The 142,800-nt window shown below is 50.3% G+C and overlaps 3 protein-coding genes across 6 annotated transcripts; 1 reads left to right on the top strand and 2 right to left on the bottom strand.

The window, feature by feature from the left end:
* The first annotated feature begins 57,373 nt into the window (after positions 1–57,373).
* Positions 57,374–71,457, top strand: SLC7A10 (solute carrier family 7 member 10). 3 transcript variants are annotated; one of them, XM_080908937.1, is made up of 11 exons: positions 57,374–57,650; positions 64,458–64,662; positions 66,602–66,753; positions 66,991–67,116; positions 67,188–67,341; positions 68,066–68,189; positions 68,277–68,380; positions 68,662–68,758; positions 68,992–69,141; positions 69,722–69,899; positions 70,188–71,457. In XM_080908937.1, the coding sequence occupies exons 1-11, from the start codon at positions 57,482–57,484 to the stop codon at positions 70,319–70,321; spliced, it is 1,593 nt and encodes a 530-aa protein (XP_080765063.1). In that variant the 5' UTR covers positions 57,374–57,481; the 3' UTR covers positions 70,322–71,457. The 3 variants fall into 3 exon arrangements, with proteins under 3 accessions (XP_080765063.1, XP_080765065.1, XP_080765064.1); XM_080908939.1 differs by lacking the exon at positions 68,992–69,141 and having other exon boundaries at positions 69,781–69,899; XM_080908938.1 differs by lacking the exon at positions 68,992–69,141.
* A 136-nt stretch (positions 71,458–71,593) lies between these two features.
* LRP3 (LDL receptor related protein 3) lies at positions 71,594–84,338 on the bottom strand. Of its 2 annotated transcripts, XM_080908934.1 has the most exons (7): positions 83,898–84,338; positions 82,234–82,281; positions 75,628–75,766; positions 74,300–74,514; positions 72,867–73,983; positions 72,510–72,642; positions 71,594–72,247 (listed from the first exon to the last, which is right to left on the bottom strand). In XM_080908934.1, exons 1-7 carry the CDS (start codon positions 83,968–83,970, stop codon positions 71,660–71,662), a joined length of 2,313 nt encoding a protein of 770 aa, XP_080765060.1. In that variant the 5' UTR covers positions 83,971–84,338; the 3' UTR covers positions 71,594–71,659. The 2 variants fall into 2 exon arrangements, with proteins under 2 accessions (XP_080765060.1, XP_080765061.1); XM_080908935.1 differs by lacking the exons at positions 82,234–82,281; positions 83,898–84,338 and adding an exon at positions 76,968–77,040.
* WDR88 (WD repeat domain 88) lies at positions 84,137–142,406 on the bottom strand (the record flags this gene model as incomplete). Its single annotated transcript, XM_080908211.1, has 14 exons — positions 84,137–84,550; positions 107,281–107,315; positions 108,003–108,126; positions 110,745–110,837; positions 115,002–115,070; positions 116,640–116,722; positions 120,506–120,693; positions 123,892–124,021; positions 125,035–125,173; positions 129,281–129,344; positions 132,206–132,294; positions 136,213–136,323; positions 141,261–141,518; positions 141,690–142,406. The coding sequence occupies 14 exons, from the start codon at positions 142,404–142,406 to the stop codon at positions 84,137–84,139; spliced, it is 2,514 nt and encodes an 837-aa protein (XP_080764337.1).
* Positions 142,407–142,800: the final 394 nt, after the last annotated feature.

The following is a 142,800-nucleotide window of genomic DNA, read 5'->3' as shown; positions in this document are numbered from 1 at the left end:
ATTCCCTGGGGGCAGGACAATGAGTGTTAAGGTTGCGAAGTCCTCCAGTAGAGAGGGCCCTGGCACCTATGGGGCCTTTGGTGGTGCACACAGAACTGCACAAAACCAGCCCAGACATCCTGACCCAGTGCACACTAATGTGTGTTCATTCAGAAGGGCACGTGGACGGAAGCAATTTGTTCCCCTGAGAAGTGGAAGTTTCCTGTTCCTCCCATTCCGTTGTGGGGATGACCTGTGAAGGTTGGACCACGCAGTCCTGGCTTCAGACTGCATTCTGGTTAGGCCTTGGCTGGCTGGGTGGCATTCACAGAGCCTCTTCACGCCTCTTCAGTCCAGTTTCCTTTTATGCAAATTGCATGCAAAACCAGCACCTCGTAGTCATCACCGAGTTGGGAAAGGTAAACAGGCCAGGCTTGTGAGACACTTGGCTCAAGTGAGCCATCCCTGTGTGGGAGGAGTAAGACACACCTCTGTCCCTGAAAAACTGTGAATAATTTAGCGCAAAAACCTTGTCCCCAGATACCCAAAGATATGTAGTCACGTTAATGATGCTTTAAAAAACAAACAAAACAAAACAAAACAAAACAAAACAAACAACAAAAAACACAACTCCCCTTCCCAAAAAAAAATTCTTCTTGTTTCCTTCAAAGGCACTTCCAAAGCTTCTGGGTCCATGGCCGCTGTATCTGGGAACACAAACAAGAGTCTAAGAACAAGCATCCTTGCTGGGGTGACACCCCCAATCTTCATAAGACATTTAGCCCCTTGGGGTTCCCTTTGGACCCTTCCTTCCTTTCCTCCTGCCTCTTTTTCTCTGCCCCCTTTCTCTTTCTTGGTGCTTTCTTCCCCCTTTGGAACAGTCTCATTCCGGGCCTCTAACTTGTACATACATCTCAGGCTTCACGGACGCCATTTTATTCAGAAAGCTGTACCCTGAACAAGTTGGGAGGCTTTGAATTCCCTTCACAGCTGGGAGGAGAGCAGGAGCCATACACTGTGGGGTGTGGGGACCATTCCTAATGCCTGCCTCCCGCTGTCCTCCCCTAAATCATCCTGAACCAGCTTGAGTCCAGGGACAGTGAGCTCTTGGGGTCCTGGGGAATGGGCACATAAGCAGACAAAAGGGGGTCTTAGCCAAACTTCCCTAGAACTGAGGGAGCTTAAGAACTTTGGAAATCTACCTTTCCCTTTCTTGGTCACTGCCAGGAATGTCACCATGAGAGCAGTTCCAGTTAATGAGCAAACTCCTCAGACAAGGCAGGAAGGCAGCTCTTGGGCTTCACTGTCAAGCACAGGAAGCAACTGGAATCCACTTGCCCAGCATCGGGAGCACAGCAGGTATTGAGTGGGACTTCAGGCCTGACGCTCTTAGCTTCTCCACGCCCAGGGCAGCCGGGCTGCCAGCTCAGGATAGCAGAAAGGACAGGGGACAGGTTCCAGGTGTGGGCGAGTCCCAGGGCAGCCCAGGGAGAATGGCACTGTGTGGGTGTTGATGTGGGGACAGGAGCACAGCACATGCAGATGCACGTGGGGCTGAATCTGAGGCTTTGGGGGAAGCATCCAAGACCGTGTGTGTGTGTGTGTGTGTGTGTGTGTGTGTGTGTGTGTGTGTGTGTGTGTGTGTGTGTGAGGGTCCCTGACATCAGCAATCTCCAGATGCAGCAATGGCCGATTCCTTCTGATCAAGGAGAAATCTCGTGTGAGGAAGGCGGAGGCAGGTGAGTCACAGGCCAGGCCCTTGTGCTGAGGGGAGGTGGGGACGATGGCTCTGAGCCAGAAATGTGTCAGAGGCCAGATGAGCATCGTGAGGGACGCGAAGTTTATGTAATTATGTGGGGCAGCATGTCACTTGGGTGTGTGAGAGTTACGCTAGGAAAGAGAGCAGCCTGCACCATGTCCTCTGGCTTCCTGGGATATACTGACCAAACAGCCCAGCATCCCCCCACCCCAGCTGCCCACAGTCACAGAGTCCGAGTGTACCAGGGTTGTGTGTCTTTGCAGGACCACTGGGCTAGGACCGGGGTTAGGAGCAGCAGTAACTCCTGGGCTTCTTCTACTCTGCCCACTTGATAGAGTGGTTTAATCACAGCATCCCCATATCTACCCCGGGGGAAGGAAGATATTCTTTTTTTTTTCTTAACACTTGAGAAATTGGTTCCATGTCACATTACCTCTACTGGCCAGCCTCCCTCTCCATTGCTCAACTTAATTTACTTCAGTTCTTTGCGTGTGTGTGTGTGTGCGTGTGTGTGTGTGTGCGCGCGCGCGCGTGCGTGGATCAGGCTCAGGTATGTAAGACTCAGCATCGGATGCTGCATCTTGCTGGCTCTAGTCTTTCAATTAAAGAATTAAATCAATGGAAGATGGTTCAGAGCACCATGGAGAAGTTTTTAGGTCGGAACAGCATATCTAAGACACCACGAAAACCAGGTTTGGGTGGTCTACGTGACATCTCTGTCTTCGGTCACCAGGAGTGGCCAACTGGCCATTCCTTTCTGCCCGCCTATGAACTGGTGGAGTGGCAACAGGGCATCCATGAGACTCCACGAGATGTTGCTCACAGTGTTCAGGTCATGGTGCTGGTTACACAAGACCTGAACCTGCCTTCCCACCCAATGGGAGCGTGAGACCGAGTATGCCCTGCTCCCACCCCCCCACCCCCTCCCACCACACACACACACCTGCTGTGTGACCATACGCAGGTTTGGCAGCCTCTCTGTTCGAGCATGTCTGAAAGGTGTGCCGGGATCCCCAGAGGCAAGACGATGAGTGGTGTGTTCTTCTAAAACACAACCACAAAGAGCCTGATCGCCAGGACAAGTCACAGTGAGAGCAGGGAACGGGCCACCTGGCCACTAAGGGTGTGTGTGTGTGTGTGTGTGTGTGTGTGTGTGGAGGGGGTGTGAGTCAGAAACAAACAAGTCACCTGCCAGCCAGATTGTTCACCTCTCCAAGAGAGTGAAGGGTTGGGAGTGAGAGGGCTGCGGGATCCAGGTTGAGTAACTCCCTGCCTGCCTCTGGAGCCTAGATCCTGATCCCTTGCCAGCCAGGTCCTAGGTGATCCTATTGTTCTGCATTCATGAAAGGCATTACTGGTTTCGGCCAGCACCAGGGCTGGGGTCCAGACCCCCGCCCCCCAAGACTCTTGGATTGTAGGAAATAGGTACATCAGCACTGCTCATCCAATATACCCTCCTCAAGCTGTAGCCAATCCATAGCAGTTGGCCAATCACTGACTTTTCTATCATGTGCCCCAACACCCCACCCCACAGCCCAGAACTGAGAAACTAAAGAACGGAAGAGCAACAGGACCCAAGATGAGGATCCTCTGGACAGGGTTGGAGCTGTACCTTCAGCACCCCAAACCCAGAACACTAGACTCCCAGTCTCTGCATAGTCCCCAGGGCCCACAGGGATGGGGGAGGCAAGGAGGAATGGGCCAGGACATTGAGGTCAGGCTGCCCACATAGCTGGGTGGAAGGCAAGCAAATTCATTCTCCAGTCTTTAATGTTGTTTTCCTGTGTCCTTTGCTACATTTATTTCTCTTGTACAACACAGTGGCTTTTGGCCAAGTGCAGACTTCTTCCAGAATCTCCCACTAGGTTTTTTATTTTTATTTTTTTTTAAAAGCTCTGGGCCCTGTGGAACACCATGGATACAGATAGATTTACTAAAATACCATTAACCAGTGCTTCCTTTCAGGTTCATCAGTTCCAGAAAGTTCCTATCAATCACTCCTTTAAAAACAGCCGGGGAGTTGGCTCAGCAGTTAAGAGCACTGGCTGCTCTCACAGAGGACCCAGGTTCAGTTCCCCATACCGGTGTGGCAGCTCACGGCCATCTGGAACTCAGATGTTCTCTTCTGATCCCACGGGCACCAGACATGCATAGGGTTCACTTACATACATGCAAGAAAAGCACTCATACACACGATATGATATGATAAATGTTAAACATGAAAGGGCCTTGTTGTGTTTTCTCTTGTCTCCTTAACAAATGCTGTTAAAAATATATTCTCTCTCAGCTCACATTGTATCTTCTGTATTTTCCTTTTGTTGGTATGTGGTGCCTTCTTGGTGGGTTCCTTCTGACAGCTTCTCTACTTTGCTGATTCTCTTCTTCTCAAGTATTTTTAAATTTTGTTTATTTATTTTTATTTTGTGGATGTGTTTGCCTGCATGTGTGTCTATGCACCATGTGCACGCAGTACCCACAGAGACCAGAAGGGGGCGTCAGAACTCCCTCGGACTAGCATTTCAGATGGTTCTGAGCTGCCATTTGGGTTCTGAAAATACAATCTGGGTCCCCTAGGGGAGCAGTCAGTGCCCTTGACCGTTGAGCCCTCTCTCTATCCCCTGGAAAGATTTTTAATCAACATGACCATTGGATATTTCTGACTTGGTTTGATGTTATTTCGTGTTTAAGAGATGAACTTTCGTCATTCCTTTACACATCTCTTTCAGTTGTTGCTGTTGTTTTCTGAAGCAGATCCCTCAAAGTGGACCACACTAGGGTAGAATTTGAAATCCTCCTGCTTCAGCCTCCAGTGTTCTGGAATCCCAGGTATATGTATGGTGTCATACCCGATGCTTCTGGTCTCTCAGACTTCCGCCGCTACGGTTGTTTTTAAGGATGTTTCCTTACTTTAAGCAAAAGGTGCATAGTTACGGTCAACGGGTTGAATCGCTTGAAGGTCTATTTCTGCTCTGTGTTCGTTCTTTAGTGTTAGGCCATAGTGCCTTGCTTTCTTATGTGTCTGGCTATGTCTGACAAGTCATTCGTCACTGTGCATAAGAAAACCTTGAGATTTAGGGGAGCATTTTTTGGATCATCTTTTATTTATTCTTTGCCAATTTCATATATGTATTTACTACACCCTGATCTTATCCACCTGACAGCTCCGTCCTCCTACCTCCCTCGAACACCACTCTCCCAGCATCTCCCGTCCCACCTGCCTGTGGGGGAGTATGTTCAAACCTCTAGGAATAGTGCCAGTTCAGGATTCCCTTGATCCAACTTGAAGGACCTGAGATCTACCCAGGAGATGGAAAGACAGATAGCAAACTCATGCAAGGCCTGGTTTACTTCTGGTTCACCCTTCCACTGAGGGTGTAGCCCTTGGGAGTCCCACGGCGATGTGGCACGGGTATTTATTCATGACTTACCCCACCTTGTGTCAGCCCTAAGGTTTGATCATTGTCTCTCATTCCACAAGGTTAACAAAATAAAATTCAGATTTGTCAAGATCAGAAAAGCTCCAGGGATGACAGCAGCCCCTCCTCAAATTTACCCACCAGGATTCCCTTTTCTCCCCAGTTTCTGCCCAGCAATCTTCTTCATTGCTTTTGGTATATTATAAAAATCTTATCCAACCCCTTCAGCCATTTTCAGCGAGCTGAACCCATGTAGGCTAGTGCGCTGTGCCAGGAACTCAAAGCCCTTTCTTTATTCACTCACTCATCAAGTATTTTCTGAGCATCTGCTGTGTCGTAGGTACTGTGCTGTGGCCCCAGCATCACACCCGACCCATAGAGCGAGGTCTCGCGGAGTGTGCACCGTCTTCTCTGTAGAGACAGAAAATAAACAGCGTTACACAATCGATTAGTTAATTGTGGCCGTGACACATAGTGAAGGAAGGAAACCCGAGGGTGGTGAGAGTCCCTGCCTGGGAGTCCTCCCTGCTTTGTGAAAGTCATCTCTAGCCATGGGATTTCAAGCTCAGAGCTGAAGAAGAGGCTGCACGGGCAAGCCGTCAGAGGTTGGGGTGTGAAAGTGAACAGCACATACAAAAGTCAGGCATGGCAAGGGACTGAAAAAGAACTGTGTCTGTGTGTGCATGTATGTGTGTGTGTGTGTGTGTATGCGTGTGTGTGTGTGTATACGTGTACGTGTGTGTGTATGCGTGTGTGTGTGTGTGTGTGTGTGTGCATGTGTGTGTGTATGCGTATGCGTGCGTGCAAGCTCAGTCTACTGATGTGTAGAGGATGGATCAGGGTAGGCATCGTTCAGACCAGGGCTGATGTGGCTCTGTGGCTTGGAGGTGAGTGGGTTCAAGAGATTCTTAAGGGATACGATGGGAAGACACAGAATTATCCCACAAAATCTTACTGACTCAAGTCCACTCTTCCTCAGTGACTCCTGGACCCCGGACACACCCTGTTCCTGGCACTGAACATGCCCATGCCCTGTGGATTCCTACTGGGCTCTGTCTGCGTCAAGCAGCTGCAAGGAATCTTCGAGATCAAGAGGAAAGGGGCTGGGGTGCCTGTTTACTGTTTCAGAGTCTCACATCTCCCTAAAATGATAATGCCTGTCCACCAGGTCTCTGCCCTGAGCGTTGGCTCCTTCCCTTATTGCTTCAGCCACATGGGGAGCCCCGACAATGAGAGTACTTTCCCAACACCTCTCCTGCCTCTCTAATGAGTCCCATTGTTAACAGCTCTTTTCTGGATGAGATGAGGTGACTTTGATTTTTATCCAGGATCCTGAGTGATCTGTAGTCAACGCTCAGAGGTTTTGTTGTTGGTGTTGTTATGATTACTGTTGTTTCAATGGTTGACTGGGCTTCTGTTTTGTTTGTATAGCTGTCTGTTTGTCTTAAAGACTCCCATGGCTTGAAATGTAACTCAGTGGTAGTCTAGTACCCAATGAGTGGCTGTTGGCATGGCTCAGTGGTAGAGCTCCAGCCTAGAATCCCCCAGTGAGGAAGGAGCAGGGGGCGTGGCTCAGTGGTAGAGCTCCAGCCTAGAATCCCCCAGTGAGGAAGGAGCAGGGGGCGTGGCTCAGTGGTAGAGCTCCAGCCTAGAATCCCCCAGTGAGGAAGGAGCAGGGGGTGTGGCTCAGTGGTAGAGCCCCTGCCTAGAATCCCTCAGTGAGGGGCTGGGGGCGTGGCTCAGTGGTAGAGTGCTGGTCTAACTTGTTCAAGATCTTGGGCTCCATCCCCATTGCTTGGGGTGGGGGGCGTGGTGAGGAAGGGAGAATTGAGAGCAATAATCTGTCTGGGAGTCCTGGCGGGGGGCCAGTCCTCTGGGGCAGCCAAACGGGTGTTGTCAGCCCACATGAAGGCTCTGCTGCTGGCCACATTGTGTAAACAAACATCTACATGTGTGTGCATGGCAAGCTGGTGCCAAACGACAAACACGACTGTGACAAGTTTATGGAGCTGTAGTATCGAGGAGGACAGAGATAATTAGGCAAATCATAAGTGTATGCAGCGATGTCTTCTGTCTGTTCGAACCCTGCCTGAGTCTGCTGGGAGTTCCAGCTGGAGATGGGTGGGGAAGGTGGTTTGTAATGAAATAACCAGGGGACGGAGGAGAAAGAAACTCTGATTTCTAGGGTGGCCTCAAAGGCACAGTCCGTCGTCTTTCCTTCCTTGCTCCCTGTACCTCTGCAAATAAGAGTTCGTGTCAGTTTACCCTCAGAAACACCACCCGAAAAGTTGACAGGTTCCTGGGGGAACTCAATGCATCCTTCTTGCTCACCTCTACACGATTCCTTGTATTTATTGCAGCGCTGAGGGCTGGGGGTGGGGGGCACAAGTCGAAAGTTCCGTAATGGAGGTGGTTTGAGTGGGGATGTGTGGTCAGGGAAGGGCTCTTGGGCAGATAGTGTTCAGTGCTGGCCAGGATAACAAGATAACAAGAAGTCCCTACTCAAGGGACTTCTCTGGGTTGAAGGGTGATGGCACATGGCTCAGAGAGAGTGGGCTGGAGAAGGAAGCCAGAGAGAGATGGACACAGCTCCCTGTGTACCAACAAGGGTGGCAGCCATGCCTCTGTTTCCCAGGATAGTCTGTTGCGCCGTTGTGCTAAGATACCTGTTTGCCGCATCCCCTTTGACCTGCAAAATGTGTCCCTGCTTGTTCCCTGAGTGCTCTGCCTTCCAGGGCAGAGCAAGAAGCCTAGATTTAATACCTTAAGTACATCAGGGAAACGCCGACAGTCACTGAGCGAAAGAGTAGTGGCGTCCGGATATTTGCCTCTTCTGCTAGTATTCACAGGGTGACAGCGGCAGTCCCGAGCCCTGCGGGACACAGCTGTAAGCCACATTTGATGGAATCTCTGCCCTCACGCACCTAAGTCTCTGTGGTCAGACTGGCTGGTGTCTGAGGTTTTAACCAGCTCTGCTCCCTCCCTTGGCCGGTCAACAGCCTCTTCAGACAGATGGGAAGATAAAGAGGCAAGAATGTTGCACTGGACCTTTTGTTTAAATGTAACAATCCTGACGTCCTAAAGCCTACGCCCAAATTCACCTCAAAGGGAGGTTTTTCTAGGGACCACCTGCAATAGTTGTCCCTGAGCTTCACACTCAGCCCCGCCGACTCTATAACTGTCTTACAAATGCTCACTGAAGCCCAGAATGCTGACGTATACCTGTAATCCCAGATGCTTAGGCGGTGGAGGCAGAGGGAGCCATGAGTTAGAAACCACCTACCTAATGAGTCTATCTCAAAACAACAACCAAGGCAATAATAAGGTTCCGGAAATCCCAGCCTGAGTAGCCGAAGCAGAAACAAACACATGGAAGCAGGGGCCAGGGAGAGACACGTCTGGAATCCCAGCACTCTGGAGGCAGAGGCAGGGGCGTCTCTGAATTCCAAATCAGCCTGGTCTACAGATTGAGTTCCACGACAGCCAGGACTACACAGAGAAACTCTGTCTCAAAAAAAAAAAGAAAAAAAAGAAAGAAAGAAAAGAAAAGGAAAGAAAGAAAGAAAAGAAGCTGTACTAGGGACTCCTCAGACATAGGACCTGGTACAATAGGAAAATTACACACAGTAGGGAGTGTTTTTGGGTACCATGTTGTCCAGAGTCCCTCCTCATTTCCTCCGTATTCCAGCCTTCCTGTTGGCTCCAGTCTCCATCTGGTTTGGAGTTGCAGTAACTCAGGGTCTCAAAACAGAAGTAACTGAACAGTTCCACCTGAAGTCCTGGGATTGTGTGTAGTGACTCACGTATGTAATGCCAGCACCCAGAAAGCTGGGACAGGAGGATTGCTTTGAATTAGAGCTATATCGTGAGTTCCAGTGGAGACCTGGTCTCAAGGAGAGATAGACTTCTCGGAACTGAGCTCCACCGGCCCTTAGATCCATCACTGAACAAGCAAGCCCCTGTATCCTGGAGAAAGGGCGATGTTGATTGGCCAACCCTGTTATATCCTCATTCCCTCCCTTTGTTTGGATAGGTCAGCTCCACTCAGATTACCCAGAATGGATCACAGTTGAGGACGTGTAGATAGATCTTCAAGGAAAACGAACATGAAGCTCAAAGGACTGAAACAGATTGCCAAGAGGAGAAAAAATGATACCCACTGCGCCTGCCCACATGCCTGGAGGAAAGCACTTGAGCCGGTGGAGTGCGAGCTGACTCGGTGTGACCCCTTTACCATCAACGCAAAAGAGAAAGCAAGTGCTTGACCCCGGTGCATTTCTGGAATCAGCCATTGTGGTCTGGGTTCTAGATAAGTTCCTATCTTCTGCCCTGCCTCAGTCTCTTTCCACGGGAAATACAGCCCACCATGAGGCTCCAGTTATGAGTGGGATGCAGGGAAGACACGTGACAGTGATCAGTAGGTGAAAAAGAGCACTGGACAAAGGGACAATTCACGGTAAGGGCATGGGCTGTGATGAGCATTAGAAAAACCTTGTCTTCTGGCCATGAGAACTGCTTCCCAAGAAACAGGCTGTGTTTTGGTCCCCTTGACAGCACTTAAGAATACTCCTTGATAGTAAGGAAGGTGTCCTGGTTAGTTTTTATTGTCAACTGGATTTAACCTAAAGCCATCTGGTGAGAGGCAACCTCAATTGAAAATTTGTTTCCTTTGCGTTGACCTGTGGGAATATCTATAAGTCTTGAATGCTAATTGACGGAGGAGGGCTTATCCCACTGTAGGCGGTGTCATCCCCTGGCAAGTGGTTCTGGTTAGTATAAGAAGCTAGCTGGGAGTAAACCAGCAATACCACAGTAAGTGCAGTCCCTTTATGGTTTCTGTATCAGTTCCTGCTCTGACTTCCTTCAGCGACAGACTGTGACCTGGAAGTAGAAGACAAATAAACCTCTTTCCTCTCCTAAGTTGCTTTTGGTTAGTGTCTTATCACAGCAATGGAAAACCAAACTAGAAGGATAATAAATTCTTTTTTTTTCTTTTTTTCTTTTTTAGCACCAATGCCACACACACACACACACACACACACATTATCAAATCTCTTACCTTCTTTTTAAATCATTCTCAGGAATCAACTACAAAACAGTAGGCTTTATTACAATGACCAAATCTCTTCCTTCAAGCTGAAAGCCATGTCCGAAATTGATCTGACCATTAGCTGATGCGGGTACTGTATCCAGAGAATGGAAGGTCTCGATTGGCCAGTGTAGAATCCCATCCTTGTCCTGCCTACATTAAGGGTGGGGCCCAGCCCCACCCAAACTGCATAAGGTGAGTATTGGGAGGTAAAGATCCCCATAGTGTTCCCAAAGTGTACTCCAGACTATACCTATTAAAGACACAAGCCCTTTACTGCCTCACATTGGCTTAGAAGAGTGAGTTTGGGGAGGCAGAGAGGAGAGACACAGGGAGGTGACAGCAAGCCATGGAACTCATCTGTTCTGGGACAAGAGTCTCTGGCTCAGGAAGGGAAGCAACAGTGAGTTCCAGCCCAGCAGAGTGTGCAGCCCCACCAGGGATCTAGAGACCAGCTTCCTCTTGGTGTCTTCATGCCACAAGATGTAAAATAATCCCCTAGGCTCAGAAAAACACATTTTATGGCTGTCTGACTCATTTCCCACAAAGCTAGGTTCACCCCCCTTCACCCCAACGTTTACAGCTTTTGTTTTGAAAAATTAAAAAAAAAAAAAAAGGATGGTGAAGATTTTAGGATGACTTTTAGACATAAATTGTTCCCTTCACCCTAGTCCCAGGCCCCCCTCACCTAATTTCTCAAAAGCTGGCTGCCAGCAGCCATGGAGGACATAGTCCAAGTGGGTGTGGGATGACTTGGGGAGCACTGGGCCTCATCGCCCCAGGGCAGGGCAAGATGATGCCTGCTGGGCATTGAGACTGGTCAGAGCTCCAGAGTGGGGGAAGGGGGTGTTCCTGAGCCTGCTGGTTTGGGGTCTTAGGCAGTGATGTCACTAGCTTCTAGCTTGGCACTCTCTTTGGGGGACATGAGAGACAAAGGACATGTCAAACTGGTTGCTTTTTGGGGGACAACCCCTAAGCTAAAGAGAGTGCCACAGGGCAGTCTCATTCATTAAACAGAAACATGTCTCCAGTCCTCAGTCGTGCTCGCTGGTTCTAGCTGGTGCTAGCTGGTGCTAGCTGGTGCTAGCTGGTGCTAGCTGGTCCTAGCTGGTGCTAGCTGGTCCTAGCTGGTGCTAGCTGGTCCTAGCTGGTCCTAGCTGGTCCTAGCTGGTGCTAGCTGGTCCTAGCTGGTCCTAGCTGGTCCTAGCTGGTGCTAGCTGTTCCTAGCTGGTGCTAGCTGGTGCTAACTGGTGCTAGCTGGTGCTAGCTGGCAGCCAAGGCTCACCATCCTTAAGCTCACCGAAGTAAACTTGGGTGTTCTTAGATCTCAGTGCCCCCTGCACCATGTTCATGTGCCCCTTGGTTCCCAGAAACTCATCTGTTGTCCTCATTTTCTCAGCTGTCATGGTCCATGGGTGCCACCAAACCCAGTTCTCATCAGGAAGCAATACTCCAGGGCACATGTTCCAGAGACTACTGAAAGGGAGCTCAGAGAAGGGGGCCACCTCCCAGCTCCTGCTGATCCCAGATGGCGGAGGGGCAGAGCCCAGCAAGCAAGCGCATTCCTGAGCATCAGTTTGCTTTTAGGTTTTAAGTACCTGTAAGGTGCCCACTCCCCACAGAGCCTCCCTAAGCTTCAGCTTATCACATTCAAGTCCCTCCACACCGTGTCTCGTCGACTATATCTCTATTTGTTCCTAAGGGTTTCCCAGGATAAAGAGGTGCAGGAGCCCTCCCTCTCCCCCCACCCCCAGAAATGCCATTCTCTATCCAACCGAGGGTCGGCTAAGCGGGTACCTGTCACATCTGGGCCAAGCGCATAGACTTGGTCTCCTGAGGCCCAGATGAGCCTGAAGACCACTTTCTGGCTTCTAGAAATCAACTCAAGACCTACTCTTTGGGAGCTCACCTAAGAAACTAGCTCTTTTCCGAGGCCTCTAGGGCCCTGAACACTGCAGGATTGAGGTCCTGGTCCCTGCCATGTTCCAGATGGAAACAAGCTAGAGACACAGAGAATGGGGCACTGTGCCAATGCAGAGGCATACCCGCCTCTGACAAGAGGCTCAGGAGGTGATCGTGGACACATGGAAACTGCCAGGGATACCCACATCTCTCCCCTTCCCCCCCTACTCTGCCTGTGTTCATCTCTAGAGGTGCCTCTGGTCTGGCTGTGCCCAACATTGGATGCCGCCTGGAAACAGAAAGCAGTTTTCAGAGGCTATCTGAGCAGTGCGGAGTCTCAGAGTCAAGGGCTGGATCTGGTACAGACAGGGCTCCTGCAGAAGGGACATGTGGACTGGGGGTCTCCCACCTGGGCTAACCCACAGGCATCAGGGGACAGGCAAGAGGTGACCAGGACTTCCCTAAGCACCAGAAAGTGACTCAGCTACATTGAGGAAGACTTCCGTTTCAGCAGAATGCATTTTCCACTATGCTAAGAGTTTTCTAACCCACGGGCTTTAGAAGATCAGAGTCCTCCAAAGAGGGTTTGGAGAGTTTCGGTTTGAATAGTCAATGCTGATTCTTAATCATTATTTTGAAGAGGCAGCTCTTGGTTTTCCAGCAGGTGGCTGGGTCTTGGGGTAGTCGAGGCAGGTGTGTCTGCAAACACACTAGTCCGTACCGTGTGAGCATCTGTGATCTTGGAGGCCAGGAAGAAAGGCAGCCGTAATCATTCCTTTGGCCGGTGGTAAGCCCTGTCCGTGTCTGTAGGATAACCCATACTCTCTACCTTCACAGCCCTGCCGTGAGAACCAACAGCTACACTGGGGTTCAGTGTGTGCCAGGCAGCAGGCTGGGCACATACCCACAGCCTTGGAGACCTACCTATCAGCTAAGGCTCTGAGAGAGGAAAATACCAGACAACCTTCAGGCAGACACACACCCAGGTAGCCTAGCAGCATCGCAGCCCTCCCGACAGCCACCCTACTTTCTGTTTCTCCTGTTCCTGGCATCTCTGACACCACCCAGGGCTGACAACATTGAAGTCAGATGTGGTGACCCACACCTGTATAAGTCCAACAGCTAGGGATGGGGAGGCCTGAATGAGATCCTGTCTCAAAATAAAATAGTAACAAAGAGAGCTGAGGATATGGTTCGGTGATAAGAGTGGCTTGCCTCGAATGCTTGAGATCCCGAGTTCAATCCCCAGTACTTTAAAAAAAAAATGCTGAGCTTTTCCTGGTTTAGGGGATGTACAGAGATATAAAGTTAGGGCACCTTTAATGTAATGCTGACTGGGTAGCAGGTAGGGTCTTCCAAGAGCATTGAGGCAGGGACTTACGCTTCTAGCCTAACAAGTATGGTAAGGACAAACCCTGATGCAGATACCTGATGGAGCAGGAGGGTGCTACAGCCCCTCCCTTTCCTGGACCAGCCCAGGTGGGACCCTGGAGGCTCAGCGGCAGGTTCTGGCCTGGGCAGTGAGGTGTGGGAAGGCCTGGCCTCAGGCAGAGGCTCCCTGAGCGGGAAGGTGCTCCTCCCCCACCCTCATCTACAGCCACCAGGCAAGATCCCCAGCTATCAATAGGTCCCCTGGTTTTTAGGCAGGCCTTTCTCCAAAGGCATCACCCTCCCAGGGATGGAGAAGGAGGTGACAAGGGGCAGGACCCTCTTCCTGTTCCATTACTGGCTAGCCTTAGATTCTGCTGGGACCTGCACCTCCATCCCACCAGCCTCCAAAGAACATTTCGGCCTCTGGGCATTTCAGAGGACAGCTCAGGCCTGGCCAGTGAGGTTCTGCTGGCAGAGGCTGAAGTGAGGATTCTACTTAGAACTTGAGACACATGTCTTGGTTGGATGCTCTCCCCAAGGCCCAACTTGGTGGCCAGACTCCAGGGAAGAGCAGAAGGGGTTTTTGAAAGCCCAGGAAGGAGGCCAAGCCAGCAAGCAGCACCCCACCCCCTGGGGGTGCTTGCTGGCAGTTCCAGAGCAAAGGGGAGGTTGGCTCCGGCCAGAGGAAGCGGGGCAGGGGCCAGTCCGAAGATGGAGGTTAGGTTCGATGGCTATCAAGTGGGAGGCCTGGGTTCATTAGAGAGGCGGAAAATGAGATCAATAAGGGTGAGAGAAATGTGTCAGAGAGGGGTAGGGCTCCAGGGAGTCTTGGCAAATGGCCAGGTGGGGGGGGGGGAAGAAGAGGATTCACAGAGAGGATGGGGCAGACACAGTAGGGGTTCAGAGAAGTCTCCAAATAGCCCAGACTGGGCCAGAGCCTCAGGAGTCTGGTAGCAGCCAGGCTGGGCCTGTGGAGTGACACATTCCTAGGAGGGCCAAGGGCTGCCTTTGACCTTCCCTCTTTATTACCCTTGACCTCTGCCTACAGGGAAACCCCACCTCTCCCATCCTCGGGTCTCACAAGAAAGTTGTTGCTGCATTCTAAGTGTCTGTGTTGCTGTGTCTGAGGCCTTGTGTGTCTGGGACCCCATCTGAACAAAGATTCTCTCTCCGCCTGTGAGGCCAGCCCTGTATGGAAGCTGGAATGGCTATGAGTCTGATTCTCTGCACTTGCACGGGCCCAAGAGACCCTCCTAGCCCATGCTGGAAGAGGCCATTCCCTCTGGGGATCACACTGTGCTGGGTGGAGAGAGAAGCTACTGGGCCTGATCCTGCCTGAGTCCAAAGTGCTCCTGGAGCCACAGAATGTTTCCTGCCTCTAACCCTGCCCCTTCTCTTCCTGTCTCTCTGTGTGTCTCTGTCTCTCTTAGTTTCTCTGTCTCTGTCTGTCTGTCTGTCTTGTTTGTCTTTGTCTGTCTGTCTGTCTTTCTCTCTTTCTCGTGTGTGTGTGTGTGTGTGTGTGTGTGTGTGTGTGTGTGTGTTACTGTGTTACATACAAGTTTAATATTCAACATTCACACTGATGCCCTGGCCCATGAGCTTTATCCGGGTGCTCAGCACCCCCCACCCCATGCAGAAATCTCAAAGGCTCCCAGTGGCACAGGAGACCAGTCTGAGTCTCAAACTCTACCCCGTGGCCTCTTCACACTGGGTCACCCCCAGAGCACCACTTTTCAAGCACACTTTCTTTGCCAAGGCTCAGCCATCCACACCTGGGGCTACTCTGTATTTGTGTAGCAGCCTCAGTGGGGGTGTGAGTAGGGGGAGGTCTGAATTGGGTGAGAAGGAACCAGGAAGAAACCTGACTTGCCTTAGTTTGAGCAGAAAATGAACAAAAAGATTTCTTGCCATGGAGAAATCCACATGGTGCTGGGTCAAAGTTTTAAGAATTCCCCCCACTCATCTCTCTGGACTGTCTTCACCTTCCTTAACCCCCTGACTCGCTTCCATCAAGAAAGTCTCTAGGGTCTCCTTCTCCCGACTTGCTACCCAAGGAAAATAAAGTCTCAGCATGTTTAACAAATGTCTCATGGTGACACCCATTGGTCAGAGCCAGGACATATGATCTGTTGCCCAGGGTTTGGGCCAACCGCATGGGCTGAAATAGGGGAGTGGGGAGGAAGCCAGTTTTCCAAAGCCAAGCTAGAGGCTGCCCCTGAAGAAGAAAGTAAACACTAGGTAGCCAGAACCTTTGGAGTCCATACTGGTAAGGCCATGCAGGACGCCAGTCTTTGGTCTTATTCCCAATCAGAATTGGAGTCTAGAATTCTGGCATCGTATTTCTTATGGTACAGATGGTAAACTGAGGCCCAGAGAGCCAGGTTTCTGGCTAGCGTTTACACAGACAGTTTAACCAGCCTGGAACCCGGTTGTCCACCCACGGTGGGGATAATGCCATCACGGCTGCATGTCACGGCTCTGCCTGGCCAACCCCATAGTCTGACTTGCAAATCCCACATGTTACGGTGACCACAGGACCTGCCATCAGGGATCACAGGGGTCAGTCGGGGCTGCAGGTTTCCCTAACTGGAAAACCCAAGTTCAAAGGTAGGGCAGACTGTGTCTGGGTTTCGGGTTGGAACGTGGGGTAGGCCAACCTGGGGTGCAAGGAAAGAGGATACGCAGCATTCAGACAGTAGGACCACCTGCTTCTGCTAAACAGTTGAGGAGGGGGAGTGAAGCCTGAGCCAAGAGAGAGCACAAGGGAGGTCAAGGGACAGGAAGGCCAGAGGGGACCAGAGGGCTCTAGCAGGCTGTGGACACTTGGCCAGAAAGGCCTGTTTACTGAGAGGCCTGGGAGGTCAAGGCCCAGGCCTGGAGTTAATCATTAATGGCTTACCCTGCTCCTGGTTGCCTGGTATGGTCTGGACCAGGCCCCAGTACGCAGGGACTGCCCCGCAGCTCCACTATGTGTATGGGGGGGGGGGGCAGAGGGAGGCACCGGCATGCTTTTGGAGACACTGGCTTTCTGAAGCTCCCTGACCTTAGAAGAGGTTCTGGGGGGCACCTCTCCTAAGTCCTTTGCCCTCCACAGAGCTTCACCCCTTATACCTTGGTCAGGAGAGGGCTATACCAAGACCAGGGGCCAGAGGGAAAGCCGTCTTACTAAAGCAGGCTCTGGAGCTAGGAGTGGGTATCGGTACCCTAGGCCTACCTCACCAGGGTCTGGGCTGGTCATGGGGCTGTTGCTTGTGCAGACCCTGTCAGGGAGAAGGGCCTGCTCTCTCCAGGGAGCAGGTGCTGACAGAGGAGCAACAGGCATTAGCAGCTGTGTCAAGACAAAACCTTGCTCTTGTGCCTGGCTGGGGAAAGCAACAGTCGGGAGGGAATGACAAAGATTTGGAGTTGGTCTCTGTCCGGGGGTCCCGGCTCAAACACAGCCTCCTCCTAATCTGACCTGGAACCACACCAGAGGGAACACACAGTGAGGGGCTGCTCCCTGGAAGCCTGTGTTCACCCCAGAGTCCTCACGGGACTACAGTAGTACCCGGAGGAAACCTGGCTATGACTCTAATGCAGGTGGCCATGGCCTGGAACTCTGCATTTCCCATAAGTCCCTCCCCCCGCCCCCACCCCAGAGTGAGGCAGAACTTCCAAATGATTCGAATTTTCCAGTATGATAGAGTCCTCTGAGAACCTTTCACTCCCTTTGGGATGCATGGGCGATCACTCTTCGCAGACGTTTGTGTTTGTGTGTTATAGCTTCCGGGAACGGGACCGATGGCGGGTATAGCTGCCTAGTGGGCAGAAAGTCTGGGCATGTGCATAACTAACTCCTCCTTGCTTCTAGGAAGCTGCTCCTGCCTTCATGGTATTAAGGGGGAGGTGCTGAGCTTGCAACCCTGTACATCCAGAGTACCCTAAGAAAAGGTTTTAGGGTGTGTCCCGTGGTCCTTGTTTAGGGAACAAGGGCTACTTATGGCTGCCAGTGATGACCCAGTACAGGCTCAGCATTTGTACGAGGTTGTTTTGGCTTGGGTCCCAAAGAGCACTGCTCAGTCCAGACCCTCAGGGTCCACTTAGGACTTAATTGTTCCGTTTTCACGCACCACTTCTGCCTGACCAGGAAATCCTGAAGCAAGGCTGCCCAGCCCTGAGTCAACACTTGTCAGGAAGGATGATGGGGGACAGACATGCAGCCTATAGGACCTGGTACGGCCACACCAGACCCAAAGGTGCTACGAGGCCAGTAAGGGCTGTGGATCCAGACATCTTGTACGCATGTGCACAGACTCTCACCGTGCATGCTGTGTACGTGCAGGTTCCCTTATATGAAAGCACACCCACAATCACACAAGTACACTGGTGTGTGGACATGTTTGTATACACACGAAGGAACTTCCAAGTGCTCATACTAGTACTACTACTTCTCTCTCTCTCTCTCTCTCTCTCTCTCTCTCTCTCACACACACACACACACACACACACACACACACACACACACACAGACACACACACACATACATCAAAAAGAGGCACATGCATACAGAAACAGGTACGTGCATACATAAATGTATCCATGCATACTTGATGGCTCCTTCCAGCAGCTATCATAAAACCCAGCCTGGCACGGGCCATGCTCACCCACACAGAAGGTCTCACGCAGTTCAGCTTGCTCTCCCCAGGGACCGTCCAAATAGTCACTGGTCTTTTATGCAGATAACAACCACCCAGTACTCAAGAACCTAGTCCCCTGGTCACTAAGGGAGTCTGTCTCTTAAACCTCACCACACTGGCTCTCTGTCTTTGTGGTCAAGAGCTATCCAGAATGCCCAGGTGCCACAAAAGAAGCGGGGACCACAGAGAGAGGTGCAGCATCTGACATGCCTCGGAGAAGGGCCTACAGGTGATGCTGGCTTAGCTGTGGGAAGGGGTTTTTACTTCAAGGTTTGTTCTAGGACCAGACACGGTTGCCTGTACTATGTTAGTCTGCCAGCCAGTGTGGTGGTATGTGGGGATTCTACTTGGCACACAGTAGGCCTCTGATTACAGAGTGGTATGGTAAACGAACAAAGTCCTCGAAAGGAGAGAGAGGGCTCCCTCTCTTGGGCTTGCTTCAGGGCCCCAGGAGGTCTTTGCTCCCCTGCAGCCTTCTTTGTCTTCTGGCATACTTCCACCTTGTGAGAACAGGACCCAGGTGAGCCAGTCTGCCCAGAGCTCCTGTGTCTGGGGGTGGCAGGCAGGCAGCCCCAGGACGTGCCCACACACAGCTCCCCCACGGCCTCACGCCAAGCCCACGCCAGAAGCAGGCCAAGAGTCACAGTCTCAGGGCCTACCCACCACCCACGTCCTGCCCAACCTAACAGGCCTGCGCCTCTGTCTGAGGGGAAAACCTGGCAGGATCCAGACTCTTGGCCACATACCAGCCACCGGGAAGGACAGGCCTCTCACCCTGGCAGTCCTCCTGAGCGCCCCACCCCTCCCTGCTCACAGGTAGTCGGGGGACCTTTGCAAAGGTCAGTCAGATCACGTTCCAGGCCCAGCCCACAGAGGCTCTCCAGAACCTTAGCTGGGTGTTAAGCTTTTCACATCCTGTAGACCTGGCTGCCCAGCCCCTTGCTGCTGGATTCTGGGCAAGAATTCTGCCACTGGTATCTCCAGACTTCTTCCTGCTCGTTAGGCTGCCCAGGCTGGTAGAGCTTCAAATCTGTTGCTAGAAATAGCAGATTTTTCACCAGCAGGCTCAGCTCCTCCCCAGGCCTTGGTTTTATGTCACCACACTGGGAAAGCCCTCCCCAAATGTCTCCTAGGCACCACCAGGTCCCACTTAATTACCCGTTCCTCTTGATTTCTGAAACGGCTGGGTTCTCAGCCTCACGTGCATGGCTGTCACCTCTCTTCCCTACAGAACTGTGCGTCCCATGAGGGCAAGGATCACGTCCGTCCCAAGTCTTGATGTGAAAGAGGAATCTCTGACAGACTGTTGACATCCTCTCTAGGCTTTGGTTGTTAGTTTTCTGTTGCGTTGGGTTTCCGTGCTAGAGACCAGACTCCAACCCAGGGCCTTGACCATGAGAGGCAAACACTGTGTGTAAGGCACAGCCAAATCCTAGGCTCTCTGCGACATTTGCCGAATGAATGAATGAATGAATGAATGAATGAATGAATGAATGTGTGAATGACCAACTGACCAAGAGGAGACAAAGCTAAGCCTAAATGTAAAATAGAAGGCCACGTCAGGGTACACAGACCTCCATTGAGATCAGAGGAGACCCAACTCTTGACATTATTCAGGCAGGCTCTGTTCAGATCATAGGACCCCTACCCTTCTCTCCCACCAGGATTATGTGTCTCTCTGGCTGCTCCTCGCCCTACCTAGTGAAAACCTTCCTGTAGCCACTCTCCTGAATTCATGGAGGCTTGGCCTTCTGCCAGCTCCTGCTTCCACACCCATGTCTTGGACCTAGGTTTCCCACCTGAAATGTCTCCTCCGTATACCTAGCCAAGTCCTTCCCCACCTTGGTGCATAGTCAGAGCCCTTTCTTTGCTCCGAAGCCCCTCCCTACCCTACCCAGCCCGGAAGTTGCTCTGTCAGCTTGCCAGGCCAAAGGCTGTGCTGTACTGAGGAGCCCATCGGGAATTGGGGTGGGGGAGGTTAAGGAGGTGAGTTATAGCTTTCACTTACTTCCTTGGGTTCTCTTATGGGTCCCTACAGCCTTCAGCAGGTGGCAGGAGGAGGTGGGGAGGCCCCTGCCTACAGGTCTGTGAGGTAGATTTGTAAGAAAAAAGGTCAGGCCTAAGGAAGCTCAAAGATGGGGGCTGCTAACTTCAAACCCAGGAGCTAAGGGTCTCATCGCTGGTTGGTCATTCAGTAGTGGACTAACTGGTTCATTAGCATGTCAGGTCCTTTCCCTTGTGACCCGTGTGCTGTGTCTGGGTCTCTCTCTGGGTCCTTACAGGATAATGGGCAAGCCTGGTCTCCTACAAGGCTGGGGGGAAATGTACCTGGTTCTCATCCTGGACCAGGGATCATCTGGCCAAAGTTTCAGTCAAATTTTGTCACTTTGCTTGGAAAAAATAAATAAATGAAGGGGCTGAATAGATGGCTTAGCCGTCAAGATCACTGGTTAGGACGACCTGGGTTTGACCTCCAGCATCCACATGGCAGCTCACAACCATCCGTTACTCCAGGTCCAAGGGATCTGGCGTCCTCTTCATGCTTCTAAGGGTGTCACATATGTGTGTGGCATGCATGAAGAAGAACCGTCACATGCACAAAATAAAATAAAATAAAATAAAATTTTTTTAAAGGCTGGAGAGATGGCTCAGTGGTTAAGAGCACTGGCTGCTCTTCCAGAGGTCCCGAGTTCAAATCTCAGCTACTACATGGTGGCTCACAACCATCTGTAACGAGATCTGATGCCCTCTTCTGGTGTGTCTGAAGACAGCTACAGTGTACTCACATATAATAAATAAATAAATCTCTTAAAAATGTTTTTTAAAAAAAATCAAAAACAAAACAAAAAAAATCAAAAGGATATTTTCACCAATATGTGAAAATGATAGAAACTCACCTCTCACTGCCTACCAATAAAGTTTTATTAACACAACAATGGCCCATTCATTTGTGGATTGTTAATGGCTGCCTTTGCCTTGAAAACAGAATGGAATAGCTGCCCCTCTGCTCTAGGTCCCGCACCTACCATCCAACTGTCCATAAACAAGTTATCTCTGTTCCCCAGACTCAGTTTCCCCTTAGCATGATAATCCTGATTGATGGGTGCTAGGAAGGAAGTCTAACATCTCTTAACGGCATCCCCAGTCCTTCTTGTACTCCTTATTTTGAGACAGAGTCTCTCCCTAAGTTGCCCAGGCTGGCTTTGAACTTACCACGTAGTTCAGACAGGGGTTGGACTAGTTGTGGATGATCTTTGGCATCAGTCTCCTGAGCAGCCAGGCCCAACTTCGTTTTCTTCTTGGAGACTGTTAAGGAGCAGTGTGACCTTTGAGGGCATGACAAGGAGTGTGTCTGTGGGGGTGTTGCTGAGTGGCAGGCTGTGCTTTACCCTTCATCCTAGTACATAAGAAACACTTGCTTCTGCCAGGCAGAAGTTGGCCTCATACCCAAGGCCTGATTTTCAGAGTCACACATCCAAGGACATGGTGAACATTTAACTAGAAGAACACAGACTAGGGCCAGGGGATCTGACCTGGGCCTTTCATTAGCTCCCCAGACCTGGGCCTTTCACTAGCTCCCCAAAGTAATGATACACAGCTTAGTTTGGAAATAGGAATAGTGGGGCTGGAGAGATGGCTTTGGGGTTAAGGGCAATGGTAATCTTGAGAGGACCTGCATTTGGTTCCCATCGCTCACAGGGCAGCTCAGAACCACCTGTAATTCTGGGTCTTAGGGGATTTGGGGATTTGATCCCTTTTCTGACCTCTCCTCTGGCACTGCATGCACACAGCACACATACATATAAGCAGGTATGCATGCGTGCACTCATGCGTGTGCGCGCGCGCGTGCGCACACACACACACACACACACACACACACACACAAATCTTTTATAAAAATAAAAATGAAATATGCTTAGTAGTTTGCTAGGTGGAAAGATCGGGCATTATCATACTTGGAGGTGGGAAACAGCCATTTTAGTGAGCAAGAGAACAGAGGCTGAGAGAGCAAGCAGGCCTGGGTCTGATGGGGGTAGTAGAGCCAGGTCGTGAGGGATTCTGGGTAATCAGAGGTCAGGACCCACTGCCCTCTCTCCTAGAACTCAGGTAGGCAGTCATGTCTGCTAAGCACAGATATCAGAATCTGGTGGGGGAAGAAGTAAGAGGTCCCCTCAAGTCCCTCTCCCTGGGCCTCTGCACCCGGCTGGCGGTGCTATTGGAGTTGGAGGAACTGGTTGTTGGTGGGAGGAACTTAATGGGGGCTGCTGCCAGGACTCGGGCCGCCTGGTCCTGCCCCTGGCCCCGGGCAGTTGATGGAGTCCAGAGTGGAGGCAGGCTGCCACAGGTGAGGTGGGGGAAAACTGGCAACAAAGGCCTATTCTTCGGGGTTTCAAGAGTCTCAGAGCCTGTCCAACTTTCCTTCATTAGAAGCTCCGAGATGTTTCCCCTTCCAGGCTGCTCAGAGATACGCGGCTGATAAGGGTGCGATTTGAAGACACTTAATTATGGCCCCGAGACCATGATGTAAACATCTGTGGAGTGTTTGCTTTACTCTCTCTGTTTCGAGTGAATAGGGAACACAACCCAGGTGCCAGGGCAGAGGACCCGGTGACCCCAGCCTTCCTAGGGAAGGAGGAAGCCAAGACCAGTGTGTTTCTGTGGTGCTGGCCATGGGTTTGGGTCCTGCCAAAACAATCTCCTGACCGTTTTGTCACAAGAAGTTTATCTGTGATGACTGTAATCATCTCTCATGAAGGCACCAGGCAAGGGCTTTGTAAATGTTGCCTAGCAACATGGAGGGGCTAGGGAGTTTCCCAGGCTGGCCTGACCTCCACACAGGCCTCAGCTGTCTAGGAGGAAGCATCTGGTCAGCTTGGACGACAGGGAGGAGGACAAGGCTTTGGCTAGTCAATAGCCCTACCATCTTTACCCGTAGCTACCACCAAGCCACGTGATGGTCAAGGACCATGCCGGCTTCTGTGGCTGTACCTTCTTGGGGAAGGGAAAATGACCCCAGTGGACCAAGACTCCACGGGGGGGGGGGTGTGCAGGTTGAGAGATACCCAGTGTTTCCTGGTTTGGTTCATACCCAGTTCTGAGTACCTTACACCCTAAGTAGTAGCCACCCATACGAAGTCTCAAGTATAAAAAAAAAAAGAAAGTTCAGTTTAACCCTATGCTGCCCCAGTCCTGGTGACCTGCGGGACACAGCTAAGTTTCACTTGGAAAGAAGCTCTGTTCAGAGTTAGAAGTGGGGAGGAAATGGTGCCTTAATCCCAGTCAGACACAGATGCATGCTGTACCTAGACACACACACATACATCATGCATATACACACACATCATACATATATACTGCAAACTCATCAAACCAGACCTTCCACTGCCTCTAGGAGGATGCTCACAAATGTGTGTGTGTGTGTGTGTATGTATGTGTGTGTGTGTGTATGTGTATGTGTGTGTGTGTATGTGTGTGTGTATGTGTGTGTATGTGTGTGTGTGTGTGTGTGTGTGTGTGTGCACAATAGCCAATGAAGTAAGTGCTGCTTAGGAGTAGTCAGCATCTCTGGGGGTGAGGAGGAAAATTGAGAAAGGCCCTGTGTATATAGCAACAAGAAAAAAAAATGTGACCATCTGAGGTCACTTGGGCAGGACACTCTATGACAGGTGTTTTCACCGAAGGTCCCATTGGAGGAGCTTCAGGGACCTCATTAGTAAGGACCGTGGCTCAGCTCTCAGTGATGCACCCCCCCCCCAGAGGTGCAGCTCCTGCTTCCTTCTGTAGATGTCCCTCGGTTGGGTCACTTGTCCCAGCACCCCCCCCCCATGCCTCTACTTGAGACCAGGAAGCCATTTTGATCCGTGATGAGAAGAGGAAGTCTTGTGGCCCCAAAACAGAAACAGGAACCTGGGAGGGGGGTATGGATAGGGAACGGGAAGGGGGCACACACCCAGCAGATGCAGCCAGAACACCCCAGCCTCCCCTGTCCCCACACCAGCAGGCAGGAGTGAGCATCTCTGCTGAATCCCCATGCTACGGTCCTCTGTGCATCCGGATGTGCTGAGTGAGTTCACTAAGGGTCCCTCTGAAGCTGGAGGACCAGCTGTTGGGATGTATTCAATTACCCAGGCTGATCTGTCCCGAGGAGAGGTTGATGGAACTTTGCTGTCCACCCACACGTCTACGTATCTGACCAACATGTTCCCGGCTCCTCAGCATTGCCATATGGGATCCCACACGGGGTTTTCCTGCCTCACCTCAGCCCACTGTGTTAATATCACCACCCAGCCCATCGTCCGAGGAACGCCAACTCCCCAGTCCTGGCTGTTCCTCTTGGAATCTTTCATTGACCGGTGAATGATTTCTCTCAGCTGCCCCGTGCAATGTGGCAGGTCCTTAGCCTTTACCCTTACTGGACACCTACACTCAGGATTGTCCTGGTCCGGTCACTGCAGGCCACAACTGGAAATCTGTTCCCTGGGTACCACTACCTCATGACATCCTGGGCCAGGCCCATCCTCAGCTAGTACCTTCTTCCCAGACTGGGCTGTAGGGGAGGCAGGAAGATGGCTCTCATTCAGGGAAACCATTTGCTGCTGCTTCTCCTTGGGTTTGGAGGTTCCTGCGGGAAGACTCTAGAGGCGGGTGGGTGGGGGCCAGAGCCTAGAGGACAGAGACGTATGTCACCAATTTCAGTTCTGCCCCGGCTGGCCTGAGGCACTTTGGGACTTCCCAGGGTGGAAGGCCAGGCTGGGGGGCCCGGCCACCTGGTGGCAGAACACACCCTTGAGTCCCCTTCTGTATCCTAACTTTCAGTAGGGGAGGTGTGGAAAATTCTGGGCTACCCAAACAGGGGTACCTGTTTGCCTCTTCTCTTCTTGAGACCCTACAACAACCTTCCAGGACTTTCTGTTAGTCAACCCAAGTTTATGACAATAAGATACTTTTTTTGGCCCTCTGAGATCCCAGAATGAAGCCTTTAAGAGCTGCAGATGTCCCAAAGGCATCTGGGAAAGATTTTCCAGTATGAGAGTGAGGTGGGCAGGATAGATGACTCGGGCAGACCACTCTCCCTCCCCAGACTGAAGGATAAGGAAGAAGCCATAGGACCTCCACCCTAATGGGCTCCACCATCCCAACCCCCCAACTGTTCCCTAGAGGAGGAACATAGGGAATGGAGTGGGCAGGTGAGAAAAGCCCCCACCTCGGCCTAGGGCGGTCACCCCCAAAGTCAGCTGGGAAACGGCTTGGCCCGAGGTAGCACATTTGACCGGACCCTGTGCTCGGGAGATCAGTTGTGAAACTCGCTTCAAACCCCCAAACCACAAAAACGGCCGGTTTTCCCAGCTCTGTTCACATTTCTCAGATCAGCCAAGGAGTCTTCATTATTTCCATCCGAAAGAAAAAAAAAAGTTAGGCCTGCCACCTGACCTGTGGGGGAACAAGACAATTCCAAAGGTGCAGAGCTGGGGGTGCCGTGGAAACCCCTTCCACACTGGCAAGCTGTTCCCACCAGCTTCCTTACAGATGTGGGGCCCAGAGAGACGGCAAGGCCTGCTGGGCCTTCCGGAGAAATCTGGAGATCCGAACAGAAAGATCTGGAGCTGTTAGGGCTCCCTTGGAGCAAACGGTCCAAATGGCTCCTGGCTTTTCTTGTGCCATTGTGAGTGATAGCTAAAGCCATCTCCAGAAGACAGAAGCTGCCTCTGGGTCTCCTGGGTAACAAAAAGCCTGGGGTCGTCGAAGTTCCATTCCCTCAACAGGGCAGGCAAGGAGGTCCTCCTTAGGGATCTGTCTCTACAGTCGCCAGCCTCTGTCCCCAGAAGGCATGCCATCCAACAGGGCAGGCAAGGCTCTCCTTAGAGACCTGTTTTTACAGTCACCTACCTCTGTTTCCTTCTAGAAGATGCCTCATCCGGCCCCTGACCCCCCAGATAAAGCTGATTAGATCCTTGTCCTGTGTTTACATCCTCCATCTGCCTCAACCACAGCCCCAAAGCCCTGTTCTCACCATGTCCACCCATGCAGATCCTAGGCCCAGACACCTCTTTCCAAGTGCCGTCTCCTTTGGCGGGGACAGACAGATGCCCTGACCTGTATTAACTTCAGGCAGGGAAGGGTCTATGAACAAAACCTTAAGCCTGTGCAAGCCCGTCCATATCTACCACTAGACTGAGCTTTCTCCTGTCACGTCCTAGGGGATTAATAACCGTGCTCCATGTTAACCACAGTGCTGAGAAACATTGTCTGTGATCGGTTCCTATTGGTTCCTTGCTATAAGAAGAACACAGCAGCAGCATTGCCACGGCTCGGAGAATCCTGCCTAGGATGTATCCCTTGAAGAGAAGGTTAGGGCCATCAAGTCCAGGAGGCCCATGAGAATGAGGGAGCCCCCCACCCTCCCTCCGGCAGGGTTGAGGAACTCATCAGCTAATGAGATGCAATGGGCCTGGGGAAGAGCGGCGGGGGGGGGGGGGGGGGGGGAGTGTCTACTGTGTGAGTCTCAGCTTCACGTACCTCCCCCTCCCCCCGGGGGGGGGCAGATTCTGTTTGGATGCCCACACCTGCCAATCTTCAAGCAAGTGTCTGTGGATGAACTGTGTGTGGCTTTTTCAAGGGCCCTAGACTCATCCGTGTCTCAATGGATTTATATTCCTCAGTGTTCAGGCCCTGCTTAATGCAAGCACGCCCCAGGGCAGACACCAGACAGACAGAAGAGGACTCTATATGACCTCACCCACAGTCACTCACGGGGGAGACGAGAAAGAATTACACCAAGACACACCTATGCCTTGAGAGCAGAGCACAGGGGGCCTAGATGCCATGGCCTTTGGGACCTTGGACGTTCTGAGGAAGAGTCTGGATTGCTGAGTGACCTAGGTGATGTGGGGGATGGTCAGGTAGAAGATGGCTGTTAAAAATCACAAGCAGAGGAAATTGCACATGCAGAGTGAGACACAAAAGAGCAGAGGGGGGACAGGTGGCAGGAGTTAAGGGAACCATGGGTATAGAAATGTGGGGGGAACCATGGCGAGAGGTAGACCATAGGCCTAAAGGTCACAAGGGAGACGGTGGAATGACCCTAAGGACCATAGGGAGGCCATGTGCTGAGAGTGGTCCAATCATGTGGCTATTGGATAGATAGATGCTCAGAGGGGGTGGACCTTAAGAACCCTGATAACATCAGCACAGCATGCACAAGCAATGGAGTTTAGTGACAGGTGACATGCAGCCTCCCCCTGCCCCTATGCCCACGTGTATGCACGTGGCTGCCACATGTGTTCATAGGCAAGTATGGCTGTGCCTACCATCCATCTTGGTCCTCGGCCTGCTCTCCTCCCTCACCAACCTTGGGCCCTGTCTCCCACAGCCTCCCCAGGGACATGACAGTGACGGTAAGACAGACCCCGTGTCGCAACTGTGTTTCCTCTCGAATCCAGGTCCGCCAGAGATTAGCGTGAAAGCTCCGGGTGCACTGGGCGATAACACCCCCACCTCGCCCCCCTCTCCCCCCTACTTCCTAATCTCTGATTCATTTCCAACTGATAACAGGATGAGGGCCAAGGTGACCAAGAAATAAAATACCCAAGCACGTCCCCACCAGGCTAAAGCCAGCTGCCTGCAGGGGCACCAGAGACCAGGAAGGCTGAACAGGGGGGGGGGACAGAAAGGATTCGAGGGAGGAAGGGCTGCAGGGTAAGTCAGAGAAGAGACTAGAGAGAAAAGTGAGGACCAAGAGGGAGGGGAGAGAGGAGAAAGAATGCTGAGGTGGAGGAAGGAAGGAGGAGAGGGATGGGCAAGGCGGGTGAGGCAAATAGATGGGGAAAGTCAGAGAGACAAAATGGAGGAGGCGAGGGGTGTGGGGGTGGGCAGGAAGAGTTAGGAGAGAGAAAAAAAAAAAAAAAGGGAGGCAGAGACCAAATACAGAGACTAGCTGGAAAAGGATGGTGGACATCAGGGAGAGATGAGAATACAGAGGGAGAGAGAGACAGAGAGACAAGAGGCAGAGAGAGACCGGGAAACAGGGCGTGGTGGCGGGGGGGGGGGCAACAGGAGGCAGAGACAAAGAAATAAGGGTCAGGTGCCGGGGAAGAGAAAGAGACAAGATGACTGACGTGTAAGAACAGAGAAGACTTACGAAGGAGACAGAGGGAGGGAGGAGGTGAGGCAGAGAGGTCCAGGGAGGTGGAGACCGCAGGAAATGCCGTCCGGTTGTAAATGAAGTTGCTAATAGTGAGAGAGCAGAGGCATATACACATAGAGGCTAAGATGGGGGTAGGCCACGCTGGCTGGGTTGGCAGTCTGGACACAGCAGAGGAGTAGCCTTATTTACCTTGTCTCTGTGGGCAAAGGTACCAGCTGGGGCCGGGGAGTTAGGAAAGTGGTCCTGTAACCCTCCCCTGCAGACCCCTCACTGACTCGGGAAGCCAGACCCTCACAACCTCAGGGTGGGGCTGGAGGACCAAGGCCCACCAGAAAGTAGGGCTTGGCTAGGGCAAAGGATACATAATATCCTGTTTGGGAATCTTAGCAGAGTCTGGCGGGGCTGAACCTTCCAGCCACCAGGTCTGTCCTGAAGCCAATAAAGTAGTCTAGACTTCACTGTACAGTGAAAGGATCCGACTACAAGGAGAACTGGGAACTCTATTCCAGGCTCGGCTGAGAGCTGGGAAGGAAGGGTAGCCGGCTTCCTAGCTCTTCCCGTTCCTGGCCCTTGGCCACAGAGGCCTGATGAAGCTCAGCATCTAGGGGTGAGAAGAGAGCCTCGTAGCCACCACCTTAGCTTAACACCAGCCCCCTCCCTGCTAGGATAGCATCCCTGGGCTCCTGATGAGATAAAAGGGGAGGGTCCCAAGGAGGGCAGGGAAGTAGCTCCAGGCTCCCCAGAGAGGAAGGTGCCAAGGGGCTCTGAGGGAGGCATATACTCAGTGCTCAAGTCCGGGCAAAAGGAGTGGGCAGGTTTTAGAGAAAATGGGATGAGCAGGTGCCAATCATAAGGCCCAGGGCAACTTGAGCCCCAAGTGGGTGACTCGTGGCATGTTAATAAGACCTTCTGTCTTCTCAGGCCACAAGGGACAGCAGCTGGCTGTCCCTGACAAGGAGGACTTATGCCTTGGGCCAGGGACCAGAGAAAGTTGTCCTTTTTTTCCTTCTGGTTCAAGGACACCACCCCTCTGATTTTGCCATGCCCACCCCCTGATTTGCCATTCATGCCCGCCCCATGCCCTGACTACCAGCGACCACAGGAAGTGCTGCCCCAGCTCAGTACTTCCCGTTTCTGAAATCTGCCCCCAGCAGCCTGGTGGCCAGGGAAGGCAGACTTCCCGCTGCCTCCACCCTGGGCTCTTCCCACCGGTCACAAGTGGTTTGTTCCTGGGTAGAGGTGACCTTCTTGCCACAACCACACATCAGTTATTTATCAGAACAGGAAAGATGGCACCAGAGATATGTCCTCACCCCGCCCAGGAGGGCCTGACCTGCTCCAACGACCACACACTCCCGTTCCCCACATCACACGGGGCCTGGCTCACCACATCACATAGAGGGGTGTGGCTGGCACGTGCCAGCAGGGCTGCATTGTGGGGGTGGGCAAGCAGGAGGTAAGGTGGGCAGGTATGGTGGGATGTGGGACCGATGGGCTTAGGTGAGGCTCTCTGTGTGCCTGGGAGCTTTTGAGCCATCTGCTAACTTTTGGGTCCCATGGAAAACTACCTTTTGTGAGGACCCACTCTCCTGACAAGGACTCTCTTAGGATTGGGACCTGTGCTCAGGATTGAATATGTGACTTTGCCCCAGGGGACTTAGGAATTGGAGGACCGGCCATCAGGGTCCTCAACAGGAACACCCTCGACACACGAGCTAATCAGCTCCGTTCACAAGAACATCCTGTACATTCCTGGCCAGGCCCTACTCAGTGCCAACAATACTTTTCCAGCACTAGCCGTCAATCATGAGAATCCTAGCTGTCTTTAGATATTGCCAAATGTCCCCCCCTGGGAATTCGATATTGTCCCAAGTCAAGAGCCATTAACCCAGGAGCACCAAAAACCTTGCTTTTAAAATGTTTTTTTATATTTTTATTTTATTTTACAATGTTGTGTTTTAAGGTCCAGAGAGGCTTGGGTTTCTTGTCTGAAGACTCTGGTAGTAGGGGACCCCTCTGGGGTTCTAGATGTAACTGTGGCATGGAGCCCGGAACCAGAAAGGGCTGTTGTGAAATGGGGGAGGTTTCATTTGAGGGAAGATTGGGGAGATGTACTGTGGGGTAAAAATGGGGTCACACTGGGGCCACATGGCATGCAGGATCTTGAGCCACAGGGAGCAGGAACTTGAGCCAGAACACAAGGACAGGGTGTGTCCTGGACTCCCTGCACGGGGTGCTGGAACCAACTTCTCTCTAAGGCTTGACTAGAGGGCTCAGTACAAAGAGACCTGTACAGCTGACCTGGGGTGGTGTGCGGGCCCTTTTCTACAACCTTAACTGCACCACACCATAAACCTGTGGAGTTCAGGTTTACACAACCCATCAGCTCTAACCCTGCAGTTTCTCTCCTCTTCCTCTTCCTCCCCCTCCTCCTCTTCTTTCTCTTCTCCTCTTCCTCTTCCTTTCCTCCTCTTCTTCTCCTCTTCCTTCTCTTCTTCCTCCTCTTCTTTTTCCCTCCTTCTCCTCTTTCTCCTCTTCTTTCTCCTCTTCCTCCTCCTCTTTATCCTCTTCTTTCTCTTTTTCTCTTCCTCTTCTTTTCCTCCTTTTCTTCTTTTTCCTCCTCTTCCTCCTCCCCTTCTCCTATTCTTCTTCCTCTTCCTCCTCCTTGCGTGTTGTTTTAAGGTAGAGCCTTACCTGGCCTCACACTTGCTTTGTATCCAAGCATGACCTTGAACTTTTGATCTTCCTGCCTCACCTCCTGGTTCCAGGATCATAGGTATGTACCACCTAAGAGAGGTATTGTAAGAGCCCGTCTCAAAACAAACAGATAAATAAAACCGCACGTAAATTCCAAAAGAAATCAGTGTGTGCGGGTTAAATCTTAACTCTCTACTTGATTGAGAGGCACTTAGAAGGTTCGTAAAACACCTTTTGGTGTTTGGTATAATCTGAAGGTATTTCTAGAGAGAAGAAAATAAGACAGAAGACATACTGTGGATGTAGCTGTTTTCACACAACAGGATGGAGATTTGGGTGGAATTAGGAGAGATGAAAAAAGCGTCCCTTCAGGAGCATCTTTTTTTCCTGCTTCCCAGCTGCCCTTTGTGAACAGTTCTGTTTCTTACTCTCCTATCCCCCCCCGCCCCCCGCTCACCCCTAGCTTTACTAGGTAGAAACCTTGGAAACTAGGAGTTAATTTTTTTTTTCCTCTCCCTCAAGTTGTTTTCTGAGCATGTGTTTGTAACAATGATTAAAATCTATCTCGTGCACAGTCCTTCAAAAAACATCCACATCACAATGCTAACTAAAGAAAAGCTCACTGGGTCGGGTTACACAGAAAATGAATAGGGGTTCAAAGTAGAGTTAGGAAACTGGAAAACCCGTCAAGAGAAATTTCATGAAACATAGCACAGAGGTGGGAAAATATGAGAGAGAAAAATTGTTTTAGAAGAAGGGCCATTGTGCATATAATGTAGACTCTGTGAGGTTAAAAACTGGGTTAAAAAAAAAAAAACCTCAAGACATAATCATTGAGAAATGTTCAGATGTAGGAAATATATTCACATTAAAGATTTGCATTGAATCCTAAGAGGGAGCAATGCGTGGTGCCTCCTGCCTTTAATTCTAGCACTCAGGAACCAGGGGCCCCAGGATCAAGACTAGCCTATACAGTGCGATCCTGTCTCAAAATAAGATCTAGATTTAAAAAAAAAATTAAAAACTTCATATAACAGTAAAGCTAAAGAACATTAAAGACAAAGATATTTTTTAAAATAAATATCATGGGGAAGTTAAGACCACAGAAGAGTAACAATCAGATTAAAAAGGCTTTTCTTCCTCAATGGCTCTCAGAAGTTTAGAGGCCGGGATATTGGTGGAGAACTCGGGAGAACAATTTTACACCCAGGGAACCAAACTATAGACAAACAGTCAGGATGCAGAATATTGTACTTCCGACAGGGCCTCGATGAGAATGCCAGTCTTTGGAGTAAGTCAAGACTGGTGGGAGATGCCCGGGGAGATCCAGGCTGGCCAGTTGGAAGATGTGTGCTTTCAACTTACATGTGATGAAAGCCAGCCAGGCCATGGTGGCACACACCATTAATCCCAGCACTTGGGAGGCAGAGGCAGGCAGATCTCTGTGAGTTCAAGGCCAGCCCGGTTTACACATTGAGTTCCCAGGACAGGTGGGGCTACACAGAAAAACCCTGTAAAACAAACAAAACAAAACAAAACAACAACCCTGAGATTGCCTGAGGAGATAAAATAACAAGAGAATCCGGGCTTGCAGGTAGGGTCAAAGGTCAGGCATGGTCAGAGGATAACCCTCTGTCTCCCGAGTGCACCCACACCTCTTACGATCTTTATTTGCATTCTATTCAAATATTGCCTCTTTTATATATGTGCCATCCTTGTCCCTTCTCCTAATGCACTTGTCTCCCCTTTGCGGTATCTTGGACTCTCTTATTCTCTAGGTTCATGCTTCACCAAGGGCACTTGGGAGAGGGAACACGGCCTGAACTTGCCCAACACAGCAGCAAGCATCCTCAGGTGGAACCGCTCTTACCGAGGACACCTTGTGTTAGTGACTTTCCTTGTTGCCATGACCCAATAAATAACACAAGTCACTTAACACAAGGAGTTTCCTTGGCTCACAGTGTATGGGATGTCAGCCCCTCAAGGCAAAGACAGCATGGCCCTTATGGTGCGGTGACAGTAGCTCATAGCATGGTTTGTTCTTGCGGGATCAAGAGTCAGAGTTCAGTTCAAAGCCAGAATCAACTTCAAGGCTCACCTCCAATGACCTCCATCTGCCTGCTGGGTCTTACCCCCCAAGGGTGTACAGTCTCCCAAACAGCCTCACTTACTGTGGTCACTTGGGGACCAAGTGTTCAAACACTAAAGCTGCAGTAGGCATTTCCTATTAAAAGCATATTAGCGTTCGATGTCTGTTCCCACATGTGGAAGCCGGTACACATGGGCTTCCAGCCATGGCTGGAGGCAGGGAAGACTAGAAATGGGTACCGGGCTAGACAAGAAGATCCAATCCAACGCAGTTGCCTCTTAGCTCATGAAGGCATTGCATTCTGGAACTCACTATGCAGACCAGGCTGGCCTCACATTCACACAGATCCGTTTGCCTCTGCCTCCTGAGTGTCAGGATTAAAGGTGTGCACCTCTACGCCCAGCCTGGTGAACCTATTAGAAGTTGAAAACTATCTGCCCTGGGTTCCCTCAAACATTCATGTGTCAGAAACCTAATACCTATGTGAATGGTGTTTGAGGGCGAGACTTTGGCATGTTATTGGGGTTACATGAGAGCAAAGGGGTAAAGTCTTGCTATGTGCCAGCCTGTGGTATCTTCCAACATGTTGTGGTGGACCAAGAAAGCCCTCACGACATGCTAATCAGAGGCTGGCCCTGTACTCTGCGTTTCCAAGGCTCCAAACCAAAATGTTGGCTTGGTGACTTGGGCGATAGGGTCTCCCTCAACTTCCCAGGCCGGCGTCTTGCTTCAGCCCCTCACAGCTGAAATGACAGGAGTGCATTCCCGTATCCAGCTTAAAAGAGTGGAGAATTCCCTGAGTACGTCTGCAGTGCCAAGCCCAGTAGCATGAGAACCCGGAACAATGGAGAATGTCCCTGGGCCAGCCCAGGAGCTGTGGTCTGCTGCAGGTGCCCACCGTCCGGCATCACGGATGCCACGCTTGAGAGAAGATCCACACTGAAAGTTTGAAGTTTGGTCTCTATGGAATGCATCTCCCTTTCTCAACATCACAAACAACAACAACAAGGCGAATCAAATTGTAAACCTGGGACTATATACTTGCTGAGCACTGAGGCTTACTGGGGTCCTTCCAGCCCACTTTGTTTAGAAACTCCCAAGAAAGGCTTTCAACCCTGCACCCCCACGTGTCTGTGATTGTCTTAGAGTTCGTGTGGCTGTGCTGAAACACCACGGGGAGGAAAGGGTTTATTTGGCTCGCACTTCCATAGCACTGTTCCTCACCAAAGGCAGTCAAGGCAGGAAAGGAACGCAAAGAGGGAAGGAACCTAGAGGCAGGAGCTGATGCAGAGGCCATGGAGGGGAGCTGCTTACCTGTTTGCTCAGCAGTGGCTTGCTCAGCCTGCTTTCTTATAGACCCCAGGATCACCAGCCCAGGAAGGCACCACCTACAATGGGCTGGGCCCTCCCCCATCAATCACTAACTAAGAAAATGCCCTACAGGCTTGCCTCCAGCCTTATCTTATGGAGGCATTTTCTTAATTGAAGGTCCCTCCCCTCTGATGACTCTAGCTTGTGTCAAAGTGACGTAAAACAGCCATTCCGTGTGAGGGAAGCACCCCAGGGCATCCACAGGACCCAGGCTCAAAGCCTGCTGTATGGGGAGGAGAAGAATTAGCACTTGGCTCTGTGCAGGTCTTGATGTGGGGACGGAGGGAGGGTGTCCTGATATGGCAGGATCCAGCAGAAGGTACATTCAGAGGTTGTCAGTATATAGACGGCCTCAAAGGCTCCAGATGTCGGCTTTTCCTGGATAAACTGGGAGCTCTGGATGAGAAGGCCAAGGGGCTGTCAGAGAGAGAGAGAGAAAGAGAGAGAGAGAGAGAGAGAGAGAGAGAGAGAGAGAGAGAAGGTGGGGGGCAGTGGCCTAGTTCACAGGCTTTCTGTCCATAGACCAACAGGCAGCAGACTTATCACAGGCAGGGAACCAGCAGGCAGCTTAAGAGTGGGCCTTCGGGTCAGCCCCAACGAGTCCAGCTGTGACAGCCTGTGGCATTTCCCAGAGATTCAGAATAGGGTTCCTGACAGAGGGTGACTAAGGCCCTATTTAGGAGCAGCCACCCCCACACCCGGAAAGAATGGCAGGCGGACACTTGAACAGCATGAGGCCCACTTCCTAGTTTCATCTTGTCCTTGTCGGAGTATGACTCCTGCCCAAGTCGCTGGCTCACCAGCCTCTGGGAGGTCCAGAGTCAGAGATGGAGGTTAGAATTTGCAGCTGACCAGGAGACAGGGGCCCGGCACAGCCAATTTAGGCAGGATGTCTTCTGCCAGACCGGGCACAGGAGCCTCCAGAGAGGAGGTATCTGTTCCACTGTCCTCCCTGACAGATTTCCAGGCTGACTCCAGAGATCAGGAGGCTTCTCCTCTGTCTGCCATTTATGCTTCTCAGGCAGGGGAGCTTAGTGAGCAGCGGCCTGTGTTCACAGTTGTAGCTCTCAGTGGGCAGAGAAGAATCAAGAGTGAAGGTCTGGGCCATCACACCCAGGAACTCACCACCGCGATGGTTGCCTGCCAACGATCGAATGACTCTGGGAAAAGGGGGAGGGGAGCACGTTCAGTGCCTTGGAGAGATTGTCATTAAGAGTGGTGGTCGCCAGTGGGCCGTGACCTTGCTGGGCCGGCGACAATGGGAGGCAGTGAATCAGTGAATGCTCTGTCTTGCCCAGGAGGACCATGAGGTTATTTCTCAAGGTCCCTCAGATGAAGCCCTATATCTACCTGCCTGCCTAGTTTCTGTCTGTCTGTCTGTCTGTCTGTCTCTCTCTCTCTCTCTCTCTCTCTCTCTCTCTCTCTCTCTCTCTCGTTCTTTCTCTCTCTCTCTCTCTCTCTCTCTCTCTCTCTCTCTCTCGTTCTTTCTCTCTCTCTCTCTCTCTCTCTCTCTCTCTCTCTCTCTCTCTCGTCTCACTCTATAATTCAAGCTAGCTTCAAACTTGAAAGCTTCCTCCCCGCCTTCCCAGGGCTGGGACTCCAGGCATTCGTCACCCTCGAGGCCACACCTGGCTGCGCCTCACCCTTTGCACCCTGTTCCTGCAGAGCTGGCCCGCCCTGAGCAAGGCGTGTGATGCTCTGCTGGGAATCCCACTGCCCAGTGCCTCTGACCTCTTGGGAGAGCCCTGAGGCCTATGAAAAGCCAGCTCTTCTCAGGAGCCCACATAAAAACCTCACCTGCTTTCCCTGCCCCACCCTTTCCAACTAATTCCCAAATGACCACCAATTTTAGGAGAGCCTGGGGCTCTTTGGGTTAGCAGGGTCTAGCTCCAGGGTGAAATGCCAAACATGAGTCAAAGGCCCCCAAGGTCTTGATCTTCAAGATGAGCCTTTCACCCCCTCACAGTTCAAGAATCCAAGGTCTGGGGTAGGCCTTCCTGTGGCCTGAGGCAGAAGGTGTTTCTTTGCTCAGACCATAGTTAGTTGTCTCCTGTAGGATAGGCCATTTGTTATGGGCACAGGCACACCCTCCCCCATCTGAAGTCTTATGTGCCAAGCCAAGGGATAGCAGGGAAGGAGTTCTGCCAGATACCCTGGGCCAACCAAGAAGGACTAAATGGGGTTCTGTGTGCATTCAATTCCCCTGTGAGGGGCTGAGGTGTGGCTCAGTGGTAGAGCCCCTGCCTAGAATCCCCCAGTGAGGGGCTGGGGGCGTGGCTCAGTGGTAGAGCTGCTGTCTAGAATCCCTTAGTGAGGGGCTGGGGGCGTGGCTCAGTGGTAGAGCCTCTGCCTAGAATCCCCCAGTGAGGGGCTGAGGTGTGGCTCAGTGGTAGAGTACTTGCTTAGCATATATGATACATTAATTTCAGGGGCTGCATCCTGAGCCCCGCCTGCCCCCTCAGGTCTTGCAAGTTTTCCACTATTCCTTCCATTTCTCCCCGAGTCCCGGCCATCTGGAGGGCCACGGTGGCCAAGTGGAAGTTTGAGAAGGTCTGGGAATTAGGAGGGGCCATGTCACTCGAAGGCCTCTGCAGGTCTGTTCTGTTGGCTCTGTAGTCTGTGTACAACAGGAGGGACAGGGTGAGGCAAGGCACACTGTATGTCCATAGGTGAGGTCAGTGTGATGTCTGTCTGTCTGTCCACTATTTGATGTCTGTGGGGTGAAGTGGAGTGGTATATATGTGCCCCATGCATGTATGGTGTATGTGACACCTGTGTGGCATGTCAGTATAGCATATAAGTTCTGTGCATGTATACGGTTAAGTGTTTGTGTTACATCCCTGGGCTATGGCTGTATGGTACGTACGCTCTGGCGGGTGGAGAGCACATGTTTGTGTGAGGATTGTGGTTATCTGAGCTATGTCTGTGTGGTTGTGTGCTCCACGTGCATGTGTGTGTGTGTGTGTGTGTGTGTGTGTGTAGCATGTGCATTCTGTGCATGGGATGTGTTTCTTCTGAGCATTTGTCACTCTGTGTTGTGTGATGTCTCTGGATTGTGTCTATATGACGTAGTTGTGGTACTCGCGAGTCATTTTGTGTGCAAGGCACTTCCATGGCCCTGAAGGAGCTTCTGTCTCATCGGAACCCCCAAGAACAGTAAGCAGTACTGTGCTGAGACTGGGCCGCACAAGGAGCTTCAGGCCCCAGTAACCACGAGAAATGGAAAGAACCTGGGTTCACTAGGGTGGTCTTGTGGGGGGGCATCTTAGGACCCTGACTCCCAGTAGAGTCAGGGCAGGGCCAGTGGGGATATAGTCCCTTTTCCTGTGGCCAGCTGGGGCTCTGGGTACTCACAGGGACAGAGAGGCTGATGGCAGACCCAGCATGGCCAAGGCCATGGTGTGGAATGCTGGCTTCAGAACTGATAGCCAGACATGGTGGTATATGCCTGTGATCCCAGCTACTCTGGAACTGAGGAAGGAAGGTTACATACTCAGGGCCTGTTTGGGCAGTTTAGTGAAATCTTGTCTCTCTGCAAAAAGTAAAAGGGGAGCTAGGGAGTGTGGCTCAGTGTTAGAGCTGCTGCCTAGAATTCCCCCAGTGAGGGGCTGGGGGCGTGGCTCAGTGGTAGAGCCCCTGCCTAGAATCCCCCAGTGAGGGGCTGGGGGCGTGGCTCAGTGGTAGAGCCCCTGCCTAGAATCCCCCAGTGAGGGGCTGGGGGTGTGGCTCAGTGGTAGAATACTTGCTTAGCATATATAATACATTAATTTCAATCCCCAGGATAGCGAAACAAAGAAAACAAAACAAAAAAGCACAAGCTGCTACAGTTGGACCTTCTGCACTACCCATTGACCTCTGGGCTTGCTGTTCACACAGTGATCTGTGTAATCTTCCACCCAGTCTTGCCTGCTGTCTCTTTGCCCCTGAGAGTTTCCCTTGGGAAGGGAAGGCAAGACCTAGACAGGGCAAAGGAGTCCCTGCAGTGGGTCAGGACTTTGCCCAGGGCCAATATGCCTAGAGGTAAAGCTCAAAGCTAATGGGATTAAGAGAGAGGCCAGAGGCACAGGGCTCTGGAGTCAGGCCCATGTGAGCACCTGCCCTAGCCTTTCCTGTTTGCACCCCTCTCTAGGTCTGTGTTCCCACCTGCCATGCATTCCCCACCAAATGCCCACCCACATCTTCTGTATTAGCAGACAACCCCTCACACCTCCCCTGTTCCTCTTCCCTGCTCTTCCTCCTCCGCTTCTCATCTTCCTCTCTTGGGAGGGCAAGTTCCTGTCTGCTGGAGCCCGAGCTATTGTCCCACCCTGTAGTCCGATCATGGAACTGAGAATCAGAGCCCAGCTAGGAGCTTCAGAATTTTCCAGGGAGCAGAAGGCCATCTCCTCTCAGGAGTGAGGTAAGGCTCACATGGTGTGTGTTGTCCCAGAGTCTCGGGTCAGTGGTGTCTCCCGACGAGCTCTGGAGTCCTTTAGTTACCATCTGAGTGGGTCAGAAAAATGGGTTCCGGATAGGACAGCAGCAGACACAGCTGTGGCCCTCCCAGCTGAGCCACAAAGGGTACAACCCAGGGAGCACACTAGAGACCTCTGAGCCCCCTCTCTCTCGTTCTCAGTCCAAACTGCTGGGTCTCAGGTTGGTGGTGGGATGAGGACTTGCTACAGGGAGAAGCCTCTGGGTCAGAAAGTATCTCCTCATCCTTGGGGTTTGAGCCTGGCCCTAATGTTGGCTGTATGGCATCTCCTGCTTCACCCTATTTCCACCAGACCATGCTGAGAATGAGGCTGTGAGCCCCAGAATCCAAGCACGGAAGTTTGGTACTGCCAGGTACCTTTGGGGACGTTAGCAGCTAAGCAGGAAGGCACCCAGAGGCTGGAGCTCCCACAGTGTCAGCCTCAGATGGGCTTTTTAAATCTTTCATTCATAGCATCCCTGGGCCCTGGAGCTCCAAGGGGCCTGCATGCAGAGCCTCCACTGTATGCGTCAGCCCCTAGTCTGGAGGAAAGGAAAAAGACAAGGAATACAGGGACAAATGACCTTCCACCCTCCCTTCTTCTCAAAGCCTGGGCCATAGCCAGGGGACAGCCCCTCACCCACCCCAGAGACCAGAGCAGGGATTGGTGGAAAGACCAAGAGATTCAGGGGTCACCATGTGTGGCCAGGTCACAGGTCAAAGATCTGCTGACAGTAGACTGGAAGATATTGATCTGTGGAGAGGGAGGTGACAGACCTCTGACCCCTGCCAAGGACTGTGGGCAAGGCTGGTGGTCAGCAAGCTGGATTCCATACAACTTACTCAGAGCTGGATTGAGCAGCTGGGTCTTCTGGAGCCCCTCCCATGGCCCCAGGTCTCTGGCAGCAGGCACCAATCACAGTGTTACAAATGATTTCATTGTTACCCTTGAACTGATATACCAGCATGCTGGCCAGGGGACAGCAGGGACCAAGGGTCATGTGTTCCATCTTCTCAGATTCTCACAGGTTTGAGACAATTGAAGAATTGAAGGAATTGAGAAGTCCTCCCTTGCTGGGCCTGTTGGTACATGCCTTTAAGCTGAGCCCTTGAGAGTTGATGGTTTTGAATTTGAAGCCAGCATGGTCTACGTAGTGAGTTCCAGACCAGCTAAGGGCTACATGGGGAGACCCTGCCTCAAAAAAAAAGAAAGAAAGAAAGAAAAAGAAAAGGAAAGAAAAAATAAAGAAAGGAAGGAAGGAAGAAAGAAAGGAAGGAAGGAAGAAAGGAAGGAAGAAAGAAAGAGAGAAAAAAGAAAGAGGAGGAAAGGGAGGAAGAGGAAGCATCAGATCCACCCTCATCAGGGACCAAGGTGTCTTTAAGGGGGTTGAGTTGCTCAGGGTCAGGCTGCCTCAGTGGTTCTCCCAACCCTCCCATTGACCACGGCATTCACCTTCGCTCTCAGTCCAGTCCACTTTCCTAGACTGCAGGAGGAATTTCTGCTCCCCAACCCCAGACAGCTGCAGCAGGTAAACCTGGAGGAGACTCCCTGCTCTGACTGACCCAGTCATGACTGGACACCACAGCTGCTCCTCAATCCTCCCGCCAGCCCAGAGGGGGCAGAACGGGCAAGTGGGAAAAGCCTCTCTCCCCAGATAAACTCACCACAATGGTTTTGCTCCACCTACCTACAAGACCCTAGGGGAAAAGAAAACGAACGTGTATAGGTGAATGTGTGTGTTCTCTGTGTGTTATTTATGCATGTATGTGTGTGTTGTGTGTGCATCAAATGCATGTGTGTGCATGTATATTTGTATGTTCACATATGTATTTGTGGGTACATTATGTATATGGGTGCATTTACTTGTACTGGCATGTGTTTGGGTCCTGTCCAAGTTCGGAATGGCCCCCTTCGATGCTCTGACTCAAGAAACAATGTAGCTGTCCCTTGCAATGGCTTGGCCCCGACTTAGGAACTTACCAGTCCCTGTAGGCCTGGCCTTGGCCACTTTTCTGGAGCTAAGGGCTACTGACCGGTTCTTGCCAGCTGGCAATATGGGCAGAGGGCAGCTCTGTCCCCTGGGAAGACATGTGGTGGCCCCTGGCTCAAAGCAGACCCAGGCTGGAGGTCACCCACCCCAAGGCAGAAGCACACGTGAGTCCTCCTGGGTCTGCAGCTTCTATATAGCCAGTGACTGTTTGGGACTTCCTCCTGGATGTGACACCTACTGGGCATGTCAGGTTCTGCAGACCGAGCTCTCTCCTTGGGAACATGGTCCCACCCTACAGCCAGTGTGCAAGAGTTGCAGTTTGTCTTGTGCAGCTCCCAGAAGCCTCTGGGGTTCCTTCGGGTCCTTTTGGAGCTGTCCCCCCAACCCCACACATCGGAGGCTTACAGTTCTTTACCCCTCTCCTTTAAAATGGGGCATTGGTTTTATGCTTTTCAAAGACATTTCTCTAAAAGTGTCTTACAACTTCTAGGCTAGCTTTAGCTGCGTAGATGGCTGAATGATGAAATGGGGTTTAAGGCGTTAACAACTCGACTGTCCCTTACAAGGTGTTTGAAGTCACTTAAAGTATGCCACATATGCCCAATGCAGGGGAGAACAGATTTAAATATCTCTTGGAGACCAGAAGAGGCTTATAGGAGTCTGGGTCACCCTCTGGAGCTGAATGCCTTCCACAGCCCATACTTGGGAATCTCTTAGAGGTAGTGTTGCCTAACACAGGGGTGGGAGGAGGATTCTAATAGCAAGATATCCCAATGGCCCACTGTCTCCTCTCCTAGATGGGACAGCACCTTGAAGATCTGGCGCTTTTTGAGTGAGGCATCTCATTTTTTTTCCCATGTAGTCCTGCATGTCCCCAGTGTCATAGGTATGACATACCACACCGCCTGTAGCCCACAGCTTGCGGCGTGTACCTGCATTCATTAAATGCAACTTGTTGAAGGTAAACGGGGTTGTAAAGTCAGGCAGCTTTGCAGTGGTCTGTGGCTTTGCAGCACCGGGTCTCAGGCTGTACCCCAGTTCTAGCCCAGACAGGCCCTAAGAAGTTTCCCTGTGAGATCTGTAGGCAATGGATGAAAGCTAAGGGGCAAACCTTTGTTCTCAGACAAGCTCAGGAAGGATGGAGACAGCCCTGCACTAAATACCCCACTCAATTCGTTCGTTCGTCCATTCATTCATTCATCTGTTTCTGTGCACTAACAAGGAGCCAGATTGTATGAGCTAGGTTCTGCCTCAGTCAAGAGAGCAGGGAGTTCAGCTCATAGGATGCTGTGGGTAATGGGAGAGATGGGCAGTAAAAATAGGTACCTATCAGGCCTGGTGGCACAAGCCTGTCTACCCGAGAGGCTGAAACAGGAGGATCACAAGTTTCAGGGCAGTGTGGACTAGAGCGTAAGTTCAAGGCCACCCTGGTCAGTCTGGTGAGACCTTGAGTCAAACAGAAAGAGCAAAAGGGGTTGGGTTGGGGCTCGTCGATAGAGTGCTTTCCCAGAATCCAATAGTGAAGGTCTACCACGTAGCCTGGTATTAAGGTCTCAGGTTCAATGCTTCAGTGCTAAAAAGACTAAACTAAAATAATTCAGCGAGATCTCCAGAGTTCCTAATGCTAATCAAGGGGAGATGCAAGCCGTCCTTGGGGGAGGGAGAGGATGGGCTCTGGGGATTTATGAGAGAAGACCAAGGAGAGAACAGCAAGAACAGAGACCTTGGGGCAGGATCGAACCGCCTTAAGGAGCCCTGTGGCTGGTGCCACCGATGACATCGAAGTTTCGGGGCTAAGCACAGGGTCATTGTTATGGTTGGGTCCCGGGGCTTATCAACAGAGATCTGAGATAGACTACCCTTGTCCTGCCTAGGGGAGCCCTCGCTATACACCCGAGGTGTCTAGGGCTTCAGCCCCTTCTCAGCTCGTAGAGGTATTAGGGCTGAGTCCTGTGTGAACCTCTGGCCCTGGCATAGTCGCTTTCCAACCTCTCCCTGTTCCAGGCAGGGCAGGCACACCAGCCAGAATGTTCCAGCTTTTTGTAGAGGGGCTGCCACCCGAGGCGGACCTAGTGAGAAGAAAGCAATGTGGCCCAAAGCTCGGTCTTCCTAGCCACTGCACATAGCTTCCAAGACGCAATGGAGCCTGAATGGGGTTTCGGAATCTGATTGTAAAGGTAAACCTGGGTGGGGACAAGGGTGGGGTGTAAGTAAAAAGTCTTCCCCTTTACTTCACTGAGGCCGGCAGGTGGGGCGGGGACACAGGGTGGGGTGCTCATCCAGAGGTGCTGCAGAAGGCTGCTGTTTGAGGCCGGACCCCAGGGGCCTCAGCCTGGGTTTGTGTGGGTGGGAGCAGGGGTAACTTCTGTGTCCTCCTGGATAAGAAGACGACAGCCCATCTCAACTAGTGGCCTAGATGCCGCGAAAGACTCAATAGTGCCCTCTACCCGTGGGAGTAGGAATGCCTGAAAGATAAGGGATTCTCGATATGGCGGGAGGGGAGTGGGGGGGGAGGAGGGTGGTGCGGGCGCCTGTGTAGTCCCGCGGGCTCCTAGTGACACCTAGTGGCCAGCATTTGCTTTTGCCTAGAATTTTTCTGCAGCCGGTTCCCAAACTTGCTTCTCTCTCCTGCCCAAGGTCTCCACCCACAGACTTGTTCTCACGGTCCCCCTCCCGCGCACGCGGGCTCTGAGGCATCTGCTTCTACGTGCTCCCTCTCTCACCAACTCATGGCTCATCCCTAACCCTCCCCCCACATACACACTCAGCGACAGCTTATGGGGCCCACAGCACGGTGTCCCCAGGCCCTCTGGGCAGAGGGTCTTGTAGGGCACCCAACCAAGCTAGCAGCACCTTGCCAATCCCAGCCAGGTATGCCTGAACAGGAGCATTTTTTGTAACTTTCTGGTGACTCTAGAAAGGTGGCCCCTAAATCTTGTAGAGGAGACAGAAGCTTTGGGCGCACAGGCAAGATTCCAAGTGTCTCCTCAAAAAGATCCCTGCAATTTAATCTTGTCTGCTAACACCCCACTACCCCCCAGGTCTGTATCTAGCTCTGGGGGAGATGGGAACATGAGGGAACAAAGGAAGAAAGAACTGAACTGAGTTATGGTCTTAACTTTGCCACCAATACTTATGATCCCTTTCAGAAGACAGACTGAGCCAGGTCCAGGCTGCAGAGAGGAGAAGCCCCTAGCAGGAGCCTGGGGGAGAAGCAGTGTACTTATATATAATAAAGAAATAAATCTTTAAAAAAAAAACCCAAAAAACTACAGCTTGGGTGATGGCCCAGTTGGTAAAATGCTTGCCATACAATCAGGAAGACCTGAGTTTAGAACCCCAGTACAACTGGCCACAGTAACACACACCTACCGTAGACTCTGGGACTACCTCCTAGCTGGGACACCCCTGCTGTAAAACCAAACCCAGAGCAGGGACAAGACAAGGCCAAGAAGATATCCAACGCCAGGTAAGGAAGGGGCTGGCAGCTGATCAGAATCTTAGAAGAGCTCAGCCCCAGAGCAGACCTGCAGGGGTGACAGCCCCGTTCTTAACGCAAGTCAGGCTCAGAAGCCACATGTCCACATTAGCCAAGACTCAGCTTCCTTCTGAGCCACAGCCAGGCTGCCTGCGTCACCAAGAGGAGCCTAGGAACTGGGGGAAAGGCCCGGGTAAGCAACGGTGCCCAGAGCCCTGCCAACTGAAGTATGGGGCATGCATGGACAATTGCGTGTGGCTATGCCAGGGGCCTGAGGCCTCAAGCCAAGCTGGCCTAAAGGGTCTTGCGTAGACATGGCACCCAAAGAAGACGGTGCCTGTCACAGAACCAGACCAGCAGGGGCATGCTGCAGCAGAAGTGGGGGAGGGTGCCCTGCTTCTCAGCTTGTGAGAGAAAATTCTACTTCCTGCACCTTCCCTGGACCCAGTGACCTTCAGCACTACACAGCCAGGCCTGCCAACTTGGAGGTGGCACCTCCTTCTGGGCACTGTTTGCAATGACTTCAGTCCCACATCACAGGGCAAAGTGTGATGGGTCACGGTAGGGTCTCTGGTGGCCCTGGGAGTCCAGTGGGCAGAGGCAATGGATGGTTGGGGACAGTCACAGACTCTTCCTACCCCTACTCATACCACCCCAGGGTCTATTTGGGAACTGGAAAATTAGACTTCCCGGGCGACTGGCCTGAAACCCTAAACTTCTACAGGATCCCTGTAATGGGAATTAAATTAGGGTACCCCTGCCTCCTGGGGTTCTTTTCCTATTTGGGTTAGGGCTGCTGTTTCCTGGTGGGTATTTTCAGATACAGAGATCCCATAATCAAAATCTACCTGAAGAACTATGGGGAAATACCCCGGTAGGCAAAAATGCTCAGAACCCTGCCAGCCGAGGCACCTGGCAGGTTCCCCCCTAAATCTTGTAGAGGAGACAGAAGCTTTGGGCGCACAGGCAAGATTCCAAGTGTCTCCTCAAAAAGATCCCTGCAACTTAATCTTGTCTGCTAACACCCCACTACCCCCCAGGTCTGTATCTAGCTCTGGGGGAGATGGGAACATGAGAAACCCCACAAAGGAAGAAAGAACTGAACTGAGTTATGGTCTTAACTTTGCCACCAATACTTATGATCCCTTTCAGAAGACAGACTGAGCCAGGACCAGGCTGCAGAGAGGAGAAGAAGCCCCTAGCAGGAGCCTGGGGGAGAAGCAGTGTACTTATATATAATAAAGAAATAAATCTTAAAAAAAAAAAAAAAAAAACCAAAAAACTACAGCTTGGGTGACGGCCCAGTTGGTAAAATGCTTGCTATACAATCAGGAAGACCTGAGTTTAGAACCCCAGTACAACTGGCCACAGTAACACACACCTAGAATCCCTATACTCTTCCTTTGAGACTGGAGCAGAGGCAAGAACCTCTGCAGGCCAGCAATCGACAGACAGGAGAGCCTGTCTGAAACAAGGAGGAAGGAGAGGACAGCGCCCAAGGTTGTCCCCCAGCTCTTCGTGCTTGGACCGCACTCACACACCTTTTCCGTTTTTTGAAAAGAGAGAGCAGCCCATCTGGTTGTGCTCATGGGGACAGTGTAGGGCAGAGATAATATTGCCCCTGAGGGTTTTGCTCGCTTGTTTTCCTTTGCAGTGCTGGGCACAGAACTCAGGGCCTTCTGCACATTTGGCAAGCACCCACCATTGACCTACACCGCCCTCTTCTTGGGTTCTTGCCTGTGGGACCATGGGCAGTAGAAGGAGGTGTGTCCTCTGCTTACATAAGGAAGGGTAGGGGGGGGCTAAGAATGAAAACAACCTCGATTGACCACTGCCCACTAGGCCATCGGTTTGAAGGTGAAAGCAACTGAGATCTGAAAGGGTGAACCCTGTGCAAAAGGAGGAGAGACCTGGAAGGGGAAGACAGGGGACAGGGACATACCTTGGATATCCCTACTGAGAACAGGGTTAGTCTAGGATGGCTTGGGCTGAAAGGGCTAAGGATTGCTCCCTAATGATATGAGCAGTTCTGGGGTGGTGGAAACATTGTAGCGCCTGGATACCCTCTGACCAGTGTGGGGGCTTCTCCGTAAATTTCAGTGCAGTCCTGGAGGGAAGAGGCTCGCCTCCACTTAGGCTCCAGAGGCTGGCCACACTCAGCCATGGGCAGAGCCATGGTGAGTATCTGGACTCAGGGGTGGATGAGGCAAAGGACCCCAGGGCCGTGTGACAGTGCCTTCGAGGGACTATGGGTTTACCGTCTGGCTGTTCCAACTCGCCACTCAGCAGCCATTTGACCTTGGCCTCCTTATCTCCCCTCCCCATCTTCCCCTCCCCCGCCACAAAGTGAAAAGATAACAGGTCCAATGTCTTGTCCCTCACGGAACACCTTGATCTGTCTAAGCCATGTCCTCTTTCTTGACAGGATTCAGGCTTGGTCAGTTGGCCTGGGCCCCACCTTTCACATTCCTCCTTCTGCGTGAACCAGCCTTAGACCAGGGTCACCGTCAGGGAAGTTTTAGGCAGATGCTCCTCCCAGGCACACGCTTGGCCATGGAGCTACAGAGTCCCTGTGACTCACAGAGAGAGGGGCCAGACTTAGACCTCTTTCCAATAGAGTTCTCAAACCAGTCCTTTAGAGTTTGGGGTGCCTTTGTTCAGAGCGGAGAGTCCGGGGTAAGGGCTCTCCTTCCGACCTGACACAGGACCCAGAACACTCAGAACCCACCTGGGTCCTCGGAGGAGCACATGGTAGGTCTCTGTTTCCCCATACATCATCCTGGAGATGACATATCCTCCTCTCTCCTCACTAGAAGAGGATTATAGATGTAGACAGTGAGAAACCTCCGAGATCCTTATGATCAGACTTCCTGTGTGTACAACCCACTGACCTTTCAATCACAGTCCTTAAACCCTCAGCAAAACTGAGGGCACTCCCGACTCCTAGGACAATTTCAGCTCATGTCTAGAAGAGGCTGCCTGCCTCAGGACCCCATAAACCCACATGTTCTGTCCGTCTGTGTTTTGGTTTTTTGAGATTGGGTCTTGTCTAGGTAGCACAGGCTAGCCTTCAACGCTCCATCTCTCCACCTGGCTTTGCAGGCACGGACTGTGGTGCCAGACTCCAACCAGGGCAGTCTTACATCTAGCACAGCCTCTGCCTTTCTCTTTTTGCATGAGACACATTCTGCACCCAAATTTGACCTTTCTTTAAGGGTCAGAGAAGCCTGCTTGGCTCCCAGCTCTAAGGCGCCCAACTCTCTGCCACAGACACTCAACTGGGCCACCCGCGCCTTTCCCATGCTTCTAGTAGGTGGGGATCTGAACCCAGGGGCCGGCAGAGCCTGTCAGACCTCCATGATGGGTCTGGTAGGGCTGTTCCATTAAGCTGTGAGAAAGGCCCAGACCCATCAGATAAGGCTGGGGCAGCCCCCGCAGCCAGTGCCGCCACATGGCTTCCTAGTCCCTCCCAGCCCTGCCTTGGGGCAGGTGTACTGCACGGAATGAATCTCATACCAGATCGTTCAGGTTTCACTATGAGTTTCCTAACCCAGGCCAGCACCCACGGCCCCTCAGGAGGCTCCTCTGCACCCTTCCAGAGGCAAACCCCGCTGGGGCTGCTGCATGAAGTGGCTTCAAAATGGCTTTCACTACCTTTGGGGGGGGGTCTTGGGAAAGGCTGGGGCACGGCACCAGGGAGCTTAGCCTGCTCTCCAGAACCCTGTACCAAATCCGGATCCCTTAAACTCTCAGAAGCTGAAGGTCCGGCTGCACTTTTTTTAAGCTGTGACGCATGAGAAACAGAGTGCCCCCTAGTGTCTGTATTTGGGATGGAAAGTGTCTTTGAATGAAAGACAAGGGCTTGAAGGTCCCTAGAGACAGGACCCCACCCCCTCTCCCAGATCGGGGGAGTGGGGGGGGGGGGAACTGGTCTGGTTCAATCCAAGCCAGGATCACTTAAAGGGAAAAGAGCTTTTGGGGATTTTTTTGGGGGGATTTCAGATCAGAAACCCCAAACCCAATTTACCGATGTTCCCTACAGATCCCTGGACTTCACAGAGTGGATGACTTAAGGTAAGGACAAAGAGTATCAGATTTCTGAGCTCCCGCTGGTCACCTTCCCCCCATTTCCTGGACCTCCAGATCCTGGAAGCAAGGAATAGATAGGTTCACAGAACTTGCTGCCTGAAGTGCTCAAAGAAACCACGAGCTTATCACACAGAACAAGAACTCCAGATGTGCAGGACTCATCCGGGTTACAAGAAAGACAGAGGCAGAGCTAGGGTGAAGAGGATACCTGGGTCAAATATTTCTTTGGGGGACCTGCTACACATTCAAGAGTAAGGATAGCCTTTGAATATCAAGGACGGGGCAGCGTGGGCACAGACTGGGCATCATTCACTCTGAGGACGTCAGAAGGCTTCCAGAGAAGCCAATATCCTGAATCACTGGCTGAGTGAAAATGGCAGCTTGGTGGGAAAAAAAGAGTGATCAGGCTACGTGTGATCTTTAGTGCCAGCCCTTGGGTGGCAGAGACAGGCAGATCTCTGTGAGTCTGATGTCTGTGAGCTCTACATAGAGTTCTAGGCAAGTCAGGGCTACATAGTGAGACACTGTATCACCAAATGATGGTGATGATGGTGATGATGAAGGGATACATGACCACACACCTAGCTTGTGTCCGTACCCTGCCTCATACCTGTGCCCTAGATTGTTAATTGTTAATAGTGCTTTCTTTTATCTTCAAAATCTTTTTCCACTGGGGATATAAATGGTCTGGTTGCTAAAACCTCGTGTGTGTGTGTGTGTGTGTGTGTGTGTGTGAAGGAGTCCTGTCATTTCTGGCAACATTGGGCAAGGTTATCTTGGGATGGGGGACAGGACTAAGTGTGTCCCCCCCACCCCTCCGAGAGCAACAGGAACAAAGTTGCTGCTACTGTCTACTTCAGGGAAAGGGTGCGTGGTGAAGGGCTAGTAGTCAGAGCTCTGGGCATGGAGACTAGGTTCTGGGTTTCCTGTGCTGGTGTGAATATGCTTAGCTCACGGGAAGTGGCACTATTAGGAGGTGTGGCCTTGTTAGAATAGGTGTGGCCTTGGAGGAAGTGCGTCACTGTGTAGGCGGGCTTTGAGGACTCCTAGTGCTCAAGCTCCTCCCAGTGCAGAAGAGAGAGCCTCCTTTTGATTGCCTGCAGAAGGCAGTCTCCTCCTCCCTGCCTTTAGATCCAGGTATAGAACTCTAAGATCTTTCTCCAGCACGATGTTTGCCTCGACGCTGCCATGTTTCTGTCTTGATGATAATGGACTGAACCTCTGAACCTGTAAGTCAGCCCCAATTAAATGTTGTCCTTTTATGAGAGTTGCCTTGGTCATGGTGTCTGTTCATAGCAGTAAAACCCAAACAAAGATAGTGCCCGTCACAGGAGGAAGTTGGTGCCCTGGGCCATTTGAACACTAAAGAGATCTTGAATTGGAGTGACATCCTCTGTTTTTCAGTGTCAGAATGTTCTCAAGTTTGAACAGCTAGTGGGGCAAAGGTGAAATGTGGAAGAAGTGTGTGCAAAAGCCCCTGTAGAAGAGGATGCTGGGTAAAACGTGGCAAGTGTGTACACAAGTGTGCCGGGAACTGGGTGTTCAGATTCTGTGTGAGAGTGTATTGTCTAAGAGGTGCGTGTATGGTTGAGTCTGTGTGGGCGTACCAGAACTCACGTATGTGATACATTCACATGTTAGATCAGTGCCCCACTTTGCTTCTCTGTTATGATAAAACACTCACCCCAACCAATCAGAGGGACTAAGGCTTTATTCTGGCCCCCAGGTTGAGGTTCAATCTTTCCTTGACAGGAAGTAGAGGCAGTAGGCACGTGAGGCTGCTGGTCACATCCACACTTGGGAAGCCGACGGAAGTGAATGCGATCGATCCAACACTTTAGCCATGGACCAGCTCCAGGCACACAAGCTTATGTTGAGCACCCTTATCTATCTAGAAACTCCCTCACATTCATGCCCTGAGGTCTGTCTCCTCGTCGGGTCTAGATCCAGAGAAGCTGACGGCCTTAACCACTGCAGGGTGATTACTGGAGACTTCTTCATGACACCCCTTCACTCTTTTAGTTCTTCGGTTCTGGTTGAGCCATCTGGTGAGGCTGGTCAGTCTGTCTGCTCATTCGACTTCCTTTGGGAGCAGTGAGAACCTTGGCTCCTCTCCTTACAGAAAGTAGTTGGAGCCCATAGGAAGAAAAACATTATCAACCAACCAAACCCTCCAGAGCTCCCAGGGACTAAAACACCAATCACTGAGCACACATGGAGAGACCCATGGCTCCAGCTGCATATGCAGCAGAGGATGGCACTGTCTGGCATCAATGGGAGGAGAGGCCTTTGGTCCAGTGAAGGCTCGTTTTCCCAGTGTAGGGGAACGCCAAGGTGCTGAGGTGGAGTGGGTGGTTGGGAGAGGGAGCACCTTCATGGAAGCAAGTGGAGGGGGGAGGGGAAAGAGAGTGTGGAGAAAGGGGATAACATTTGAAATGTAAATACAGAGAATACCCAATAAAAATATAAAAAGAAAGGAAAGTAGTTAGAGATATGTATATGATCCGCACTGCCCACATGTGGATGTCCCTGGCCTTTTAAATCTATAGGACAGGAGACTTACCCGAAGTGTAAGTCTCCCAGAGGCACCCTGTCATCCTTTGATTCCCTGGGAACTAACTGATCTGGGTCAGGGGACAAAATACTTTTAGCCACCCTGCCTTCGCTGGCTTTCCTTTCATCCTGTGTGGTTACCAAACATGCAGAAGGTCGGTCACAGCAGTCCTTCGGAACAAATAGTGGTTTAACACTCAACTGCTCTACAACACTTAGATAAAGCTGACAGAGACAAAATCTGGGCTTTAAATTTTTTCTTTAATGTGTACGGGAGTTTTGCCTGCTTGCATGTCTGTGGGCTACATGCATGCAATACCTGTGCAAGCCAGAAGAGGGCGAGAGAACCCTCTGGAGTTGCGGATGGTTTTGAGCCCCCATGTGAGGACTGGGAAACCAGCCTGAGTCCTTTTCAAGAGCACCCAGCAGTCTTAATTGCTGAGCTGTCTCTCTAGTCCCCAAAAGCCATTTAAAAGAACATTTTATTTTTGTTTTAAGTTCTCTGCTTCCCTCCCTCCCAGTCACCACATGAGAAGCAGCTTCACTCTGTAGTTTTCCACAAGACACACTGCCTAAGTACAGTCCAAAGGCCATGGGTCACTTCATTATGATCCAGAATCTCCAAAACTGACTGCTAAAATAGATGCTTCCTTTGCAGAAAAGAGCTTCGATGAAGTTCAACGTCTCCTCATGATAAAAAGCCCCAAAGAAAATAGAAATGGAAGAGACATACCTCAACCTACTAAAGACCATATACAATAAACCTATAGATGACTTTACACTGAACTGGAAAAAATTGAAGGTCTTTCCTCTAAAGCCATAAACAGAATACGCATAGTGCTTTAAGTCTCTGCCAGGGTAATAAACCAAGGAGAAGATGTGGGAGATCTGTAAATAGGGCAAAATGATACTGTCCCACCCAGATGGTATGACCCTATCCTTACAAGTGAGACTGTCCCACCCAGATGGTATGACCCTATGCTTGAAAGACCCCAAGACTTCACCAGAAAACCTCAAGACCTGATAAACACTTTCAGCAGAGTAGCAGAATACAAAATAAATATACAAAAATTAGTATTTCTCCTATAGATCAAGAACAGACTCATACATACATACATACATACATACATACATACGTATATACATTCATCTTGTTTTCTGGTTGATGGTGCTGTGGGAGTCAGGATTAAGTGGTGTGGCTTTCCTGGGGCAAGTATATCACTGGGATGGACTTTGAGATTAAAGGCCTCAGCTGCTTCCAGTTTGCTCTGTGCTTGTGGCTGAGCTATGAGCTCAGATTCCCGCTCTGCCTTCATGGCTGCTGCCTGTAGCAGGCTTCTCTGCCGTGTCTGACTATTATTCCTCTGATACGTGAGTCAAAACAAATTCTCCCTTCCTTAAGTTGCCTTCAGTGAAGTTTGATTTTGTTTGTTTGTTTGTTTTTAAATCACAGCAACAGAAAAGTAATGCACCCATATAGGAGAATAAAACCATGCGATTTTTTTTCCCACCCTGCACAAAAAGCAATCCAAACACAAATCAAGGACTTGCAACTCTGAACTTGCTAGGGGAAAACACTTCAAGTTATTGGGGAAGACAAGGAGTTCTTACCAGAACCCCGGTTGCCCAGGAAGTGACCACAAGAATTGGCCAGTGGGAGTGCATGAACTTTGAAAAGTTTCTGCACAGAAAATGAAGTAACAGGGAAGGGTCAGCCAATAGAATGGGAGAAAAAAAATCTTTGCTAACTCTATATCAGACAGGGCCTTAATATCTAGACTCTACAAAGAAGGAGACAAAATTAAACACAGAAACCCCAAACCATCTCACCGATGGATGAGCAAACGAGTTGAACAAACGTTTCTCAGGAGATTAAATACAAATGGTTGTAAATATTTGAAAAGAGTATAAGTTAAACATCCACAGCCACCAGGAAAATGCAAATTCAAGCTGCTCTGAGATTCCATCTCACCCAGGTCAGGATGGCGGTCCCCGAGAAGATGGCTGACAAAAGATGTCAGGGAGAATGGGAGGCAAAGTGAGGCATATTGCCCACTGCGGATGGGACTGTGAACAGATGTGGTCACTGTGGGGGGAAAACTACAGTTCCTTCTGAAGTCTAAAAACAGAACAAATGTATGATCCAGGTATCTCAGTGCTGGATACAAAAGGACTCTTTCAACACCGCAGAAGTATGGATGGGCACATCTATGTTTACTCTTGGTCTGTTCACAATAATCAAGATATGAAAGCAGTCAAGATGCCAATCAGCAATGGAGTGACGAAGGACATGTGGTGTAGAGGCGAGATGGCATTTGATTCAGCTGTAAAAAGAATAAAATGTGTCATTTGCAAGAAGATGGATGGAAATGGAGACCATTATATTAAAGGAAATAAGCCAGACTCAGGACAACAACTATCACCTTTTCTTTTATATGGAGAATCTGTATCTATCTATCTATCTATGGCAATGTATGTATGTGTGTATGTATTTCTGACAAAAAATAGAAAGAGATCTACTTTAGAAAAGAGCAGAGAGAGGTGTGTAGGAGAGATGGGACTGCAGGGTACAATAACAAATAATGCATATAAAAATTATCCTGAGACCCATTTGTAGGCTTATATATTTTTTTAAACCTACTTTATGGTTTGCGTTTTGTTGTGTTGTGTTTTGTTTTTAATGCCTTCAACCTCCCTTCTAGCCTAACACCCACAGAGGCAGGGGAAAAAAGGAAGGTTGATAGGAAATGGGGGTCGTGAGCCTATTTAGAAATAGTTTTTTGTTTTGTTTTGTTTTGTTTTGTTTTGTTGGAGTGACTCAGGTCTTTGTTGTCAGCAGTCCAGTCTGCTTGGCAAACACCAAACATGAATCAGCAGCAGTAGCTTGGTCCAGAGAAACCACTGATCAGCACGAGTCTTAGAAAGCACAGCCAGAACACCACTAGAAGTTCTTTGGTGCATTTTTCCTCTATGAAGTGACTACAAGCAAAGACCAATGAAGGAAACAAGGCGAACCAATGCCATGGTGTCATCAGGGAAGACCAGCATCAGCGAAAGCCCAACAGTGACCGCCAAAAAGTGGCCAGGCAAACAAATGCCAGAGCGACGCCCACTGTTCTCTCAAGCATCTGCTCTAGCAAAGCATCACATGCCCTTTCACCAGGCGACTTCCAGAAAAACACCATGTGTCTGTTCTCAGCAAAACATCCTCTCATGTCCAGAAAAAGAAAGAAAGAATCACAAGACACAACTTAGTGTCCAACAAAACTAGAAATTCTCCCTTCACCCATTGTTTTATATGCTAATCAAAACATTTATAAAATAAATAAATACTTTATGTTGGTTCTTGGGCGTTGCCGTATGAGAAGTTCATGCAGATAGATTGTGGGGTCCGGCATGAAGCCAAGCAAAGGGAATTTTGAGATCTGACCCATCACAGTGATTGGAAATGACTGTCTTTCCTCTACTGGTCTGCAGTGTCCCGTGGTGGTGACAAACCCAGAAAGGGCGTGTTTCTATGATGCAGTTTGTTTCCCTGCTGAATTCCTTGTCTTGACACCATGTATCCACAGTAGGAGATACATCTTTCATTCTACTTAATGTGTATCAACAGCAGTTTACCAAGTTCCTTTTACCACTCCCCAAGGGGAAAGAAAAGCAAGTTGAGATGTGTCAACTATCAATTTATTCTAAAGTTAACTTGAAAAAAAAAAAAAGAAGTTTTGTTTTGGTTTTTGGTTTTGTTTGTTTGTTTGTTTGTTTGTTGTTGACAAATTCTCACTGTGTATCTCTGGCCTAGTCTGAAACTCACTATGTGAACCAGGCTGGTATCAAACACACACACAGATCTGCTGAGGCCCCTGTCTCCTGAATGCTGGGATTAAAGGCATGCGCTACTACTCCCAGTGGGGGTGGGTGGGTAATCATTTTAGATGTCAACATTCAAACAAAGTATATTCTTGAGTGCTTTTTTAAAAAAAATATTTTCTTAACATTTATGTGTATGTGTGTAAGCCTGTGTGAGTTTATGTGCACTGTGTGTGCAATACCAGTAGTGACCAGGATGTGCTAGATCCACTGGAACTCAGGATCCAGATGGTTGTGGACCTCCATGTGTGAGGGACGGAACCAGGGTCCTCAGGAAGAGCAGCAAATGTGCTGAACCTATAAGCCATCCCTCCAGTCCCAATACTGTTTTTATGTTATTATGAGCTTATTTTCTATTTGTTGCTGGCATACAGAAATATAATTTATTTCTGGATGTTCACCTTACTCCCAGTGACTAGCAAATAAACTTAACAACCTCCGATTTACTTTGTACTTTACTTCCTGTGTACCCAATCGGATCATATCTGAATGACAGTTTTTACCTCTCCTGCCCACTTCAAACTGCTTTTCTGTCTACCTTTTGGGTTGTTTTATTTGGGGGGGGGGTGGGTGAGGGCGGGGGTTGTTTTTGTTTTGTTTTCCACGTGAAGGCAGCCATGTTTCTAACTTGCTGAGTCTTGCGGATTGCTTCGCTTAAGTCATGGATTACCATCTTTTCAGAAGGTCCCACGTTTACCTCTTAATGATCCCAGGATATGCAAACTCCATCCTGGGCAGAGCCCCTTTCTCAACTCTTCTGTTCAAACACAAACTCTACATTCCAAGTCCCGGGAGAGGCTCATCTTTGAAAAAACTACTGGCTTCTGGCCTGTACTCCGATGCCGCTGTCTGCCCCTTGACAACCAGCCTCAGGGGAAATCCTTCCGGCCGGACCCTCACCCAGCAGAACTTGGCACTGCAGAGACAACGAAGTGGTCTGGCAAGTCAGAATCAAACCTCTCAGGTCTTTACTACCTGCAACAATCACGAGTGTCCTGGGTATTAGGACACCTCTTCCCCATTCCACCCTCACTTTACCTCACCCCACCTCGACTAGGCAGGGCACGAGGTTCCTTTAAGAGAACCCTGCCACGTTCAGCTTATGTCTCTGGGGCGGGAGGCAGAGGTCGCCAAGAATGTTAGGCTCCATCGGGAGTGTGAAGGATGAAGCTCTGCCGGGTGGCTTCCCCCTCCTGGTCCGCCCCCACCCCCAGAGTCGACCCTTTTCTATTTATCGAGTCCCCGCCCCAGCTTCGAAGTATCAACTTGCCAGTAGAGCTGGGCCCTGGCCAAGATCCCATCTCCGTGCTCCGCCCCCAACCCAGGCTCCTGAGCTAGTCCGGTCTCGGGTCCGCCCTACCCTTCCCCAGCAAACTCTGAGGCCGCGATCGGGGGGAAGGACTGGTGGCCTCGAGTGGCCTCATCCTCATGCAGGGGACGGCGCGACGCAGCGATCGCCAGCAGCACACAAAAGCTGTTCCGCCGTCGGCCACATCGTGCCAGCCTCGCTCCGCCCGCAGTCCCGGTGGCCTCGACGCGGCCCTCCCCCTACTCCCCCCCCCCCACGCATGAATCTGCCTCGCGATCTGGCTGCACCACCCGACGGCTTCCGGGAGGAGGCAGGCTCCCCTGGATCCTGGGATACCTCCTTGCTACCACAACTGCTCGCTCCGCGTCTCCCTGGTACTTCCAGTGTTCTGGTCACCTTGAGCCATGCTGGATGGCGTGGCCCAAAGTCCCAGTCCACTGCTCTCTGACTCTGACCTGTGTAGAGGAGTCTGCGGTGGGAGCCTAAAGCTGGACCCGAAGAGGAATTGGGGGATGCTGAGGCAGGGATGGATGTGATGGTGGTGGGGACTGTCCCAAACTCCCTGCATGCTTGGGGACCCTCTGAGTGACCACCGGGGTCTCTGTATCTCCAACTTTTCCCAAGCCTGTGGCCTCCAGAGTTGTTCCAGGGACAGTCTTCGTTCATCCTAAATGCCCGCCAGTTGTCTAGAGGCCAGAGAGCTATCAAAAAAGTTCTCATGGAGACCCTGCAACCGTCAGGTCCATTGCCTCTTTCAACTTGTGCAATGCCCACCCTTCACCAATGGGGCTTGAGGGATTTAAAAAGTACATGCCGGGACATGCAGCACCGCCTACCCTAGCACGCCTTGATCACACTCCTTGATCACACTCCTTGAGGGAAGGGACAGCCTGGTCTTGTCCCCCACTTCACCCAAGTCTGGGTGTAGCCCCTTCGTTCATGCAACTAGGAAGTCCTTCTTAAGTCTGATCCCAGTCGCCTCTTGCCTCCCCAGACTAGGGTTGATGGGGGTAAGGGGGAGTTCCCTTTAAGGGAGGTGGGGGAGGGGGCTGCCGGCCAGCCCTCCTTCCGTCCCTCCCTGGATCCAGCCGCCCGGGGGCCCCCGGGGGCCCGGGCCCCGTGCCAGCGCATGCGCCCGCCTGTGGGCGCTGTCCCGGGCTGCGAGGGCCGCGAGCGCACCGACAGACGAACCGACCGACGGAGGACTGGCGGCGGGCCGGACAGACGGGGTAGCGCACAGAGCTGGGATGAGGCGGGACAGCGACATGACAGGCCACATACAGCAGCCAGGCGGGCGCGGGAACCCCAGCCCTGCGCCCTCGCCTTCCCCGGGCCCTGGTCCTGGCCCGGGCGCCTCGGAGCGGGTGGTACTCAAGAAGGAAATCGGGCTGGTGAGCGCCTGCACCATCATCATCGGTGAGTGGGGCAGACATAGGGTGGGAGGCCTGGGGGAACCCCTTTAAGTTCCTCCCTCACTAAGATCACAAGACCACAGGGGCAGAGGAACCCTCAGAGCACCTGTTGCCACCGCTGGAGACTACACTTGACCCCACTCAGAACCGGACCTGGCCAACCAGTCACAAAGCCTCTTGCCCTCACCTCCCCAACCTCTCTGAAAATGTGTTCCCGGAAGGGAGTGGGGGGCTCTCCTTGCTACTAGCCTTCCCTGGCCTTACTTGGCTGTGGGGCTTTGTCAAGGCCATTCCCCTGTTCCCACCTAGGAAACGGAAATCGTTGCTAGGCCTGCTTTGAGTGGCAAGTTCTGGGCTGCAGGGCAGCCTGTCTGTATCCCTACTGTGTGCCGGGTTCAAGTGCCAGGGAAGTGAGGCCGTCTGTTCTTGGAAAGCAGGACGCTGAACGGCCAGGTAGAGACTTCACCAAGGGGAAAAGGCCTTGGAGCTGTCCTTCCTGGCTGAGGTGGCCACAGAACCCAAGCAGACCAAGCCTCCAGGAGATCTAGATGGTGTTTTCTGGATATGTAGAACCCCCCCCCCCGACAAGGTTGGTGGTGGCAGTAACCCCACCTCTTTCTGTCCCTTGGCTGCTGAAGAAGAACTGGACTAACCCTCTTGGGAGGGATCTTTCTGATCCCCTTTGCCCAGGAATTGGGGAGGGAGGTGTCTAAAAGATCAGTAATTGGGGTCTTGACTGTCCTCTTCCCCAGCCAGTGGGAAGTGGCACACAGTAGGGATGCAGACAGGACTGCAGCCAAATCACTGTCTCTCTGCCCTTTGACCCCTGGAGATGAAGACAGGCTGAGTGTGGGGGGGGTGTAAAGGGGGGGTTTGCTTTCTTCTGCTTTGTGCTCTTTCGTGAGAAACTCCAGCTGCAGGGATGAAGTGTCTCTTGGGTATCCCCTGTACTTCTACCCAGAGTCACCCCTGAACCCAGCTCCAGAGATCCACCCTCTTCTCTCCAGAATGGTTATCTCTCGGCGGCGGGGGGTGGTCCTGATGCCCCCCCAGCACCCATGATTGTCTGGTAATAGAAAGGATTAAGCCTGGGGGTCAGGCCAGAGTAGTGGTTAGAGCTTTGCCTCCAGCCAACACAAATTTTCAGGATACCCCTCCCCCCAAAAAGGGAAGCCTACTTATCATGGGGTGGGGGGGCTGGCTACAGTGCCAGGGAGGTTGAGAGAGAGACAGAGACAGAGAGGGAGAGAGAGACAGACAGACAGACAGAACAGCATCCATGCACTCATGCACTGCACACTAACTACCCGGTCACTGTCTTTCCTCAAGTAAATCAGAGGCTGCCAGGGTGCCAGCCATCTACAACAGGATGGGAGTCGTGGCGAAGGGGAGAGACGGCCACCCAGTTCAGGCTTTGGAGGAACTGGTGCCCCGGAACCTGGCTCTGGGCCGCCAGCTCCCGCGCATCTCAGACCATTCTTGCTTCACTGCTTCCCCCTTGGCCTCCAGAAGATGAAGGCTAAGGAGGGTGAAAGTCAGCTGCGCCAACCAAGGATGGTAGACTCTGGAACAGAACTTAACCATTATCCCCAGCCCAGGGTACTGGGTGCTCTCCCGGGGGCCAGGCTTAGGAAGCTCAAGAGTTCCGTCAGCCAAGATGCCAGGCCAGGCAGGGGACAAAACCAGACAGGGGAGGATTTGTCCTCAACTAGGTGACTGGGGAAGAGGCCAGATCTGCTCTGCTTTCCCGTCCTGATGCCCCAAGTGCTCAGCTTCTACCCATGAAAGGCTCTGGGGCCACTTCTCCCATGGCACAACTCTCGGTCCTCGGTTCTTCTCCATCTGCTTCTTCTCCATTCCTAACCCAGAAGTTTGGTCACAATCGGAAGTCTCCAGTGTCATATTTTAGCACAATGAACCTGGAGAACTTCACATCCTTGTCTGTGAGTGACTTGTTGTTACTCCTTGGATATTTCCAGAACCCTCCCAAATGATGCTTCTCACCAGTTATCCCTTCAGAATACCACCTCTTGTTGTAGTATGGACTTACCTTACCTCCTTTGATTCTCATGCTCACCCTGTGGGCTTGGCAGGTTTTATACCCATTATACAGATGGAGAAACTGAGGTCGAGGGTTAGATGGCAGGGTTTGCAACTGGTGAGCTCAGAATCTGGATTCAGGTTTCCAGTGGCCTTTGTGCTATGGAGGCTTGGCAAAGTGAAGGCCCGACTGTTTTAACAAGTGATGGTTGAGGCTGACAGGCTGACGCCATGATGGTTCTGCTGCCCAGACCCCTACCTCCCACACTCTCCACTTAGGATTCAAGTGTCCGGCCGACACAGGTGTTTGAAAGTCAGGCTTAAATATATGCAGAGACGTGAGGGGCGACTGCATGAACCCCATCTTTCTAGAAGCCCTTATCATTCAGCTCTGCCACGTTGTCTACTATCTCCAGGGCCAGAAGTAAAGGGCCTCTGCAGACACTCTTCCTAAATGTCCTGAGGATTCTTCAGACCCATTGACAAGTTTTAAAAAAAAAAAAAAGAAAGAAAGAAAAAAAGAAAGAAAGAAAGAAAGAAAGAAAGAAAAGAAAAGAAAAGAAACAACTGAGGCCCTAAGGCTACAACCTGCCCAAGGTCAGATGTCCTTAGGATTCTGCAGAACACCACTGGAAATCAGAGCGTCTCTCAGCCCCAGAGACATTCATGCATTCATTGAACGGTACAGGTGTATTGGACACTGGACAGGGGACAAGGCAGGCTGCTCCCTCTGCTGCGGCTGTTGCTCCAGTACGGGTTAGTCAGCAAGCGGAATAAATAGCCAGGCATGTAGCCAGTGGCCCTAAGTATTGGCCAGAGAGCTAAGGCAGGAAGGAGGGTGGGGTGTGCTGGGGCAGGGTGGAGTCTGATAGGGCTTGGTGAAAGGTTGTCAACTAAGGCAAAGAGGGTTCTGCCCTTTTCCCTTTAGGAGATGGCAGCTGGGATGGGGTTGAGCCAAGAGAAGATGGGACAGAACTCAGCTCACTAAGGAGGAGAGGCCAAGGGGATAGAGGGGGTTAGGCAAGAAGCCACTTGGATAGAGGCAGTGGTGGCTGGAGATGGGGCATCGGTGGAGGGCTGAAAGTTTGATTCTGGTTGTTTTTGTGACAGATAGCCAGCCAAGAAGGGTCCAGGGTGACATGGGTGGTGGCTTGAATTATTACAGTTTGTCTCTGGTTGGTCAGGACAACTTCAGGGAGGAACAGGTCCGCAGGAGGAATGGGATGTTGGGACTTCTGTCTGGAGTTAGGTGGGAGAAGCCCAGTCAAGATCTAGTTCAGGGGAAGGTCCCTGCCCGGGTTATAAAATGGGGAATTGTTATCAGGGAGGGGACAGGATGAGGTCTCTAAGGAAGCAATTAGAGAAATAACAGCGTCAAGGGTCTGGGACTGAGCCCTGGGCAACCAGGGATTAAAAATTGGGTTTAAGATGAAGGGTGTGTAAAGAGTTCTAAGAAACAGGACAGGGCGTCTGCACCTGGCATCCCTGCACTGGGGAGAAGCAGGAATTTAAGCCCAGCCTGGGCTACATTTTGAGATTTTGCTCAAACAAACAAGCAGAAAAAAACAAACAAACAAAAAACAAACAAACAAACAAAAAAAAAAACAACCCCGGGGAACCCATGTCTTAGGAACCTAGCTGGGGTGCAGAGTGAGCGTCATGGAGTTTGTTGGTGACCATGACAAGACTGGGTTTGAAGACTGGATGCTGGCAATGTCACTGGGCTTGGTGGGACTTGACCGGTCAGGCCTGATGGAAAGGTCTCCACATCTCTGCTTATTCCCCCTCTCCAGAGGAAAGTGGGTTAGGCTAGAGGTACACACCGGCTGATTAGCAACCTGGGACATGTCCTGGGTGTCCCCACTTACCTCCTGGTGTTCTACCAAGACCATAGTGGGGCCACTGTCACGACAGGGAAAGAGCTTGACACACACTAGAAAGGCCTGCAATGGTGGGACAGGCTTCACCCAGGTCTCAGCAAAGTTGGAAGTGCTCATCCCAGGGTGTTGGGTCTTTAGAAGAAAAGCTGTGTGGAATACAGGGATCTTCTGGATCTAATAAGACGGTGAGATCCCTTGGCAACCGTTGGGCAGGGTCAAAGCATGCCAATGTCTAGGCATTATTAAGGAATCCTTTTATATTCACCCTCGCAGCCTATGCCAGTGAGACGGGAATCAGATTCCTGGGGCCAAGATGGTTTATCTGGAGAGCTACCTGGGGGTGGGGCTGCTTGAGAAAGCCCAGTGGTTTGGGATACTTGCAATGGCAGGAGACAGGGGTCCTGGTCAGGTTCAACATCCTAAACAGTGCGTCCTCTCTGGAAAAGTCATGTGAGATTGGCTCTCTGCTGTCCTCTAACCCTGTGGCCCCACTAGCAGATGGACAAACAAAGTCCCGGATGAGAACACTTGCTAGACGGATACCCCCACATGTGCTTCTGTGGATAGGGCTGTTGCTAATGTTCTGACCTGTCCCTTCTCAGGCAAACTGCATGTGTGTGTGTGTGTGCACGAGCATGCACACACACATCTATGCACACATTCTCACACCACGGGCAAGCAAGTGGCTCATTCTGAGGATCTGACCTCTGCAATCTACCTCGTGACCTCCATGGTCTGCCACTGCCTCCCAGAAATAGGTCAGCAAGCACCGCAGCAGCAGCCGCAGCCGCAGGGAACAATGGCCCTTTCTTCATTCCTCCTGGAGGCGAGTAAAGCCCCATCAGGCCAAACATCTTAATGTGATAAAAAAAAAAAAACCCTCCCAGAGAAAGGACAGGAAGGAAGGGGGGACTGGAGAGGCCTACCTGCCCTCCTGGATGGACCAACAGGGACTAGAAGCCAGTTGTCCCATTGAATGGACAGGAACGGAGAGCCCTCATGACCCACCTCTTCCTGGCTGTCAATCATACACTCACCTAAGCACTTCTTAATATGTCCATCCAGCATCTTTATACCTTGGTCCTGTTGGGTCCTGGGTTCCTCCTCCTCCTCTTTCTCTTCCTCCCCTTCATCCTCTTCCTTCTTATCCTTTTCCTCTTCTTCCTTCTCCAGTGCAGGCTTTCTGACCTCTGCAACCTACCCCTGGTTGGTTAGATTCACTGCAGGTCCTTTCCAAAGCACAGATCTACTGGGCTTGAACACGGGACCCAAGAACAGAGTTCTTAGCCCACCGTTAGCAGTCGGAATGCTCTAGAACATTCTAGAACATTCTAGAACATTCTATGGACCCTCCCCACATCAAGCATTTAGAACCACTCTCCTCAGCATTTTCTCACCTCCTTGTCATTGTCTGCTGCCTTCCCAAGCCCACTGCCCTCGTGGCTCCTCCTCCATCCCACCCACTAGGAGCCCAGAGCATCTAGCACACCAAGATGGTCTCTGCCATTTTTCAAGCAGGAGCCTGAACCAGGGGCTACAGGTTGTCCAGGCAGAGCTCTCGGACTCCCCATAGGACCTCAGGGACACTGGCTAGCACACACGGTCCTTTGAAAGCCACACGAGAGAAGTCCTGGGAGGTAGCCTGAAGCCACATGTCCAGAATAACTGTGTATTTCCACACACTCCCAGTCCGGTGCTGGAGTCTCAGCCACTTGGCTCAGAGCTAGTGATATATCCCTGACTCCAAAGACCCTCTGAGTCAGGCCTTTTGCTCAAGGGCTGCTGCACGAGGTTTCACCAGGCTGAGGGTGTAGAGCAATGGGGTCTCCACAGGAGGGGGTGCCTCACAGGAAGGGCGGGGTGCTCCGGAGCCTTGGGTGCCCCTAGTTCCAACATACCCAGCTCCTTCCAAGGCTGCCCAGCCCCCGCTGGCTTCAGACTTCACTGGCTTTTGGCAAATCCTGTTCCGCCAGGTCCTGAGAATGGCTGCCGGACTGAGCAAACTCAAAGGCCCTTTACAAACCCAACAGCCCACCCAGGCCTTGGGTCCCTCATCGGAGATATGGAAGGCAGATCCTCTTCAACTCCCCTAACCCCAGCTTCACTCCCAGAAAGCAGAGCAGGGATACAGCTTACCTCCGAGTACTGGGACACAGGGATTATTCCACCCTTATCTGGATGTATTTAGGGCTCCTGGGATGTGACCGGAACACCAATTAGGGCGTCTCGGCTGTCCAGACTGGAAATCTGTGTCGGCCAGGGTTGGGGGTGAGGGGACAGCAGGGTAGACCTGGTGTGAATGCAGATTGGCAACCATAGCTTTGTCCTCTGCCAGACCCGCCTGTGAACCTAACAGGTGAAATAAGCAGAGGGTACACACACACACACACACACACACACACACATGCCTTTACTCCACACTGTGTCCTGCGCTGGTGCTCACTGCAGGGTCTGAGTAAACTGACAGATGACCCATCATCCTGATGTCCCATGTGGTCTCCGGGTGTGGGCACAAAAGATGGCCAGGAGGTGGGAGGGGAGCAGATGCCGGAGTGGGGGACCCGAGCCCAAGCTATGTGGATTACACAATTACACAGCAGTGCCTACTCTGGCCATTGCTCAAATGTCTGTGGCACCTCAGGAACGAATTCTGACAGTGGGCCTAGCCGGCTGGGCAAACGCCATCCCCCATGCCAGAGAGAGAAAAGCCAGTGGTGACCCTCGAAAGCCCAGATCCGAGAGGCTCAGTGACAGCCATCCCATGCCTCCAGATCTGCGCTCCTCCAGGGATTAGCTAGTCTCCATTCTGAAGTACCCTCCCCCTACCTCAGGAAGCCTGAGCCGCTGAAAGATAGATGCTCGAGTCTCACGTGCCCCGTCTCTCTCCACAGGAAACATCATTGGCTCCGGCATCTTCATCTCACCTAAGGGTGTCCTGGAACACTCGGGCTCAGTGGGTTTGGCCCTCTTCGTCTGGGTCCTGGGTGGGGGCGTGACAGCTCTGGGCTCTCTCTGCTATGCAGAGCTGGGTGTCGCCATCCCCAAGTCTGGTGGGGACTACGCCTATGTCACTGAGATCTTCGGGGGCCTGGCTGGGTGAGTGTAACAGGCCGGCAGGGCCAGAGATGTTCTCTCTGCTGTGGAGTGGGGGTGGGGCGGTCAATGGATGATGGGGTTGGGGGTATCTGGCAGCCTCCCACAGCTAGGGTGGGCAGCATCTAAGTCCACTCCATTTCTCTGGTATTAGTTAGACCGGTGCTTCTGAACCTTCCTAATGCAGCGCAACCCTTTAATACAGTTCCTCATGCTCTGACGATTTCCCCAACCATAGAATTATATATTTTTTGCTACTTGATAACTGTAATTTTGCTACTGTTATGAATCATGATAAGTAAATATCTGTTACTCGGGATATCCAATATGTGGGCTCTGTGAAAGGGTCATTTGACCCCTTAAGGGGACTGTGACCCACAAGTTGAGAACCACTGAGTTAGACCCTTTCTCTCTCTCTTGTTTTATCATTTTCTTTTTATTAGTTCCTTTGTCTTATTATTTTCTCTTCCTTGGTATTCTGGGACAGTCTTACCATGTCACCCAAGCTGGCCTTAAACTCACAATCCTCCTGCATATAACCCCTTACAGGGACCACAGGTTTGCCCACAACAGTGTACCCAGTTCTCTGTCACCTTTTAGATGGAACTCCTTTTCAGCTTTCCTCCCCTTGGGGTGTTTATGGAGGGAGGGACACTCTTACTCTCTGAAGCCACTAGATGATACTAGTAATCAGGAAAGGAGGGTCTTTATTTTAGTAAAGAGGAGGCAGAGGGGCATGGTGCTCTCCCATTAATTCGCCTGCTTTGAACTGGAGAACACACACACTGTCAAGTTTTTCACAGAGCACGACAGTCCCTCAAATGGTATTCAAGCTAAAAGACCCATGCTCTGAGGGGGTGGCAAAAGTCATAAGCTTTTGCCCATGTAGCAGAATGGGACGCATACCATGTAGGCAAACGCCATTTACACAGCCTTGCAAGAAAGATATGCCCCTTCAACAAAAAGGCATCTTTTCTAGGTTCTGCGCGTGTGCTTACTCAGAGGATGTGGTGGTCCGGGCCAGGGAGACTTTCTGCTATGGGTAGAGGCGAGGTCAGGTTCTTAGCAGAGTTGGACCAAATGAGGGGATTGAAGTTGCTTTAGTTGTCCAGACAAGTTCAATGAGGATTCTTATAACCACAACTTAGCCCAGTCATTTAACAACATAACCCAGGAGGACATGGTAGCCGATGTGTCTTGAGATGTCAGGTGGGTGCAGTGGGGTGACACCCCCTGTCACATTTTAAAGGCTCTATAGATCATGGTCCCAGTAATAGAGAAGGGGATTCTTTGGGGTAAGACTTATGTTGTTGTGGGGGTCTGCAGCATGCTGAGGGAGGTGCTTGATAATGTGGACCTGAAGATAATATTGGGAAGGTGAGAAAGGGCCCTGGCTTCCACTTTGAGGGCAGACAGAATATGCAAAGTGAGCAGAAGGGATGGACTATTGATCTACAATGCCCGAGAAGCCAAGACATTGGGTTATGCAGAAGGGGAGTGGAGTAGGAGATATGACCACAGATCTAAGATAAGGATCAAGAGGCGTGTTCCAAGGGACTTGCCTTAAGAGCTAAGAGCTAACACCAACCCTGAGGGCGCAGGCAAGATCCCCTGTCTGAATAAAGGCAGTCTTTGAGCATATACCTAAGGGATACCGATCTAAGGGATATAAATCACTCTTTTATGAAAATCAAGGCAGAAACATTCGCTCAGAATCAACCATCTTAAACCACAAAGTGCCGAGAGTCCCAGATAATGCTCTACCTTAAAGGCTGGGCTCAGAGAGCAGCCTGGGATCAGTTCCCAATTGTTCTGATCGCCACCTCCCCAGCCTCTGGCAACCCACCAGCTCTTGGAGGCTGGTCCTCATCCGTCCCAGATGCTCACATCTGGAGCAGGCAAGGGGTGTGCCTCTACCATGCTGGCCCTTGATTGCTCACAGATTCCTACTGCTCTGGAGTGCTGTCCTCATCATGTACCCCACCAGCCTGGCTGTGATCTCCATGACCTTCTCCAACTATGTGCTCCAGCCTGTCTTTCCCAACTGTATCCCCCCAGCCACAGCCTCACGAGTGCTCTCCATGGCCTGCCTGAGTGAGTGTCCCTGAGCCTCTGTCCCCCACAGCAGCTGGATGCCCCGCCCCATGATATTCTTAGTCCACTCTGCTGGGAGGAAGATGGAGAAGGAGCTCCTAGCTGCTGCCACCTGTAAAATCAACCTTGAGACCCAGGGTTCTGGCTGTTACAGAGGCTGTTCCCCCAGCCCAGATCTGGCTATGGGCCACCTTGAGGGGCTCTGCCTCAGGGGGCTCACACTCCTCTCTTATCTAGTGCTCCTGACATGGGTGAACAGCTCCAGCGTACGCTGGGCCACGCGCATCCAGGTTATCTTCACTGGCGGGAAGCTGTTGGCGCTGTCTCTCATCATCACCGTTGGCTTTGTCCAGATCTTCCAAGGTAGAACCGGGGTGGGAATCACTGGAGAGACTCGGGAGACTGTGCTAACCCCTGACGTCTGGACTCCTCAGGACACTTTGAAGAGCTGAGACCCACCAATGCCTTCACCTTCTGGATGACGCCGTCTGTGGGTCACCTAGCCCTGGCTTTCCTCCAAGGTTCTTTTGCCTTCAGTGGCTGGAACTTTCTCAACTACGTCACCGAGGAGCTGGTTGACCCTCGCAAGTGAGTGTGAAGCACCTGCTCAGGGCAGTTGTCATCAAAGATCTGCTGCAACGCTCAGACTGGTCATCCGCTGACCACTCTCGCTGTCATGACAACAGCTTCCAAAGAGAGCCCAGGAGCTGTGCTCTTTCCTGTCTGCAGCTGCAACTGGGCCCCTTATGGGGCCTTGGGAAGACTTGAATATCATTTTCCTGCTGTGCTTAGCAATTTACATCTGGCCTAAAACTATCCATATGCATACAACATGGTTGTAAAGAATAAAGCCCATGGTGTTCCATGTGAGGCTCAGCCAGGGACAATGGCAGCTGCAGGAGCAGGGGTGGATGGAGAATCCCCAGGGAGACTTCAGACCTGAGGGCTGAGCTCTGAAGGCATCTGGGAGATTTTCTAGGATGACTCTGGCTTCACTAGCTTTTGTTTGTTTGTTTTTTTAGGGGGGAAGGGGGTTGTTTGTTCTTGTTTTGTCTCTATCCAGACATTATTATTTAGATCCTGCCTTCAGGAGATGATGTGTCTTCATCCTGGTGGCCTTGGCTCTCATCTGTCCCTCCTTCTGTTAGCTGGTGCTCAGACAGGGGTTTTGGGAAAAGGCAGACAGCAGTATGCCCCTGGCCTGCTCCCTGCCCCCTGGGCAGATGCAGATGAGACTCCAAGTTCCCTTCACTATTCACAACTCCATCTTTGCACCAGGAATGGATGCTGACACTCCAATCTCTGTCCCCAGGAACCTACCTCGTGCCATCTTCATTTCCATCCCACTGGTCACCTTTGTGTACACATTCACCAATGTCGCCTACTTCACTGCCATGTCCCCAGAGGAGTTGCTGTCCTCCAACGCAGTGGCTGTGGTGAGTGGGGACCTCAGCTCTCTCTGCAGCCCCTCCCCCATCCCCAACCCCAGCCTCACACTTGGCCTCTTTTCTGTGCCCATGCAGACCTTCGGAGAGAAGCTGCTCGGCTACTTTTCATGGGTCATGCCGGTGTCTGTGGCACTCTCTACTTTTGGAGGGATCAATGGTTACCTGTTCACCTCATCCAGGTGACTGGTCTGAGGAAAGGGGGAGAGGACGGTATAGGTGAGACAAGGCAGACGTCTTGCTGTGTGCCATGCTAGGGACCATGGGAAGGAAGGGCGGAGACTCTCCAGTAACAAATGTCTGATCCCAGTCTCGAAGTGAAGAAAGCCAGGAGGCAGACTACATGAGGGGAGCTGGTAGGACCTGGAGGGCTGAGGTCAACATGACAGCTGGGTTCTAGCAAGCATCAGAGAAGCCTCTAGACCAGTCTCTGGCCCTTATCCATCTCATTCCCTGTGCTTAGGCTATGTTTCTCTGGAGCCCGAGAGGGACACTTACCCAGCTTTCTGGCCATGATTCATGTCAGACGCTGCACCCCAATCCCTGCCCTCCTTGTCTGTGTAAGTTGGGAAACCCAACCAGCTAGTGCACATAGTCAGGGACATCTAGCCATGGGGGTCTGGGGGATAATGGCCAGAACTTGTTCCTGCCTATATAGTAGATGAACCATGGAGGGTGGGGCTGGGCTGGGACTCACCTGACCTCCTGACCTGAGTGGGAAAGCCCAGAGAAGCCTACAGGGATGGCCAGAAGCAGGTGGGAGGCCAGCTGTCAGCCCTCGGTCCTCTCCCAGTGCGGGGCCACAGCGGTCATCATGATCGTGGGTGACACATATACACTCATCAACTATGTGTCCTTCATCAACTACCTCTGCTACGGAGTCACTATCCTGGGCCTGCTTGTGCTGCGCTGGAGACGGCCAGCACTTCACAGGCCCATTAAGGTGAGGCTGGAAATAACCAGGGTTACCTTCATTCAAGTCGAGCGCTAGAGGCAGGTATAGGTGACTGACAGTGACAATGACTACAGAATTTGCAGAGTGTAGGGTTTTCCACCTACTGACATATTCTCTCCTCTAACCCCAGGAAGCAAGTGCTTTTAATATCCCCAGTCCAGTCCACAGACAGGAACAATGAAACTAAGGTCACCTAGGCTGCCAATGACAGAGCCTGGTGTTCTCATGATCCCACAAGAAAGAGTGACAGAAAAGCCTCCCATCTGTATATGAATTCTGAAGATGTCCTGAAATTTGAAGCATGGAAAAATAGTTGAGCTGCAGCCAAATGTAAACAGCATTCTGTGTATAACCGTTACAGATAGTTTAGCACTGCTCCAGTAGACAGCCTCAGCAGTTTGGCCAACTGGTCAACCCAGGAATTGCTCTCCAATGTACTGGGCAGCTACCAGAGGGACCAGCGCAGGGGCCCCATTCCTAAGAGATGGAGGAATGCCTCTAATCCCCTTTTTGGCAGGAGAACTAGGGTGCTGCCCCCTGGTGCTCCTGTTCATCCTTTCTCCGATAGGTGAACCTCCTCATTCCTGTTGTGTACTTGGTGTTCTGGGCATTTCTACTGGTCTTCAGCTTCATCTCGGAACCCATGGTCTGTGGGGTCGGCATCATCATTATCCTCACTGGGGTCCCCATCTTCTTCCTGGGAGTGTTCTGGAGAAGCAAACCAAAGTGTGTACACAGATTCACAGGTGAGAAGGGTCTTGCCACCGTGCCTCTTGTATGCAGAGGTGGGTATTTATTATGATCCCACCCCCATCCCAGCGCAGGGGGCCTTCTACCAGCCTGGCTGGTGACATAGGACACAGTTACTTCCCTCAAAGCTTCCTCTACACACAGATGTAGCTGGGATCCACCTGCAAAGGAATCAACTCCCTACCTAAGGGAGGTGTCTGGAGTTAAGGTCATCCTTATCTTAAATGATGAACACCACCACCACCACCATGGTCTATCTGTCTGTCTTGTTTGTCTGTTTTTAGAGTCCATGACACGCTGGGGCCAGAAGCTGTGTTTCGTGGTTTACCCCCAGGGCTCCCTGGAGGAGGAGGAAAATGGCCCCATGGGCCAGCCCTCCCCATTGCCCATCACGGACAAGCCCTTGAAGACACAATGAGACCTTGTAGAGACTGGAACAGCTGATTCTGTTTACATGTTGTTTATTGAGAAGGGGTGTGTGTTTTGCTTTGTTTTCATTTTTTTTCTGAAAAAAAAAGAGAGAAAGAGAGAGAGAGAGGGGGAGGGAGAGAGAGGGGGAGAGAGAGGGAGAGAGGGAGAGAGAGAGAGAGAGAGAGAGAGAGAGGGAGGGAGAAGGAGAAAGACTTGACCTTTAGAGGCCTATTGTAAGGGACTGGCCACTGGGGTCAGGCTTCCTGCCTTAGCAATACCCTGCTAGCTTCTCCAGAAAAACCTGTAAATAAACAGGGCTGGTTGTTGCTGTGTGTAAGGGGAGTCTGTGGAGACATGCCTCAGCGCGGTATATGAGCTGCTCGCTGGGAAGAGGCGATGGAGGAGGTTTTTAGTCCTAGTAGGTTTTGCTGGTTGAGCCTGGGTCTGGTTCCATGGGGCCCATAGGAGGCAGTGAGGCTCCACCCTCCACACTACCTTGAACTCAGCTACTCAGGAGAACCCAGAAACCCCCAGCTGGGACTACTGTCCTTCCCAAAAATCACCAGAGTGACTGCTACTGCTTCTGATAACACAGCCCTGGCTTCATGTGGGGAAACTGAGTCTCAAAGGCAGAACAGGATGGTTATTTCCATTGTCAGCCAGTACCTTGGCTTCTATCTCCTGAGAAGGCATAGAATGGCCTCTCTGGTGGTCATCCTATCCCATACTTTTAGCTGAGGACTAAAATTATCATGATGCTTGAGGACTGGCCCAGTCTAGCCAGGCTTATGCTATCACCATAGGCATAAGCCTGGGGCAAAAGCCACTGGCCCATCTTCCCCAGGGACGCTATGGGGCAGGGTGAATATAGCACTCACCGTGAATGAAGTTCTACCCCGCCCCCCATGGCCTTTTCAGGTCTCAACTACAGCCCCTGGCACAGTTCTGGGGATGATGAGCTGGTGCCACTGCAGGGTGAAGGAACTGAGAAGCCACAAAAAACATTCTGGAAAACCTGGTTCTGGTTTTTCTGGAAATGAATCCCCCTAGGTTAGTGTGGCAGGGAGCAATTTGCCGAGAGACTCCAAGGTGCTAGGCTCATGCTGATCTCAAAGGGGGTCTCGCTGCTCCATCCTCTTTCCCAGATCAACCCCCAAAGCCCCTGTCAGCAATGCCCTTCAGAGCAATAGGATTGCAGACGTAGCCCGTTGACTGAGCGCCCCAGCCCTTTACTGGGGCTGCTAGGTGGGTCTCTGTAAGAAAGAATGCAGAGGCAGGGTAGAAATGACTGTGTATTCTCTGGTTCCAAAGCGGGGCTGTGGCAGTCACCAGCGTGTCCAATGGGTCAGCAGACCAGCAGGGCCTCATCATCGCTAGCCTCCAATATTGGGGAGCAGGTTGGCGGAGGGCTCCTGCAAACACCCAGTGGCTCTGCTGTGTGGGGATCTTGGGTGCCACTGGCAATGGGAGTCTGGGGGTGGGGTTCTTGGGCCAAGCAGGGCTCTGGAGGCGTGTCCACAGGGGCTGGGCTGTCTTCCAGAGGGTCCGCACGGGCCTTTAGCTCCTTGTCCTCTGGCCGGTACTCTGGGTCTGACAGGTTCAAGGGCGGGGGCGGCATTGAGGGCCCCACTTCCGGTGAATGGCCAGAGCCACCAGGAGGCCCATCTCCAGCCTCCCTGGGGCTGCCTGTGTCTGTATTGGGCACCGGGGGGTCTGGGACAGGCCCTGGTGCTGCCTGGAGGAGCCCATCACCCAGCACGGTCTGTGAGGTACGTGCGGCGGTGAGCAGAGGGATCTGGCCTCTCGGTGCCCGTGGCCGGTGGAAGAGCCTGTTCCAGAGGCGGCCCAGTCTGCGACGAGATGGCCCCCTGCGGGAGGCATGCCGTCGCATCTGTCGTCTCATGGCTGTGCGAAGGTTCTGTAGCACTGAAGCCTAAGGGTGGGGGAGCAGCTACGGTAGGGACCAGGCCGCTCAAGAACCATCGAACAACCTTGAGCATGCCCAGTTCCAGGCCAGGGACTGGTCTGTGCTTTCCCCATCCGGCTGTGTTCCCTCCCCCCACCTCCTACCCATCTCCAATCAGCCTAGCTCTAGCCTGCCCCTGGGCCTGCTAGTCTTGGGGGCTCTCTGACGTCCAGCAGGAAAGAAAACCTGGTCCTTGCGGGTCCCCCTACGCATACTTATGGGGGCTCACCTGGGATGCACTGTAGACAGGAAAATCCTCAACCGGAGGGATGAGACCCTGTGCGATGAGCTGCCCGTAGGATGGAGGAGCCTCGCGCCGCACAAACTCTGCCTCTAACCGTGTCATTTGGGTCTCAAAGGCCCTGAAAGCAACGGGCAGAAGGGAAGCATAAGAGAGTAACCTAAGAGCAGGATCTAGGGAGCCCACCCCTCCATCCAGACCCCTGCATGCAGGCACGGAAACAGTCCTCCTGTATCGGGAAACAGACCCAACCCACAGCCCGGAATGTAGTGAGATTTCTTTTTTTATCCTCTCTCTCCGGGGAAACGGAAGAACCGGGGCTCCAGGCCACCACGCGGTGCCCACCTGTACTCCTGCGTGCGCAGGGAGTAGAGTTTGAAGGCACAGCCTAGGGCAATAACAAGCAGCAGTCCGCATACTAGGCTGCCAATGAGGGCGGCGGTGATGACCTTGCGGGGCACGGCGGCTAGGCAGCCATGCTCATCGCTGCCATCTTGGCAGTCCTCCTGACCGTCACAGCGCCAGGTCTCAAAGATGCACAGGTTCGTACCACAGTGGAAGGTGCCCGGCTGGCAGGAAAAGCAGTTCTTCTCATCGGCGCCGTCCGGGCAGCTTTTCTGGTTGTTGCAACGATCGGCAGGTGCATAGCACAGGCCGCTACCGCCCTCACAGGGATACTGGTCCGGAGGGCATGCTGGACAGCCCTGCTCATCCCGGCCGCTTGCACAGTGCCACCAGCCATCACAGCGCTGAGGCTCTGAGAAGCAGCCCTGTTCCCCTGTGCCGCTGTCGTCTCCCTCGACGCTGCTCCCACACGGCTGCTCCCATGGAAGGCAGTAGCCCTTCACCTGGTATGTGGCATTGAAGCCGTGACCAGCACTGCGGGCGCGAGCATGGTAGGCCACAGTGAGGCGGCCCTGCGCCGCTTCCAGGCTCACGGGCCGGTGGTTGCTGCGGTAGGAAAGCGTTTGCAGCAGACGGTCCCCACGCTCACCCAGGCCTTCATACACCTGGACATAGTCATCGTAACCCAGCCGGAGCTCCAGCTGCAGTAGCACACGCCTAGGGTCCTGCGTGTCCACCAGCCACGTGCAGTGAAGGTCCGAAGGCCCACGGGCGGCGCCAAACAGGTCTGGGGAGGCGAAGGAACCGTAGAAGCTGCCCAGCCGCCGGCCGCATGCTAGGTCGGGGCAGCCAGCCTCATCAGAGCCGTCGCCGCAGTCCTGCGTGCCGTCGCAGCGACGCTCTACGGGCAGGCAGCGCGTGGAGCGGGCTCCACTGCACGGGAAGGTGCCACCGGGACACAAGCTGCCTGGTGGCTCTGAGGCAGGTGCTGAACAGTTACCCTCGTCTGAACCATCTCCACACTCATCCACCATGTTGCACTGCCAAGGACCAGGCAGGCATTTGCCGTTGTCACAGCGGAACTCATCTGTCTGGCAGGATGCCTGGCCCAGCTTCCCTGGAAACAAAGAGTGACACAGGGTGAGCCTCCTTCCAGCACCGGGTCTGAGGCTGAGAGCAGGCGAATGGGTTCAATCCCAGCTGGGCCTCTGTACAGAGAGGCGGGACCACCGATGGGGCAGAAGAAGCCCATGGGTGAAAAGCTAGGTTCAGTATCTCAGTTGAGTTTGGGCTGAGGGCAGATTCGTCCAGCGACGTGGGGTCGATAGGGCACCACCAGACATCGGCCCCACCCCCATCCTAGGATTAGCAGGGCTGGTAAAGTTTCCCCTTGTGGGAAAACTGGGGCTAGTGGAAGACCGTGCTGGCGTCACCTCGGATATAGGAGAGTCGGAAGCCCTGGGCCTGGCCGGAGCTGGAGGAGTCTGAATGGAAGAAGATCCAGACGTGGTCACGGGCAGAGATGAAGGCCGGTGGGATGGCTGAACCGCAGAGGCGGAAGGCCTCCTGGCGCGGAGGAGCTGCTGGGCCCAGCAGGAGCCAGTCGAGGGAACACTGGTGAGACTCCTCTACATCAAAGTTTCGGAAACTAGGGACAGAGAGGATCACAGGGACGGATAGGCAGACGGGGGGGGGGGGGTGGGGGGGTCCTCATCATCAGATGGAGCTGGGTCCCACTTAGCAGCCCTCCTTTGGTCTCCCAAATTGCCTGGCTCTGTCCCCACCCCAGGTCCATGAGGAATCATGACATCCATGGGCAGCATCCATCGGTCCAGCTCCTAAACCGCTCCCTGCCCCACTAGCATACAGATAGCATTCCCATCTCAAAACGGAGTGCAAGAGGGTCAGCATCCCTCTGGCAGTTTCCCCTTAAAGGGTGGTGACCAAAGACTCTGATCCCTCTCATCCTGTGTCACGGGAACAGCACAAACCCCCAGGATTGTGTCCTGAAGGAGGGGCTCTGCCCATGAGGTTACTTGATGCTGCAGCTTGGTGACAAGTTGCCCGGGTGAAATGTTAGCACTGAAGCTGTGAGCAATAGCAACCAGAGCAGGCCTGTCCCCCTTCCTGTCCTTCAGAGCTACAGTCGTTAGACCTGGAGGGTGAGGCGGGCTTCTGGCTTTCAGCATTTAGAAGTATGGGAAACAGAACTAATAATGACCCACCCCACCCCCAGCCAAATGTCCCCGTGACCACCTAGGTCAGGGTTTCTAGCTCTACTGTGACACCCTGTAGCACCTCATCCTGTTTCCCTCTGCCTATACTTACAGATCCCTTCCCAACGGACCACCGAGGTCCTTGCAGAAACCCTGACCTGGGCTCCATGGCACCCTAGCCTTAAGCCACTCCTGCAGGGTAGAGGACAGAAACCTTTGCTACCTCAAGTAGCCAGATCCCTCCCACCCCCAGCACCCAAGGCTCCCTTTTGGGGACCAAAAAGGGAAGAATCAACAGAGGAAGAGAGCCCAGCTCAGAGCACCTGACCAAGGATGTGCTCAATTAAACGGTCATATGCTCATATCCACACACATGCTTACAGCTCACACGTGGCCATACAGGTCTCTCAGATACCCGTTCCTAACTGTGTCCATATACCCACACACCTGTCACACACAGTACACATCACACCTGTCCACCCCTAGGTGTGTGCCCCTCCACACTTGCTAGGCATACACACATGTCCCAGAGACGTTCTTCTCACCTGATGGTGATCATGTCACCACGGTCACCTTGAATGTACCAGCTGCAGTTGGTGCCTGGGGGGTAGTTGAGGGGCCAGGCTGGGCTGTAGATAACACCTCGCCGTTCAGTGTGCTGTTCCAACTTCCCACTGCAGGCAGCTGTTGGGAGAGAAGGCTGAGAAATGTCTACCCACCTTTGGGTAGGAGGCAGGTTTTATGCTAGTGCCCCTGCTGGTGGCTTTCCACTAAACCCAACCAGTTCATAACTCAAGCTTCATGGAAGCTGTGGGTGAGTGGGGTTCAAGGAGGAGCCCTCCAGACTTAAGGCAGTGTAACCCTATTCCTGTGGTTTACTGGAGCCTTGATCCTGTGTGTCCAGCACCTGTCCTGCCCCCATTTCAGCAGGGCTAAGAGCAAGACACTTTTAATTCCCCTTGGCATCCAGCGCATGCAATGTGAGGTCTCAAGACCTCGGCTTAGTGGATGTCTCGAACGTATGCCTTTGGCACTTAAGTCTGCACAGGCCGTCTAATTAGAGTTCCCATGTTCCCATGTGGAGCACGGCCCAGGGATGCTGGAGAGATGGATATGTGAGTAAGAGCATTTGCTGCTCTTGCAGAGGACCCAGGTTCAATTCTCAGCAGCAACATAGCTGCTCACAATCAACTCCAGTTCCAGGGGATCTGTTCCCTCTTCTGATCTCCATGGGCCCCTGTACCCACATGGCGCATAAACATATGCTCAGGTATACACAGATGTACATATAGTTAAATAAATAAATGTTTTAAAATAACAGAGCCCCCAGGAAAAGGAGGGACTTTGTCACCTGATACATAGTTATTATACACATAGCAGGCATAAATAGGCAAGACTGAAAATCTTCCCTGTGGATCTCACAGGTTGGGGATGAAAGCTCACAGAACTTATGTAGAATCCCTGGTGACACGAAGGGACCTGGCCACAAGTGTAGACTGCGTCTCATTTCACCTCGAACAAAATTGTGATTTGGGAGCTGGAGAGACGGCTTGGTACTTAAGAGCCTTTGCTGATTTCAAGGAGGACCAGTGTTTGGTTCCCAGCACCCACTGTGGGCCACTCCATGTAACACCAGCTCCAGGGGATCTAATGCCCTCTTCTGACCCCCTGCACACATGTATACCATCCTTCCTCCTCCAGACATAGACACACACATAGGTAAAACATTAATCTTTTTTTTTAATTTTAAATTTGGGATTTTATCTAAATACATGTAAAAAAAATACTGGAGGTAGATGACCTAACCAGATAAAGAAGTGGAAGCTCAAAGAGGGTAAATAATTTCCCGGGCACACATCCAGCAAGAGGCAGGGGCAGGATCTACCTGATCCTTCGGTGGGCTCAGCCTTACTGCAGGTCCTGGGTGCGAAAGCATTTACAGAGTGTCAACTGTAAGCCACATCGGGGATGAAGATAAAGCATCGTTAGCCATCATGAGTGAGAGATGGCTGCATCCCTTGGCTCCATCCCTGCCAACCCTCAAAGGTTTCTCTTATCCAACCTGCCACAAAGGATAGGCCCACTTTACAGATGGAAGAACAAGGCGCAGGAAGCAAAGAGTGACTCTTTTCTCCAAGTCTGCATCCCCATCCTTCCACCACAGGCATCTGTCATGTTGCCTCTGAAACTGAATTCTCGCACACTGGCCTGAGTCAGAGTCGCTGCAGCAGGGGGACCTCACTCCAACCCTGTGCATCCGTATCCCTGTCTACCAAACAGCCTTGTATCTCCTGTATCCCTGCCCAAGATCCCTCCCATGGAAGGGAGAACCGTTCCCCACCTCCAACCCCCTCACTCCTTTTCAGCTTCAGCTCTGTGGGTCCCCTTCATAGGGAAGCCCACACACAAGATTACCCGCAGTGGAGCTCCTAACCTTTGCCCCTCCTTTCCTCCTCAGCCTCTGTCACAATAGTGACCTCCCTCTTGATCCAGAAATTGCTTAATGGCAAGTCCCCATAAGAGAGCAGGCTTGGGGCCGGCACAATGTCTGACATATAGTGGATGCCCAGCATGGCCTATTGATGGTCAGTCTAGTACCTTCTGAGCTTCCAAAGAGGGTGTGATTACTCTGCCATCCACCTATAATACTCGCACTCGAGAGGTTGAGGCAGGAGGATCCTGAGTTTCAGGCCATCCTGGGGCTACATAGTAAGTTCTGGAACAGCACAAACTACATGAGACCCTGAGGAAGAACAGATGGGGGGAGGATAAATAATAAATAGACCAATAGATAGGTAGATAGAAAAAGAAAGGGAAAAGAGACTTGAGGGGGGAGGGAAGATGGGAAGGAGAAGAAGGAAAAGGGGGAGGGCAAACAGGGAGGTAAGGAAGGCTATCTTCATCCCTAATGTGGAGGTGGCCATCCTCAGAGCTTCGCCTTTTATAGCATCAAGAGTCCCAGCTTAGCGAGGTATGAGCCAGTTTCTTCGCTCCTGATGCTCACACATGGCCCTAAGATGCAACCTCTCCATGGCCCTAAGATGCAACCTCTCCATGGCCCTAAGATGCAACCTCTCCATGGCCCTAAGATGCAACCTCTCCATGGCCCTAAGATGCAACCTCTCCATGGCCCTAAGATGCAACCTCTCCATGGCCCTAAGATGCAACCTCTCCATGGCCCTAAGATGCAACCTCTCCAGTCTCAGGGCTTTACCAAAGAAACAAGAGCTAAAGCTAGTAGACCAGGATCTCGAGAGAACATGTAGGCCCAGCCTGGGCCTGACTCCTGCTGGCAGATAAAGCCACTAACTAGGGAATCTGGAGACCTAGGCATCCACCTGAAGTGACCTGGAGAATTTCTCCTTCTTGAAGTGCAGGGTGGGTGGTTCCTGAGTAGGCAGAGCCCAGTGAGATTGGGGGGTGTCTCTTCCTCGTACACAGAATTGATCAAGATTCGAAATCAACATCTTGCTCTCTTCCTGTCCCTGTCTACCACATCCGGCCATTTATACAGGGTTTAGGTGGCCTGTCTGTCTAGATGCCTGGACCACTGCCAGCCCAGCCCAACCTTTCCACAGACCCTCTTTCTATTAACCCCCACAGAGTGTCACTGTTAACTGTCTTCTCTTCTCTGGAGTTGTCCCAAGTACTGGGTCATGATTCTACAGCCACCACCACGTCCAGATGGAGATCGATCTTCTCTGGAAGCCCCACGAAGGGCTCTTGTCTAGATACCACTTGGCAATAAACTTGGAGCTGTGTCTAGCTTGGCTAACACACCCAGAGACCTAGCTCTCTATGACAGCAGCTTCATCTCCACCCTGGGGCCCAGACCTAAGCTGTCATGACCATACGTATTGTTGTAGAAGGACACCCACCATGGATAGGTCTCATCCGTCTGGAAAACAGTCAGTGCAGGGTTGCTTGCAATGGTTAAAACATTTAGCAAGTGACCTTCTTGAGGCAGACAGTCATGTAATGGGACAGACCAGTGGGGCAGAGGAGTCTTCAGGAATGTCTCGTGGGAAGTGAGTCTTTGACAGGATGCATAAAGGTTGATGATGGTCAGAGCAGAGACCGCAGGACTACATTTGGGGGATGCTGGGATAGGAGAGAGCCCTGAGGGTGTTTGGGGTGTCTGTGCTTTAGGTGGGGGTCAGCCTTTGCCCTAACAGATTGAGCTCTCCATGGCAAAGTAGGAAAGGGATGGGTGGTAGTTTTATAGGCATTGTCCTGAGTTGTGGATCCAAAGCATTGTCAAATCCCCCGGAGAGGACAGGGAAAAGACCTGATGCAGCACAGTTTGTAGATCTGATTTCCAGGGGCTATCAGTAACCTAGACAACCTGCCATAGTAACCTGACAACAGGAAGCCAGGCTCCCCTCATCCCCAGGCAGCTGGCCAAATGCCTAAGTAAGGAGAAGATGTGTGAACTTTACCCTGGGATCACAGGGAGGAAAGGGGTGGTGCAGGACTCAGGAGGTAGGTCTTTTGACCCAAGAAATGCCTGACACAGAAGGAACAAGGGATAGGCTGAGGCACCAAAATCTATCTGGTGTGGGCCGAGAAAGGGCTGGGAGATGCTAGAAACATACTGAAGGTATTTGGAAATGCTGTCACAGGGCCCATGTTGGAGGGGTTGCCAGGGCCAGGGAGAAGAAAGTCAGCAATGCCTGAGGGGTCAGAGGTGGATTTTAGGGTGACGAGGACCGACCCTGTTACTTGGCATTGCCAGGCAAGCTGTTCTTTTAGCTCCCCAAATCAAGGCGCCATGCACGGGCATCTTTTGTGTGAACAACCTCCTCTGGAGGTGAGTAAGAAGAGTGTGCAGGGCCTTAACTCTCATCTCTCAAGCATAGCTTCTGCAAACCCAGGGCACACATCTGGAATGCCCAGCCACCCACCAGCACCGGAAGGACTGGTCTCTGGTTCAAGCTTGCTAGATACCAACCGCCTCTCGGCCCACTTCCCCGCACCAAAGACACCTGACCCGGTCGGCCAGTGCTTTCCTGGAACCAGGATGTGAAACTGGGCTGTCCTTTGTGGTCAGTCCGTCAGGCAGGGTGGGGCTGGTCAGTGCTGACTATGGCAGGGCCCTGGGCCAGCCTGGGTCAGCAGAGGAGGCCCAGCTGCAGAAAACCACAGAGCTGGGATACAGAGAAAAGTATGAGAGACAGAAGCCCAGTCTTCTAGACAGGAAGGACAACTGACCCCTGTGAATGTCTTCCCTACGCCTCTGCCTACCCTCCCCCACACTCCTTGTGGTCACCAGACAGATTTACCCACTTGAGCCCCAGTGGGCTCAGTGACATCATAAAATCCAAAACCCCACATAGCTCCAGCTTTGCCTGAGGCACAGAGATAATAAGTTCCAGGTCCCCAGACTTGGGGTCACACAACCTTGCTGACCCCCGCCCCCCAAGCACCTTTTCTTAATGTGTCTTTACCAATCACTTGGACTTTGGTAACCCTGACTTACTTTTGAGGCGGGGTCTCTCTGTATAACCCAGGCTGGTGTGGAACTTGCAATCCCTCTGCCTCAGCCACCCTGGTACTAGGATTACAAGCATGTAACTCCACATCTGGCACTAAAACATCTTTTTAGGGTTTGCTGAAGATGGCCATATGTTGAGCAAAGAGATGGTGAGGTTTACTTGGTGTATTAATGACAGAGCAAGCTACCTCAGTCGCCCACCTCACCAATATCAGACCTAATAATTCTCCAAAGAGTGGTACCCCTCCTCAATGAAGGGTGGGACAAGCCTTTCACGTGGAGGGCAGTAGATCCAGGGCTGTGTTCTTACCCACCATCCTCCTGAACCTCACACACCAGCCAATACCCTCTCTGCCCTGAAGCATCCCAGGGTTAGATACTAGCCTACCAGAGTCTGCCTTAGAATTCGCTTCCACAATTACCCAAACTGGCCATTCTAAGCTGTTAAAGCTGTTTGCCTGATCGCTTTGCCTCTCTCCTGGAAATTCTAGTGAAAGCTGGGGCTTCTGCCTTCCCCTCATCCTAAGTCAGCCTGGCCAAACCCATGAAGACTTGAATCCAGGCAACTGTTCCACCACTGAGCCACGCCCCCAGTCCCTCACTGGGGGATTCTAGGCAGGGGCTCTACCACTGAGCCACGCCCCCAGTCCCTCACTGGGGAATTCTAGGCAGGGGCTCTACTACTGAGCCACACCCCCAGCCCCTCACTGGGGAATTCTAGGCAGGGGCTCTACCACCGAGCCATGCCCCCAGTCCCTCACTGGGGGATTCTAGGCAGGGGCTCTACCACCGAGCCACGCCCCCAGTCCCTCACTGGGGGATTCTAGGCAGATGCTCCAGCACTTTTAAAAAATGTTTAGACAGAGTCTCACAAAGTTATCCAGGCTTTCCTTTAACTCACTCTGTAACCTAGGCAGGCCATAATGTCAACCTTGCTACCTTAGTCTTTTGAGTAACTGGAATTACAAGCCTATACCACCAAACCAGTCTTAAAAGTCTGACTCTGGGCTGGGGAGATGGCTCAGTGGTTAAGAGCACTGAATGCTTTTCCGGAGGTCCTGAGTTCAAGTCCCAGCAACCATGGTGGCTCACAACCATCTATACTGAGATCTGATGCCCTCTTCTGGTGTGTCTGAAGACAGCTACAGTGTATTTATATATAATAAATAAATAAAAAATTTAAAAAGTCTAACGCCTCTTCTTTTTCCTCCTCCTCCTCCTCCTCCTCCTCCTCCTCTTCTTCTTCATTATACCTCCAGGTACTATTTTACTACATGAGCATCCAGTGTCCCTAAGGAACCCCTTAGCCCACAAGAGGCACAATCTATCAGCTGCACAGGGCTTTTGCTCGTTTGCCTGGTACCAAGCCACAGAGCACCAGGTCCCTTCTGAGCATCTCAGTTCATTGACCAAGATTCTGAGCATCATTGCTTCAATGGACCTTAATGGCTAGGTTTGAGGTAGTCTTGGCATTCCACCTATTTTACCAAAGTAACCGATACCACTAAATTTAAATTTTCTCAAGACCGACAGCTCCTTTGTGATGCTCTAAAAACACACAGATAAGGGTCTTCCCAACCTTGGCTCTTGGCTATGGGGTACAGACATCCTCAGAGGTTGCCAACCCAGGGAGGGCAGGAGAAAGGGGCTTACTCACCTAAGGCGGGAACTGCGCTGCTGAGCCTCCCAGTGAGAAAGAGGTTCACTGTGGAAGACACGAAGAGGTGTCAGTAGGGGACAGTAGCTCTTGGAATTCAGAGCCCATATCTGGGCTGAACACAAGACAACACAGCTGAAAATGTTAAGGCAGCCCCTCTTTCTCTCACTTGGCATAGCCCAGGTCATTGCCAGGGACTCTCCCTCCCATGGCTGTTCCTTCTGGAGGAGCTCAGAGGGTCTTGGGACAGAGACAGCAGTGTGCTAGCTTGACTGTGTCATCCTGTGTCACGATGACACCTGTGCCACAGAATTTGGTGGTTCCCTCACAGGTTTCAGGCTGCCCATCACAGAAACTCAGTCCCAAGAGCACTGCATTTCAAGCAGCCTTCTGCCACCTAGAAGGACTTCCTCCTTCGATGGGCATCTGGGGGTGACAATACCGTCATCTTCCCTGCACACCACTGTCCTAAAGGCAGAGTTCTCCTAACTCTGTCGCAGTAAGTGCCCACCTCAACAGGAATGTCCGTTGCTTGAGTTGGCTCCAGGCGGAGACAGAGTCTAGACCAAGCGAGAAGCAAATCTAACTTCCCAGGGACCAGAGTACCCCCCCTCCCTGATTGAGGTATTCATTTCAGGAGAAGTGATGGAGAAACAAGGGCTCGCACCCCATCCGCACCCCCAGGACATCCTGGCTCTGTTAGACTCAGACATGGACATCTCCTGAGGAAGGAAGCCCTCATGTCTGCCATGCCCACCTGGGAAACAACAGCCAGGATTCAAACACCATGACCACCAGCAGCATGTGAAGCAGGGACTCTGGGCTTAGATTAGCTCACCTAGCCTGTGCCATACTCCTCTGGCAGACACACACCCTCTCTATTCCTGGGGACCACATGAGAGTCACAGTTTAAAATGAAAGAGCAGCCCCCACAGCCCTCACAACTTGGTTTCAGTGTTTTTAAGCAATCACATTCCTGGGCCCTCAACAGTGATATCACAGGGTGTCCCCTAATGACCCAGCTCTTCTAAGGGCCTCCCTCCTTCATCAAGGTAAATAAAGAGCCATGTGCGTTGGGGATTTAACTCCTTCCTTCCCCTCTCCTGCAATGGGCTCTGGGAAGGAGGACAGAAATTTTTTCTGGTCAGGGAACTAGCCTTTCTAACCCAGGTTCCAGTCCTGGCAGTTTCTTGGCCCTCCCCGGAACAGACTCATCCCCATCAGGGCTGAACCGGCCTATGATCATCTGGGTCTGGGAAGACACAATGGGAAAATGAGTTCTCACATCTGCCTTCCCCCCCTCCCCGCAATCCCCCCCCCACCGGACCTCCAGCCCCCATGCTGAGTCCCTATCTTTGGCTAGCTCCCAGGCCAGCCCTGGACTCCGGGCAGGAAACGGTTGCTTCTTCAGGGAGCAGTAGTCCAAGGCCTTTGTCCACAGCTCTGGAAGCCAGAGCACAGCTCGGGCCGGCCGGGCTGAAAAGCGATAGGAAGACCCCAGCCTCCCCCAGAAGCCCAAGGCCAGCATTCTTATCGCCCCCCAACACTCCTCCCCCAGCTCCGGGCCTGGGGTTCCACTGTTGTGGGAGTCTCCCTCCTTGGCAGCCATCGCAATGCGAGCTCCAAGCCCTCGTACCCCGCCCGGCCCCTCGCGGCCCACTCACCCAGGCAGACGACTGCGAGCGGCGCCCTGGCGCCCGGCGCCCCCTCCGGCCCCGCGGCCGCGCGCTTCTCCATGCCGGGGCGGGCCGCCCGCGGGCGCCGGCTGCCCTGCGGCCGGGACACCGCCTGGGGCTAGGGCTGGCGCGGCGGCTGCGGCCCGGGTGCGGGCGGCGGCTGCGACGGCGTCTTTGTGCGGCGACGGTGCAGGCCCGCAACGCGCTGGGCCACATCGGCCGCGGCGTCACGGGCCCCGCGGGGGCTCAGCGCCGGGCACCAGGGAGGACCCTCGCCCGCCGCTGTCCCCGAGCCCCGGCCGGCGCGCCCAGCCCGGCCTGCGTACCGAGACCTCCGGCGCGCCCATGCCCCGGCGCGCCTGCCCGTCGGTCCCCGGGCCGCCCGCGCTGCGCCGCACGGTGCCAACGAGGGTGCGTCGATCGGTCCGTCCGTCCTCCCGGCTGGCCCCTAGCCTAAGCCCGGAGCCGGGAGGCCGCGCCGCGCCAGCCACGTGACGCGCCCGCCGAGCCGCAGTGGCGCTGACAGGGCGGGCGGAGGCGGCTGGGGCGGGCCGGGGGGGGGGCGCACGCCCCGCCTCGGGGTGCTGGACAGCTCCACGCACGCGGCTCCGGCCGGGTTCCTGTAGCTCTGAACCTTGGCCCTGGGATCAGGGCTGGCACTGCGTCTATGGTCCCGGGGCAGCGCTCGCCTTGGCCCTTCTGTCCCAAGATCTAGTCTCTTTCCCGAAGCCAGGTGACTGTGCTGGAGAAGAGAGGGAGATCGAAATGGGGTGGCATGGAACGGGCTGTTGGGGACCAAGACAATGCGTGGAGGCCCAAGGCTGGGGCCCTGACTTATTCCTAATGCAAGTGTGTTCCTGGGTGATTTGCTTTGAGAATTCCCTCCTCCTGCTGGCCCTCTGTCCTCTTCATCTGTCTCATCCTGTCTCTAAAGTGTCTCACTTGTAAAAAGTGACGCCTCTGTGGGGAGAAGACTCTGGATACCCAGCTGTGCTTCTGACCGGCTCAGTAACCCCCTCGTCTTCCAGGGAACCACCATTACGTATGTTTTCCAAGCGTGCAGTTGTCGTCTTCTGGAGACAACCTGCCAACCAAGGGGTTGGATCCGGGAGAAGCAAAACCCAGAACAAACTTGGGAGAAGCATTGAGGGGTTGGGGTCAATTGAGGTCAGCCGTTCTTTAAAACTGATACCAAACCAAAGGTCCCCAAAGACCCCTTGGTAAGGAGGCTCCCCAAGCTCGGGTGAGCTCCACCTTCCACACATCCATGCTCTTGAGTTTGTGTGCGTGCCCTCATAGGCACTGTCACCCATTAAGATTAGGAAGGTTGAGGGGGACAACAGTCCATTAGTGAAAGCTGTGGACCCCGTCATTCATAAATTCATGTTCACTGTGCAGGAACCAAAAGTGTTTCTTTGGAGAAACTCTTGAGTTTTTCTGTGCTTTCTTGTTCTCTTTCCTAAGCCTTGTGGGATTATGGCAGAGCAGACTTTCCCAGGGCATGTTAAAGGGTTTTAAAAATCGGATAATGAGGGGGCAGACAGCTTAACGGTTAAGAACTCTTGCTGATCTTCCAGAGGACCTGAGTTCGGTTCCAGCACCCACCTTGGTTTACACCCTCAATTCCAGGGCGTCTGAGAGCCCTTTCTGGTCTCCTGGGGCATCAGGCACATGTGTGGCTCACATAGACACATGCAGGAAAAAATACTTGGTGGCACATGCTAGCATCACACATAGCATTGCAAAATAGCCCATGATCCAGGAAGAGGAATCTGTACGTTTGTGGAAAGACCATGATCCCAGAAAGAAAGGAAGAAAAAAGAATGGCACAGAATATATACATATATGTATACACACATGTATACATGTATACTATGTAAGCCAGGAATTCCATTTCCGGGTACATATTTGGAGTTTAAAGAAGGGGCTCCTATACACCATTCACCATTGATAGATCACTGAAGCAATCCAAGTATCCTTTGGCAGATGAGTGAGCAACTGTGGTGTGGCATACGGGGCTGTGGGATGGAACATACTCCGTCTAGAAAAATGGACATTCTGACGTACGGTGCCCCATGGATGAATCCTGAGAGCGCTACCCATGTAAAACAAGCCAATCACAAAAGACAAGTGTCACATGACTCCATCCCAGGGAGCTGCCTAGAACAGACTCAGGTGCCACTAGCAGGTGTGTCTGCTGTGTGACATAAGCATCAGTAGGAGTCCAAGGGGAGAGAGGCAGTGTCTACACTCAGTGTTCTGACCTGCGGACATCTGAACGGTTCCTAGCCTAACACTCCCTGATAAAAATAAGCCTGAGATGATACCAGGCAAGCTGAGGACAAGCTGGAGACTAGAAGAATCACACTTAGGACAACAAGCCTCGGGCAGGAGTGAGTCCAAAACAGGCGATCCTCACAAGGGACTACTTTGGCAGGCCAGGCGAGGAGCCTGAGATGACCACCAGTCCAGCACAGCAGAGGCCCCCAAGCAGTGAGAGGAAGGAAACAGACCGTGCCTGAGATGACCCCTTCCCTGTGCCATAATGCATGAGCAGGGCATAGCACTCATGAGGCCATTCCCGGGATGACCGCAGACACTCAGAGACCCCAAGGGCTGCTGAAAGGAGCGAGTAATGGAGGTATAGAAACAAAAGAGAACAGAGGGGTGTGGGCACAATGAGGAGGCAGGACTGGAGACTGGAGGGTAGAGAGGAGCAGTCCGATGTGAGTAGCTAGGGACGCTACCTGGGACCATGGTGGGGTCCTGGCCTGGGCTGCCACCAGGGCCACATCTGGGTCTATAGCTCTGCAGCAGCAGGGTTTGTTACCACCAAAGACCAAGCAGACACCCCTGGTCTGGGCTGCTGCATGGAGCAGGTTGGTGTCAGAGGGCTGGACACAGCCAGCCCCATCCCTCACCAGGGCTTTGAATTGGCCCACCCCAGCACCTATCCCGTTGGGTTGCATGAAGAAACCCCCCCTACAGATCCAAAACTACAGGACCTCCATGACACGGGCCAACAACAGCATATCCAAGAGGACTCCCAGTGAGAGTCCAGTATAGACAGAGGCGCAGAAGCCAGAAGAAGCCTTGAACCAGACCAACGAATCTTTGCAATGAACATTTGCAAGCAAAGAAGAATAAAGAAAAGGGTCACGCTGTGACACACTTCAGCTTCCTAAAGGGGGTTTTTCTCTGCTGATAGGAAGGTTGCAAGGATGGTAGGCCAGTATCAGAGGGAGGGAGAGACAGGTGGAATTGGGGTGCATGGTGTGAGATTCATAAAGAACCAATAAAAGGTTTTTAAAGGGGGGGTTAAAATGTCATGTTCTATGTCTCTTAGCACCATCACAAAATTAAAATTTAAAAAGGCAAACTCGCAGCATATGGGGTTCCAACTCTATTTCCATGTGAGCTGTGAGTAGGGCCGCCTCCTGGGTGGCTGCTGGATACTTAGGGCAGGTTCCCAGTGTCTCTGTCACTCAGAAGTCTTGCAGGGTGGGAAAGGGCAAGGCCCAGAGCAGAGTTGTGGTCAGCATGTGACGTGCTCAGGCCACAGACCACCAGTTAGCTATGAGCACCTGCAGAAACATTCGTGGCCAAGTGCGTCTAGCCACATTCTTAAAGCCACTGTTTGCATTTTTTTAGTCCATTTATTTATTTTGTGTGCACATGTCACGGGCGCCCATTGGGGTCAGAGGACAACTGTGTAGGTACCAAGGATCAAACTCAGATTATCACACTTCATTGGCAAACCCAATTACCTAAGGTGTCATCTTTCTGAACCCCATTGCTGCAAGAAAATCATCTTTCCTTTCAATCCTGTGCACGAATTTGAAAATATAGGCTTGGATACTAAGAGGAAATGTGTTTTAAGAGCATCATTCAGACGCACACACTCACACATGCATGTACCTAAACAGGCATGCATGCACACACAGAGGCCTGTATTGTCATCGAGTGTAAACACCTGGGTATCTTGGTTTGAGCGCAACTCCAGACTTCAATCAAGAACCTCCCCCAGCCTTGCCAAGAGTGTTCAGACGTGTGCTAAGATAGGGCTGATCTGGGAAGGGTCCATCTAATCCAGTACACCACCTCACTAAGTGATCAGTGGAGAAGATTCCCCAAGGTGAGCTAACCCTGCCGTTTCCATGGCAGCGAACATTGTGTGTGGAGGCAACCTGGAGCCGGAGACACAAGTGAAGACCATGGAGATCTAAGGCTGGCAAGATGGATGGGGAAACTTGAGGGAATAGAGCCTCCACTGTCTGATTAAGACCCTTTGAGGTGGCTTTAATGGTAGAGCACTCACCTAGAGCCCAGCAGTGATGAGCTGGGTAACAGGAGCACTTGCCTCAGGATCCGCCAACAAGGGGCTGTGAGCATACTTCAGTGGTAACGTGTTGCCTAGCGTGGGTTCAGTTTTCAGTACTGGGAGAGGGCGGGAGGGAAGCACGTGTATATGTGTACGAATCTTTCATCTTCGGCTGCCCTCCCTCGCTCTCTTCTTGTTCACCCCCAGGGCAGCTCACCCTGAGGAAAGCAACACTGTGAACTGTCCCGTGGTCCAGCCCACGTGGTGAAGATAGAGGAAGTGTCTGGTCAACAGTTGGAGTGAGTTTGGGAGTGGCTCCTTCCCCGTGTGGAGCCATTGGAGACCACCTTAATCTCAGACTCGTGTCCAGATTCCACAAACTATAGAGCAGCCACTAAGCATGGGGGTGCTTTGTTTGATGTGCAGTAGGAGGCTACTTGTACGTATACAGAAGTGCTCACACACGTCAGGCTTGTTCTCTCTGTCTTTAGTGAATACGGGGTCTACCAATCCCTGCTCCTGGGCCTGTGCCATCAGGACCTCTCTGAGATGGGGAGCTGTAAGCTGGGGTCGCAACGGTGAAACAGCTGCCCGGAGTGGCAGTGTCTGGTCCTTTCCAATGCCAAGCTGGTGCCTGTTTTGCTGTGAAGGCTTCCATCAACCACCCCCAGCACCATGCCCTCCTCACCCCACCCTGCCCCCGAAAGTACACAGACTTCCGCCCGGTGGCCAGGGAAGGGAGTGGCCCCACCGTGGATAGAAATGGCCTCCAACCTCCAACTGGGGAAGTTGGAAGCTACAGGAATAGGGGGTTGGGTGAAGCGATAGGGAAGTAGACATTTGCTTCTAAGTTAAACTTGCCAGACAGAGATGCTTGGCAGCCTCTGGGAGGCAGGTTCTTTTTGAATTTTAAACAGGAATGGGGTAGCCACTGACTCTAAGGCTCACGGGCTGGCCCGGGTGAGCTCACTGGATACAGAACTGAAGTGTGCTTGTTGTTTATAAAATGAACGAAAGGACCACCCGAGAGCAACGGTTTTTATATTTGCTAATGTCACTTCAGCAATCCTTTCCATCTCCTGTTTGTCTGAGTTTTCATTTCTATGTTTTAATTAACTTTTCAGTTGGGATACAGAACAACAGGTTACACTGTGGGGTTTCTGTGTGCATCATTATTCACTGCTCTTATTCACCGGGATCTTTCTCATCCCCTGCCCCTCCCCTCGCTGGTCTCTCCTCCCCAATACTCCTGCATGTATGTGTGCATGTGTGCATGTGTGTGCACGCATGTATGCATGTATGTGTGTATGCATGTGTGTGCACGCATGTATGCATGTATGCATGTATGTGCGCATGCATGTGTGTGTGCGCAAGCATGTGTGCATGTATGCAGGTATGTATGCATATGTGTGAGTGAATGCATGTATGTGTGCATGTGTGTGCATGTGTGTGTGCATGTATGCATGTATGTATGCATATGTGTGAGTGTATGCATATATGTGTGCATGCATGCATATATGCATATATGTGCATGTGTGCATGTATTTGTGCATGTATGTGTGAGTGTGTGCATGCATGTGTGCATGCATGTGTGCATGCATGTGTGCATGCATGTGTGCATGCATGTGTGCATGCATGTGTGCATGCATGCATGTATGTATGCATATATGTGCATGCATGTGTGCATGTATGTATGCATGTATGCATATATGTGCATGTATGCGTGTATGTGTACGTGTGTGCACGCATGCCTGTATGTATTTGTGTATGTATGCATGTATGTGTATATATGTGTATATATATATTTCATATATATGCTAGATACATATATATTAGATAAAGAAAATGTATAATATGAGAAAACACAAAGTGTATGTTAATGTCTCCCGATTACCTTCTCTTGTTTTCTTCTTCCTTTAGACCTCCGTGTTTCTCCCTCTTAGACCGCTGTCTAAGTTCGTGTTTCATTTAAAACATACAGAGGGACCGGACCAGGTTCAGAGAATCTAATGCCCTCTTCTGGCCTCCTTGGATACTGCATGCATAAGGCTGCATATAACATGCATGTTGACAAGCACTCACACCATGAAATAAAAATAAATACCTCTTTAAAAAAAATTGAGTCACAGGGCTGGAGAAGTGGCTCAGTTGTTGAGAGCACTTGTTGCTCTTCCAGAGAACCCATGGACTGTTCCCTGCACCCATGTCAGGTGGCTCACAACTGTCTGTAACTTCAGCTCCGGAAGGCCCGCATTTACAGGCCCATGTCTACATGCACACACATACACATTATTTTCAAGAATAGAAATAATGCTTAAAAATTCAATCACATTACTAGCAACCTCACCACCATCTCTCCCTGGGACTTGCCCCATGTCCTTTAACTTCTATTAAACAATAAGTCCTCATCCCCTTGGTCCCTGGCAGGTGGCATCCCAGTGTCCATATCGCATCTAACTGGGCCATATGGCATCTGTCCTTATGGGGCTGGCCTGATGCTTTTGAAAACGCTCAACAAAAACGGACTAACGCTCAACAGTGACATGGCTTGTCCCATTTGGCAGCACCCTTCCACGTCCCCATACAAAGGTCCGCACCCTCATTTTTTAGTTTCTTCCCTACACAGATAGACGTGCAGTCACAGACCAACCAGTCCCTGTAGGACAAAACCCTCACCGTTCGGTGTCAGGCAAATCACCAGGCTGCACCTGGAGGGTAGAACTATTCCAGCTCCTTCCCTCGGCCCAGTACATCCTCGGATTCTCGGTGACTCTGGACTAGCTTACCTTTGTATGATACCAGCATGATTCAAAGCTATTTCAAGCCCAGCCCAGTTCCAGCCCAGTGACAGAAAACAAGCCGCAAATTACACAGTCCTTGGCATGAGGCCGTGTTGTGGTAACTGTGCAAGAACAGGAGATGTTTAGAACCCAGCGTGCATGCCTTAATCAAGCGTCATTCTATAGCCAGAGAGCACATGAGCAGTTGGGAACGAGGCCCTAATGAACTTCCTGGGTGAGGACTTGCACAGATCTTCAACTTGAAAAGACTCCAGCGGTCCACAGAGCACAGTGACGACCACGGCCACCTACAACATGCAAATCTCCATTTGCCTTCCTGAGGTGTGTAGTCCTACAGGTGGATCGCAGACCTGGCTGTCAGGGAACTCTCTAGACAAACGAGGCCAGACACAAACTCAGAGATCCACCTGCTTCTGACACCCAAACACTGGGGCTAAAGGCACATGTGTGCCACCAGGACCAGCTCTCTCTCTACTTCTGAAGACTTGTTTCCCTCCAAACAAATCACAACAACAACAAACCCCACCGCAATGGGAGGTGCTCTGTCTCCGCAGATGTCTCAGAACAGCGCGTTTGTCAAGGGACTCACTCCCTCTGCAAAGAGGTGCCAGGCTATTGTTTTTTCAATTAGTGAATCATTAATATCATAGCAGTCAAAATAATTGTGCCAAAAAAATTCCTTGGTGTCCTTCCAGCTACTAAATCTGAAATAGCAACCAAGAGGGATAAAAAGGTAAGGTATCCTTCACTGGAAACACAAATTCACACTCCCACGAGCATCTCATGCCAGGGCCTCTGCACAGAGTGCAGACTGAAGATGGTGAGCGTGGACTTCTTTCTTCCACAATAGAGTGCCGTACTTTTCATGAAAGAAGTTATATTACACACACACACACACACACACACACACACACACTCACACACACACTCACACACACACACACACACACACACACACACGCACGCACATGCACACGCACAAACACATGAGGGTAAACTGGGCCAAGTTCACTCCTTTAATCCCAGTACTCTGGAGGCAGAAGCAGAGGCAGGTGGATCTCTGTGAGTTCGAAACCAGCCTGATCTGCAGAGTAAGTTTCAGGACAGTCAGGACTGCCATTAGAGAGCTTGTTTCGAAAAATGGGGGAGGGTTGTAAAGTAATTGTCCCTGTTGTATATCCGTTTCCTCCAAGATTGAAACATTGCATTCTGCAAGCAAGCTCCTTCAACAGAAAAGTGATCAACTCAGGTAACTTCAGGAAGTCCCTGAAGCTGACCAGATACGCTACCAGTGACCCCCCAACTGCCTGGAAGAGTCTCAGACTAACTGAACACTTTCCAACCAGTTGAAGTACCTGCAGGCTGTACAGTGAGCTCCAGGTTCCTAGCTTTTGTGAGCTGGGGTGGACTTTGATGAAACTGCTGTAAGCAGCCCCTCACCCCTATTACTGTAAGTAGCCCCAACAAAACTCATTGGTTCACCAAGATGGATTTCAGTGGTGTTTGTTTGAATCCAAAACTCAGAGGATCCCCGGAGTCCTGCGTCTGCATCCGCTCTTATGATGTCTTACCATCCCTTCTCTCCAAGCATCTCTAGGAGAGATTCTCACACAGACAAATACAAAGAGAACTCTCCTTGCTCATCAAACAAACCCACAGGGAGGGCAGTGTGGTTTGCCCTGGCCACTGTGGCTTCAACGGTTAATACTGATTACCAACGTGACAGTGTCATGGAGTAGCCACCAGAGATGACTCCTTGGACTCAAGTTTAAGCCAATAGAAAGTCTTTATTAGTCAGCCAGGGACTACACTTGGTGCTCTGGATGCTGCTATAACCCCAAGCCTTTGTCAGTGTGAATTTGTGAACACGAAAAGCAGATCCTGAGGTGGCGTACTTCAGTTAACAAGAACAGTTAGCCAGAAGCAGAGCTACAGAAGCCACAAGGCATGGTTGGTGTATTTAGAGACGTCTCAAAACTAATGGTCTTTGTTTTGGTTTTGGTAGGTGGTACTTTACACATGTTGGGCTTTACAGCCTGAATGGTACTTTTGATCAATTAGATAGTTGTGCTAAGAGGTCTGGGGGCCTGATACAACAGGACTTAAGGTCATCTTCTTGCCTGGAAAAAAATACATATTTTTAAGTGCAATTCTTGTCCGTTTTTCGTGCCACCTGACACTGATGTTTAGTCTGTGGTATAGCCTCACTCTGTAGCCGAGGCTATCCTAGAGCTCCCTATTCCAACAGTGTTTCTGCCTCCTGAGTTATGAGTCACTGTGAGTGGCCACACCCAAGTGAGCCGGGCAGGGCCAGGTAATGGGACTCTAACGGGTCAGGAAGACCAGATGCAGTCTGTGATTCTGAGGCTGCATGGGGGGCGGGGGTGGACAGGAAGCTGGTGAAAAGTGAGGTGCTGAGCTGGGCACAGTGACTCAGAGCTGGAATTCCAGTCCTTTAGAGGTGGGAGCGGGATAATCAGCTGTTCGAGACCAGCCTTCCCTATAGATGACAGAGCAACTCTGAGGCTGGCCTGGGCCACTATAAAACCTTCTATCAAGAAAAGAAGATGGGGGAATGGGGTGGGTTTGTGGGCGGATGGTTTAGCGGTTAAAACGCTTCCTCTTCTTGCAGAGGACCAGGGTTCAGCTCCCATCGCCCATGTATGTCAGCGGCGCACAAGCACCTGTAACTCCTGCTAGCTTCGGGACCATCTCACACCACTGGCCTCCGGTCACACTTGCACGCACATCTCTATACACGAACAAACACACACATGCATGACTAATTACACTCCTAATAAAACAAATTCGATTCAAAAGCCACCTGTCCCGAAGCGGAGAATCTGAGCCTCAGCACAAGCCCCCAGGTATGGCGCTGAACGTAGTTTGCTCTGGCACGGTCGCCGTGGTCTTCTTTCGCCCTTTGGTCACTTCCGCTTCGGACAAAATGCACACTCACTCCTCAGAGCGACGGAGGGCACGGTCGAGCATGCGCATCTGCACCGTTAGCACATCCTCTCCAACCAGGACTATCTGACAGAGATGTCATGTGACCCCCACATGGGAGGCTATAGGGAAATACTGAAAGTAAAAGCAGGACTGGGGTGTAGCTCTGTGGTACGGCACACATGTCCTAAACACGTGTGAGGTGTTACATTTACACACCAATACCAAAACAAACAGACAAAAATAGTAAAGAAATCGGGGCTAGTGAGTCCTGGTTAAGAGCGTTTCTGGATTTGTGGGGGACCTGAGTTCGGGACCAGCAGCCACACTGGTAGCTGCACAACTACCTTGACTCTAGAGAGGGGTCCGACACTCTCTTCTGGCCTCTGTAGGAACCTGCACACACACACATACACACACAAACACACACACACACACACTTAGTAACAATAAGTGTTAACAAAATTAATTAAGTAATTAGACTTGATACACTGTAGACAAATATGGTCAAAATAGTGTCATTTTAATATATAATCAGCATTTGTCAAATCAATATTCAACATGTAACCAGTGTTTTACAAAGTAATACTGTGATGTTGTTATTTTAACATTCTCATCAAAAGTCTCCCAAATCCAGTGTTTGCCCCTCACCTGTTCGGGCTCCCCTCAGTTCCAATGAGCCACCGTTCAAAACCACAACCACACTTGCTGAGATTGACAGCACAGACCTGTAATCTCAGCTCTGGCAAGACTGAGCCAGGAGGGTTTCAAGTTCAAGGGCAGCCTTGGTGTTATAGTCGGTTCAAAACTAGCCTGAGCCACACTGTCCGACTCTGTCTCAAAACACTAAGGGCCATACCTATAGCTCAGTGGTAGAGCCCCAGCCTAGAATCTCTTGGTGAGGGACTTAGGGGCGTGGCCCAGTGGTAGAGGGCTTACTGAGTATGTACATATAACCCTGGGTTCCATCTACAGCCAAGGATGTTACCCCCTCACCTCTCTCTCTCTCTCTCTCTCTCTCTCTCTCTCTCTCTCTCTCTCTCTCTCTCTCTCTCTCTCTCTCTCTCTCTCTCTCAGTTAGAAATCAGTAATGTGGTTAAGCAGGCCCCAGCTGCAGCTGAGAATCCCAGATAGAAAGCCCTATGGCTCTTCTTTCTGGGTGTGAGCGCTCACAAGGTTGGCCCTTGGTTGTGGCCCTGAATGCAGCAATCTTAAGGCTGCACACACGCTGCTGAACTCACTTGCGCCCTCTTCTGGACACAGGCTGGCAGGTGCATGTTGAAGCCTGGGGCGCCCCCACTCAAGCTGACAGCACATTTGGGGCTGTCCACACCAGCACAGGCCTAATTCGCTAGTGTGTGGTAGACCTCTCAGGCTTTATGAGTCCAACACCTTGCAGTAAGAGCAGAAAATGCTGGATGAATGGGAAGAACTTATTTAAGAAAACCAAGTAAGATCAGTCTTCAGAGCTGAGCCACAACATGTTTAGGACAAAATACTTTCTTATAAAAATTTTATTTTTGGTAGGGGCAGCTGTGCTGGAGATAGACTATTAGGCAGGGGCTCTACCACTGAGCCACGCCCCCAGCCCCTCACTGGAGGATTCTAGGCAGGGGCTCTACCACTGAGCCACACCCCCAGCCCCTCACTGGGGGATTCTAGGCAGGGGCTCTACCACTGAGCCACGCCCCCAGCCCCTCACTGGGGGATTCTAGAAAACGACTTCACTCAGCCATGTTCCCACGAGTCCTACGATAAAAGATTCTTCTCACCAAAAACTACTTTTACAACTTTCTGTTTTTTAGGTAAGAGTAATGCATACTGTGTAAGAATTTTTAGAGGAATGTAAATACAAATAAATTAAAACCAGCCATAACTGTTATTCAACAATCCACATTCCTAAGACATTGGTGTGTGTGTCTTTATGTGTGTCTAAATAGCTTCACAAATGCACATCCTTCAATATATTGTAATAAATATGTGAGTTTTCTTACTGAATATTTCAAATATACAAAAAAATGTTTTGTTTAAAAAATAGAGAACACAGGGTTGGCAAGTTGACTCAACAGCTATCTTAGTTACTGTTCTGAGGAAATACCATGAGCATGGAAAACTAAAGTATTTCATTGGGTTTAGCTTACAATTTCAGGGACATAGTCCATTATCGTCAGGGCAGGAAGTATGGTTGCAGGAAGGCAGGCATGGATCTGGAGCAGTAGTTGGGAGTTTTGCATCCTGATCCACAGGCAGGAGAGAGAGAGAGAGAGAGAGAGAATCTGATATGGGCTTTTGAATCTTCAAAGCCTACCTCAAGTAGCCGACCTCCTTCAACAAAATCACACTCCCTGATCCTTTACAAACAGTTTATCAACTGGGGACTAAACTTGCAAATACATGTGCCTAATGTGTGTGTGGGGGGGTGTTTCATTCAGACCACAACAGCAAAGGGTACTTTGGGATCTGTGCCCAGGACCCAGAGAAAACCAATTCTCACAAGTTATCTCCTAATCTCCACAGATGTGCCCTGGAAAGCTCAACCCTACCTCATAAGCACACAAAAGCACATAAACTTAATAAATCAAATGTAATCAAACAAGGAAAAAAAACAGTTTTATTTTGTTAGCCATTGCTGTAACAAAATACCTGAAGCTGGCTATTTGTAAAGGTTAATTTAGCTCACAGTCTTCTGAACCTGAACGTTCCAGATTAGAACAACCCCATTGGCTCATCCCTTGGTGTGAGCTTTGTATGTGGCACGTGGTGGCATGTATGAGAGGTGGGAATCAAATTGCATGGTGAGACAGAAAACCACAGATATCCAGGGGTGAGGCTAGGTATTAACCCCACAGGGACTAACATATTCCTCAAGATCTCATGGGCAGTACTTCCTAAGAGCTAACCACCTTCTTCTGCCAGGCCCTGCCTCTTAAAGGTCGCACCATCTTTAATGCCGTTGCCCTGGAAACCAGGCTTTCGGAAGTGAGCTGACACAGTTAGATGGTAGGTGTTGAAAACCACATTAAATCCAAGTGGGCCGAGCACATTAACAAAGTACAGCCAAACACTATTTGTTTGTTTTGAGATAGGGTCTTACTACACCGCTTAGACTAGCCCCAAAGGCATCATCCCCCTGCTTTTTTAACTCTTTAACAATGACTGTGCACATATGAAAATCTCTTACACACAGCATTTAGATTATTTATTTATTGCCCAGACTGGTCTTAAACTTGTAGGCTGAACCCCCTCTGTCATTCTCCACTCCCCTGCAAGCAGCAGAAATCACGGCCTAGACATCTAGCCTCAGGATGGTTGTAATGCATTTAATATATCTGTATTAATTCTTTGAGACTTTCTTACAATGAACTTTGGTTACGTCTCCTCTTCCCCTTAACTTTCCCCAATCTACCCACCCTCATATACCTCCTTCAACCTAGTGCCTACAAAAGCCAGAAGTCGACGGAGTTACAGGTGTATTGTGGGTGCTGGCATCTGAACCCAGGTCCTCTGCAAAAGCAGCGAATGCTCTTAACCACTGAGCCATCTCTCCAGTGCGGTGCTGTGGTGGTTTGAATACGCTAGGCCTAGGGAGTGGGACTGTTTGGAGATGTGGCCTTGATGGAGGAAGTGTGTCACTGTGGGCTGAAAGCCAGTCTTGTCCTAGCAGCCTTCAGATGAAGATGGAGGACTCTCAGCTCCTCCTGCACCATGCCTGCCTGGACGCTCACTGTGCTCCCACCTTGATGATAACGAACTGAACCTCTGAACCTGTAAGCCAGCCCCAATTAAATGTTGTCCTTATAAGAGTTGCCTTGGTCACGGTGTCTGTTCACAGCAGTAAAACCCTAACTAAGACACATACCCTCCCCCTGAATATAACCAGTGAAGTCCAGTTTGCAGCTGCCTGAATACCCCCAGGTGTAGGGCAACCCACTGGACGGTGGTCAACATCTCAGGGGACACATCCATCCTCAGATAGGGGTGTGGGTTGGTGAGCCCCTCCCCCTCCTGCTGGCGCATCAACTGGCTTGAATTTGCGCAGGGAACTACAACTTCTGTGGATTCATGAGTACAGCCGTTCTGTCATATCCAGAAGACATGTTTTACCCCGGCATATACCTTCACAAAAATATCATTTCAAAACTACTGCAATACATGGGGTAAAGTCGTAGAAAAGGATGAGGAAAGCTCCACCCTGAGCGGCTGGGAATGTAGTTCAAAGGCAGAGAACTTGCCCATATGTACAAAGCCCTTCATTCATCCCACAGTGATAGGGGGGAGGGGGAGGCAGAGAGACGTAAGGAACAAATATTATTGAAAACAAACCCGATCTATAGTAATATCAGACGCTAGAGACTTCGAAGCTAAGGAGGTTTCCAGGGGTAAGGAAAGATATTTTAAAGGCTGAACATCTCAAAGTTTAGAGAAAGGTCAATTCTCAATATGGATACCCTATCGTCAGAACTTGAAAGTAAGAAGCAAAACCAGGGACAGAACTTTGTGGAGAGTTGACAACTACCCCCATCAGAGCTGGACATTTCCATGTTATTCTCTTACTTAGAGATGGTAGAGAAACACATAGCAAAGGTAGAGAATAGGACACACACACACATACACACACACACACACACACACACAGACACCGTCAGTAACAATCCAATATGTGCTATTCATCCAACTCAAGAAAACAACCTTTTTTTTTTTTTTTTTTTCTTTTTGCAGGAGAGTTTCGAGACCGGATTTCTCTGTGTAGCCCTGCGTGTCTTGGAACCCTGTATAGACCAGGCTGGCCTCGAACTCAAGATATGCCTGCCTCTGCCTCCCAAGTGCTGGGATTAAGGGTGTGTGCACCACCACTGCCCAGCTGAGAATGCTCATTCTTTTCAAATGCAAAAAGAAAATATTCACCAGGAGAGATCATATCTGAGGTAATTTAACAAGCTTTAAAGGGCCTGAAAGGTGGCTCAGTGGGGGAAGTGGTCTTCCAGGGGGCCTGGGTTCAAATCCCAGCTCCCACCCCAAATCATAGTTGATTATAATAATAAATAATATATATTTGCATTAATAAATATATGTTGCAATATCTTCTTCAACCCAAATAAACCCATCCAATGAAAACATAACTCAGTAATTAGGAACACAAGCTGCGCGTCTATATTGGGCAGATTTACTGCTACACTTACTATTGCCCTCCTAGGAGATCCCTTCTCACTTGCCCTTTTTCCAAGCCTCCTCTTCCGGCTCTCTCTCCTCCTTCTCCTCCTTTGACTCCTCCTCTTCCGTTTTCACTCCCTGATTCCTCCTCTTCTACTTCTTCTCCTTCTTCCCACCTCCTCTCCCTGTCCAATCATGTATTGACTTAACATAAATCTACAAATATATCTTAATAAATATATTAATTATTTATTTAATAACTAATATATATATAATATATAATAATAAAACCAGTTCCAGGATATTGGTGCTTTTTCATGACACCTATATACTTGTGGCATACATTTACCCTCTGCCCTTACACACATACATAATAAAAACTTTTTAAAGAAATTGATATCATTAAAGTTGAAAAAAACAGAAAAATATCTGTAAAACTGAAAGTTGATTCTTTTTGTTGGTGGTGGTGGTGGTTGATTGGTTTTGTTTAGTTAGTTGGTTCATTTTGGTTTTGGTTTTGTTAAGACAGGGTTTCTCTGACTCACTCTGTAGACCAGGCTGTCCTTGAACTCACAGAGATCCGGAGTGCCGGAATTGAAGGCATGTGCCATCACTGCCCAGCTAAAAGTTGATTCTTTGTAAGTGTTTATACATTGATAAACTTTAGAAATACCCCCCTCTTAGTCAGTGTCCTACTGCAGTGAAGAGACACCAGGATCACACAGTTCTTATAAAAGTTAATTATCACACAGTTAATTGGGGCTGGCTCACAGGTCCAGAAGTCTAGTCCATCATTGTCATGGTAGGGAGCGTGGCAGCACACAGTAGCCATGCTGCTACAGAAGCAGCCAGGAGGAGGCTCTCTTCTGCAGTAGAGGGAGCACCACTGCACCTGAGAGCCCACCCTCAGTGACACACTTCCTCCAACAAGGCCACGCCTCCTGATCCTTCTCAAGTAAGAGCAGTCCCTAACGATTAGAATTCAAATGTATGAGCCTATGGGGGTCGTTATTAGTCAAACCACCACATCCGTCTACTTATAGACTTAAAATTACTATCTAATTTAAGTCTAATTATAGGCTTGAAATTATTATCTAAACGTGTCTAGATGATTTGGGATCGTTTGTTTGTTCCCTGCCTGAAGCAGTGGCTCGTATACCCAGGCTGGCCTCAGACTGATGTGGACCTTAAAGGTCTGATTCTCCTGCCTTTCAAGTGCAGGGGTTTCAGGTGCACACAACCATAGCCAGGCCTGTTTTTTTTTTTTTTTTTTTTTTTTTGTTTTTTGTTTTTTGTTTTGTTTTGTTTTGTTTTTGTTCTTGTTCTTGTTTTTGTTTTTGTTTTTTTGTTTAGTTTTAAAGTCAGGGTTTCCCTATGAAGCCCAGGCCGGCCTAGAATCCAGTATATATAAATTCACAGAGATGTGCCTGCCTCTGCCTCTGGCATGGTGGGCTTTAAGGTGTGCACCACCGCACTGCCTTTGGGAGGTTTGAGGTTTTACTTTTTCTTTTTTTTTTTTTTCTTTTTTGAATGATTTAGATTTATATATTTTTACATCAGTATCATAAAGTATGCTGAATGAAACTAATTATTTTGCTATTTGTGCATTATAAGAGATTTTAGACTTTCTGTTTAAAAAAGAAAAAGAAAAGAAAAGAAAAGAAAAGAAAAACCACCATGAGCTACCGAGGCTTCAGATGTACTTGTTCAGTGTGGCCATTGCTAAAGCTGGATTCTCTCATAAATGTGTACTTAAATCAAGCGTTTAGAATCTGTTTTTGCTAAATGCCACCAGTTCCTAACTTGGGCCCACGGTAACATGAGGCAGGATAAAACCCTGGCCCCTCTGCCCAGGTTTTGTCTCCTTTGTGTTAAAATGTGGGGTCGCATTCCTCGCTGCATGTCAATCACTAAGAACTGGTGGTTTCTGCGTCCCCCTTCAGTGGGATGGAGCTTGGCTTTAACTCCTGCAGCAGAGAGGGGCTGGGGGAGGGCGTCTTTGTGAGCTGAAATAGGTTTAGTCTACATAGTGAGTTCAGACCCGGTTTTAAAGCCGAGGCATCCCCTCAACTCTTACAGTGATCCTTCAGATAACCTCCACTCCATCACGCTTGGCACGGGTAATCTCAACTGAGTCCTCTCAAGAAATAAGGACTTCTCGGAATCTTGCAGAACCAGAGCAGAGGCAAGGAGCAGACAGGCCACACCGTAACTGACCGGAACTGTTGACTTCCGCAGATCTCCCACCTAAGGCTCACATCGGGACTTCTGAAGATGGCCAGAAATGTCAGCCTCTCTCCTTCCCACCAGAGCTTCGCTCATTGAGTTCCTTTCCCCCTTTCAATCACCTCTTCCTTCTGCTTTCTTTGGGGCGAGTGGAGCTGAAATGTGGAACCCAGGGCTTGTTTGACAGCTCTTACATGCAGACATCCTTAGCTGTCTAGGAGTTGAGCCAAGGAAGCTCGGCAGAAGTATTCAGAAGATTTGCTGGGAGTGTGACTCAGTGGTAGAGCCTCTGCGTAAAATCCTCCAGGAAGAGGCTGGGGGCGTGGCCCAGTGGTAGAGCCCCTGCCTAGAATTCCCCAGTGAGGGGCTGGGGGCGTGGCTCAGTGGTAGAGCACCTGCCTAGAATCCCCCAGTGAGGTGATGGGGGCGTGGCTCAGTGGTAGAGCACCTGCCTAGAATTCTCCAGGAAGAAGCTGGGGGCGTGGCCCAGTGAGAATGGTAGAATTTCCCTGTGGAGGTGTGGCTTAGCAACTCAATGGCGGAGTTTTTGTCTAGCATTTGATTCTCATCACAGCGTGGGAAAAGTGGTTAAAATAGTAAATTTCATGTCATATGTCTCTTGACACAATAAAAACTAAACTCATAGGGTCTTAAAGCTGGCTGAGAAATGTGCCCACTGTTTTCTACTAGCAAAAGACACTATCGCCGTCAACCATGCCCACAGCTACCATGTGTCAGACCATGTACTGCACAATCATGAAACACACACACTAATGTAATAAAACAAGTATTTTTAAAGGCTCTGCGTTTAAACAGTGACTCTCGAATGTTCTATCACAGGAGTCTCAAAGTTTTCTGTGGGCTGGAAATTTGCCTCAGTCTTTAAGAGCAGTTGCTGCTCCTGCAGAGGACCAGGGTTCCATTTTCACCACACTGCCCCCCTCTTCTGGCCATCATGGGTACTGCACACACATGGATCACAGACAATTCAGACACAGAGATGAAAGAAAACTTAAATTAAAAAAAAAAATCACTATCTTAGCTTGGGTTTTGTTGTTGAGAAGAGACATCATGACCATGGCAACTCTTATAAAGGAAACCGTTTAATTGAGGCTGGCTTGCAGTTTCATTATCATCATGGTGGGAAGCATGGCAGTGTGCAGGCAGACATGGTGCTGGAGAAGAGCTGAGAGCTCTACATCCAGATTAGCAGGCAGCAGGAAGAGACTGGGACATGCTTCCTCCATCAAGGCCACACTTCCTAATAGTGTCACTATCTATGTGCCTATTGGGGCCAGTTTTATTCAAACTACTACATTCCACTTCCTGGTACACACACACACACACACACACACACACACACACACACACAAAACCAAATGCATTTAGTCCAACTTCAGAAGGTCCCCATTGTCTGTAACAGTCTCAACCTGTGAAAGTCCGAAGTTTCTTCTGAGTCTCAGCAATCTCCTGTGATCCCCTATAAAATCTAAGCCATAATCACATATCCCCAATATATAACAACACGGGATACATATTACCATTCTACATGGAAGGCGTAGCATAATGAGGAAACACTGGACCAAAGCAAAACCCAAAATCAGCTGTGCAGACTCCAAACTCTGCATCTCCACGTCTGATATCAAAGCACCGTTCAGCTCTCCGACTCCTTTCAGCTTTGTTAACCACAGTGGGCTTCTCTCCAGTTCAACTCCCTGTTTCCTTAGCAGGTGTCACATGACTCTGTCATCTCCAAATTCTTGGGGTTCTCCAAAGCGATCCAGGTTTCATCTTCACAGCTTCACGCAATAGCCTCTCTGGGGCTCCATGCCTGGTCTCGGAGGCTTTCCCTTACTCGCAGAGGTTCCTTAGCCCCTACTTCTGTCCTTGACTCTAAAGCCAGAACCAGGTGGCTGAGGCTGACCAGCCCTTCTGCTTGCTGAGGCTGGAACGTGCCCCACCCCCTTCATTCAATTACATGTTCTCCAACTTTCTACTTTGCAGTGGTTTCCTTTGCTGCCTAAACTTGGCTGTTCTGAAACTATCCCTTTAATTCCTTTTTACTGGTTGGAAGCTTAGTTGGGTTGAGTCTTGCCTTGAGGTCACTACTCCTTTTATTCCTTTTAATATCAGGTCTTTCATTACTCTGTTTTATCTCCTTAAACATAGCACTTGGCTCCATTCCACTTCCTGCTGTCCCTTTTCTCCGTGGACTGTACATTTTGTAGCTTTCCTTGCTCAGCCTGCTCTTTTTCATTATAGATCTTCACAAAAGTGAGCGCTAACAACCACAGGACAGAGTCGATACTAGGCTATTTTGAAATTTCCTCGGCCAACTCAACTAATCAAAACCCTTCAGTATAGCTTCGGGCAGACTTTTCAGAGAAGGAGAAAAGGCAGCCATATTCTTTGCCAAGATATCACAAGTATAGTCTCTAGGTCACATACTAAAATTCTTCTCTTCTGAAACCTCTCGAGCCAGGACCCCAGATTCAAATCACCTACCATGTGCCTGTCTTCCATGCTCCTTATAGGGTGGCCCATTAAGCTCCACTTAAAGAGTTTAGCCCAAAGTTCCCAAATCTACATTCCTCCAAACAAAAGCATGGTCAGGCCTATTACAGTACCCCATCCCTGGTACCAACTTCTGTCTTAGGGTTTTCTTTGATGTGAAGAGACACCATGACCAAGGCAACTCTTTTAAAGGAAGACATTTAATTGGGGCTGCCCTACAGTTTCAGAGCATCAGTCTATTAACATCAAGGCAAAGTCAACACTGAAGACACTAGAAGTTAAATCTGGGGGAAAATTAAAAAAAAAAAAAAAGTCAATTGATTTAAAAACTAACCCGGATAAACCAAATACATGTTGACACCATTACAAAACTATTTACAGCATAAACCGAAATTCAGTTTGAAGTAAAACACTGCTTTACATTTTTACAAAGCTCTTTCAGGTAGGTCTCACAGAAGGACTGCCTTAGCTGTTCCCATTCGTGGTGTACTGTTGGGGGGGGGGGTGACAATCCTGTAAAAGGAATAAGAAAGAGGCTGCATTTGGGGGGCCTTGGAGGGGCTGGGCCAAGGACAGTGACAGTTCTTCCACAGGCGACCCGGGGAAACAGCATTGAGCCCCCACCACACTGAACACAAAGGCCCTGAGGCAGGAAGACCTGTGCGGGGGGGGGGGGGGGGGGGGGGAGGAGCAGACACAAGGTAGGTTAACCGGGCCCTGATTCTCTTTTCTGGCATTGCTTCCTGCTAGGATGGGGGAGCGGGGGCGGGGCGGAGAGTGTTTAACCAATCAGATGGCTTCCAGGTCCTCTGGCACCCAGCAGCTGTGACTCACAAAGGCTTTCCTTTAGAGTTGAGCCACCCTCAGTCTCAAGTGCCAACCAACATTTCCAGTTGGTCCCGGCTTAGCTTTTTCACTGCCGCAGAGAAGCACCTGCAATTAATTAAAAGGAGGATTAAGGATACAGTTCAGGCATGTCGGTTCATGGTGGTGGGGGTGGAGGTGGGGAGAGGCCAGGATAAAGTAGCTTACAAGGACCTGACCCCACTGACCTACTGTCCTCTGCTAGGCCCCACCTCCTCCCAAAGTCTCCTCCAAGCATGCTGATCACATGATCCTGGGAGAGACCTTTTCCGGTTCAAACCATAAAACAACACCCAACAGGCAAGTGTTCCAAACCCCAGGACTGACAGAGATGAGCTAGAACTAAGCCCCAGAGTGCTTTCTGATAAAGCCTTCAGTAACTGGATTCAGCTGAATCCTGTTGGCTTTGCAAAGTGTGGGGCTACATTGCCTGTGTCAACCAAAAATAAATAAATAAATAAATAAATAAATAAAAATAAACCAAGTCGAACTGACCAAAACACATAAACAATCAACCCAGACCCTTAGGAGAAGCAGAAAGAATTGCCCCCCCTGGAACAAGTGAATTTTACTCAACTCTAATTGTTAACTTGACCACAGTGGTCAAGGAGAAATCAGTCTTTTTAAACGTTAGTCGTTCCCCCCAGCTAGAAAGAAGCCCCCACAGTCTCTCAAATGGCAGGACAGCGGCGGCGCTGACATCTTTTCCCCAGCACTGTGAGTTTTCACACGCTGCCTTATCTGACCAAAAGCCCAAGTGTGATCCTCTGTGTGGGTTAATGCAATTACGCCCTTTATTTCTTTTCATCTTAGGGACATTTTTTACCCTATTACATTTACTTATTTGTTGTGAACATATATGTGAGCCACAGCATGCATGAGGGCCTACAGGCCCGAGGGACAGTTTTCAGGGGTCGGCGCTCACCTTCCACCGTTAGACCCAGGATCTGAACTCAGAACGTTCAGAATTGGCAGCAAGGACCTTTAACCACTCATCTCTCTCGCCAGTCCTTAAGATGGTTTTAAGTGATTTATAAGATTGTAAGCTCAACTGTGAGTCAAAGTATCTTCGTTAGGAGCACAGCCTCCTGTGGCTCATGCATTTTCTAAAGCTCGCTGGGTTTACCATTCTGTGTTTTGTTTGGACTTAGGTGTATGCCCAGAGAACATTCTCCAGAACTTCAAAGCTTCCCCCCACCTTCCAAAGCCTCCCCGCCTTCCAAATGCAAATGCTCTCAAGGAAGTTCCTTGTGCCTGTGGCGTCCCAGCACTTGGCAACCACAGCCCAGGCCTAGGGTCGGGCCTCACACCTAGCCACTTGTTTTTGTGTTTTGTTTTGTTTTGTTTTTAATGCATTCTGTAGATGCAGATTGACGGATCGGATTTGATGCTACAGACCTCCATTTTCGGGTCTCTTTCGGCCTCGGCCAAACGGTCCTCAGTATGTAGAAGGTTGGTACCGACTGCGCGGATTCCGGGAGGAAAAAGCATCGTTTTTCACAATGCTCGGTGAAGCCAGGAGCCTGTAGGAGCACTCGGGGGACAGCTACTTGGCTGACCTCAAGAGGCAAAGGCTAGTAGGGAACACGAGGACGTCTTCAGCTAAAACGTCTTTCTGGCTGACGGAGGAACGGATCTGTGAGCGCGCTCGCAAAACTGAAAGGTCGCGCAAAAGAAGAGCGCAAGCACTCAAGCTGAGGCACCGCTGGGATTCGAACCCAGGATCTCCTGTTTACTAGACAGGCGCTTTAACCAACTAAGCCACGGCGCCGCCCGCACGATCACTGCGAGAAACCCGTTCCCATTTCTAGTGACTTCATGAGCCTTTTGCGCATGCGTGGACGTTTCTGCGCCGACAGGGGGCGCATGCGCAGTGCAGTTCCTCGCTTAGCCCGGCTTCCGAGCCCAAAGGAACGCAGGAAATTTAAATAGGCTTCGCGGAGTGGGCGGAGTGCGGTGGTCCTGATTTCCGGGCCACAATAGCATCACTTTTTGAACTCTAATCATCTGCGGGTCATGAGAGTTCGTCGGCTGAGAGTGGCTCTGGGAATTTCAGCGGGACCCCCAGATGCCCCAGAAACGCCCCCCAGAACCTCCCAGTGCTGCCCGGCCGCTTGGTTCCTTGGATGTCATCTCAAGTGAGCTGCGGCCATCCTTGCCAGCCCAGGCCCATACCTTCTGGACTGCTTCTCCTGGAGCCAGCTAGGGAGAAGGATCCTGAGCGGGGCTCTGGGCGATTCGAAGAACCTACAGAATGTGTGTGGACGTTTCTGTTTTGTGCTCAAGTCCCGGCCCTCCCCATCCAGGTTTTCCCTAGTCACTCTGGGGTTTCCATGCCAACCGTCCCTTTGACAACAAAGTCAAGCAGCACTTCTGATGGATTCCTCTGGCTTTGCTCCAGCAGCCGACTTCTTTTGCTGACTGATCTATGCAAAAATAAACGCAACCTGCACAGAAATGTAATAACCCAGGTGGCCCTCATTGAGGAAGGTGTGGGTCCATGCGTTCTAATTATCCCCAGAGCTAAGGTGGTGACAGATACACTCACTGCGGTCTTGGTGATGAAAGAGGCCTCAAAACTATCTAGGGGTGGGATGAAGAGATAGCTCAGTGGTTAAGAAGGCCCAAGGTTCAGTTCCTAGCACCCACATGGCAGCTCGAGAAAAATCTATCTCCATCTTTTGGACTCTGTGGGCACTGCATATATGAGAGGCACATGCATGTATGCACACACACACACACACACACACACAAACACATGAGGAGGAAGGAAACCACTACCCAAGAAGACCCTTCAGCACCAAGCTCCTAGCTCTTGAACCCAGAAGGGAAAAAACATATTCAAACCATAGCAGTCACAATACCTTGCCATCCACCAGGTAGGCCTCCACACATCATATTCCCTTAACAAGCATGTGCGTGAAGTACACATGCCGGTCCCAGGGGCAAAATGAAATGAAGACCAGGTTCTAAAGCTCAGAGATAGAGAAACTACCTCTACAATTCCTCCACAGGCTTGTTTTCCAGAGGAACCTAGATTTATTTTGTATTAAAACTAACAGTGCTCGCCTCCGAAGGGTTCTGTGGTGGGCAGAGAGGCAGCCCCGTGATGAGAGTCTAGTCGGGGCCTGGCCCCTGCCTCAGACTGATAGGCGCATTCTGGGACCGGAACCCAGAAGAGAGCCCGGAAGAACACTGCAAACTGATTAGCAGGTGGCCTGGGCTCAGCGCTCAAAGGGCTCAGCGGCCATTAGCTGTCATTCCTCTCACGTGACGATGACGAAGAGCTAGATAAATAGTTCTTCTGGTCTCTCCGGCAGAACAGGCACAGGTTGGGTAGCTGAGAATGAAGGTCACTTTCTGAGGTGGAGAAAAACTGGTCACAGTTCCTGCACTGTGGTGGGACATTTTCAAGGAAAAGAAACGATGTGCATACAGGTCAGAGGGGGGTCGGGCTCTGAGTGCGGAGTCCCATACCCCACCCCCAGCCAACCTGGATGGAGCCCAAGTTCCCTTCCCTCTCTGGAGTCTCTCACCCCTGCAAACTGCCCAGGGAAGGCTGGGAGCACCAGGCACGGCCTTTCCTGCCAAAGCTAAAAGGGTCCCCAGGGCTGGCCCTTCTCTCTGCAGAGTGGTCCAGGGTGGAACTGGGAGAACCAAAGAGTGTTCAGAGTCCCTGAGGTTCTGAGAGCAGTGAACTCACAGAGCAGAGGCGAGCGGGTGAGGATTTGCTTCTCAGTAGTAGGAAATAAACCCAGGCCCTTGACTGTGTTAGGGCATTGAGCTACATTCCCCACCTCCCCCTCCCTTCCTGTGTGTGTACATACATGAGTGAGATGTGTATATATACATACATACATACATACATACATACATCATACATACATACACACATCATACATACATACATACATACATCATACATACATACATACATCATACATACATACATCATACATACATACATACATCACACATACATACATACATACATACATCATACATACATACATACATACATCATACATACATCATACATACATACATCATACATACATTATACATACATACATCATACACACATCATACATACATACAGCATACATACATACATACATCATACATACATACATGCATCATACATACATACATGCATCATACATACATACATACATACATCATACATACATACATACATCATACATACATACATCATACATACATACATACACACATACATACATACATACATACATACATACATACATGTCTGAGGCAGGCCTTAACATCCTTCTGAGTGCTAGTCTTATAGCTGTGTCCCTCAAACATTTCAAAATAGCTTTCTGAAATAAACAGGACACTTAGTTACCATTTGTGTGTTTTAAAAGGGCATCAGATCCCCTGGAACCGCATTAGGAATGGTTCTGAATCACCGTGTTGGTGCTAGAAACAAACCTGGGTCCTCTGTGGGAGCAACAGGGGCTCTAAGTCACTAGGCCATCTCTCTAGCCCCTGTTTGTTTCTTGTTTAGTTTTTGGAGACAATGCCTCAATAAATCTTATAGGCTGTAATCCCTCTGCCTCAAGCTCCTGCGTGCTGTACTTACAGGAGGAGCCACCTTGCTCCGCTTCAGACAATGATTTCAACCAACTGATGTGGGACCTGAGTATCGTCTTCCACTCTGAGTCTTTCTGGCCCAAACACCTCCCAACACATACGGATGCTCACCAGTCTCATTCTTTCCAACTAGCAAACCAGTGATTGATGTGGGGACTCTCAGACCAGGTCAGAGGCTTCTCAGGAACTCCCAACACACTCACATATACACATACATGTATGCACACACATACACACATGTATGCACACGCATATGTATGCACACACATACACACTTGTATGCACACATACATGTGTGCACATACCTACAAACATGCATTGCACACATACACACATGTGTGCACATACATACACATGTGTATGCACACATATACACACGTATGCATACACATACTCATATGTATGCACATATACACACATGTATGCACATTATGCACACACATACACACATGTATGCATACACATACACACATGTGTGCACATACATACACATGTGTATGCACACACATGCACATGTATGCATACACATACACATATGTAAGCACACACATACACACATGTATGCACATACATACACATGTGTATGCACACACATACACATGTATGCATACACATATGTAAGCACACACACATAACACACATGTATGCACACATTATGCACACACATAATCAAACACCCATTCACAAACACACACAGAGACATTACACACACACCCCACAGACACATATGCACACACTCCACAGACACATATAGATAGGTACATACACACTCACACATGAGCGCACACACACAGCAGACAGGTAGCAACACCCTTAATCCCAGTACTGAGGAGATTGAGGCAGGTGGATGGAATTCAAGGCCAGCCTGCTCTACGTTGCTAGGTCCAGGCCAGCCAGGCCTAACAGTGAGATGCTAGCTCCAAAATAAAATAAGGTAAGATAAATCTTAAGTAAAATAAAATAATCTCAGAGGTTAGGAGTGCAGCTCAGTGGGAGGGCCTTGCCTAGGATGTAAAAAGCCTTGTGTTCTACCCCACACTTAACAAATTGTATGCACACTTAGAAGAATAACCCCAGCACTTAGAATAAACAGTGTCGGGCCCGCCTGGGACATGTAGCAAAAACCTGTTTCAGAGAACAAAACGAATACAGATAAAGACCCCCACACATCCCTTTCCTCACGTGTGTCCTTTTTTCTAATGTCACTCATCATGGGACCGTTTTCCTGTGTCTGTACACCTGTCTCATCTGTCAGGATTTAAGCACCCCCTAAGGCTGGGAACCCACTGTCTGTGGTTGTGTCTCCAGGGGTCCGGTAAACGTTCATGCGGGAAGTAAGCTGCGTTGGTGAAGATGGGGGGAAGGTAACTGGGCCTAATTTCACCTCATACCAACCTGCTTGACCTTTAAGCCCATGGCCTTTCTGTTCTCAGCAACCAAAGGAATTTTGTCAATTTCTTCAATATTCCACAGTCTCATGGAGCTGTCCTAAAACAAGTTAAGACAGTAAGCCAGGAGTCACAAAAGCAAACAGACAGGCAACAACAAAAACAAAAAAGCACTGTGAGGCTGTGGGTAGTTCAGCCAATAGAGTATCAGACTCTCTGTCCCCCAGCCACAGAAGCCAGGCATGATGGTCCATCCCTGTAACCCCAGCTCATGAGAAGGAGGAGGAGGAGGATCGGGAGTTCAGGGCCATCCTAGGCTACAGGAAGACCTGTGGTACAGCTGTACCGTGGGATAGCATTCCGTGTTCAGAATAAATGAGCTGCCAAACCTCCAAAACACATAGAGATACAAAAGCACATATTGTTGAGCAAAATAAGCCAGTCTGAAAAGGCTTACAGGCTGTGAATTTTATCTCTCCAGCGTTCCAGGAAAGCAAATATTACAGACTGAGATTGACCAGAAGTTCCTGGAAATAGAAATAACGAAAGCCATGCCTTCCACTAAGCCCTTCTGCGAGGTTCATTAACTGATTAGAATGCAAAGGACTTGGAGAGGTTGGGATATTGCAAGTCCAGAGCCAGATCATCACGAGCCATCTCTAGCACCCTGGTGACCCACCTCTGACGTCACTCGCCGTCTTTGTGGCTGTGAAGTAAGTCCTTTGGAATGTACAAACAGACACCTCATGTCTAGAAAAGCTAAGCGTTGCCAGATAGGAGCGCAGGCCTGTAGTGAGGCCTCCCTGTTATCCGTGACCTTCCATCAGTGAATTTGGGAATGGTTTGTGGTATCCCTTGTCCCATTATTACAGAAACTTGCTGAAAACTGGTACCACGGTGGAGCACGGCATTTGGCTTAACCGGGTCCTGGAATTTTCTGCCGTTGTCACTCACCTTCAACCAGAATAAACTATCCCTTATCACCTTAGAGGTGAGAGTTACATTTGTGTATGTGTGTTGTGTGCGTATCCTGTGTGGAATATGTTGTGTGTAGTATTGTAGAGTGCAATGCGTATAGTATGTGTGTAGTGTGTGTTGTGTGTAGTGTGTGTTGTGTGCAGTATGTGCTGTGTGTAGTGTATGTGTGCTGTGTGTAGTATGTGTAGTGTGTGTGTGCTGTGTGTTGTATGTGTAGTGTGTGTTGCATGTAGTGTGTGTGAGTATGTGCTATGTATAATATATGTAGTTTGTGTTGTATGTAGTGTGTGTTGTGTGTGCTGTGTAGTGTATGTTGCATGTCTAATGTGTGGTATATCTTCTGTGTGGTATATGAGTGTGGTATGTTGTGTGTGTGTTGCTAAGAGACAGTTGGAATAGGAACAGTGGCTGACAGGTATTCTGGGGGAGAGGGGAGGCCTAATAAAGCAGAACCTAAAGGTCTTTCAGGCAGGAAAGTTATTCTGCAGTTCTATAGGCTGCTGTAAGGATGGACCATGACGTGTGTTTGACAAAACTCACAGAATGGGCACAAATCAGTAAACACCTCAGGTGGTACACACCTGTGATCCCAGCACAGGGGAGGCCGAGGCAGAGACTTACAGTTGACAGTCAGTCTGACTGAGTGACAAGCCAGACTTGGGAGTCAGAGAACTCAACATTGTGAACTCTGAATTTTTTTTTTTTGTAACTAACAAAAATATCTCAGAAAGAAGTGCAGTTTTCTAGTTGCCTTGATTTTTACCTCAGTGAGCGTCCCTTTCTTTGCTCTGCATCCGAGTTGTTTATTTTGCCCAATGTTACAGCAGCAACAGCATCTCAATGACTGTGCGTTACATTTCCTAATTGAGCAGTTGAACCCAAATGTCTTATAGAGAGAGAAACCACAGGAGAAGAGCCAGGTTTTATCAAGAGTCACTTTGAAGGGTGTATTAAGTAGTTTGCCAAGTCCTGGCAACATTGTCAATCCAGGCAACAAGGAGCCCACAATGAGATGTCTCAGAAAACCAAAAATAAGCAAACAAAATAAGACAGGCTGGAGAGATGGTTCAGTGGTTAAGAGCACCGGCCGCTCTTGCAGAGGACTGGGTTTCGGTTCCCAGCACCCACATAGGGGCTCACAACCACCCATAACTCCCCTTTCCGCCCTCTCAAGGCAATGAATACACATGGCACACACACACACACAGACACACACACAGACACACACACAGACACACACACAGACACACACACAGACACACACACACACAGACACACACACAGACACACACACACACACACACAGACACACACACAGACATACACACACACACACACAGACACACACACAGACACACACACACACACACACACACACAGACACACACACAGACACACACACAGACACACACACAGACACACACACACACACACACACACACACACACACACACACAAAGCACAGGTATGTAATATATTTTAAAGTCACCCATCAGCTTTTAGATATTTTGATTCCAAACTTGGGAGTGCCAAATCCCTTCCAGGCTTCCTGTGAAGATTTTTACTAAAAACACAGAAAGCAAAAGCTCCCTAAGAACTGCCTAAATCCAAACCAGATGGGATGGTGTTGTTGTATTTTGGTTTGTTGTTTGTTTTTCAAGACAGGGTTTCTCTGTGTAGCCCTGGCTGTCCTGGAGCTCACTCCGTAGAATAAGCTGGCCTTGAACTTGGAGATCTGCCAGCCTCTGCCTCTTGAGGGCTTGGATTAAAGGCAAGGGCTATCATTTCAGGTTTCAGGTCCAACTTTTCTAACTCATCCCCCCATTTAACACACAGTGCAAATGTAAATTTTGTCAAATGCCATTCATTGGGTAAGGTAAGCTTTATACTAAAGCAAGTGAGAAGTTAAATGGGGGCCTGCCTCGCCCCATCCCAGAGCAGGCATTACAGACATTGCTTTTATGTGGGTTCTGGGATCAGAACCTGGGCCCTTCATGCTTGGGCAGCAAGTCCAATATCGACTGAGCCATCTCTCTGGCTCCTTGGTGGACTTTTTAGTCTAGGAATGGAAGGTAACATCTTCCTTGAACACCTGTCTACAGTATGGCGGTCATCATTTCTGGCCTTTGAAATGATTTTAAAATGTTAGCCTTGTCAGAAATTTATTTTTAAGGTATGAGACAAGACTATCCCTAACTTTGAAATGTACTGAGGATGAGATTTATTTTAAAAGGGGGGGGGGTAATAAAGTTAAGTGTGGCTGCAGAAGACCTGTAATCCCAGCATTTGGCGGGGGAGGGGGGTGAATGCTGGAAGACCTGGGTCATCCTGGGCTAAGTTGAAGACCAAACTGGGACACTTGAGATTCAAGATTCAAAAAAATAAATAATAACACAAATGTGTATACTGTTTAACACACACACACACACACACACTATTTGGAGTTATTTTTTTTGGTTTGTGTAACAGGGCCTCTCTGTGCATCCCAGGCTGATCTGGAACTCCCGATTTTGCCTTAGGCTCCCAGGTTCTGGGATTATAGGTGTTTCCCAACTGTGCCCAGCCTCCTCACACACACACACACACACACACACACACACAAAACGTTACTCATTTTGATGGCATTCAATTTTTTAAAACTTTCATTGTTTCCTTGATTTAAACATTTTTAGTTATTCCTAACTGCGCATGCAAGGAGCCCGTGCAGGCCAGAAGAGGACGTTGTGAGCCACCATGTGGGTGCTGGGAACTGAACCTAGGTCTGTCTGGAAGAGTAGCCAGTGCTCTTAACCGCTGAGCCACCCCTCCAGCCTCACATCTCCCGTGCTTTGTTGTCAAACTTTTGGCACTCAGATGGCAGAGGCAGCTGGGTCTCTTGAGCTGTACACCAGCCCCGTTCTAAAGAGCAAGTTCAAGGACAGCCAGAGCTACTCAGAGAAACCCTATCCTGGAACAAACAAACAAACAGAGCCCCTTCATTTATTTATTGGAGACTAGTGGGTAGGAGCTTGCGTGTGGCAATCCAAGTACATTTAGGAGTCGGTCCTTTCTTCCCACTATGTGGGACCTGGGACTCAAGCCCCAGGTAGTTAGGCTTGGTGGAAAGTGACTTTCCCTAATAAAGCATCTCATTGGCCCTCTTATGACCTCTGTCTCCCGAATGCTGGGATTACAGGCATGCAACCCCAAGTCCAGATTTCATACTTGGGATGAACCACTTCTGCTATCTCAAGTATTAACGAGTGGGAGACGCATCTTAAGTCAGCCAAAGCTTGGTCGCTTTTACCTTTGAAGCCGAGAGGATCCATTTCTTGTTGTTGCTGATAGCAACATCCGTCACCCAGTCCTCGTGGCCCTGAACAAGAAATAATTTAACAAAGACCGGGGAGAAACGCTTCATAAAAGCAAGAGAAACAAAAGGCCAGCAACCCTAAGTTGATTACCTGTAGCCCACGCTTGGCCCCATCAACACTTAAAGGCAGAATGCGAGCCACAAAGGCCAGCCATAGCACCTCTGTGAGGGTGCTGTGTATGTCTTTAAGATCATGTGCAAGGCTCAGCAGAATGGGAAGAAATAAAAGACGATGAGTCTCCATGGTCTTAGGTTTTCGCTTGCACCTACTGCTGGACAATGTGCCTCTTAGAGGCTCTACCAGGGAGGGGCTTCCACAGTAGCTTAAGCCAATGAGGAGCTGTAAAACCGGAAGAGACGGGTGCTGTTTATGTGTGAGGGCTCTGCCTAGGCATTTTTTTTTACTGTCTCTGCCATTTTTCTTACAGAAAGTGAAGCACCCGAGCAAGGTAAGAAAAAAGGAGCAGGAGAGGTTGGGGTGCAGTGTTTTTTCACAAGCCTGGAGACCTGAGTTCCATCCCTGGGACCTAGGTAAAGTAGGAGGAGATAAACCCACTCCTCAAAGATGCCCTCTGTCCTCCACACGTGCACTGCCACGTCCGTCTTCACACGTGCGGCATTTGCACGCAACGGTGAACGAAAAGAACACTTCCGTTCTGTGGAAGAGGGGGAAGAATGGGACGGCAGGGAAGAGCCCTAGGCAATCTGACGGGAGAGGCAGAGGGGTGTGAGGCACAGTGGGGTTAGCATCCCGAGTGGGGCTGTCTGTGTGCTGTGGCAGAAACTCCCTAGAAGAACTCAGCTTAGAGAGACTGGCCTTGGTGTGTCAGGGATAGGGGTGAACATGTGCCACTCAAGAAGGCATAGGTGACTCAGAGGGAATGGGAGTGGGCAAAGGCAGCAGAGAGACTGTACCAGGCATACAAGGCTCCAGCCCTGGACTCTTGCCATGGCTGGATTAACACCCTGCTAACTACGGAGACCCTTGGGTGCAGGACTCCTCTGTTGGTGACAGCCACTGTCCTCATAACAGCATCAGACTCTGCTGGGTTTGGACTCCTGCCCAGCTCTGGGCTTTGCTGTTTCATCTATGTAGAGAGCCTGAGGTCCTTGCTTGTCCACTGAGATCTCCGATCGAGTGCCTGCTTTAGGTAGCCCACCGCTCTCCCCCTCTGGGTCAGTCCCTACGCCCCTCCCTGTCATAGCTCTCTCTGTCACGGCCCTCTACTATCTCTCTCTTCCAACTCTGCTGGTGGCTAATTCACTGATGTCTTCGTCCTTCCCTACAGAGGTCAGGACCCTTAGAAGGTAGCTCGGCCTGCTTCACTGCCTTGGCCTGGGTCTCAGATGCCCCGCCACCAGGAATGGCAGACTATGCCCCAAATCTCAGCACTAGGGTGGCTGAAACAGAAAGATCACAGGTTTGGGCCTAACCTGGGCTACATAGCAAGGTCGTAACCACCTCCCACCCCAACCCACATGCATGTGCACACTTCCCCCCTCCCCCACCACACATACATACACACACGTGCGTGTGTTAGATTTTTTTTTATGTTGTGCAGATATTTGTACCTTCAGTGACAACTTCCGGTAGCCACCTCCTACATCCCAAATTGCCACAGTATTGTCAAATCCACCGGAAATGAGAAAAGAGCCTGAAATACAAGGGGAGGGGAGAAGCTGCAGAGTCCTCTTTCTCCATCAAGTGTTCCTTCTTCTCTGTGGGAAGGGTGAAGGTGACACCTTTGAGATACTGCCAGGCTTATGCCAAAGACATTGGGGACACCTTCCTGGTGTGGCTCAATGATGCCCTGTGACTTTAATTTTTTTTTCCTCAAAGTCTACTTTTAACGGTGGTTCTTAAACGCTTTAACCTCCCTTTTAGCCCGCCACCCACCAGAGGTAGTGGGAAAGAAAGGATGGGGGGCGGGGTGGACCCATTTAGAAAGGCTCTTTGGAGCAGCTCCCATCTGTGTTGTCTGGCAATCAGCCGTTTAAGTCACGGGTCAGCAGCAGCAGCTCCATCTGCTCACGAACACTTCACAGACAGGCCAGCAGTACAGTTTGGTAGAGTCGCAGTATCAAACACACATCATCAGCAGTGGCCACAGCCTTGGCACCAGGAGGGACACCAGGAGAAGTTCCCAGCTGTGTCTCTCTCAGAGAGACTCACGAGTGCCGTGCAGACACTATAAGCAAGCCTAGCTCAGCCCCCATCACTGACCACCGAGTCCTTTTTATACTCTCTCCCAAGGTCATGTGTCCTCCACGGGTTTCGCCTCAACACGTGTGTCTGTCTCAGCTGACATCACTCTGTCAGTTGGAAGCAGCAAGAAACCGCAGCACACCACCAGAGCTATGTTGGTGTGTTTTCTCTCTATGGAGTCCCGAAAAATGCAGCTCAGCTACATAGTGTAAGGCGGACCAAAACATGTGTGTCGTTAGCAAAGACTCCTTCGTCGCATGTCCTTTTACGTGCTTGCTTTAGCAGAACATCCTCTCTCCTGGGTCTGCTTCAGTGAAGCATTTCTTCATGTGTCTGCCTTAGCCTTTCACCTGTGTCTGCCCCAGCAAAACACCATCCACCACAACTGACTTTCCAAAGAACCCTTAAGTTTTCCACGTCATAGCCCAATCAGCTAGAACCCTTCCTTTGTTACTCTGGGTAGTTCTGTCCCATATAATTATGTCGTCAACAGATCAGCCCCACACGGCTCCTAGAGGCGGTGTAGGGTCAAGTTCCTGCCAGTCTGAGCTCACACTGGACATGGTGTTGAATGCTTATAATTCCGGTACTTAAGGGATGGAGGCAGCTGGATCGTAAGGCTGAGGCCAACATGGGCTACAGAGCAGGCCTTATTTTGTTTTGTTAATTATTACGTGTGTGTGTGTGTGTGTGTGTGTGTGTGTGTGTGTGTGTGTGTGTGTGTACATCCTGCACTCAGTGCCAAAGGACAACCCAAAACCCAAGGAAAAAAAAAAAAAAAAAGGAGGTAAAGAAACAAACAAACAAAAAAACCAGGGATCCAGAGAGGTGGCTCAGTGTTTGAAACACTTTCCACAGAAACCTGAAGACTGGGATTCAGATCCCCAGAAACCTACATAAGTTCTTGGTGAGTGGGTTAGCCCACTCGAAATCCCAGCCCTCCCCCCCCCCCGAAGATGAAAACTGGACATTGCCCCTTGAAGAATCTGGTTAGCCAGACTAACCCGATCTGTGAGCTCTGGGTTTGATTGAGAGACCCTGTCTCGATAATTGAGACAAGAGAGTAGTGGAGGGTGATCCCTGATATAATCTTAGGCACACACAGGCGCCTGAAAAATGGAAAAAGAACAAACAAAGAAGCCAACAACCCAAGTCTTTAGTCACAGTGTGTTCATCAATGAATCAGTCAATACGCTGTTTCTATTGAGTACCAGCGTAGAACTTGGCCAGTATCACTGCATCTCAGGTCTCGGTGACCTCGTTTGTGAGGTGGCCTTTTTAATGCACAGTGACCCTGTCCTTAGAGGCAATTTAGCAGCATGTCACCTCTGTGGTTCTTTAACAGTTTATTTATTTTTCTGGTCCTTTAAAGATTTATTTCTTTTTATGTATGTGAGTGCACTGTAGCTGTCTTCAGACACACCAGAAGAGGGCATCAGATCCCATTACAGATGGTTGTGAGCCACCATGTTGCTGGGACTTGAACTCAGGACCTCTGGAAGAGCAGCCGGTGCTCTTAACCGCTGAGCCGTCTCTCCAGCCCTTTGGTTAACAGTTTAAACAGTAAAAAATATCGACAAAGGTGCGTGAGTATGGAGCTGGAGAAGATGGTTCACTGGCTGAGAATGCACACTGCTCTTGGAGAGGACCTGGGTTCAGTTCTCGGCACCCATGTCAGGTGGCTTACAACTGCCTGTAACTCCAGCTCCAGAGGATCTGATATCTCTGGCCTTCATAGGCACCATATGCACACATGTGTATACACACACACACACACACACACATATACAGTGACACTAAGTAAATTGTTCTGTTTTGGAAGCAAGTCTCTCTGTTGGACCCCTCCTTTGCTAGGCTGGCCCCAAACTCACAAAAGATCCACTTGCCCCTCCCTCTGTGTGCACACCACACTCAGCTACATGTACTAAAGTCGCAAAGATGCCAAGAAGGTTAGCATGGCCTCTGCAAATAAACAGTCAAATATAAATGAGAGAGCCTGCTTTCTGGATCAGGAAAGGTATTAGAAAGCCCTTAGCCGTTCTTAAGATGGGATACTGATCATGTGCGTAATGGCTGAGGAACCCCTGCATCTCTCACACATATACAAGGCAAGCCCACTTTTCAGTACAATGGTGGGTGTGTGTGTGCGCGCGCACACACACACACACTCGAGCGCGCATGTGCATGCATATATTTGGCTCTTGAACAGTTGCTTCCTTCAAACGGCCCTAGCCGCACCTTCATTACTGAGGAAGGGCCTTCTCCTTCACTTCACTTGGCAGCAGTACCCTAACTTCCCTCTGGTTATAAAGGGTACCAACTCCCACCTCTAACTCTAGAGGCAGAAAAGTCACCCAATCCCGGCCTATCACAGCCTTTCATCCACCGATGTACGACCAGCTCAGAGAGAGGTGTGAGCCAATGGGAGCTGTCCCTGGAGCTTGGTGCTGACATCATCAGGCAGAAATTTCCCTTTTCCTCGAGGATGGTGAGTGGCCAGAACCAGACCGGCTTGGAAGCTCAGTAGGCCATTCTTCCTCGAGGAGGCTGGACGCTGTGGCTTTGCTGGAGGAGGAATGCTGACTCGGGTGTGCAAGAGCGTGTCGGAAATGGGTTATAAGCATCCTTCAGGAGGTTCGGTATTCGGAATGAAAAGTTTTGCAGGACTGCAGACATTGGAGAGCATTTCCGTGAAGGTAGTGGGTTCTCGTGCACCTGGTGGAGCTTACTAAGACATAGAATCTTGCAGCCCCTTCCAAAAAGTCGAATCTCGTTGGTCTTGTGTGATACTAAGAAAACTGTACTTCAAGCAAATGCTTTAAAGACCACACTTTGAGAAGCACCCTTTTAAAGCAACCCTGGTAAATGTTTTACACATACAAAAAAAAAAGTTGTTTTTTTTTTGTTTTGTTTTGTTTTGTTTTTGTCGTTTTAAGCTGCATTGAGCTGAATTTCCAGCCTCTGGAAAGCATGAAGCACGTGTCCACGAATTCCCCTCTTGGCTTGGCGCACGAGGGGGTGGGTGGGACATCACCCTCCCTGCTAGAATCACCTCTTGTCTGCAGCCAGGAAAGTTCACACAGATTCTGTCTTCCAGCATTTGTGGTGGTTAAATGACATTGGATGTGGCTTCACGGTGGGACACATTTGGGATCCAGACACTCAGGATGCAGTGCACAAAGGAGAAGGGGAGGGGGACGGAGGGAGGGGGTCCTCGCACAGGCTCACTCACTGTCTCTGGCAATGCAGCAGGAACTCACACAGCCCTCGTGGCCCTTCATCAGAGTCACGCAGGCTCCGCGGTTTCGAAACTCCCCCGTGTGGACGTTCCAGATTTTGATGTTTTTGTCCCAGGAGCTGGTACACAAGAAGTGACCGCTAAAGGTGAAGCAGCAGTCTGAGATGGCATTGGTGTGCGCCCTGAAACACAGGTGGGGTGCCTGCTAGCGTGCCATTTCAGGGAGACCCCAGAACACTCCTGACAGGACCCTGGGTGGAGAGGAGGCGGGGTCACCTATGTGGGCGTGGCTATCATTCCTCTGATCACTTTGTGCCAAGGTCCAGACAGAGTTGCCTGGAATGAGCCTCACTCTCTCGAGGCCAAGCTGGGATAACACAGTCATGTTAAAAAAGAAAGAAAAGAAAGAAAAGAGAAAAATTGAAAGGAAGATTTCTGCACCCAGCCAGATATAAAACAGGGCATCATCAGAGGACAATTCTTTCTACATGATCTCGCTGCGTATCCCAGGCTGTCCTGGGACTCTCCGTAGAGACCAGGCTGGTGCCTATGCTTCCCAGGTGCTGGGATTACCAGTGTGTACCACTACAGATGAGATTTCTTAAGAATTTATTGCTCTTGGGGCTGGAGAGACAGCTCAGCACCGGCTGCTCTTCCAGAGGTCCTGAGTTCAGTTCCCAGCACCCACGTGGCAGCTCACACCTGTCTGTCACTCCAGTTTCAGGGCTCCTGACAACTCAAACAGACAGACATGCAAGCAAAACACCAATATACATAAAAATAAAAAATTATATATATGTATATATATATATGTGTGTGCATATATATATGTATGTATGTATGTATGTATGTATGTATACACACACACACATATATTGGTGGTAGCTCACAACTGTTTGTAACCCCAGTTCCACAGGCCATGACAACCTCTGTTGCCTCCACAGGCACTACACACACGTAGCGTACCGACATGCATGCAAACCAACCATCCACTAACATACAATAATAAGTATTTTTTTAAAAATTAAAATGAAAAAGAAATAAAGCTAACCATAAGCATAGTGCTGCCATCTGGCCCACCATTGTCACTCTGGTCATTTATCAGAAGAATTAAAAACAGGGACTCAGGGTTGGAGAGATGGCTCAGTGGTTAAGAGCACTAGCTGCTCTTCCAGAGGTCCTGAGTTCAATTCCCAGCAACCACATGGTGGCTCACGACCATCTGTAATGGGATCTGATGCCCTCTACTGGCCAGCAGGCACATGTGCAGGCAGAACACTGCATAATAAATAAATCTTTCAAACAAACAGGGACTCAGACAGATGCACAAAAATAAAGCAAGTTCTCACCAACAGACCAATAAATAAAGCATGGTATATATGTATATCAATATATGTATGTATATATGTATTCATACGTGTCTGTATGTATTTATATGTACTGGAGTACTATGCAGTTATGAAAAGAAACGAAGTTCTGCTATGCGCTACAACAGGATTCTTGAACATAATTTCAAGTAGAAAATAGTCAAGTCACTTGAGGACAAGTATGATATTCATTTATAGAAATATCTAAACTAAGCAAATTCATAGAGGCAGAAACTGGAATAAGGCTCCCAGGGGCTTCAGGAAGCGGGAAGCCGTTGCTTAATGGATGCCGTTCCTTTCCCTTTGGTGTGGCGAAACGTTTTGGAAATCGATAGCGAAGGTTGCAAAATACCATGGATGTGATTAATCCAGTGAACTGTGCACTGAAAAGTAATGGTCAGATTTTATGGTGCGTGCATTTCGTCATAAATAATGAAAATGTCATCTTGCCTCTTGCCCAAACTACTTGGTTCCTTTTTACTTTTTATTATTATTAATTTTTTTTTTGCTGCATGTATTATCTATTCTGCACGTGTGTTTGTGTGTGGGAGTGCGTGTGAACACAGAGTTCAACTTGGGAGAGTCAATCTGCTCTTTCTATCACATGTGGCCTGGGGATTGAACTCAAGTTGCCAGTCTTGGCGGCAAGCCCCTCCAGCAGCTGAGCCATATCAGTGGTCTCTAGACTTACTTCACATGGGCGGATAGTACAGTGTCACGGGCAGGCAGGAAGGGAAAGAGGCCGTTACTGTTGGGGAGGGAAACTGAGTATCTACAAGACCCGAGATGTTTCCACTGTACTGTATCTTCTCTTACACCTTTAAAACTTGATGCTGTTTTATCTATACATTAGAGAGAGAGAGAGAGAGAGAGAGAGAAGGCCATCTGCTTTTGTCCCTCAGAATGTAACTACATCAACAGCACAGCGTGAGACAAAGTGTAGCCTCTTATGTGACCCCAGAGGTCACACCCCAGGACCTGTACTCTGAGGCTCTAACTCTGAGAGCCTCACCTGTCCATTTGTCCATTGCGAAAAGCTGTTTCCTGGCACACTTTTCAACCAACTTCAAACACTGCTGGCACCATTAGGCTGGGTCAGGGCTTCCACCCACCGCCTGTATTCAGCAGCCTGCTACCTCGTCCCCTCTGTTCCTGCACAGAGCAGCTCTAAGGGGTAGTGGGATGGGGGCACGACCTCCTACATCAGAGTCCCCCTAAACATCACTCTAAGGACTGTCTTCCCACCACCTCGTCCAGACAGCTGCTCTGCCCATTTCAAAGGAGAGAAAACTGAGGTCCCTGCTCACAGGAGGGAGGAACTGAGCAGGATAGGCAGGGTGACAGGTGACATGTGACGGGTGTGTCCACCGTAAGACAGTGGCTGCCAGCAAGGGTCACCTGGATCCAGAGAGCTTTCTGGTTTTGCAGCCATTTATTTTAAGACAAGAGTCTTACTATGTAACCCAGACAGGCCTCTGGCTTTCAGTCCTCCGAGTCCCCGACTCCAGTGCTGCCCCTTCGACGTGTGCCACCGTGCCTGGCTGAGCTAGTGATTTATTTATACTTACTGCTCTTGTTGTTTTGAGACAGGGGCCTTGCTATGTAGCCCTAGCTGTCCCAGAGCTTACTCTGTAGACCAGACTGAGACTCACGGAGATCCCCCTGCCTTTGTGACCTAAGCACCAGGATCAAAAGCCCTGAACTTTTTTTTTTTTTTTTTTTTTTTTTTTTTTTTTTTTTTTTAATGGAGGCTCTGGGTATGTTTGTTTGCTGCTAAGAGCTCACATTGAAATGAATGCAACTGAGACCCTGCCTGGCCCAGCCTATAATCTACACTGGTGGCTTCTCTCTGGCTTCCAGGGACACCCTTGGAGACACCTCCACTGGGACACTGACTTCTATGTGGAATCCAGGAGGGAAGGAAGAAAGATACCTCTCCTACCTCCTGCTGCAGGATGCTGCTACCCAAACCAAACCCCACTGCCCCCCACCCCCACTCAGGACTCTCCTCACTTGGGTATGGTAAACATCGTGGTTCGGGCTGTGATGTCCCAGATCTTGATACACCTGTCCATGGAGACAGAAGCCACCTTCTGGCTGTCAGGGTCAAAGCAGCATGAAGTGATGGACCTTTGGTGATGATCTACAAACAAGCAAAGTGACAAGTGACTTCAAGGGAAAGCCTTGGGGGACCCTACCACCTGGTGATGCAATGGGGACAATCCCAGTTTTCCCAGGGGACAGTCTACCCGCACATGCATTTCCTGCATGTCTGCTATGAGCCAGGCTTTCAGCCCAGCTGCCTGGCCACATGCAGTTCGAGGGGAGAGATACACCCGGGCAGGCTGTGACCTGCTTCGTGCCAAGAGCCACAAGAGGAGCGCACAGTCGTTCCTGGCTGGAAGGAAGCTCTAGGTCATCAAGGGTGCACTCCTGGAGATGGTATAGAGTGTGAAGAAGAGGGTATGTAACTAGGACTCCGGAAAATGAAGGATAAGAGAATAGGACGTGATCCATTAAAGGAAGGTGCAAAGTGCGGAGAAGTGGTATACTAAATGCCAAAGAGATGGGAAACACACACACACACACACACACACACACACACTCATCTAGCAATGCACTATTAATACCTCTGGGCTGGGGGCATGGCTCAGTCATAGAGCAGATGCCTAGAATCCCCCAATGAGGGGCTGGGGGCGTGGCTCAGTGGTAGATCACCTGCCTAGAATCCTCCAGTGAGAGTCTGAGGGTGTGACTCAGTGGTAGCGCCCGTGCCTGGAATTCTCTAGTGAGGGGCTTTAAGGTGCAGCCTCAGATCCCTTCGGATGGACTGAGCCTAGCCATCCCCTTATTAAATGTGGCCAGATCCAGAGCTTACTTCTGACAGCTAGAGTGTAGCAGAAGGGATCGTGTGGCACCCACCACATTAGGAAAGCAGTCATTGAAGCTGGAGAGAGAAAAATCATTTTGAACACCTCATCCTCCTGCCTCCACTGTACATGTGTTGCAGTTCCTGGCTTGCAGTAGCCCAGGGGGCTCACGATGTGGCCCTGACCCTGACAAGTCTCACCGTAGAAACCAATTGAAGGTCCCTATCGATCAAGTGGTCAGGCATTGCTGCCGCGCGCGCGCGCGTGGGGAGCCTGGCAACCTCACCTTTTATATGGATCGCGGTGGTGATGTTATCTGGATCCATCAGGTAGATCCCTCGATCCACATCCAAAGCTGCCAGCACGTACTTCCCGTTGGGAGAGAATTTACAGCACACTACGAAGGTGTCGTGCCTGACTTTCCACTGGAACGAGGCAGGGCCCAAAGAGGACAGTGTACCTGCTTAGCAGACTCCAGCTTCAAGTGCTCCCTCAGACCCCTTCCAACAGACTGAGCCTAGCCTAGCTCTCCCCTTATGAAGTGTGGCCGGACCCAGAGCTCGCTTCTGGCAGCTAGAGTGTGGCAGAAGGGGTGGCGCAGCACCACATCAGGAAAGCAGCCATTGATGTTGGGCGCGGCAGAGCACATTTCTAATCCAGACACTTGGGAGGCTGACGCGGGAGGGTGGCGAGTTCAAAGCTAACCTGGGTTACAAGTGAGAGCCTACCTCAAAAGAGACCAGGAGGGAGGGAAATCGAGGCGGGGGGAAAGGGAAGGACAGGGTGGGAGAGAGGAACAAAGGGAGGGAGAGAGGAACATGAAAAGAGCGAGAGAGGGGGGGGGGACGGAGGGAGGGAGGGAGGGAGGGAGGGAGGGAGAGAGAGAGACCAGAGCACTGTAGAGCTATGATTATGATATTGAAGTAGTTCAGTGGTATAGTATGTGTTTAGTTTAGCATCTTGGGTCCCTGGGTTAAATACCCAGCATCCAGAAAAAAAGAAAGAAAGAAAGAAAGAAAGAAAGAAAGAAAGAAAGAAAGAAAGAAAAAAAGAAAAAAAGAAAAAAAAGAAGTTAGACATGGTGCTGCATGCCTGTGATCCCAGCACATGGCAGCCCAAGGCAGGAGGATTCTGAGTTCAAAGCCAACCTGAATCTCAGAGAGATACTGAATCTCAATGAGAGAGAGGGAGGGGGAGGGAGGGAGGGAGGGGAGGATAACTATTGCTTGTTCTTTGTCCTTTCTTGGAACACATACGGCATGAGAGTTAACTGTCATGTTCTACACACACACACACAGCTCCGTGTGACTCTGGGGACCCACAAGGATATGAACAGAGACCTCCTGCCAACCACTGTGGGAGTGAGCCATCTTGGAACGAGATCCTTCCGGCCCAGTGGGGGGCCCTAGCACAACTATTGCTCCAAATGACATTGTCACTGTGACTTAAGAAAGAAACTGGAGCCAGAACCACCCGAAATAAAAAACGTTGGCTGTTTAAGGCAAGCAAGGTTTGGAGCTATTTGTCAGGCAGTCCTCAGTCACTAAGCCATCCCTAATGCTGGCCATGGTCACTGGTGACTTGTGCAACAGAAATAAATAAAAGGACTGGAGAAAAAAAAAAAGGAAGGGAAGAAGGGGCTTGAAATAGAAATGCTAGCCAGAGACTGCAGCAGGGGAATGACAACAGGAAAAAAGAAACATTTGGAAAAAAGATGTTCCAAGTTAGGGATAATCCAACGGAAGTGTCATCTGTTACCTACAGCATTGGCTAATTCTTTTGAGTTTGATCCCTGGCATGCGGGGATGGAAGACATTGCCTCCTGCTTCAGTGCCAACGCTGTGGATTGGCACAGCTTTCTGGAAAGATTTAAACTTCGTGTTCTTACGCTGCTTACCTTAGCAATGAAATCTGGCTATATACCATGAAAAGATAGCAAACCCAAGACTGTGTGTGTGTGTGTGTGTGTGTGTGTGTGTGTGTGTGTGTGTGTGTGTGTGCAGGACTGTGGGACTGTGGTTAGGCACACCCATTGCTCTTACAGGGGACTGAGGCTCAGTTCCCAACACCCATGTCAAGCAGCTCACAATTTTCTATAACTCCAGCTCCAGGAGATATGACAGCCTCCTCTGGCCTTTTGGGGTACCTACACTCATAGGGTACACATGTATACATTAAGGTACATGTGCCTACACATAAAGTCAGCTATATGTGTGTGTGAGTGTGTGTGTGTGTGTGTGTGTGTGTGTGTGTGTGTGTGTGTGCAGAGCTAGGGAGATGGCTCAGTATAAAAGGATGTGCCTTGAAACATGAGGACCAGAGTCTGAATGGCCTAGAATCCATGGAAAAGTCAGAAGGGGGAGCATCTGTCTGCAATCCCAGCTCTCCCGTGGAAAGATGGGAGGCAGGGACAGGGTATCCCCAGAAGCTTGAGAGCAGCTAGCCTGGTATATGCAGAGAGAGACAGGGACAGAGAGGCAGAAGGAGAGAGAGAGGGATCAACCAACCCTGTGTCAAACATGATGGAATATAAGGGCAGACATCCAAGGTTTTCCTCTGACTTCAGGAGAGACGCTTTGTACACACACACAGAGAGAGAGAGAGGGAATCAGAGGGAGACGGAGACAGAGAGACATAGAGAGACAGAGAGACAGAGACAGAGAGACAGAGAGACACAGAGACAGAGAGACAGAGACAGAGAAACACAGAGACACAGAGACAGAAGTTTTAAAAACCAACAGTAACAAATACACACAAACTTCACTTAGCATCAGCTCCATCAGCTGGGCAGCTGCAATGGCCCCATGGGTAAAACTTTACAAACTGGAAAATCTGAATTCTCTTCTCAAAACCTACGTGTTGGGAGGAGAGAACTGACTTCCACAAGCTCTCCTCTGATTTCCATATTCATGCCATGGCATGTGTGTGGGTACACACACATACAAACACACACATATACAAACACACACATATATACAAACACACACACATACGTACAACACACACATACAAACACACACATACAAACACACACACACACATACAAACACACACATATATACAAACACACACACATACATACAAACACACACATACAAACACACACACACATACAAACATACACACATACATACAAACACACACATACAAACACACACACACATACAAACACACACATATATACAAACACACACACATACAAACAAACACACACACACATATATACAAACACACACACATACATACAACACACACATACAAACACACACACATACAAACACACACATACAAACACACACACATACAAACATACACACACATACAAACACACACACACACACACACACACTCACTAGACAGCAGCCCTTACTGTCCATGCTGTGAAGCCCAGCGACACTTATTAGTAAGTGACAAAAGTCAGCTGTGGTTGTGTGTCCTGTAATTCCAGCCCCTGGAAGGTTGAGGCAGAAAGACCAAGGGTTCCAGGCTAACCTGGGCTACAGAGAAAGACAAAACAAAACAACAACAACAAAAAAAAAACAAAAACAAAAACAAAAAAAAAAAACACTTGTGTTCATAAGCAAATTACACAGGACAGACAGGCCAACATATTGATCTATGAATTATCCTTAAAATGTTTACAGTGAGTGTAATGACTGGATCCTCTGCCCAAGCAACAAGTGTTCTAAGCTGCTGAGCCATCTCTCCGGAGGGTGTCACTGCGTAGCCCAGGTTAGTCTTGAAATGGGTTCCTGTTTTAGCCTTCCTTTACTGAGATTATAGGTGTATACCCCCACAGCACGAGCTTAGAAAGGTGTCCATTCAGTTTTGTTATTTTCCTTTTGTTTTTAGGAGGTAGGATCTCACTCCGTAGACCAGGCTGTCCTCCAACTCACAGAGGTCCACCTGCCTCTGCCTCCTGAGTGCTGGGATTAAATGTGTGCACCACCACCTCCCTGCTAGAAAGGCTGTTTTTAAGGAAAGAAGAGGAGAGGAAGGGGACAAAGACTGGCTAAGAGAAAGTAGCAAAAGTTAGGTGGTGGGGGGAGGGGTCGCAAGGGTTGGGACAGGAGGTGCCAGAGGACCCCTGAGCAGCACTAACACTGGCCAGGATTGGAAACGGCAAAAGAAAGTTCCCAGGACTGTTGGGACACAGAGACAAGAGACTAAGAAAGGCCTACAGATTTGGCTCATTGGCCTCGTAGCTTTTGCTCTATGGCCTCAGCCCATGTCCTACCTCATCAGGTCCCAAGTCCAAGTGGCTCACTGGGGAACCTGGGATGTATGGCCAACTTGCTTTCAGCCTCTTCCTGTGGTTCTGAGAGCAGCCCCTGACCTGCCTGGTGTGGAAGCCTCTCTTGCCCAACACTGACCTTCCATCAATGCCGTCTCCCCACAAGTGAGTCTATGCTCTTCCTGGAAGACCTGGGGCTTCTGTCATTGTCCCCAATCCCAGGTACATCCCAAAGCCACCAAAGCCCCATCATGGTCCTGGACTCTCTGATACCCTCACAGGGCCAGGGCATACATACCAGAAGCTGACCTGTCTCCACGTCCCAAGCCCTCACCGTTTTATCATAAGATGACGCCACTACCCTGGAAGAAACCAAACACACATTGCATCTTAAAAATATTCGCTAGAACCTGTGGTTTTCTATGAGGAGTCTTTCTCCTTTTGATAACTTTGGACCAAGACTGATCTTTCCATAGACCCTGGAGATTTGTGTATCCCCACTGAAAACAGTACACAGACCGTCCAGCATCATTACCCTTTTTACCCTTCAGACACTCCAAGATAGTCTTCTATATTTAAGGTTATAAAAAATATAATTTCAGGGGCTAAAGAGATGGGTCCGTGGTTAGGAGCACTGGCTACTCTTCCCAAGGACCCTGGCTCAGTTCCCAACACCCACACGGAGGTTAACAACATCTCTAACTCCAATGTCAGGAGATCTATCACTCCCTTCTGGCATCCATAGGCAGTGCATACATGTAGTTCCCTTACATATGTGCAGGCAAATCACTAGTACACATAAAATATAAACAAGCAAAACAAAAACTCTACATAGAGAGTTTTTGAGGTTTGTTTGTTTGTTTTTTGAGACAGGGTTTCTCTGTGTAGCCCTGCCTGTCCTGGACTTGCTTTGTAGGCCAGACTAGTCTCAAACTCACAGAGATCCACCTGCCTCTGCCTCCCAAGTGCTGGAATTAAAGGCACGCACCACCATGTACATTACCAACAAGTACATTATTTAAAAGAAAATGAAGATAGATAGCTAAATAGATGATAGATAGATAGATAGATAGATGACAGATAGATAGATAGATAGATAGATAGATAGATAGATAGATAGATAGATAGAAGATAGATAGATAGATAGGTGGATGGATGGATGGATGAATAGATTAGATAGATAGATAGATAGATAGATAGATAGATGATACATATATACATACATGATAGATAGATGGATGGATGGATGGATAGATAGGTGGATGAATACATTAGATAGATAGATAGATAGATAGATAGATAGATAGATAGATAGATAGATGATACATACATACATACATACATACATACATGATAGATGGATAGATGGATGGATAGATTAGATAGATAGATAGATAGATAGATAGATGGATGGATGGATGGATGGATGGATGGATAGATAGATAGATAGATCATACATACATACATACATACATACATACATACATACATACATGATAGATGGATGGATGGATAGAAATGTTCTTTCCAGTTTGTCTTTGTAACACATAAAGAGCACCCCATTCCCCACTCTGATCGTGCCTTATCAGTCTTTGTGCAGGAAAATGCTTTCTTGGATGGCCTGCTGAAATGCTCTCCTACATTTAGATGTGTGTGTGTGTGAATGTCCTGCTGTGTTTTGAGTTTGAGGGATCACCTTCCAGGAGTCTCCAGCTGGTAGCGAGGCAGAGGGGCCTTGCTGAGGGTCTGTTTTTATCCATGCTTAATCCACTGATGGACTCACACTTCGATGGTGTTGATCAATGGTGGAGACTATGGTGGGGGATGGGTTACAGACATGGGGTAAGGGGCAGATCTTGTCCCTGGAGTACTCCTGTGGCCCTGCTTCCAGGCTGCCGAGACCCTGCACCCTCCCGCTGTGACATCATGCACTGCCACAGCTGAGAAACATTGTGTGACCCATAGAATCGTGAGCCAGAACAAGTCTTTCTTCCCTGACACTGGACAGGATTTGTCCTGGTGACAAAACTTGTAACTACTGTATGTTCCTTTGCCTGCTCATGTAGCATGTGGCAAAGGTTTTCCTCTTATATATATTTTTAAAAAATCCCCATGATGCCCTGAACCCCACACTTGCCTTTAACTTGCATTGTTCTTTGAGAGCCTCTGCTCAGGGTCAAGGAGCCCATTTAAAAAGTTACTTTTGTCATTTTACATTATGTGTATGTGAGTTCAGTCCCTCAGAGCTGGATTTGCAGGAGGTTGGGAGACACCTGATGTGGGTGTTGGGAATTGAACTTAGGTCTTAACTTAGGAGCCATTTCTCCAGTAAACTTTGGGGGAGGGGGAGTGTGGGGTGGTGGGTATGTCAACTTGACACAGATAGAGTTGTCTAAAAGGAGGAAACCTTAGTTGAGAAAATGCTTCCATAAGATTAGGCAGTAGGAGTTTCTGGGTTCTATAAGAGAGTAAGCTGAGCAAGCCATAGCGAGCAAGCCAGTAGGCAGCATCCCTCCATGGCCTCTGCATCGGCTCCTGCCTCCAGGTTCCTGCCCTGCTTGAGTTCCTGCCTTTGGTGATGAATGTGCTGTGGGAGCAGAAGTCAAGGAAACCCTTTCCTCCCCAACTTGCTTTTGGTCCTCGTTGTTTCTTTACGGCAACAGTGAGCTGAGCTCAGATGCTGCTGCCACCGGCCTTGTGTGACCACAGAAAAGACACCTGGTGAGGAAAAGCCAAGCAAAGTCTCCTGGCACAGTCTGTCATCTCAGCCCCTGGAGGAGCTGAGACAGGAGGACTGCTGCAAGTTTGGGCTGCATAATGCGTTGCTGGCCTGGCTGCTCTATAGAGTCTCAGTCTCAAACAAGAATCAGAGGAGGAGGCGGGGAGAAGGGTGGAGAGGAGAACCAGGAGGAGGAGGACAAGAAAGGAGAGGAGAAAGAGGAAGAAGAGGAGAAGAAGAAGGAAGGAAGGAATAAAAGAAAATTCAGACTAGGTTCTTAACTACAGTAAGCATTCTATTTTAAACATTTTAAATGTTCAGATTGTTGTTACATTGTTAAGACTCCTTGATTCTCAGAGCAGCATGGAAAACACTGAGGACCATACAGGGGAATGTGGTTGTATAGTTTCTTAAACAAACAAACAAAAGCCTGTATCCAGGTCTGGAGGCCTTGCCTGCTGACTCTGACTGTCCCCAACCAGTGTAAAACAGAGCAGAGGTCACCTTCTGTTGTCAGCGGTGATACTGCACTCTAAGACAGGAGCTTTGGGGCGTGGCTCAAAGTCCCAAACCACAGTTCCGTCTTCAGCATCCTCAAATCAATGGGAGAGAGAAGAGACAGTGGTCAATGTTGACGTACGAAGTCATGAATTCTGGTCAGCAGTAGTTTCTAGCTTGCCTACAGCAAAGTTCCGGGGCTTTCCAACATCCCAAGCAGGAGGAACACTCCATCCTCCACAGCCTCCTCAGGAAATCCCCCTCACAGTACCACAGGCACAGACGGACCCTGGGCTCGCTGTGGGTGGACTCACGGTTGTTTTCTCATTTTTTACTGGCCAAAGAGGTTTCTCAGAATCTATCACCGTCCCTCAAGAACATCCTTTAAATACAATTCCACACCCTTCGGCCCTGAGATTATACTCCGAGGGGCACCTCTGAAGGAAATAACCAGATATGTGGTTAAAGGCTTATATAAGCATACGAGTCAGTGAGCCGGCTCAGTGGGTAAAGGCGCTTGCAACCAAGCCTGATGACATGAGTTCAGTCCCCGGGACCTACAGGGTGGGGAGGAGAGAACCCACCCCAGAAAGTTGGCCTCTGACTTCCACATACACACGGTGCAAATTCTTTTTAACATAATTAAAGGATTATATAGAGCAGGAGAGATGGCTCAGCGGTTAAGGCTGCCTTCTCAGAGGACCCAGGTCAGTCCCCAGCACCCGTGTGGCGGATAACAACCAACAGAAAAATCCAGTTCCGTGGGGATCTGACTTTCCTCTTCCGGCCTCTGCAGCCACCGGGCACGTGCAAGGTCCGAGCGTGAACGTGCAAGCAAAACGTTCCTGCACTCAGGTTCCCTACAGCAAAGGGGACAGCGGAAGGACACCAGATATAAGGTGCTGGGGGGCCAAGTCCAAAGGAAGCCAGGTGTTTGCCAAGCTTCTCTTGGAGAGCTTGGGGCTCACCACTTACAGCATATAGCCTACAGCAATCCGCATAAAGTGTTGTCTACCAGAAAGGTGTACCAAGCCGGGAAGCCTGAAGAAGGAAGATCTGTCCCAGGAACACTCTACCTAGCCTGCACCTGAATTCCAGGAAGGCAGTTTACATAGGCTGTAAAGGCGTAATTAGCTGTCTTTATTGGGGGTGGGGGAGGGGCGGGCCTGCAGGGGGTGTTGGAGACTCTCCTAAGATGGCAAAGGACTATTCTCTAGATTCACCTACCAGTGGCCTTTATAGGTAGCTCCAGGCCGGTTGCGAATGCTGCACTTCACACACCCAGCTCCCTGTGCCTGTCCCCTGAGGCACACAGTCCCATTCAGGAAATCCCAGGAGGCAGCTGGGAGGTCCCCACATGGAATTCAGCAGGGCCGGGCACACTCAGACTGGTGTTGGGCCACCCGGGATCAAGTCTCTCTGACTTGGTTGGCACGGTGCCCCTAGAGCGCTGTTTCTTAACCTGTGGGTCGAGACCCCCCCGGGCAGGGAGGTCCTAACAACCCTTTCACAGGGACCGCCTAAAATCAGTGGGAAAACTCCTAATAGGAGCAAAATTAGTTATGAAGTAGCCATGAAATAATTTTATGGCTCATCAAAACATAAGGAACTGGGTTAAATGGTCACAGCATTAGGAAGGGTAAGAAACACTGCTCTAACGGGAAACAACACGCCCTAACACCCCCACACCATCCTGCGTATTAGACTGGAAGCTACTGGGCCTCAAAGTCTGGGCAGAGAATGAAGCGATTGCAAATTCAATAGTGACCCCATGTGGCCAAAGGAAGGAACAGCAGCCAGGGGAAGGAGCAGCTCCGAGCAGGTTTTTGAGCTTATGCAAGCGCCTGTGAGGTTCGAGTTTGAAGGGTTAAATACTGATCGGGTTTTGATTAGTTTTGTAGGACGTTTTAAGTTTTGTTTTCTTTTCGTGTTGAGTATGGAGCCTTGCTCTATACTCAAGTATATACTCTTGCTCTATAGACAAGTCTTCTGCCCTGAGCTAGCCCCAACGGAATACTAGCCAGACTTTGAAGGAAGCAAAGAAAGACTCTAATGGACCCTAATAAAAATCAGGGAGGGTGACAATGGGTGGGAGATGAAATTTGTGATAGTTATATCTTCTGTATTTCTGTGTGGTCCCAATTGTTTAAGTGTAGTGTGTGTGTGTGTGTGTGTGTGTGTGATTTTGTAATGTGTAATAGCAAGCAGACACAACCTTTCAACCCAGACACACCCCATGAATTCTTCAAATGAACAGCACACTTTGACAGTTAGCTGCCCCCTTGCTTGGGAACCCCTGGTGACTACTAGAGATAGAAAAGGCTTTATGGGTCCCTGCAGTGAAATCCTGACCTCTGAACGCAAATGTGTCCACAGGCAGCAGTGGAGGGAGGTGTGGGGGATCCACGGGGGTTGGAGGTGGCTGAGGCAAAGCTTGGCGCAGCCCCACCATACAGCTGCTCCTCTGAGGCTGCCGCAGTTCAGAGGACCTCAAGAGGTGGATAAACTACCCAGGGTCACACTGGGTTCCCAGTATAGGGTCTGGGCTGACGGGGGATAATCCCAAATCCTCTGACCTGATCGCTCTGTGCCTTGGTACCCACATATGACAAGATGCTTCTCTGGGGTCATTTGTAGGATCAGGGCTCTACTCCGTCCAGTTTTCCATGGCAGAACCTGGAGCACCCTTGTCTATCTTTCACCCTGCTGCTTTTCAACTCAAACCAGAAGACAGCGGAAACCCCCAGGACCGAGCATCCTCCCGTGTGGCCTCAGCCCACGGTCATCTTCAGCCAAGTCCTTGCTGGCCAATGTCACCCTCCAACCCTACTCCTTCCTCTCTGTCAACACTGCCATAGACGCTGCCTGTCAGAGCCTGCTGGGCACGAACACCCAATCCTACAAACAGAGTGGAGGCTGCCTCTCTACACTCTGTTCCTGGTTTCTCTGCCACTACACAGCCGGGCACTGATCTATCTCAGATCTGCCTCTCTGCTCCATCTCCCTGGGGTGGAACCCAGACTTGGCTCCCATTTGTCCTCTGGGAATGACCAAGGCCTGGATCTCACAGAAGTGGCGGGAATTCAGTGTGCTTATGTCCAATAAGGATTATATATGGGACTAGAGAGATGGCTCAGTGGTTAAGAGCACTGACTGTTCTTCCAGAGGACCTGAGTTCAAATCCCAGCAACCACATTAGACAAGCTTACATCTGTTTCTCTCTCTCTGTGTGTTTCTCTCTCTGTGTGTTTCTCTCTCTGTGTTTCTCTCTCTCTCTCTCTCTCTCTCTCTCACACACACACACACACACACACACACACACACACAAACACACCTGTACTATACAAGATCAGTATGCAAAGGGGACCCAGAGAAATAACAGTCTGCCTAAGGGTGTAATGGCATAGGCTTGTAATTCCTGTGGAAGGCTGAGGCAGGAGGATTGTGAGTTCAAAGCCAACCTGGGTTACATTAGTAAAACCTTGCCTCAAAGATTAAAAAAATAATAATAATACAAAAAATTAAGATTGGGACCGGGGAGATGATGGCTCAGCAGCTAAAGGCACTGGCTGTTCTTCCAGAGGTTTTAGGTTTAATTTCCAGTACCCACAAGGTGGTTCACAACCATCTGTAACTCCAGTTCCAGGAAGAAATCTGATGCCCCCTTGTGGCCTCTGTAGGAACTGCACACATGCAATATGCAGGCAAACTACCCATGCGCATAAATAAATATGTCTGAAATAAATAAGATACAGCTCCGTGACTCAAGTAGAGACCAGGAACAACCAGGACCCCCTCCCCAACGCTGAGGACTTTAGCCTGAGCACCCACACTGTGTCCAGAGCCACAGGCTGGCTGTCCCTAAGCTTTTTCTGAGGACTTGGCACCGGAGTGGGCTCCTTTATCTTGCACTTGCTCAGAATCCTTGGCAAACCCCAGGAAGTAAGAACTCGGTGCTGGGGGATTCTCCAGAAGAGGAGCCTAAGTGCACGCGATGTCGTCTGGCCACCTACCCACAGCTTCACTGTGCAGTCATAGGAGCTACTGAGGAACCGCGTGTCGTTCATGCAAAAGTGGCAGGAACTCACGATGTGGTCGTGCCCGTTCAGAATTTTATACGGGATCTAAACAAAGAGATGGATACAACCCGTTTAACGATGTCGCTGACCGCAAGGACGACATGCAAAACTGAGCAGTGTGTATCAACACGTGACGTGAGAAAATAATTAAGGAAAAACATCCCAGCCACGGAAAAAAAAAATGATGGGTTGTCGTATACCTTGGAAAGAATAAAACGCTGTTGAAAGAAATGAAAGGCCTCCATGAAAGGACCGGCATCCCGTGTTCGCAGATGAACAGATGTAATTCTGCCAAAATTGCAGAGACCCTCCAAAAGACCCACAAGTTCAACGCCACCTCTCTGGATTCCAGGATCGTAATGAATTCTTTGTAGAAAGTGACAAGCTTATCTTTCTCTATGTGCTTTTAGTCTGGAACTCACAGAGCTCTGCCCCCCACCGCCTCCTGAGTGCTGGGATTAAAGGCGCGCGGCACCACACCCAGCCTACTTACGTGTACTTTACACTTTTATTCATGGGCGTGTGAGTGCGTGTGCCGTGGGTGTTCGGTGCGCTGGGAGGACAGAAGAGGACATTGGATACCCTGGATGTAGTGTTACAAGTGGCTGTGGGCCGTCCAACATGGGTGCTGGGAAAGGAATCCAGGTCCTCTCGGAAGAACAGCGCATGCTCCTAACCACTGAGCAGTCGAGCTGACAAAGTGCTCTTAACGCTTTTGTGAGAATTCAAGAAGAAAATTCACCAATGGGCGAGATGGCTCAGTGGGTGAAGGTGTTTGCCGCCAAGTCTAGTGACATGAGTTCGGTCCCTAGGATCCACGCGGTGGAGGAAGATCCCCCCCCCCAAATTAACGTTCTCTAACTTCCAGACTTCCCCCAACCCGCAGCAAGTGGTATTACCCTGTAATCAACCCCTGCACTGAGGAGGTAGGCAGTGAAACCCCGGGCTGGCTGGCCACCCAGCCCGGCCTAACCGGTGAGCTAGTGAGCCCGGGGTCCCAGCGAGAGAGTTTGTCTCAACGCCAAACAAAAACACCCAGGTAGGCTGGATTGTTTAATCCCAGCACTCAGCACTGGGGAGGCAGAGGCAGGCAGATCTCTGTGAGTTCGAGGCCAGCCTGGTCTACAGAGTAAGTTCCAGGACAGACAGGGCTACACAGAGAAACCTTATATTGTAAACAAACAACAAACGCCCAAGCAAGGGCTGAGGCCAGAATTGAACCCAGTGTGAGCCTGACATCCTGAACCCAATCACCAGGACCCACAAGGTGGAAAGAGAACCCACTCCCCAAAAGTTGTCTCCTCTCATTCATATGTACATACCCTTTCTCCACACATGAACAATAATCAACAACAACAACAACAACAAAAATCCAGGGTGGGGCTGGAGGGATGGCTCAGCGGTTAGAGCACTGACTGCTCTTCCAGAGGTCCTGAGTTCAAATCCCAGCAACCACATGGTGGCTCACGACCATCTGTAATGAGATCTGGTGCCCTCTTCTGGTGTGTCTGAAGACAGCTACGGTGTACACATACATAATTAATAAGTACATCTTTTTTTTTTTAAATCCAAGATAGATGGGGTATGAGGAATGACACTTAATGTTGATTTGTGGTATACACACACACACACATATACACGCACACGTACACACACACACACGCCCATTCGCACACACATATACACAGGAATGCTAGCACATGCACACGCAAAGAGACGAGAATAACCTTTTTAAGCACATTTTCTGGGAAAACTAGTTACTTAACACACAAGAAAATAAACATACTTCCTACCACATATAGTAACGAAGTCAAAAGGGATCAAAAACTTAAATGTTGACTATTGAAACTCTAAGGCTCAGAGGAAAGCAAAGGTGTAAATCTCCCCGCTCTTGCTCGTCAGATCGTCTGATATCTGACACCAAAAGACAACAGCGAGAACAGATTGCTGCCAGCTAAAATCACATGTGCCTGTCTTTTCAGCAAGGGGGAAACGACGGGAAGATGACGGCAGGTCTTGAAACCCTGCACCAAAAAAAGTAAAATTGGAAGAGTCACCGTGAGGGAGAACACGGATGGAGGACAGCCAGGGGCGTGACCGAGGTGCCGGCTCACTTTCTAGAGCTGTTTTGTCGGTGAGGCTATTTCTACTTGGAGAAGAATCTCTCTGATCACCCGTGATCAGAAGAGGTTTGCGGCAGAGCACAGCGCCCTCTGCATTTCAAACAAGCTCCCTGGCGCGGAGAAACCAGCGCCAGGACCCCATTTCCGCCCGTTGCAAAGGAACTTCCAAACACTTCCCAAGGAAGCCTCTAAATCGCCTATGAACGGGATGCCGTGACTCGCCATCCTAGAGGGGTGGACAGACGGGGACATCCTTCACAGATGAGCCAAGGCTGCTGCTACTGTTGCCTTCCTGAGAGACTCCGTGTTTGGAGAGACAGAGGACCCAAGTCACCAGTGTTATGGTTTAACACTGGCACGTGAGACGCTGGTCCCTACCCCGAGCTGATTCTGATTGGCAAATGAAGTTGCCGACAGCCAATGGCTGGGCAGGGAGACAAAGGCGGGACTTTAGGATTGGAGGGCCAGGGCTTACCTGAGGAAGATGGCGGGGAAGCTGAAGGACCAGGTTTAAGAGCTTCAGAAGGGAAAGAATTCAAATGTATATGCAGGCTTCTGTTTTCAGGAGCTGGATTCACAGGCAGTGGGAGCCGCCTGACAGAGGTGCTGGGATTTGAACCTGGGTCCTCAAGAAGAACGACACAAGCTCTTAAATGCTAAGCCAACTCTCTAGACCCAGGGAGCACACCTTTAATTGCAGCACTCAGGAGGCAGAGGCAGAGTTCAAGACCAGCATGGTTCTTACACAGAGAGTTCCACATCATTCAAGGATACATAATGAGATCCTATCTCCAAAAAAAAAAAAAAAAAATTGAATTTAATTTAATTAAAAACATTGTGCTGCAAAGGATAACACTAAAAAGTTACATACCTGGCCAGGCATGGTGGCAGCACTTGGGAGGCAGAGGCAGGGGGATCTCTGTGAGTTTGAGGCCAACTTGGTCTACAGAGCAAGTTCCAGGACAGCCAGGGCTACACAGAGAAACCCTGTCTCAAAAAAATAAAATAAAATAAAATCTGATATGGAGCATGCATTGAGAATGCATGATGAAATACAAATTTTATTTAATTATATTGTTTTCTTTGTGTGTATGGGGAAGTGGCACATGACATATCCACACATTTGGAAGGTGTGCCGTGTGTGTGTGTGTGTGTGTGTGTGTGTGTGTGTGTGTGTGTGTGTAGACTCTAGGCTGAAACCAGGAAGCTTTCTCCACCTTATTCTTGGAGGAAAGGTCTCTTAAAGATTCTCAATCAAACACAGAGCAGATAGAGGACCTGGGTATCCTGTTTACTCTTTCTGAGACTGAGATCTCAGCATTCAGATGTGTTCTGGTGGGAAGGTAAAAATATGTAGCCACTTCAGAAAAGTAGTTTAGCATTTCTTTACAAAGTTAAAAATGGGGACTAGGGTTGGAGAGATGGCTCAGTGGTTAAGAGCACCGACTGCTCTTCCAGGGGTCCTGAGTTCAATTCCCAGCAGCCACATGGTGGCTCACAACCATCTGTAATGGGATCTAATGCTCTCTTCTGATGTGTCTCAAGACAGCTACTGTGTACTCACATACATGAAATAAATAAATAAAACCAAAAAGAAAAAAAATACAGAGAGTTCTTATGCTGGATGGAGTGGCGCACATCTTTAGTCCTAGCACTAGGGAAGAAGCAGGCAGCTTTCTGTGAGTTTGAGGCTAGCCTGGTCTACACAGTGAGTTTCAGGACAAGAGTACTGACTGCTCCAGTCCCAAAGGATCCAACAACCTCACACAGGCATACCTACAGGCCAAAAACATCAATGCACATAAAAGGAAGAAAGAATGAATGAATGTTTCTTGCAAAGTTCGGAACTATCTATAAACTGACACACACACACACACACACACACACACACACACACACAAATGTAGACATTAATATAGACACATATGGAGGCTGGAGAGAAGGCTCAGTGGTTAAGAGCACTGACCAATCTTCCAGAGGTTCTGAGTTCAATTTCTAGCAACCACATGGTGGCTCACAACCATCTGTAATGGGATCTGATGCCCTCTTCTGGTGTGTCTGCAGACAGCTACAGTGGACTTATATACATAAAGTAAATAATTCTTTTTTTAAAAGGTACTGATAGATGCTCAGTGTGTATGAGCCTTGAAAGAGTGGCGGTAAGGGAAAGAAGGCTCCTCTCAGCCTCGAACACACAATATTCTATTACTCTCTAGAATGGCAAATCAGAACGTAGGAATGGTAGCTGCCTAGGGTGAGCGAGAAGAAAACAAGAAATGACTGATGATTGGTAACTTTTTTTTTTTTTTTTTTTTTTTTTTTGGTGGGCAGAAGGTATGACTGAAATGTCTGCGGCTTGTGACGGCTACACAATATGAAAATTAAAAAAAATAAATAAAAGGCATTGTTCAATGTGCACCTTGCTCACTTAGACTATATGATACACGAACAATAAAGCTGAAAAGCAGAGATGGGGAGGTCGGATGAAAACGGCTCACCCCCTTACCCTGTTCCTCCCACGGCTAAGAATCATGGAGTAGGGCCGTGTCAGGATTCTGGATGTTGAATTGAGGGAGCACAAAAGGATGGAGAGGAGGAGACGGGGTTTTGCTCTCTGCCCAGGAAGGTGGAGGTGGATAAAGTCATACACAGTTGCAGGGGCTCCCCGGAATGTCAAAGGGCGCGTGGGGCTGGGAATGTAGAGGTTAAGGCACTGGTTACCAGGCATCAGGGGGCATCAGACATCACTAATGCCCTCCAGGGGCAGCACAGGCTACTGCCCCTCTCTCTGCCTTCTCCAGAGGCTACAGAGCAGAGGCCACCTGGGTCCTCTGACACTGGTGGGTGGGTGGTTCTGACCTTAGAGAGGGGCTGCTGGTTGCCCCAGAACTTCTTCACTGTTGCCTTGCGGTGCTTGTCACGTGGCCGAAGATCCTTGTCTAAGGCCAAGGGGTCGTGGGAGGACAGATTATAATACCGACGGATATCTGGGAGGGACAGCTTGAAACGACCCAGCGCTTTCATCAGGGTGGTCCACGGCATTTTGCTGTGTTGTGCTCTGGCAAAATTGGAGATCGAAACTTCTCCGTCATCGCCTGAACTCCTTCTGTCGTCGCTGGAATCCTGCGTATTGGCGCCAGAGCTCCTCCTACTGTCGACCGAACCCCTTTTGCTATCGATGGAAAACCTCTTGCTATCAACCGAACCCCATTTGCTATCGGCCGAACCCCTCTTGCTATCGAAGGAAAACCAAGTCTTGCTATCAACCGGATCCCATTTGCTATCCACCAAACCCCTCTTGCTATCGATGGAAAACCTCTTGCTATCCACCAAACCCCTCTTGCTATCGATGGAAAACCTCTTGCTATCCACCAAACCCCTCTTGCTATCGACTGAACCCCTCTTGCTATCAACCGAATCTCTCTTGCTATCGACTGAACCCCTCTTGCTATCAACCGAATCTCTCTTGCTATCGACTGAACCCCTCTTGCTATCAACCGAATCTCTCTTGCTATCGACTGAACCCCTCTTGGTGTCTACCGAAAGTCTCCTGTTATCGATCAAAACCCTGCTGTACTTGTCGAAATCCAATTTCCTGCCCTCAAGAGACACCTTCCGCCAACTGTCCTCAACAAAATTCAAGTTCTTGAGCTCAGGAGACTCCTTCCGCTTAGGATTCTTCTTCTTCTTCTTTTTCTTGACATCAGCAGAACCCCTCCTGGCCTCATCGGAGCTCTTCCGGACCTCTCCTGTTACCTCATCAGTAATTTTCCCGCTATTTGCAGAACTCCTCCTAGTCTCTGCCGACCCCTTTTTAGCCTCTGCCGACCCCTTATTAGTCTCTGCCGACCCCTTTTTAGTCTCTGCCGACCCCTTTTTAGTCTCTGCCGACCCCTTTTTAGTCTCTGCCGACCCCTTCCTAGTCTCTCCTGACTCCTTCCAGGTCTCTCCAGAACCTTTCCTGACGCCCCCCAAGGCTTTCCGGGGGACTCCGGATGAGGCCATCTTGGAGCCTGCCCGGCCAGCCGGCCAGCCCAGTGGGAACGGTGGCACCACGTGCCCACCCCACCCCCTACCCCCCACCCCCAGGCCGAGCCCTTCGGATCCACGTGCTGCACCGGGTTCGGCTAGTTACCTGCCCGCTTCCTGACTTGGAGCTTCAGGCAGGATTGTTCCCTTCCAGCCTGGGCTACATAGCAAGACCCAATCTCGAAAAAGAGAAAAGGGAAGAGGAGGCCGGTAGGAATGAGGGAGGCGGAGCGGGGGACAGAAGATGCCTCCCTACTGCCCCTAAAATGTTCTCTGGCATTTTGGACACATGAAGAAGGAGACTGAGGTGCAAAACCGGGGCTCTTACCCTTGTGCCCTCCTGGATCCTGGCTCTCTGTCACCGTAAACC

The sequence above is a fragment of the Micromys minutus genome (genome assembly GCF_963924665.1).
Source record: "Micromys minutus genome assembly, chromosome: 32".
NCBI lineage: Eukaryota > Metazoa > Chordata > Mammalia > Rodentia > Muridae > Micromys > Micromys minutus.
The sequence above is the reverse complement of the archived record's forward strand: the minus strand, read 5'-3'. Positions and strand labels throughout refer to the sequence as shown.

Excerpts from the sequence above, each read along its gene's own strand:
- SLC7A10 (XM_080908937.1), top strand. The coding sequence starts at position 57,482 with ATGAGGCGGGACAGCGACATGACAGGCCACATACAGCAGCCAGGCGGG. Across the intron at positions 57,651-64,457 it reads CGCCTGCACCATCATCATCG|GAAACATCATTGGCTCCGGC; the intron begins GTGAGTGGGGCA and ends CTCTCTCCACAG. Across the intron at positions 68,381-68,661 it reads TACCTGTTCACCTCATCCAG|GCTATGTTTCTCTGGAGCCC; the intron begins GTGACTGGTCTG and ends CCCTGTGCTTAG.
- LRP3 (XM_080908934.1), bottom strand. The coding sequence starts at position 83,970 with ATGGAGAAGCGCGCGGCCGCGGGGCCGGAGGGGGCGCCGGGCGCCAGG. Across the intron at positions 82,282-83,897 it reads GCTCGCAGTCGTCTGCCTGG|TGAACCTCTTTCTCACTGGG; the intron begins GTGAGTGGGCCG and ends TGTCTTCCACAG. Across the intron at positions 73,984-74,299 it reads CCGACTCTCCTATATCCGAG|GGAAGCTGGGCCAGGCATCC; the intron begins GTGACGCCAGCA and ends CTTTGTTTCCAG.